Below are 144,179 nucleotides of genomic sequence, written 5' to 3'. Positions count from 1 at the left end.
TATTTTAATCCTTATTAATTTTATTAATTTTATTAGTAGTCTCCATATTTGATTATTTCTATTGTGTCATTTCATGCGCGTCTTGCTTGGTCTTTCATATAGCTTCCCTAAATCTTTTATTCCCTAATAGGGCTCTCCTTTGGCTTATCCTATAAGCATCATTTATACAAGTTGATTGGTTATATTACCTTTCTCATCATTTATGCGTCAGCCTCATATGTTCGATCGCCTAGAGTTTTGTGTAATCATGCCTTCCATTATGGTATATCGCGAGCTCTGGTACTTCGCATTTAATTATTATCTGTTGTGTTGTTTTTGCAATTTGGAGTCTATAGTTTATAAGTTCAACTCCAAAAGTTTCCTTGTGTTATTTATGGGCGTTATCTTCAAGGTCTTACATTTCATTGACATCGCTAAGTATGGAGTCCAATGTTACCCTTTTCCATGCCTTCAAAAATTGAATTATGGCCTTCTGTGGGGTAGTGAAACTAGAAAGGTGGAACTGGATTTTATATCCGATGGATGATATGTCTTGCTTTGCGATTAAAAAATCTCTAGGTGAGGGAGTATTTGACTACCAATATACAGCGAGAACAAATAGTAATATCATCGAGTCATTTATTGGCTGCCAGGTAAGAGCCAAAGTGCAAGCAAATGACATTATAAGGCTTTGTCGTGACCTATTTGTCCCTACTTGGAGGAAGGGATTAGAACAAGCGGTATATAGTATAGACAAAAAAATTTGGATTCCCTTTCCTAAAAAATACATGAATCTTCCTTTGGGCCACCAACATTTAGTCACCGCTCCTCATTGCCAATCTCTGGTCATTCAAGAGAACATAGCATTCTATCATGAATGGCCTATAATGGAGGCCAGCCTGCATTTTCTTCTTCATTGGTGGGGAATCATAGCTGAAGATAATGTGGCATGGCTCACCAATTATCTTGGCCTCTTCAACGCCTACATTCAACCAGGGGTGACATTCGATAACCTGGATGATCTGGATTTCTGCACCCCAAATGTAGAAAAGACAAGCAGAGGGAAATTTGACTTTGAATTCCCTTCCAATTATCAGGTGGAGTGGTACAGTGATATCATGGGTGTAATCATGGTCTACTGGAAGGAAGGCAAAGGTCCGGCTTGAAATTGATAGTCTCTTCAGGTCAGATTTAGTATCTTAGGGTTTCATGGTTTAGATATATATAGCAGTTTTGTTAGTACACTTAATGATCCTCTAGTTTAGACTCTCAACTTGATATATATGTATAATTTTTGTAAAGATCTGTTTTAAATCTCCAAGACTTATCCTTTTGATAATGTGAACAATTTGGAATATATTTATAATATATGGCAACTAACTATGATCTATTCAATTTATGGTTTCCATTGGATAAAGCTTTATTTTGAGGGTTTGTTACCCTAATGCGCATAATTAGGGTTGCTTGTTGTAGATAGTTCCTCTTGGAATGTGTCCAGGTTTGGCTCTTTAGTATTTTTGGTTTTGTTTTATCTCTTTATATGGGATGTTACTTTGACTTGATCTGTAGTATTCATTCTGATATGGTTGTTGCATATGATCAATGTATGTGATTTCCTTCAATATGTTGAAACCCTTAAACTTTATGAAATATAGAAATTAAATTTTATGAATATTATGTTTATTTATTGATAGGTTAATTTCAATCTCTTGGAGGGCAGTTTAGTTTTTGGCTGTCAAGTATTATCTCAACTTAATCAAATTCATTTATGGCTTTCCCTCTTTAGGAAACTTTTTGATTTTTTGATAATGACTCAGAAGGTATCATTAAGGTTTGGAAATGACTGGAATGAATCTTCTTAGTCAAATTAGTTATATCTTAAGCTTGAAGGTTGTTAATTATGATTTATCCTGCTAACCTGAGATCTTTGCTTATTTCCTATTCTATTCAATGTCTGCTCAGTTTTTTCATATTGGTTTCATTCGATTTAGATGCACAGTGCATGGTATTATGTTAGGCCGACTTAGCTTTCTAGTATCTATGGATTTTTTCCTGTCTCTACAAGATATTGATGTTTGGTGTGCCTTTCCAATCAAGAGCGTTTATGATCAGCATGGCTTTGCTAATTTTTATGATTCATGGGTTTGGTTTGGCTCCATGGTGTGGGCCTCTTATCTTGGTCTTGTCTGTGAGCCTTTCCTCTATGTTTATGTTATTGCAAAGTGTCAATTAATCTTTTGTTTATTAATTACTTCAACTACATATTGGTCTCAGTGGTATTATTAATTTAGTAACATAGATTACTTTTAGTTGACATCTTTCATTGATCCTCTAAGGTAATTTTAGATATGTATTACTCTATTCTAATAACATCTAGCTTTGTTAATATAAATTTGATATTATCTAGCTGTGCTAATAGAAACTTGATATTATCTAGATAGAAATACTTATCAGTTAGGAATTAGTAAGTAGGACTAATTCCTTTTAATGTTCCTATCATTTATTATATGAGTAGGGTGTATATAATATTAGTTTTGTTCTTATCCTTTTTTCTTAGAGTTCTCTTGGTTTTCCTTCATCTCTAAGCAACTTTCACGGCTCCGGTTAATTATTCACTTGAAAACTATTCAAGGATGGCATTGATCATTATGATCCCTCAGATGGATTATCTTCCTTTTGTTTCTATGTTATCTAAACTTTTTATATGATTAGCTAGTTGGTAGTCTCTTCTATATGACAGATTCTTCGCACAGAAGGTTGAATTATTGAATTTTGGCCTGATATCATATGGTAGTAGTTTCTAAAAATCAAATGAAGATGTAATAATTAGGGGTATGCCCCTTTATTGATTGTATTCAAGTGTATACAATGTAGGTCATCAATTTACTAGGGTATGCCCCTTTTAAAATTGTAATAATATAGGACATTTGTCCTGAGCAAGATTGGAGGTTTTCTTCTTCGTTCTTTCCTACCAGTGCCTGTTTGAACAAAGTAAGCTATTGTAATTTATCATTTTAATTAATTAAAATTATCATGGCCTTGGCCATTTACCAATCAATTTTTAAAAAAAAAACATCACTAATGAATTTTGCACCAATTGAATAAAGAGAGACATTATAAGAATTTGATTTCATTGGACTAATTCTTGATCATCAAGAAAAGTTGTATTTACCATACAAATCAGAGATGGAGGAAGTATTCATATGCAAGATTCAAATCATTATCATGAAGGTCGTCGATGTTAGGTCATAAGTCAAAGACAATGACCCACAATAATATCCACTACAAAGAAAATAACATAGAATGAAATTTTATACATTTGCGCATAGGTTATTGAAAATAAAAAGGATAATTTCCAAAATTTTATTATCATACGATGGAATCAATACATTCTAAAGCTTATATTGATCATCACTGAATCAATAATGAACAAAGGAAAGAGAAAGCATCAAACAATGAAGTTATATAATATATTTAATATTCATCAAACAAGAAGGATGCACAGAACAATATAAGGGATTTAATTTACAGAAAGAAAGCAATTAATTTATGTCGAGGAGGCAATCTGTAGCTATTAATCATGCTCGATGTAATAATAAAATACCACCCATCAATCAACACACAAAGACTTGGAACACCAACAATATATAACAAGTCGTTAAAGACAATCTTTTATCTCTTTCACCTTTACTAGTTCCATTGGAGGACTATTTGAGCTAGGCGCTAACTAATCTCTAGACAAAATACACCAAAGACAAAAAAAAGAAAAATCAAACATGATTTTTTTTCAAAATCATGAAAACACAGTGAAATTTTCTCAAAAAATTTGTTATTTTCAATCACAAAATATACAGATCATGAAGATCAAATGCTGAAAATTTCAAAAAATATCATTGTGTCTTCATTTTTTTGAAATTTAATCAATGGTGGGGTAAGTGCACCAAGTTGTGATGCCAAAAGGGGCGTATAAGTGGACACCTTTTTCTTGAAATTAGCAATTTCTGAACTTCAACAAGAATTTGAAGATAGTTACGCTCAAAATTTTAAGATATGACAAAAACAAAAGTCGTAGTCCTTTGAATCTAGTTTCTACACCTAATTTTTTTTCAAAATGGTTTAGTATTAGGTCCTCAAAAAAGGGGGCCATAGAAAGTGGTACTGCTTATTCCAAAAAAACATAACACAGTACAAATTGTGGCCCCCCTAAAATTTTAACTTTTTTTTAAAAATTCTTTAATTGCTCTGGTCAAAAGTTACTTAACACTATGTAGTTTATCCCATATTTTTCGAGTAATTTTATTATGTGTATTTTTTTTAATGAATTTTTTAACTAGACACATCCCAAAAACATGAAATATCTGTGTGCTCCCCCTAGAAATAATTGAAAACTAATCTAAAATCAAAACTTTTTTTTTTCAAAGTGTGTAGAATGGAGTCTAGTTTCTAAAAAACTAAGTTGTTGCAAAATTCGATGAACGAGCTAAAATCTATAGCCCAATTAGTACATGGTGGTTTTTGACAAAAAATGGACATACATTCAAAAGAAATTATAGATGAAAGGCTTGAAATAGTTCAAATTAAAAATAAATTATATGGTTATATAGCTAACACAAAGACCTACAATGTCATGTAACCTGATCTTATCGATACCCAACCACGAGGAATCTTGAAGGAGAGCACACAAGAAAAATTAATCATTTGTTGTATGTTTCTAGCAAAACACATCTCAAATCTGTTTATAAACTCCAAACCTTTGGGTTGGATCTCCAAGGCAAAACCAAGCCTTAAGCTTGGTTTTAATGCAAAGCTTTGAATAGCGCGTATGCCCTATAGCACACACGCACACACTATTTAAAGCTTTTGAATTTGGGTCTCAATAGTGCATACGTGTTATGGTGCACACATACTATTGAGACCTAAATAGTGCATAGAGAAGGAAGAAGAGATGCAAAGCAAGAGCAAGAGAGAGGGGGGATGGCTATGTGTGTGTGTGAGAGAGAGAGATAGAGAGCAAGTAGGGGATGGGAGAGAGAGGAAGTGAGAGAGAGTAGGGGTGGCAGAGAGAGTACGGGATGGGAGAGAGAGGAAGTGTGAGAGAGAGTAGGGGTGGAAAAGAGAGAGTATGGGATGGCGAAGAGAGATTGAGAGTAGGGGATAGGAGATAAAGAAAGTGTGAGAGAGTGAGTAGGGGTGGTAGAGAGAGAGATTGAGAGTAGGGGATGGCAGAGAGAGATTAGGTAGTGGGAGAGGGAGAGAGAGAGAGGAGGATGGGAGTGTGTGTGAGAGAGAGAGTAGGGCATGGGAGAGAGTGAGAGAGAGAGAGTAGGGGTGGCACAGAGAGAAAGTAGGGGATGAGAGAGGGGAGAGAGAGAGAGAGAGAGAGCAGGGGATGAGGGGGAGAGAGAGATAGTAGGTGGTGGAAGAGGGAGTGGGAGAGGGAGAGAGAGGGGGGATGGGAGTGTGTGTGAGAGATCTAGAGAGTAGGGGATGAGAGAGGAGAGAGAGGAGGGATGGGAGTGTGTGGTGTGTGTGAAAGAGAAAGAGTACCTGAGATGGGAGAGGGGAGAGAGAGAGAGTAGGGGATGGGAGAGAGAGAGTAGGTGGTGGGAGAGGGAGCGGGAGAGGGAGAGAGAGGAGGGAATGGGAATGTGTGTAAGAGAGAGAGTAGGGGATGGGAGAGAGAGGAAGTGTGAGAGAGAGTAGGGGTGGCAAAGAGAGAGTATAGGATGGGAGAGAGAGATTGAGAGTAGGGGATGGGGGAGAGAGAGAGAGAGAGTAGGCAGTGGGAGATAGAGTGGGAGAGGGAGAGTGAGAGAGAGGAGGATGGGAGTGCATGTGTGTGAAAGAGAGACAGTAGGGAATGGGAGAGGGGGGAGAGAGAGAGTAGGGGATGTGAGAGAGAGTAGGGGATGGGAGAGGAGAGATATAGGGGGATGGGAGTGTGTGTGTGTGTTTATGAGAGAGAGAGAGAGAGTAGGGGATGGGAGAGGGGAGAGAGAGAATAGGGGATGGGGGAGAGAGAGTAGGCATTGGGAGAGGGATAGAGAGAGGGGGGAATGAGAATGTGTGTAAGAGAGAGAGAGAGAGTAGGGGATGTGAGAGAGTGTGAGAGTGTGAGAGAGAGTAGGTGGTGGCAGAGAGAGCTCGTACGGGATGGGAGAGAGAGAGTGAGAGTAGGGGATGGGAGAGAGTGTGAGAGAGAGAAGGGGATGGGAGAGAGATAGTAGGCAGTGGGAGATGGAGTGGGAGAGGGAGAGAGATAGGGGGGATGGGAGTGTGTGTGATAGATCTGGAGAGTAGGGGATGGGAGAGAAGAGAGAGGGGGGATAAGAGTGTGTGTGTCTATGAAAGAGAGAGAGAGTAGGGGATGGTAGAGGGGAGAGAGAGAGTAGGGGATGGGGGATAGAGAGTAGGTGGTGGGAGAGGGAGAGAATGAGAGTAAATGATGAGAGTGAGTGTGAGAGAGAGTAGGGGATGAAAGAGAGTGTGAGAAAGAGTAGGGAGAGGGAGAGAGAAAGGGGGATGGGAGTGTGTGTGACAGATCTAGAGAGTAGGGGATGGGAGAGAAGAGAGAGAGGGGGGATGCAGAGTGTGCATGTGTTCGTGAAAGAGAGAGAGTAGGGGATGGGAGAGAGTGTGAGAGTGTGAGAGAGAGTAGGGGGTAGCAAAAAGAGAGAGTATGGGATGGGAGAGACAGAGTGAAAGGATGGGAGAGAGTGTGAGAGAGAGTAGGGGATGGGAGAGAGTTGGGGATGGGAGAGAGAGAGTAAGAGGAGAGAGAGATAGTAGGTAATGGGAGAGGGAGTGGAAGAGGGGGAGAGAGGGGTGATGGGAGTGTGTGTGACAGATCTAGAGAGTAGGGGATGGGAGAGGAGAGAGAGGGGGGGATGGGAGTGTGTATCTGTAAAAGAGAGAGTTTAGGGGATGGGGGAGGGGAGAGAGAGAGTAGCCAGAGAGAGAGAGAGAGAGAGTAGAGGATGGGAGAGAGAGACTAGGTGGTGGGAGAGGGAGTGGGAGAGGGAGAGAGAGGGGGGATGGGAGTGTGTGTAAGGGAAAGAGTAGGGGATGGGAGAGAGTGTGAGAGAGAGTAGGAGGTGGCAGAGAGAGAGAGAACGAGATGAGAGAGAGAGTGAGAGTAGGGGATGGGAGAGAATGTGAGAGAGAGTAGGGGGATAGGAGAGAGAGTGAGAGTAGGGGATGGGAGAGAGAGAGTAGAGAGGAAGAGAGAGAGTGAGAAAGAGATACTAGGTAGTGGGAGAGGGAGTGGGAGAGGGAGAGAGAGAGGGGGGATGAGAGTGTGTGTGAGAGATCTAGAGAGGAGAGAGGGTGAGAGAGAGTAGGCAGTGGGAGAGGGAGAGAGAGAGTAAGCCGTGGGAGAGGGAGAGCGAGAGAGAGAGAGTAGGGGATGGGAAAGGGGAGAGAGAGAGAGAGTCGGGGATGGGAGAGGGGGGAGAGAGAGAGAGTGGGGGATGGGAGAGAGAGGGGGGATGAGAGTGTGTGAGACAGAGAGAGTAGGGGATGGGAGAGGAGAGAGAGTAGGGGATGGGAGAGGATACAGAGTGAGAGAGTAGGAGATGAGAGAGAGAAAGTAGGTGATAGGAGAGGGAGTAGGAGAGGGAGAGTGAGAGAGAGTAGGCGATGGGAGAGGGAGTAGGAGAGGGAGAGTGAGAGAGAGGAGGGGATGGGAGAGGAGACAGAGTAGGGGACAAGGGATGGTGGGATAGGGAGAGATGTGTTTTGACATAGTGCGTATGCACTATAGCGTGTATGAGCGTACACACTATGTCAAATCACCCAAAAAAGGTCAAAAACCAAGTTTGGGTCCCATTTCATCCATTCTCTGCTTTTTTTCTATTGTGCATTCTGTTGTTTTGAAGAAAACATGGGTTTCAACATAGAAAACATTATTTGAAGACTTTTTGAAGCTAGCAAACACCAAATTCAATCATTGGATATGTGATTTGAAGACTTTTTTAATATTCTTTGTATAGAAAAGGTTAGTGAAATTCTTTTAAAATATTGTTTGTTGATATATAGATACAAATTTGATTATAATTTGATATGTTGTTTAATATATAGTGAATTCATTGAAATTTGTATGTTTTAATGAAATGTTATTTTGAAATGATTAGAAATTTGACAAGTTGTTTGATATATATTGTGTATTCATTCAAATAATTGTAATTTTTATATGTATTTGAATGATTTGTAATTTACACATTGTAAGTAATTTAGATGTTTGAATAATTTGACATGTAGAAATCATCATCATGCCAAGGAAGAAACCAAAAACTCAAACAAATGAAGAGAGAGAGAGAGAGAGAGAGAGAGAGAGAGAGAGAGAGAGAGAGAGAGAGAGAGAGAGAGAGAGAGAGAGAGAGAGATTTGGCAATTAAAAGAGATAAAATGAAACTACTACGTGAACAAAGAAAATTGCAAAGCAATAATGAAGAATTGACTTTCAAAGAGGATCAAGAACTACTGATACAAAGAAACAAAGAGGAAGAATTGAAAAGACAAAGAGAACGAATGAGACTATTATGCTCAAGAAGACAATTGAATTGTGAAGCCACACCATCTTCCAATGTTGGAGTCATATCATCCTCTCATGTTGAAGAGACACTAATTTGTAGATCCGAACGATGTACACACTCCATCATGTCATGTTGAAGACACAACATCAACACATCAAGTAGGTGATATTCCATCTTTTGCATCTTATTGCCAAGGCACATCATCTTCGGTTCAAGGTACGCAATACACTCAATGTTATGTTGATGTTCAAAATGTTGAGGGAATGGAAGAGATTATAACACCATCTAGAATTTGTTTTAGAAGACCAAAATATTTGATTGATATTGATACTAATATTTTGAAATCAATACCTAACAAGATTAGCAAGCGTACTTGTCAAAGAAAAGTTAATCGTATGTGGAGATTATTTTTTGAAGAATTAAATATTATAGGTCAATGTCAATTATTTGTTGAAATGATGAGGAATTTGAAATTTAGGCCTATCATGAAGATTCTTGGGCAAAGAATGATGGACGATTCAAATGAAAAAAGCATTGTAAAGAATCTAATGAGTGCTTATGACAAAGTGGGTTCTAAATCACGCACCAAAGATAGTAATATCACAAGACGAATACTTACATCGACAATAGTAAGTAGCCAAATGAAGAAAGCTTGACTCATGAGAAAAACAAGCAAAACATTAAAAATTGGTAGAGGTACTCTAAGGAGATCCATGCTAAGGCATGAGAGATTGAAAGATCCAACAAAAAATGAGTTATGGACATTTAGCGGTAGACTATCATGAAAGGATAAAGAAATTAGTGAACCTTTGAAATTATTGATCAAAGATTTTTGGAAAAATAACACGTGTTTCCCCTAATCAAAAAGATGTTGTAAGAAGGAGGATTGGTAGCCAAAATCGCGACCCACATGCGAAACATTTTTTGGATTCAACTCAAACACAATTTTTTGCAAAATGTATTGGTATGTATCCTCAAATTCGAATAAGTCAAACATTTTTTGAGATGGCTAAACCTTTTTATGTGAAAATAAATCACACATGCACAACTTATTGTTGTAGGATACATATTGAATTTTCTAACCATTTTGATATTTTTAGGCATATATGTGTGTTTTTGCATTATGAGTTTGTTTTGCAGGATTGTGACATGAATGAGCCACCAATATCTTCAAGGGAATTCATATCCAACATTTTATGTGAAATAGGGGATGACCAACAATTTTACAAGACATCATGCTTGGATGGTACATGCTTATTTTGTGGTTCTTTGCAACTTTTATCAACTTGTCAACATATGGATAGTACACATGCAATTGGAAATGAAATAGTAGATTACAACAAATTTAAGATAGTGACATATGCTCTAAAAGATGGGAAACCGGGTAAAAGATGTGATTTAGTCATTAAAAAGATTCCAGTCATGTCTATAGACATTCCATCATAAAATAGTGCCCTTGTTTGGCCAAAACTCTCTAACCTTCAGCCTATCCTCCAAATTCACTTAGTTTCTTAGTCTTCTTTATGGTGATCACCACACAAATTAATAAAACTTGTATTTCCAAGATTAGTAAGATACTATACATGTTAAGTTGATATTATGTATGTCAATAAGATGCAATTCTATGAGAATCAAAGTGCTACATTCATAGTGTGAAATCTACACAAAACTATCTTAAAATTAGATTTTCCAAAGACTGAACAGTACCAAAATGATTAACAGTAACTGTAGTAGGGTTTTTAGAACATGAAAGAATTCAAAGAGATGAAATATGAATCATCAAAACATTGTACAAGGCAATCCAATCAATAAGAACTTTGAATCATACCAAAAACCCTTTAACTTTGCAAGAAATCAGATTTTTTATTCAATTTGTTGTAGCAGTTGGTACCATGGATTCTCTGCCCATACAATGGATTTGTGGAACATTTAGTAAACTCTTATCAGCTACCCCAACCAATCCAAATTGGTTGGATGGTTTAATTTGGCTTAAAACAATAAAGAAACTAATTCCCTCCTAAATGTCCATGACCATTATAATTTGAAAATTCAAATGTATAACTTTGTAACTTTTGAATTTCTGAAATTGTTAAGTGATGAAACTTTACCAAATCATTTAAATGGACTTATTAACCTATTAAAAAGACTAGTTTATCCTATTTGAAAATTCTATCACTTAATTCTATCCTAGACTCCAATTTTAGTCTTAAGGCTTGTTAGGCCTTTTTGTATTTATTGCAAAGTTATTACATAGATTAACCTTATAGGTCATTATAGGCTCCAAAATACTCCAATTGATGTCATTGGATGTCTTCATGTTCACTGATGCCTTTTTGATCTCCAAAGGTTTATTGAACTCCTTATGTGCTCTAGGTGCCTTTTCACTAATCTCCCTCTTTGAATGCTCAGAGCCTATATAGGCTATTTACAACTGATTTAACCAACCCTTGGTCAGTTTTAGCCGTTGGAAGTTGTATTTTGAAAAGTTGTCAAGAAAATTACAATTTTTGCTATTTTGTAATTTTTGTGCTAAGACAAATTTTATTGCAAATATATTTGCAAATGGAATCTACAAACTCCTAGGGACCTTATTAATGTTCTAAACACCTAGACATGCCTAGAAAACATAGAAATAACCAAAAATCCACTTATTGGACCAATTGATGCCCAAGGCTTATAGTTGCACCACAGGGTCTTATGTCCATTGCAAAGTTGGATGGTCATAGGGAGATCATTAGATAGATCCCTAGACCTTATTACATCAAGAAAATAAAGAAGATTAGGTGCTCTGCACCAAAAAATTTCTAAAACCCTTGATTTCTAGCCCAAGAAATGAGGGTTTGGTGGAAGTGTGCATAGATATGCATGGATGCTTAAAAAAATTGAAAATAATTGTATTTAATACATTTACTAAAAATATTTTTGGTTTTGGAGTCATGGAAGTAAAGGGATACATAATTTCCTTCTTTGAGCAAGGGTTAATTAGGCTAATTGAAGGGTAGGATGTGAAGGAAGTCTTCACTAGTTTAAAGGTTAGAAACTGAGATTAATATGAATTTAATATCTCTAAAAAGGGTATTCAAAAGTGTGAAAACATTCATAGGTTGTTTGAGAATCTTGGGAATGAAATGTTGATTTCGGTGTTGGCAGGCTACTAGATAGGCCTAAAAGGCCATAGTTGAAGAATGGTGAAAGATGGGTTGATAGGAATGAATGGGGAGTTGGAACATGAAAAATGTATTATGTTAAGATGGTCTAAGGTGTTAGGATCAAGGGTTGAGGTCAGAATTGAGATTTGGTGTGTTGGAGGCACTAGGTACACTAGGTGGCCTAAGATGGAGTTGGTGAAATGAGAGATTGGAATAAGGAGGTGCGAAGGTGAACTTGATTGGTATGGTTGTGGAAGTGATTTACAAAGTCAGAGAACTCTATTTGACCTTCGAGTAGGACTAATTCCTTGAGTTGATTCCAAGTTTTTTGTTGAATCCTCAAGTTGAGTTAGCCTACTTAAGGTGATAATGGAGGGCTCTGCATCATAGGTCCCGGTGTACCTTGTAGTTTCGTGTGTCTACTTCGTGCCCCTACACCAAACAACAACAAGAAGCATGAATACCATTTAGAGCCTTCATATCATCACTAACTCAAATCCCAAATCATTTTCAACACTAATCAACAAGAACACTAAAATATTGAACTCAATCATAACAAAAGATAGATTATTATACTCTAACTCATGAAAAACACTAGCTAACAAAAGATAGATTATTATACTCGGACATTAGGCTCCTTCCTCATTTCTTCCATTTGTGATGATGTAAAAAGAGAAAATGCATAAAATGTTATCCTCTTGCATTTTTCTCCACATTTTTCCATAACATCAAGAAAATAAATTGAAGATTAGGATACCCGTTTTGCTCCTCTATAACATATCAAAAGATGAGGTATGGTTGTTTTGGACCAAGTCTTTGTTGTTACACTATGTGCCACTTTTTAGGCATAAAAATGAGCAATATAGGTGATTTTCAAGGCAAAAAAGATTTTTATGTTTCTTAGAAGGTTATAAAGGTCCTTAGGGTCATTAGGTTAAGTTTTAGGCGTCTAGGAGTTAAGATGTCAAAAATTGCAAAAAATTGCACAAGTTGTCAAAGCAAAATTGCAAAATGGTTGACAACTTTGCAGGAGTTTGGGAATTGGTGAAGGGCTGAGCATTTTGAAATAATTTATTTTACTATCGTCAAACCTTTTCCAAGTCGTAGAATTGGAATAAGTGAAAAATGTAAAAATTGCACTTTTTGTGCAAAGTTGCATTGTTGAAAGTTGTAAAAGTTGCTCAAATTTGCAACTTAGTGGAAAAAGGGTCACGGGATCAAACTATCTGTTCTATTAGCTTCGGGTGGATAGGTAAACCCTATCCCCAACCTTGTCCCATTCTGTTCAACGCTCGAACATTCTCGGGCATGCCAAATTGAAACATCCCTAAGGGTCACTAAATGTCATAGGGCTACGATCTTTGACGGGGCATATCTCGGAGCTCATGCGAGGTATGGATGTGATTCTAGTTCCTATAGGACTATATTGCAGAGACCTACAATAACCTCACTCTCTTTTTGGAGATCATACTCCATTTTGATTTTGTGATGCCATCTCGGGTGATGCTGAAACTTGTAGTGTTGACTAGTACAAAGTTGCCAACTACCTAATCTCTCTCACCTTTCATCGTGGGATCAAACTATTTGCTCTGTTAGCTTTGGGTGGTAGGGTAAACCCTATCTCCAACCTCATCCCATCCTGTTCAACACTTGAATGTTCTCGGGCACACCGAATTGGAACATCCTTGAGGGTCACTAAATGCCATAGGGTTGTAATCTTTGATGAGGCATATCTCAAAGTTCATGTGAGGTATGGATCCAATTCTAGTTCTTATAGGACTGTATTGCAAAGACCTAAAATAACCTCTCTTTATTTTTGGAGATCATACTCCATTTTGATTTTGCGACGCCATCTCGGGTGATGCTAAAACTTGTAGTGTTGGCCAGTACAAAGTTGCCAACTGCCAAATCTCTCTCACCTTTCGTCATGGGATCAAACTGTCTACTCTGTTAGCTCCAAGTGGGTGGATAAACCCTATCTCCAACCTTGTCCCATCCCGTTTAGTGCTCGAACATTCTCGGGCACGCCGAACCGAAACATCCCTAAGGGTCACTAAATGCCATAGGGCTGCAATCTTGACGAGGCATATCTCGGAGCTCGTGCAAGGTATGGATGTGATTCTAGTTCCTGTTGAGATAATGGGTGTTGTACACATTGCATAATATTGTTATTTTATTATTTTATTTTATTATGTAATGTTGTGCCTAGATGGACGTGCAACATGTAAAGATTCCCATGGAATATTCTTGATGAGTTGTATTGTAACATTGTGATAATATTTTATGTAATTATTTAATATTGGTGAAAAGAATTAAATGCCTAATATTAAATATGGGGTCAGTGGGTTAGGTAGCACATGGTTTATGTAATACCACTTAGTGTTTTTGTGGAACTTGCTACTATATAAGCAGCCACAAGGGTAGTTGTTGTGTAGAGAAGAGAGAGAGACAAGAAGAAGACAAAAGGCAAGAGTCGAGCGGGACAAGGCTTGACAGGTTAGCCAAGGGAGCATTTGTGAAGGTTGAAAGCATGGCATGGGATGTGTGGATTCATGCTTTTTCACATAGTTTGCTCGGTTGTAGCTATGGCCATGAAGACTTCCATGGTTGTAAGGCAATGGTATTTTTGCTGAATAATACATGATGATGGATGCTTTTGGAGGCTGGGTTTTTCCCTCAATGAGGGTTTCTCAGGGTATATCTTGTGTCACAATTTTGTGGGTATGTTGTCTATTCTCTTGCATGTGGATTTTAATTCCGTGTTTATTTTAGATCTATTATGGGTTATGTGGAATCGGTTATATTCTTTATTGCCAAGTTTCCTTACAAGTGGTATCAGAGCTATGGTTTTATTATTGTAACCCTAGATTGAATCCATGAGAATGCATGAGAAGATAAAAGAAAATGGCAAGATATATGAATGATTTATTGCAGATCTAAGGGTTTTTAGATTTGCTGTTATGATGAGATGTTAAAATATTTTGGGCATGTGAAATTGTTGGAGAAAAAGATTTTTTCGGATGTTTCATTTTAAATGAGGGTTTTGGGAGGTAGCTTGCAGAAATGACCTCCTGGGTAAAAATAAACCTCACCATTGGATCCGAGTCGACATTTTCATAAATTTTGATATATAATATGCCCTAGTTTGGCCATGTTCAGAGGAAATGAAAGAGTTTTTTGGTTTCAGCCCATGATGGCCGTCAAATTTAATCCCGTCGAAATTTTTGTCATTGAAAAAATAAAAAATGAAAAATCGTACTGAAAATGGTAAAAAGATTGTCTTAGTAAAATGGCCATAACTTTCTCTCAGAATATCGGATTTTAGAGTTCTTATAGGCGTTGGAAAGCTAATTCAGAGCACTACAAAATGGTGTAGGTTTGGTTCTATAATTTTGAAATTTTGTCAAGTTTTAAGAGCCCTAAAGTCAGATGTTGTTTATTTTGAGCACGGATTAGGGCATAACTTATGCATACGGAGTCGGATTTTGGACTTCGAGTAGTCAACGGAAAGCTCTTGGAGAGCTCTACACATTGGTTCAGATTTGGTGCAGGTTTGGCATGATTTATTTGTTGATATATTGATCTGAACAGTTTATAGGTATATTTTGACTATGGTAACATTGTGAGTTTATGATATTGGAGATTTAAGTTTTGATGTCATTGTATACTCAGTTCATATTTCAGATTGGTCTCATGATGATATGGTTATCAGTGTTTGATTTGGATATGCATGATGACTTGTTGGGCCTACAAGTTGTGCAGTGTTGTAAGCGGTCTATACTTACAAGTTGCATTTATAGCTTGGTTATGGGTTGTCTTTGCCCATTGATCTTTCATTATTGATGCATATTCAGATTGGTGGCTTGGATTTGGGTTGTCTATGCCCTAAGTCACATGATCTACTATTTTCTTCATGTAGAAGGGATGAGATGTTGTTACCAGGTACAATCATGGTGGAGGATTGTGGTTGACTATGCTGACAGGTTGGACATATTGAGAGCCAGATGCTTAGTTCATGGATGTGATCATGGTGCCATGGATTTTTGGCATGACATGATTGGATATACAGGTACATCCTTGATGTTCATTAGCTTGGATTTTTTGATTTGGTTATGGTGGTATATCTTCTTGGTTGAGGATCATGGTTATTTGGTTTCTTTTGAGGAGCTCATGATGTGCATTTTGATTTCTTTGATGGTTTGATGTCTTGGTTGATTCTCATGGTTAGAAGATGGTTTTTCATCATTATGTCATGGATAGCTTGGATACACGGTTTAGTTGGAGCTTGTGACAGTGATGGGGTTACAGTGTAGGATTAGTTCCTGATTTGGTTTGTATCTTCTTGGTTTGGAGAGGATGGATTTTATGATGCCATAGGTGACTTGGTACTATGGTTGAGTGGGAGTTTTTTGGCATTGATATATTTATTGAGTGTTTGCAGATGTTGGAGGTTTGTCTTAGATCCTGTTGCTACAGAAGCATCTTTGACATTTGCATGGTGCACTTATTATCTTCATGCTGTTTGAAGATGGTTAGATCTTGAGGACTCATGGAGTTCTTGGTTATCTTCATGGTATGTGGAGATGGTTCTTCCTGGTATGTGGAGATGGTTTTCTTCATGGTGTGTGGAGATGGTTGCATCTTGAGGACTTACAAGGTTCTTGGAAAAGGTGTGATTTATGCTTTTATTTGGCATGTTATCCTTGGTATGAGGATGGTTTCATTATTATGTCATGGTATACTCTTGATACGCGTTTAGAGTTGTGACATGTTATGGTGTGTTCATATGGAGCATGTTATCTCTTTAGTTGAGATGGTAAGATCATGTTGTCATGTTTATGTTCCTGAGGGCATGGTTGGAACTTTGACATTGATCTTGGTTTAGTTTCTTGGTATTGAGTACACTGATCATAAGCTGGATACTTCATGATTTTTCTATGTTGCATTTGGAGTTGGCATGGATTGATTGGTTACAGGTGCTCATGGATACTTAGGGACGATGGTGACGCTGATTTTCTCTTGGATTAGAGAAGTATTTGTTGGGACGATTGATGGTTTCAGTAGGAAGTTCAAGGGGTAGTCACCTAATATGGACTTGAGAGGAGATTGTTCTTAGATGAGTCATGGTTGGAGACTTGGGTATCTTGATGAACATTCTCATTCCCCACTCTTGGTCTACTCGGTGGTTTGCTACTTGAGAGGTATAGCCCATTATTTTCTCTCAATTGCATTATATTTATGCTTGTCTTTCATGGATATGGATCTTGAGCTATGGTACATGAGTTAGTTCTGGAGGGTTCATTTGAGAGATGGTTTAGCATTGGCTATCTCCATATGCATATGTTGTTATGCTGGTTGAATTTGGGAGATGGTTTTATATTGGGCATTTTCCTTGGATTAGGAATGGTTATTCCTTGGTTTAGGAATGGTTTTATTGAGTTTGATCTTCTTGTGAGAGGCTTACATCCATGAGTAGTTATATGGTATGGTTTGGGTGTTGTTGAGGCTTCTTGTTGGGGTTTTATGGAGGAGATCATACTTGCACAGTTTACATCTAGAGGTGTGTGTAGAAGGACATGATACAGGTTATGATTTGCATGGTTTCTCTGGTCTTGGTTATCTTCTTGGATGTTCAGTTTTGCCTACATTGGATTTGAGATTGGTTGGAGATTGTGATCACTGGTTTGTGCTCATGTATGTCATGTGAGAGATGACATGGTTATTCCTTTATCTCTTTCCTTTTTTGGTTGTGGAGAACTTGGAGACTATTGGAGACTTGTTATGAGAATTTTTTCTTGTAGGATATCAGTTTATGTATTGTGGATGTCCTTGATACTACATGGATTCACTTCTTTGAGATGTGTTGAGTGGATTGGTTATAGATTTGACATTATCTTTTTGCAGTGGGAGCTTCTTGGTATATATGTGGCAGGTATTGCTCTTGAGGCTTGTGATTGCAGGTTATAGATTGGATATGTCAGTGATATAAGATTCACTTGTTATACCTTTGAGGTATGGATAGTTGGATGGGTTTGGCACTTTGCTGTGGGTGCTATTTCAGCTATGGATATTTTGACAACTACGGATACATGTGATTACCTTTTGGATCAAGTTTTTTGTGCTTGGAATTTTAGTTGGTACAGGATTTTATGATCTTCTAATGCGACAGGTTGGGTGGCTTTCTCTTTGGATGGATTCTATGTATGTTCAGTGGGAGTGGCATAATAGGAGGTGAGATCATTCATGTTTCAGATGCTGAATACTTTGATTATGTTGTGGGTACCAGGATGGAGCACTTGGTGTTTTTTGATCCATGATGGTGGATGTGCTGGGAGGGATTATTCCTTTGTTCATTTATGTGGCTACGGATTGACCCTATGCAATGTATACAACAAGTGGGAGATTGTTGAGATAATGGGTGTTGTACACATTGCATAATATTATTATTTTATTTTATTATGTAATGTTGTGCCTAGATGGACGTGCAACATGTAAAGATTCCCATGGAATATTCTTGATGAGTTGTATTGTAACATTGTGATAATATTTCATGTAATTATTTAATATTGGTGAAAAGAATTAAATGCCCAATATTAAATGTGGGGTTAGTGGGTTAGGTAGCACATGGTTTTAGCACATGGTTTATGTAATACCACTTAGTGGTTTTGTGGGACTTGCTACTATATAAGCAGCCACAAGGGTAGTTGTTGTGTAGAGAAGAGAGAGAGACAAGAAGAAGACAAAAGGCAAGAGTCGAGCGGGACAAGGCTTGACAGGTTAGCCAAGGGAGCATTTGTGAAGGTTGAAAGCATGGCATGGGATGTGTGGATTCATGCTTGTTCACATAGTTTGCTCGGTTGTGGCTATGGCCATGAAGGCTTCCATGGTTGTAAGGCAATGGTATTTTTGTTGAATAATACATGATGATGGATGCTTTTGGAGGCTGGGTTTTTCCCTCAATGAGGGTTTCCCAGGGTATATCTTGTGTCACAATTTTGTGGGTATGTTGTCTATTCTCTTGCATGTGGATTTTAATTCCGTGTTTATTTTAGATCTATTATGGGTTATGTGGAAACGGTTATATTCTTTATTGCCAAGTTTCCTTACAGTTCCTATAGGATCATGTTGAGGAGACCTACAATAATCTCTCTCACTTTTTGGTGATCATACTCTATTTTGATTTTGCGATGCCATCTCGGGTGATGCTGAAACTTGTAGTGTTGGCCAGTACAAAGTTGCCAACTGCCAAATCTCTCTCACCTTTTGTCGTGGGATCAAATCGTCTACTCTGTTAGTTCTAGGTGGCCAAGTAAACCCTATCCCCAACCTTGTTCCATACCATTCAATGCTCAAACATTCTTGGGCGCACCAAACCGAAATGTCCCTAAGGGTCGCTAAATACCATAGGGCTGTGATCTTTCACGAGGCATATCTCGGAGCTCGTACGAGGTATGTATGCAATTATAGTTCCTATAGGACCGCGGAGACCTATAATAACCTCTCTCACTTTTTGGATATCATACTCCATTTTGATTTTGCGATGCCATCTCGGGTGATACTAAAACTCGTAGTGTTGGCTAGTACAAAGTTGCCAACTGCCAAATCTCTCTCACCTTTTCTCCTGGGATTGAACTGTCTATTCCGTTAGCTTTGAGTGGCTAGGTAAACACTAGCCCCAACCTCTTCCCATCCCGTTGAGTGCTCGAACATTCTCAAGCATGCTGAACCAAAACGTCCCTAACAAAGATAATGACACATTAAGGGGCTTACAAGAGTTCATAAGTTTCTATTTATCTCCCCCACATTGAAAATATCAAGGAGAAAACATGGCATGATGTGTAGAAGGATAAGATTATAAAGGGCTCATAACTTTTCCTCCTCATCATAACTCAAAATCTTAAGGGTTTATTAGAGGTAGGCTTAATATGGCACATATTCTAATGTGCCATAGGTTTATAAGATTGTGTCAAAACTATCAAAGGAATGATATAGATCACTATTTTGCATCATTATGAGGGTTTACAAAGGAATAATCAATGCATCACTATAGAGACAACGCTAATGATAATCAATGCATAAGGTAAGGCCATTACAAAGGAATGAGATCAAAGGAAAATGTTCAAGGCAACAATAGTGAGTGTGATGAACAACTTTTTAAACCTTTGTAGTAGTTAGATCTTTGCTTCATTAATGTTTCATTAAATCTTGAGAATCCTATTACGTACACCCTATTTTTCAAAGTGATAGGATCAACATAAGTGTAGCATTAAAAATATTCATCCAATTTTGGGGTGGAAGTTGGAGAATTTTGTGGGAGCATGTTTGTCCAATTCTCATAAATAATGTGATGTCATCTTTTCCACTCACATTATGGCTAAAGGTGGGTTGTAAGTAGCATAGGTGAAATGCCAAGATAGTCTAGATTCAAAGAACTAGGAACTAGTTGCATCATAATTGTCTCAACATGATGCCATAAAAGTATTCCTCTTCAAAGTTCTTCTCCTCCTTAATTGCAACAAGTCTGAGTCCACAAGTTGCTATGGGATGGATCATATCGTTGTTTCTAGGATAATACATTGATATGCCCAAACATAATGAATGAATGATAATAACTCTTTGCATTTAGATAGGGAATTAGAAGTTAAATTTCTCTGTCTTGCCTTTAAGTAGTTCAAAATTGATTTCATTTGTTTCTATTGATTTTGTAGCACATTTGAATTGTGGTTAACTTTTTCAAAGGTAATTCTTACCATTTGGCAACACATATAAATACTTTACAATTCTTTAAAAAATGATAAAAAATTATTGATGACTAGACCTACCATATAATTTATATATATTAGTTTGTTAACAACAAGGAATTATTTTCTTTAATGTTTCATCCTAAGAAGTTGTTTTAGAAATCACATATTGTTGAATTGATTGCTTTATTATTTGTTTCACTAGCAATAATGTACAAAAAGTTAGTATCAATACTAAATAGCATAAAACTAAAACAAATACTTGTGTGTAATTTTAATCATTTTATAATCATAAGAAAGTGTTACTTATATATATTTAGTTGGTCAAATTTATCTGGATTGGTTAATGGATTCATGTCGAGCTTCCAATTGTTGACCGATAGCCATTAAATGAGACCAAGCTAGTTAAAAGTTTGTTGGGGATAATTTTAGAGGACTTTATGACATTATTGACACTCCCATCCCCAACACATAAATAAGGAAAAATATGGAAAAGATGACATGATCTTGGGTTGAAGTAAAATCTGAAGAAGTGATGCACTTAATGAGCCACAAGAAACCTATGTGTACATTCCCCAACTTATAACGAATGGTTGGATATAAAGGCTCCATACGTTGGCCCAAAAATGGAAGCCAAGGATGTAACCGTGCATGTATTGGCACAGTCTCCCTACAAGGATCCCAAGTATCTATTGTTGTTATTAATTTGGACATCACTATATGATCTAGAATGTTATGAAGTACTGAAGCATGTAGTAACTTATTCTATGTCTCTAGAAAATGTAGCATAAGTTCAGGGTCCCTTGGCTCCTAGGAATTTGTAGTAGCTATTCTTAGTACTATAAGATTAACTTCAATGAAGAGTTGAGTGTAAGGAGTTGAAGAAGTAAGTTCTGCTTTTGTGTAAATGCCAAAATCACGAGGCTCGTTCCCTTGCATAAGCCTTTTCCACAATGAAATTACATCTAAACCATGCAAAGGATGTTGAAGTGGTTTCCAACCTTGAAACACTCTTATAAACAATGCCAGAGCTAAACATTATGCACAATAGAGAACATCTTATCTAGTGTATTAAAAGATTGAGTAATTCTACCTATAAAATTCTATCTTCCATAAGGTACAACATTGACCAATTGTGCATATAAGGAAATATATGCATTGGAATACATGTGAGTGCCCATTACAATTGGTATTCTATGATGGCAGATCTAACATATGGAATTAATGAAACCTTGAGAATCCTATTAGGCTCTACATCATAACTAAACCTTGGAATTAATGTAATGTATTGTTTTCAGTTTCAGATTTTTTATATGTTTGTAATAATAATTTATGATAAATGTTTAGATGCATAAAATATAAGGTAGGCTTTAAACATGAACAATAAGATCATAAATCAATATGACAATGGCATAAATTGCAAATGATAATTTTTTGGCTTTAACACTGATAAAGTTTATTGCCAATCAATATTATATAAAAAATTCAAACTAATTAGGTATTGAATTAAGCTGGATAAACAAATGACAGAGAAGGAAAACTTTAAACATGAACAAGATCATAAACCATATGACGATGACATACTGGAAATGATAAGCTTATGCTTAAACAACGATAAAGTTTATTGTTAATCAATATTCTATCAAAGTTTCAAACTGATTAGTTATTGAATTTAATATCATACATGAACATATCTAATTTAATGTCATAGACGAACATATCTAATTTAATGTCATACATGAATAAACATATAATATAAAATGATAACCAATAATGTCATGTACATTAACAAACACATAATATATTATGATAACCAATAATGTCATACATGAATAAACATATCATATATTAACCAATAATGTAATAAGTCTAATAATGTCATGCATCAAATAAATGTCATACATCAAATATAAAATGTCATATATACATCAAATGTATATCAAATATGTCCACTGACATAAAATCCAACATATATGTCCGCTGATGCCTATAAATGTACATGTCTATCAACTATATCTTCTCCTTCCCACGAGGGGAAGGAAACAAATCTCTAGAGGTCTTCAGTCATCGTGTGGAGGCAGATGGTGGTGATGATGGGGTCTTCCTCACACGCTTGCTCATCCTCTTGTTGAGGCTCTTCTCTAACTCAAGCTAATACAAACATAGTAGATATGAATCAATAATTATTATACATTGAAATCAAATATATGTACACGCAAAATTAATTATTTTCTTACCGCCATCAAATAGTTGTTCTACAAGTCCACCTCAAAGGCTTGTGGACGATCAGATGTAGAAAGACCCTACAACAATTCAATCAATATAATCACTTACAAAGAAAATTAGAAATTTTGATACTAACTATTATAAACAACAACTAAAACCAAGAAAATTCTTTCATACCTCAGTCAATGGCTATGAACTAGCCATAGCTGTAGCCACTCCACAATCGACGGACTGTTGGAGATGAGGAGGAGTCTCTGATGTCAAGAGTTGCATGTCATACAATACACATTACATGTAATGTGAAACATGAAACAAATGTAATTAAATGAATTAAATTAACATGAAACAAATGTACCTTTACGAAGCTCGTATCACGTCTAGGCTCTAAGTCCGTAGTGAATTTCGACGGTCCTATAGAGAACTGATGTACATGCATTTTTTTTTGCCAATCCTTAATATGATTACTTAATAAATATATGTATTCATTTAAATGATTAAATCGATACATACCTCTGGACTTGTCGATGAGACAAAAAATGGGGCCGAGGGATCGCTACTAGGGCTGCCAACACTCTGACCCTGAATTTTGAGCAATGCCAATACATGCTAATTAATTAGTCATTCACTATACATATGAAATGTTATCAAATTAGTTTATTATAATTATAATTTACCTATGTGTCAATGTCAAATGTCTCATTCAAGAACTGATCAGTCACTAGCCCATCATCCACACCATCTCTAGCATGACTACCAAATGTGCATAAGGATCTGCATGATGTGCACATGTGACTGTGACACACAGAAGGCTCCCCCTCAACTAATAGACTCATGCAATGAATGAGGGTTTGCATCAAAGCACTAATAGTCCCTAGAGCATTGGCCTCTACATGTTCCTTCACAACTGAAGGAATAGTCACATGCTCACCCTGTGGCTTGACCACAGGTACCCTAACTACATTAGGGTCACAACGTGCCCCTGACCTCTCAAATGATAACCCCCCACCTCTACCCTGAGAGTCAAATATATCAAAATAATTGGGAATCTCCCCAAGGACAAACTCCCAATACAATTCCCTTAAGAAATACAATAGGACCTCATGGTTATTGCAAGGAGGGGCATCAAAAACCATCCACCATTTATCCCAAAAATTATTTTTGATACCATCGTATATGCACCAATGGATGGGGAACTGTTTAGTACCCTCTCTAACAATATCTTGTTCACCAGGCTTTCTAAATAATGCACAAATCCTACCTTTTGGTATATCTTTTTTTTTAACATCTTAATATAATTATTTATTTGTATAATATCTTTTTTGTTCATCCCTCTTAACCTGCCAAACATCTAACTGACCACTAATAGAAGCTATGTGGGTCTTAATGGACTCGAGGGAGGATGCCAATTGAGCTCTCATTGGATTGGTTTGTCCATAAGCTTTCAACCTACCAATGAGTGCTTCTAATTTGGTTTTGCCTCTTTTTATTTCATTTAAAATGTTTTCTTGTGTGCTAGGAGGAGGTCTTGCAATTGGTTCAGGTTGGAAAATTTGTTGTTCTTGTTGTGGAGGGTTTTGGTTTTGATCTTCTTGAGGGTTTTGGTTTGGATCTTGTTGAGGGTTTTGGTTTTGACCTTCTTGGGGATTAGCTAGTTCATTATTGACATTTCCTGATAAGAAATCAATTGAAATCTAAATAAATAAACAAATTTAAAGAAAAAATGAAAAAAAACCTACAAAACAATATAAAAAACATATCAAACAATGCAAAAAGAAAGTTAGATAACATACGGCATGCTCGTGATCTCGAACTTCGATGGCGAGGAGGCATATTGGCAAGGTGGGTGGCGAAAATGTCGTATTCTCTCAATCCGCGTAGGTGCTGTGAGGAGGGCATACTGGAAAATAGGAAAGAAATGAATGGGCTGCTGGTATGCAACCCATTTATAATATTTTGGCTTTTTACAAAGCACATACGCACTATAGTGCATACGCGCTATGGCTCGGGTTACCCAAGCTATAGAGTGTACACGTTATTGAAAATTGAAAAAAAAATGTGTCACCTTTTTGGCACCACAACTTGGTGCACTTACCTGGTGTAATATGTAGGAAGGATAGCCACATCCTTTGAGCTAAACATTATTTTTCTTAACCATCGAGGAACAAATCATATATGAGGCTACGAAAACCTAAAAGAAAACAAGGCGACTTCATGCACGAGTTACAAACAACAAAAAGTTTTTGATACAAGCATACTAAACCTATCATGACTCATAACCATGAAATAAGGAGATATAAGAGAAATCACATTTTAAAAGGGAGACTACGAGACAAACATAGATAATAAATAGAAATGTTGCTAATGTACATCAAAGGGAAAAAGCCTAATCAATGCAGGTTGATTAGGGAAAGCAATGAGCGTGAGGAAAAGGACAAATAATATCTAACTAGCAGTTGTACGCTTTTATGCCCCCAATGGTAAGCCAATAGAAATGATTTTTAAAATTTAAAATTGTTTATTTTTAATTTATCTAAATTATAAATAAAATGATCACTATAAATTCTATTTTTCTTTATAAAAAATATAGAAGAAAAATCTATAAGAAAAAGGAACTCAATCCTTGTATAAAAATTGATTTGCTATGATTTAAATATTTTTTCATTAAAAGTCAAATGTTGACTTTGTTCAAATATCTTATTTTTAAGTAATTGTAAAAAACTACAACTTTGTTTTTAAAACTCAGATTTTTAAGCCTAATCACTTTTTATATCAATATAAAAATTATAAAAGGAACGCTTGAATACTATACCAAAATTAATTTGACACAATCTCAAATAACATTTCATTAAAAGCCAAATATTGACTTTGTTCAAATATTTTATTTTTATATAATTGCTAAACACTACAACTTTGTTTTCAAAACTTAATAACTTTTATATCAATATGAAAAATTATTACTTGTTTTAAAATCTTATGTTTAAGTCAAAAAATAAAAGTGAGAATTACACTATGTTAAAATGAGAAATTCTTGATTAGAAGGTGGAAAAATCACTCTAAAGCAAAAGCATCACTATTAAATCTAAGATGAAAAAAAGATCAAAACCTAATTAAACTCCTAAGTAGCATCTCCTATATGATTATTAGTTTTGTTCAAAAATTATATGTGATCAAAATCAATTAAAAATCATAATTTTTTAAAATAAAAATGTACTAAATTAAAAATAGAAAATAGAGTAGAAACTAAATGAAAACCATTAGCCAATGATATAAAAGACAAAATTAATTAGCCTATTAAAATTATTTTTTCCTTAAATATTTTGAAGGGTAGTGAAACTCTTAAACTCTATGGTAGAAATATGGAGTTCAACAACCTGTCTTATAAAATATCTCCTAACAATTGTTGAAAACGTGTGATATCAAATGTAACTAATCAACGCGGGATAGATGTTGTTACCTAAATAAATTATATTTCAAAATAGTAAATACAAAACCACTCCCCACATTTTTTTATAAGCCAAATGACATTGTTTAAACTCTCCCAGCCAGAAATAAGATTTTACCAAATAAACTTTCACAAAAATCAAAATGCAAGCAACCATTTTCTTTTGCACTTTTATCAAAATTATTGATGGGGCACATTAAAACAAAAATATGTAACATGTTTCATCATTTTATGATCTTTGTAAAGTTGTTCATCTTAGAATTGTCTTTCATCTTCCAAAATTCTTGGCTTGATATGAAACAAAAATAATTCCTTGCATGCAATGACATAGCTAGGGGCAATCTATCATATCAACAACATGATTGGCAACCTTTTTGAAACATGCATAAAAATTGAAAACCTTTTTGAAACATGACTAAATTTGTAGTTTTACTGGGTTGTTTCCTTTTTCAAACAAATGAAATTTTAATTGCCAATCTAATTTGTGAATGTTTTAGAAGTTTCTAAAAATTAGTTGGAAATAATATTTTATGGTTGAGGCTGACAATTTTCTAGTAAGAAATTATAAAATCCACATATAAGTGTGTTTGCCTAAAAAATAAAAAAAATGCAAAGGGTGGTGATAAGTAAAATAAAATATAGTAGCAGTTGTCTGTTTTTGTACATACAACAATAAGCCGATAGGAGTGATATCCATAATAGTGTTATGTCTTATAGTGAAAATAATAATAATGAAGTCTTCAGAGAAGACCCACAAATGTATTGCATGATCAAAAGCTTCCTTTCACAAAAGAAAAGTGTACCTCACAATATTGTAATATAATTGCATATTATTGAAATAATTATACAAATATTCATGCACCAATCCTAGTATAGTGATTAAGTACACATTTTATAAAAGTGGATGTTGTATTTACGATATTTATTTCACTTTTATAATGCAAGAATCTAAACTTTGAAAATTTGACATCAAATGAGATATACATTCAAAATAAATTTTGAAATATTATATTTATAGTGCGTATATAATTAACATTTAAAATTGCAACAAAAACTGATAATATTTTAATCATAGAACTAAATACATATATTTAATTCTACAATTGAACATTTCATTTTTAAACTATTGATATAAAAAATATTATTTTTAATCTACATTAATTTATATTTATTAAATTAGTTAAATTATAGATTTCTTGCTCTCCTTCACTTTAGTGACAAGTAATAAGGGTCCATTGCATGTGGACATGCAATTGATAAAATACAATCTTTACCCTATTAAAACATAGAAACATTCCATAGAGAATCAATTTTGTAAAACATTAGAATCTCTTTTTGCAACAAAATAGATGGAAACTTATTTTCATTCTTATTTTCTTTAAAGATTTCTTCGTTCTCATGAATTATTCACAATGTTTTGTTCTAGTAAAGAAGTCAGCCTCTACAGAAATATAATATTTCTTTACATGGACATCCTCCTTGAGATTTTTCTTCACATGTACATCTTTCTTGAGATTTTTTTCACTTTATTTTTTTGTACTTTTATTTGTTTGTACTAGTGCTCTCTATCAAATCATTTGTTAGTTTTTTCTTGAAAAGTAATCTAAACATTTTGAAGCCCAAAGTAGAAAAAAATTTACAATATTTTTCATCAATCTAAGATAAAATTATTCTAGACTACGCTAAAAGTAAATAATAAAGATTTGTCTAGAAAACATGCTCACAAATTTCACAATTTTATTCCAATTCAACTTAAATCAAACGTAAAAAGATTACATTGAAAATATTCAAGATTGATGAACTTTAAATGAAAGTTTGACATTCCTATTTTCTTGATATTGCAAGCATTTTCCGTGAGATTCCCAGCAAATTTTTCACAACAAAACAACAAATTTTAAATAATAGTACAATTTAGATTGGAAAGTTGCAAAGGTAAAATCACCATTCTATTTCAACCCCTAATCACCATTTGATTATGATTACCAGTACAACTTTATCCTTTACATATTTCATACACACTAACCTAATTTTCTTAAAATATTTTTAGATTGATTACAATGTTGAAAGCATTACTCTTACTACACTTGATTCCCTCTCCTTTTCTTCAACCACCAGTTCACTGCAAATCCTTCACTTGGCCCACATTTTTTATCAAGCTTTTGCACGTATAAATAATTTCATGGCAAAAATTTGATTGTGTAGAGAATATTTTAATGATGAAAATGAGAAGAGAAAGGAGACATACATATCAAGAAATGTTTGCACAGACAAATACAAACACAAATGAAAATGCAAAAACAAACAAAAGATTCACTATCTCAACAAATGTATTTCAAGGATAAAAGTGAAAAATAAGGGTTCTTCAAGTTGTTTGAGAAAAAATACCTTTAGTGAATTCTACTCATAGATTTTTATTTTATAGAAAAAGTCCTAAAGAGAATTAAAAATTGATCATCACAATTACAAACATGCAAATTCTAAGATTAAATTAGAATCTTATAAAGTGGTCGCCACAATTAGAAACTTGTCAATTTTAGAAAGAAAAAGAAAAATGAAAGGAAATTAAAATAACCAAAATAATTCAAAATAATCGAAAATATATTTTTACAGTAGGGGGCTGACAATTTCCCGATGAAAATTTGTAAAATTTGGGAGCAAAGCTCCCACATATAAGCCTATCGGCTTAAAAATATTGAAAGTTACCTATCATTGGAAAACAAGCCACATAGGGTTATTTGATCAACTATCATTAAAAATCTCAATTTGATGCCTTTTCATTACTAATTCTTACATTGGGAAGAAATAACAATGGAAACCCTCGTATGAAAAGTAGGGAAGGAGGGAAAAGAGCACTATTAAAAAGAAAAGAATTGAAAGAAATGTTATAAAGGATGAATGGACATTAAACCCACCCCATGTGGATTCAAAAGTGGAGGCACTAATAAGATAAATGGAAGATATAATTAGTATAGAATACAAGTGTTACAACCTTTCCATGAACTACGAGTGTAGGTAAGACAAAGTAATGATGAGGTAAGAATTATTTGTTTATTTTATTATGAATATGTTTTGAAGTAATCATGGATTAGGGAAATTGATTATTACATTTTAGTATTGAAAAGAAAATAATATGTTTAAACACACACATATATGGGAGATATATATTAGTATAGTTTTAAATTAGATATTTATTCAATTTATATTTGAATGATCTTATATTATTATGAGGAATTATTATTGAAAATAGAATGAAGTTTTCCAACATTATTATTGATTTATGGGAGGAGGAGTATGATGTTACTAAGAAGGGGTTTGTTTAAGTCCAAGCAATTGGATCTTTGTCCCAAGATAGGGTTGGGGTCAACAACCCATGATCCTTTGGGACATGGGCTTGGACTTGTAAACTTTAAGGAAATCCATTGCACATTTGACATCTAAGCAACTTGGATAACATATCTATACCTTTCGATCCCAAATTCAGATGATAATGCATCTACTCTACCCTTCACTAATTTGAAATAATAATATGACTAGATATATCAAAATTAATATTACTTCCTATATCACCAATAAGAGAAGGTAGTGATGTTAGCAAGGAGGGGCTTGTCTAATTCCAAGCAATTGGATCTTTGTCCCAAGATAGGGTAGGGGTCAACAACTTGTGATCCTTTGAGACACAGGCTTGGACTTGTAAAATTTAAGGGGATCCATTGCATGTTTGGCATCTGGGCAACTTGGATAACATCAACTCCTTCCATCTTTTGAGGTTTATATGAGTGTTAAAAAAATGAACAAATAAATTCTATTAGAGAATTGGCTTGGAGTAATTTATCACGACTCACATTTTCTTTGAAACTTATATATACACGTGTACTAATGATCACTTGTGGTTGCAAGATTCTACCAAAGATGTAATTTAGTAAATCATCTTCTTGACATTAATTAAGAATGGATGTGTTATGTGTCTACATTGTGTTTTCATGCATTCATGTGTTTTCTCTGTGTTTTCACGTGTCTACTTTGTGTTTTCACGTGTTGAGATGCATAATTCATAAATCCTTTAGGTCTTATTACATCTAAATATATATTTTCCATTTTCTATGTTGGATCTATGAGAAAGGTTATGTATGAATAACCTTTGCTTGAGGACAAGCAAATTCAAGAGGGGAGGATTGTGATTTCCCCACCCTAAGATAGGATTTAATAATAAATAGCTATTAGTTATAAAGTTTATAATATTAAAAGGTCAAATAATATATATACATTTAAAAAAAAAAAGAAAAAACAAAGGTCAAAGCCTAGATTAATTATTATTATTTGTTGGAATTAATTATTATTATATGTGAAGCAAAAGTAGATTTGAACCCAAGACCTCCCATATGAGAGGCTTGCAAGTTACTGTTGCATTGTAGAATTTTGCCTAATAATATATATACAAATTAATTATATAATAATATTAAGATTAAATATAAATCAGAATACATTTTATATATCATAATATTCTTGAATATTACTAGAAACATATAAATATTGAAATAATAATACTATATATAGAAATATATATCAACTTTTATTCTATTTTACTATACAATAATAAATAGTAATCGATATATAAAACAAATAAATATATTAATCATATAAATTATGAGTTATTATATGCTACTTAATATATAAAACATTTAAGCATATAAGTTGAATTATAGATAATAAATTAATATTTATAATATAATATTAATAAATAATAACCTAATATTAATAATATAATATACAAATTAAATAAAAAGACACATCTTTTCTTTTGATATTATAGGATATATGAAATTGATTTATAAAATTTTAAAATATAAATTTTGAAGTTAAATTGGATAATGTTTGGGCATTGCATACAATTATTAATGTTATTGATGAAATATTTGAATTAAGGTTTTGATTACATACATACACTATACACATGTAGTTTTGTAATGTATGTTGAATTTTTGAATTTTCGATAGCTAGTAGTTTTTGAGCATCTAAAATTCTTTTGAAAGTTGTCATTTAATATGTCTTGAATGAGAACATTACTAGAAAAATGAGTGAATTTATTTACTTGTGGTGTAATTATTTGTAACAATTGTAAAATTTTAAGCTTAAACATCATAAGCATTTATCTCTTTCTTACAAATAATAATGAAGAAAAAACAATAAGTTACCTATAATTAGTATGTCAAGCTTTCATTTCTATTAAACTAAAATGTTATTGTACAAAAATTGTATTTTTTAGCTTCTTTATCATCACTTAAATAAATGACAATTGGCAACTGATTACAAATATTTTCATTCGTTCAATCATTTGGAAAAGTGACTAACATTAATTTTCAAACTGATTCTTATTTCTTAGATTTTTTAAAACTTGATTGTAAAAACTCAATCAGTCAAATCATTTATAAAAACTCTCAATATCATAACTCTTTTTAGTTCCTGCCTTTGTTAGGAAACTAATGGAATCACCAAGTTCCATATTAATTCTATAATCTCAAAATTTCATTGATATACCAATGTTTGCAAAAAGTTTATTAATTTGCATATTTTTTTGAAATTGAAAAATACAATTTTTTTAAAACTTTATTGGTTCATGATGAAAGGTAATGAAAAAATTCAATTTTCTTCATAAAAGAAAACAACTATTTTTTCCAACACTTCCATTAATGCAAGCATTAATTGCAACCTTATCTTTTCTTGTGACTAAGTCGATAAACTTTTTTTTTAAATAATCATTTTTCTAACACCTCTATTAATGAATGCATTAATTTCAATTTTATCTTTTCCACATTTGGGATAAGTGGATAATTTAAAAAAAAAAAAGACAATTAGTTTTAATTAATGTTTATCTTTATAATTTGTAAAATGTTATTCAAATATAGACATTTTAACTCTTTTAAATTGTCAATTTTCAAAAATTATTTTTTATATAGTTTAATTTGATATTTATTTTATTTTTTATTTTTATTTGTATATAAGTTTAAACTAGAATTTAATTATTTTTATTTTTACATATCTAAACCAATGCTTTTAATACATTTTCTTTTATTATTTATTTATATATATAATTTTATTAGATTATACATTTATTTAACATATATAATTTTTACTATATTGATATTTTTAATTTATACTTTAAAATACATAATATTAATTTTGTATCAATTTTAATAAAGTTCAAATTATTTAGCTTGGTATATTATCAACTTTATTTATTATAAGTGTGTTTGGTTTTTTTAAAGCATAAATGTTATTTTTAAATTAATTTATGTTTATTTTTTTAATGCATTATATTTAACTTCAAGAATATTGTCCAGCTTGTGCAATTGGATGAATTTATCACTTAAACAAGATATATTAAATAATTTAATAATTGAAATTAATCAATTTAACTCTTTTAAAAAAAAATTATACAATTTTATCTATATCTCATGTATAATTAGTTGATAAATACCTTTGGTATGATAAATGTTCTTTAGGATGTCATCTAATTTTAATTTAGCATGATACTATAATGTTTATTTATATATTCTTTTACTATTTTTATTAATATACATATTGCAGTTATATAATTTAATAATATACTAATTATACTCGTAATTTAATTTAGTTTAACACTATAATGTTATATTTAATGTTAGACTAATTATGCGCCCCTTATTTTTTTTTTGAATCACTGCCACCATTGAGAACCTAATTGATTATGTTCATTACTCCATTTTTGATAAAAATAATTTGAATCAATTCCACCATCAAACATAAATCTAAAATAACAAACATAAATGAACAAATAAAAATGCTAAAATACAAACATAAATCTAAAATAACTAAAATGTTTATAAACCACAGCCAAATTTAAACACCAAAATATCACGTGTAAACTATTACACCTGAACATCCCTGAAAGCTCAAAAGTTTCAGTTTTACAAGAATCCGATAAGCCTTCTGGTTTATAGGAATGTCGAGAGCGTAAGACGGATCTCGTCCTATGGCGGCGGAAAGATGGCGAAGTACGGTCCGGTCGTGCTCGCTTCGATACCCTTTATCTCTGCGAAGGAATTTGTCAGCTTCTTCCAATGGAAAGAAGCCTCCTCCTCCTTTCGGAGAGGCGGAGGAAAAAGGGGGAGCAGAAGTGCCTTCGCCTTCCTCACTGTTTGATGAGGTGAGGGCCAGTCTGCGAAGACCCTCTCACACTCGTACTCCTCCCCCTTCCTCTTCCTCTCCATCACTGGATGAAATACGGAAGAACCTCTCCGAGTTTCGTTCCAAGTCTGTTACGCCCCCCGGGGGCACCAGTAAAGAAAGGTTATCCTTCGAATCGATCCGCGACAGCCTTCGGCAGCTCCGTACTAGCGGGCCCGAAAAACCCAAACCGAGTGAGTCGACGGGATCATTTTCTCTCAAGGCATTTGGAGAGAGTCTGAATTTACAGCCCTCCAGTTCCCCTCCTCCTTCGGCCAGGGATACGCCTTCCACTTCCAAAACTGACTTCATGAAGATGTACAGCTATGATGAATTAGGGGCTAGATTGAGGAAACTCCGTCCCCCTAGCAAGAAGGGCTTTTCTATTGCCGAGCTTAATAATCGGCTGCAAAAATTACGCGAGATTGAAGAAAAGGAATCCGAGTCCAACATAGGTGGAATTTCCTTCAGAGATTTGAGGGAGAGTCTCGCTCAGCTGCGCAAGTCTTCTGAGTTATCTAATAAAAAGTCTTCATGTAAGTCGCTACTCAACTTTGATTTCTTGACGCTTATTTAGTTTCCAGTTTAACCAAGCTCAGGCAAATGCAAATCTTATTTGTCTAATTCTATCTTCTGAATGCACACCCCCTTCTGGTGCTAAGGGGAGACTTGGTGCCAGTTCAGTCCCCAAAACAGCTATAAATCCGAAATGCCAGATGAAATGCATCAACTTCTAGAAGAAAGGATCCAGTACTTCTATACTCTAATATTGTACCATAAAATGCACTTTTGGTGATTCAAACGACTTCTTTTTTTCCTTATAGCACCTTACGTGACAAGTTCAGTACTTACGCCATATATCCGAAATTTCAAATCAATACATTAACTTATAAAGAACCCTGTAGTCGTTTAACTGCACTCTAACCTTGCACTTTTAAATACATGGTGGTGATTCTCATAGCACCTTACTTGACAAGTTCAGCACTTAAGAATTATATTTGAAATTCCAAGTGCAATACATCACAGCTTATAGAAAAAGGGACCCAGTAGGTGTGCACCCTAACATTGCACTCTTAAATGCACTCTGGGTATTCAAATCACTCTTAGTTTTCGTAGAGTACTTTCAGTGTTTAAGCTATATATCTGAAATGTCAAATAAATATATCAATTTTTTGAGGAAAGGACCTGGTGGTTGTACACCCTAATGTTACACTCTTCTATGGACTTTGGTGATTCAAATGACTTGTTTTTTATAGCCCATTATTTGTCAAGTTCAGTACTCAAGCCATGTATCCAACTGTCAAATAAAATACATCAACTTGTATAGGACAGAACACAATAGCTGTGCACCCTAACTCTGCACTCTTAAATGCACTAAGGGGTTTCAGATGACTCCTATTTTTCTTACAGTACCTTATTTGAAAAGTTCACTACATAAACCTAAGGTTTGAGGTCATTATGTTTTGGCCGAGGTGTCATAAGATACGAAGAAAATAAGTTAGTGGAATTGGTGTGCATTAACTTTTTTGTGCAACTATGTGGTACTGTATGATGCCCCCTTTTTAAAACTGTACTAGTCTGATCTACAAAACATAAATTTAACACAAATTAGAATTTCGGTTTTGAAACTTTACAATTAAATGATTGAGTACCTGTATATAATTCCTGCACACAACCACAGAATATATATACCAAATGCACACTCATATCATGGTTAGGGTTAGTCAAATTTTATTGTAATGTCCACAAATCGTGGAGATTACCATCTTTTACTATAAAGATAAAAGAATTAAAAATACGTTACATTTAAATTACTTCATATGGAATTTAACATATTTGATATTTCTGATTTTATGAATCTGCTCTTCCCTTCTGTGCTAATTATTACATTTGGAATTAAAAATATTTGATATTTCTGATATTATGCAAGGTTACTTGGCAATTAGGTATAGATCAGGTTCATTAATTATGGTCATATGTTGATAAGACCTCATGTTATATATATTCTATTTCTATCCCCTTGTGATTCATGTGATATGTTTGTGCAACTATATATTAGTGGTGATGTAAACAAAATAACAAATCTGTGCCACAGGTTGTGAAGTCTGATCTGCTTTATAGGTTCCTGGTCCTGTTCTTTGTTGAATTTGGTTCATTTTTATTTAATCCTTTCATCGGATATCTTGATAATGTGCAGCCTTTTATCTTGAAGAATGTTTGATATTGTTGATTATTATCAATGTCTTTGCATGGTGCGCCTGGCCCTATTTAATATTGTCTAAGAGCTGCTTTGATTGCTGTGGCAGCTTGAGGGAGACATATGGATTCATAAAGACATACCCCTTTAAATAGAATGTTGTCCTAATTAATCTGTCAAGCCAATGACAATTTTTATCAATTGTTATGCTATATTAGCAAATCATATTATTAGTGACTGATGATATTATCCCAGGTCTTATTGCCAAAATAAAGAAATCGATACAATTAGAGAAATCATATTATAATATTATACAATTTATATTTTAAGCAATGTTAGTTAGGCATGGATTGAAGGAATATGATAACAGTTTTAGATTAGGCTCATCGCATACTGGGCCTACTGGCATCACATGATTTTTTTGCTCTTCATGACATGACTTGTTTTAAAGACTTTATTTGACTTTTCAAGTAATAAGAGTCACACAAATAACTTGAAGTGAGTGGTAACAACTTTGAGGTCACTACGGTGAGAAGATAAATGGTTTTTCAATTCATTGTTGCAGCCACAACTATTGGAATGGATTTGACTATTAGGTTGTTTTGTCTGATTATCATTTGACAATTTTGTAATGGGCACCCCTGAATGTCCCAAAAACTAAACCAAATTGCTGAAAGGAATTATGTCAAACAGTTTGCATTCAACTACTTAAAACCCCTTATAACTCTGGAAATCAAACGTTTATTTGTTTGTTGTGTTTCGTGCATGGAATTGGTATCATACAACATAAACAAGAAAGAAACTACAACAATATGCAAAGTGGAAATGAACTGCTGCTAATAAAATGTTATTTTCAGAATTTATAAAACCAAATACATGGCAGATTTATCAACTCACTAATTACTTCAGCAATATTCTCATAATACTCCAGCCCATGCTTACGAACTTGCTGCTACAATACTTTGTCCTCCAATCAGTCCACTACCTTCATAATACCATTCCCTCCAAGCGGCATAAGCGTCGGACAAGTAGTGAAGAAGATATGAGCAAAATATCAAATCTGCCTGTAGCCGGAAATGCAACTAAACTGCCTGATAATGAAGCCAATAAGAAAGAATTCCAAAGGCCAAACCCCAAGGGAATGACGTCTATAATGTTACAAGAGAGGATAGACGTCCTCAAATGCCAAGAACAAAACTGCAACTCACACACCAATTTCTTCTCATATTCAACCTGTCTAATGAAGCCACAAATGCTTCCTTTTATTCTATTCCCACGGGTCCCCTCAACTCATATGGGCAATGTGGGATAAAAGATGTGTAATATAAAACATATATTAAAATACCCCTTATGTCTCCCTTGGGTACACATCACCATAAAATATATATTAAAGTAACACTTTAATATTTTACAATTAAATTAGACGTTACTTTAATAAAACTTCAGGCATTAAAATGTATTAGCAATCGGACTCCGAATAATGCGAGTGATAGCTCATCGGAAAGCTCTCACCGAGGAGTATCGAGTCCAATCACCAAAATTGACCTGCACTGTGTCCTGCCGACTTACTAAAAATAGTAAGTATGCCTGAAACTAAGTAAATCAACTTCGTTTTGGCCCAAACTGGAAATTACTAGGCCAAAACACTCCAAGATCCCATTAAACCCTTCGTTAGCCCTCGGGACCATGTAGAACAAGGCTAACGCGCACACACTTGGTCAACTGCTAAAATGGGGACATTACAGTCTGCCCCCCTTGAAATTGCTTGTCTTCAAGCAACCTCAGTCCAGCCTGCTGAATAACCTGCTCACTCTCCCATGTAGAATCTTCCTCCGGCAGGTCTTTCCATTTGACCAAATACTCCTTCACTATCCTGTTTCTAAGCTTCCTCTCTCTGGTATCCACAATAGCCTCAGGTACTAACACAAGCTTCCCCTCCTCATCCAAAGGGGGTAAATCTGCAGAAGGCACTACACTCTGACCAATGGCTTTCTTAAGCCTAGACACATGAAACACATTGTGCACTCGATTGCCCTCTGGAAGCTCAAGCTCATAGGCGACTTTGCCCACTTTGCGAATCACCCTGTAGGGACCATAAAATCTAGGTTTCAACTTTTCAGCTCCGCTCTTCTTGAGCGATGACTGTCTATATGGTTGTAGCCTCAAGTAAACCATATCCCCTACCTCGAAGCTACGCTCTATTCGGTGCTGATCAGCATACAATTTCTGTTGATTCTGGGCCTGTTGTATATTCTCTTTGAGCACTTTCAGGATGTCCTGACTATCCTGCAATAAGTTTTTGGCTTTGGGCACTCTACTGTCCCCCAAAACTAAATCCATGAAGCTAGGTGCTTCATAACCATAGAGTGCCATGAAAGGAGTCATCTTGATGGACATATGATAAGTGGTGTTATAACAATACTCTCCCATATGCAACCATCTGATCCAAGCCTTTTGTTGTGTAGTTACATAGTTCCTCAAATATCCTTCCGCCCATTAATTCACAATCTCTGTTTGCCCATCTGTTTGCGGATGATAACTAGTGCTAGGTGTAAGATCTGTACCACACAACCTAAACAACTCTTGCCAAAAAACACTCATAAACTTACTATCCCGGTCGCTGACAATGAATCTGGGCAGCCCATGTAACCTGAATATCTCTTTAAAGAAAAGATCTGCCACCTGTGCTGCTGTGTAAGTGGACGGAATAGCAAAGAAGTGAGCAAACTTCGTCAAGCGGTCCACCACCACATAGATGCAATCCCTTCCCTGCACTCGTGGTAAACCAGTGATGAAGTCCATCGAAATACTTTCCCATTTCCTATCAGGAATGGGCAAGGGCTGTAATAAACCTGCAGGAAATGTGTGTTCTCCCTTATTTTGTTGACAAACCATACACTCCCTGACATACCTCTGAACATCATCCTTGAGCCCTTTCCATGAAAACCGCTCTTGTATCTGCCTGTAGGTCTTGAAGACCCCCGGATGTCCTGCTGTGGGTGCATCATGAAATGCCTTCAATATCGCCTCTCTCAAATGTGATGACGGAATCAAATAAACCCTGTCCTGAACTCTGATCAATCCATCTATCACCTCATAGCGATCATCCTGTATGGTACCTGAAATCAATCCAGAAGCCCAAGCATCTCCGACATACTCTGCTATAATCCGATCTCTCCAATCTCCTGAAATCTCTGCCAGAGCACATAAGTGAGGTCTTCGAGATAAGGCATCAGCCACCACATTTTTCTTACCTTTGACAAACTCTATGTCAAAGTCATAAGCCTGCAATTTAGTCACCCATTTTTGTTGCCGGTCATTAAGATCACGCTGGCTCATGAAGTATTTAATACTGTTGTGATCAGTCTTGATCACAAAACGTCCACCTACCAAATATGATCGAAATTTGGCCAATGCATGCATTATGGCCAACATCTCCCGGTCATAGACAGAATAACTTTTCTCAACTCCTCGGAGCTTCCTACTCTCGAATGCAATGGGATGCTTCTCCTGCATCAATACTGCTCCAATCCCATCACCTGATGCATCACAATGAAGCTCAAAAGGCTTTGTGAAATCCGGTAGAGCTAGAACTGGACATGAAGACATTACCTGCTTGAAATGCTCAAAACACCTCTGTGCTGCCCCTGTCCACACGAAGGCTCCTTTCCTGGTAAGATCTGTCAAGGGTGTAGCAATCTGTGAGAATCCCTTAACAAACCTTCTATAAAAACCACATAAACCAAAGAATCCCTTAAGCTGTGTAAGGTTTGTGGGAGTAGGCCACTCTACAATAGCTCTAATCTTTTCGGGATCAACCCGAACGCCATCTGCACTAATGATATGCCCCAGGTAAAGGAGCTCAGTCATGCCAAACTCACATTTAGATTCCTTGGCATACAATGACTCTCTCTCCAGAATAGATAACACCTCCTCCAGATGATGTAAGTGCTCCTCCCAGGTCTTACTGAAGACCAAGATGTCATCAAAGAAGATCAAGACAAATCTCCTCAGCTGCTTCCTGAATACCTGGTTCATACAACTTTGAAATGTAGCAGGTGCATTGGTTAGACCAAATGGCATAACCATGAACTCAAAGTGGCCATAGTGACATCGGAAGGCTGTTTTCTCAATGTCCTTTGCTCTCATCCTGATCTGATGGTATCCGGATCGCAAATCAATTTTGGTGAAGAAGCATGCCCCATGCAACTCATCAATCAGCTCATCAATCCTAGGAATGGGATACCTGTTTTTAATTGTTTTCTTATTCAGTGCCCTGTAATCGATGCACATGCGCATTGTCCCATCCTTCTTCTTTACCAATACTACTGCTGAAGCAAAAGGGCTCTTACTGGGCCTGATATGCCCCATCTCCAACAAATCCTTAATTGCCTTCTCTATCTCATCCTTGTGTTTCTTAGGATGACGATAGGGAGTAATCATAACTGGTTTGGCTCCCTCCTCGAGCTCAATAACATGTTCCATCCCTCTGTCAGGAGGAACCCCATGAGGAATATCGCTAAATACTTTAGCGTGTCTATCAAGTATCTTCTGGACATCTAGTGGATGACTCTTTTCTTGTGGCTCTGGTGAAGTTGGCATAATGTGGCACTCTGCCGCCCACTCTATGTCATCATGACGAAAAAGTCTCTGCATTCTCCTCAAGGACACTATTCTGCAACCTCCATCTGAAAGCCCTCTAAGTACCACAGTTCTCCCCTCATGCTGGAATCTCATCTCCAATTTCGCTAGATTGAGTGTGAACTCAACTAGTGAAGCCATCCATGTCATGCCGAGGATGACATCATAATCTCCCATGTCCACAATATAGAACTCATCTTCCAACTCGTAGCCATCTCCAAACCTGATGCGAAGATTAGATATCTTCCGAGTGCATAATAACTTATCACCGTTAGCCACCATGACTCTAAACCCATCATGCTCCTCTGTCTGTAACCCTCTCCTGGCTACCAACTGTGCATCTATGAAGTTATGTGTAGCCCCAGTGTCAATAAGAGATATCACTTTCTGCCCCTGGATAGTACCCCTGACCTTAAATGTGATTGCCTTTTGGGCCCCTGTCAAGCGTGCCAACGATCTATCATCCTTAGGAATGTTGCTCTCCTCTATAGTGTTACCCTCATCTGAATCGGAGTGCTGATCCTCCCCTTCTGACTCTGACTCTTCTGCTGAAAAATACTCCATTTGATTTGCCTTAGCCTTGAGAGAACATTTATGAGATAAGTCCCAAGGCTCTCTACAATGGAAGCACAGCTTCTTCTTTCGAAGTTCATTCAAGGTTTCATTGTCTAGTCCTTTTGATCCTTCTTTGGGTTTGCTATACTCTTTCTGAAATGATTTTTTGTCTTTGTCCTTGCGGTAGGAAGAATCTGTTGAATGGTTTTTTCCTTTGTATACCGAAGGGGCTAAATCTCGTGCCTTTTTAGTTGCTTCAGCTAACGTGAGTGGATCATGTCCCTTCACCCAACCTCGTAATGGATCAGCAAGACCATCACAAAATAACACCACCAATCTCCTAGGAGAGATATCAGTAACAAGTACAGACAAGCGCTGAAACTCGGCAATGTAAGCATCCACAGAACCTGACTGTTTTAACTGTGCTAGCTCCTTGAAATGTAACTCGGGATCCTTAGTGTCAAATCTCCCAATCAATGTTTCGGTGAATTCCTCATAAGATGTAATCTGATTATGCCCCAAAGTCACCATGCCATGATGCCACCATTCATGTGCAACGCCATCCAAGTGCATAGCCGCATACTTAATAGCCTCCTCCTCAGGCATAGGATTAAGCTGCAAGTATGTATCTACCTTCTGCACCCAAGCTCGTGCAGTCATCTTCCCTGAAGCATCATAATAAGGTAAAGAAAGTTTTCCAACTTTCTTCCTCAGCTCAAAGTTTTGATTCCTCCCTCCTGCTTTAGGCATGTGTCTCATCCTCAAGTCCATATAATCTCTAAGAGAAATATCCGCCTGAAACTCTGGTCAACTAGCCTCCCAGTCCCTCCTGAACTGATCCTGTAACTCGGTAATCTGCGGTTCGTTTACTGGATGAACCGGATCTCTGGGTGGAAAAGTGGGTAGAAGAGGTCTCGAGCTCACAGTCCGTGCTGGGCGTGCAACGTGTCTAAAGTTATCAGCCTCATTCCCATTGTTGCCGTGTCCATTATTACCATTAATGTTATTCTCAGGACCATTGTTGTTGCCTTGGCCTTCATGGTTATTGTTTCCCCCGTTGTTATTGTTTCCCTCGTTGTTATTGTTTCTGTTGTTGGCATCACCTGGATTAATATTGACACCCATCTCTCTAGCCATGAGCTGCAACATCATGTCCATTCGCCTATTCTGCTCCTGCTGCATACGCTGCCCCTGCTCTAATGTATCCAGTAACTGTCGGAACAGTACCTCCCCTTGATCTGGACCAGCATTTCTGCCTCCGCCTAATCCTGTATTCCTGTCATCTCGATCACCCATATTATTGTCCTGATCACAGAATATCTCCTCTGTGTCTGTATGGTTGAATTCAATGTCCCCCTGCACGGATTTACTAGACTGTTTGCTTTGCAAGTCTGAAATCCTATTTTGTCTTGCTCTGGTATCGCGGAAATTATAAGACCCCTGTCGCATGCTCAAACATAAATGCTTAGCCTGTGTTTTTTTTTTTACTTACTTTTTCCCTCTATCCGGCTGTTCCAAATTCCCTATAAGACCTCCACAGGATGGCAGGACTTATAGCTCTGATACCACTGTAATGGGCACCCCTGAATGTCCCAAAAACTAAACCAAATTGCTGAAAGGAATTATGTCAAACAGTTTGCATTCAACTACTTAAAACCCCTTATAACTCTGGAAATCAAACGTTTATTTGTTTGTTGTGTTTCGTGCATGGAATTGGTATCATACAACATAAACAAGAAAGAAACTACAACAATATGCAAAGTGGAAATGAACTGCTGCTAATAAAATGTTATTTTCAGAATTTATAAAACCAAATACATGGCAGATTTATCAACTCACTAATTACTTCAGCAATATTCTCATAATACTCCAGCCCATGCTTACGAACTTGCTGCTACAATACTTTGTCCTCCAATCAGTCCACTACCTTCATAATACCATTCCCTCCAAGCGGCATAAGCGTCGGACAAGTAGTGAAGAAGATATGAGCAAAATATCAAATCTGCCTATAGCCGAAAATGCAACTAAACTGCCTGATAATGAAGCCAATAAGAAAGAATTCCAAAGGCCAAACCCCAAGGGAATGATGTCTAGAATGTTACAAGAGAGGATAGACGTCCTCAAATGCCAAGAACAAAACTGCAACTCACACACCAATTTCTTCATATATTCAACCTGTCTAATGAAGCCACAAATGCTTCCTTTTATTCTATTCCCACGGGTCCCCTCAACTCATATGGGCAATGTGGGATAAAAGATGTGTAATATAAAACATATATTAAAATACCCCTTATGTCTCCCTTGGGTACACATCACCATAAAATATATATTAAAGTAACACTTTAATATTTTACAATTAAATTAGACGTTACTTTAATAAAACTTCAGGCATTAAAATGTATTAGCAATCGGACTCCGAATAATGCGAGTGATAGCTCATCGGAAAGCTCTCACCGAGGAGTATCGAGTCCAATCACCAAAATTGACCTGCACTGTGTCCTGCCGACTTACTAAAAATAGTAAGTATGCCTGAAACTAAGTAAATCAACTTCGTTTTGGCCCAAACTGGAAATGACTAGGCCAAAACACTCCAAGATCCCATTAAACCCTTCGTTAGCCCTCGGGACCATGTAGAACAAGGCTAACGCGCACACACTTGGTCAACTGCTAAAATGGGGACATTACAAATTTGAAGTCAAAGTTACCCTATCCTACTACTGGCTGTGTTCTCCAAAATCTAGATGCATCTAGACCTCCATCTGCAAGCTCTAATCACGATCCTTCACCTGTATATTACATGTTAATCAAATCATAAACTTTGTTTCTAGTTGTTGGTTATTGTTTTTTCACATCATGTAGAAGAAACATAATTGCAAAACCTGAATCTCCTTTGTTTAGGTTTAATAAACATCATAATCTGGTCTCTACCATCTGCATACTTTTGTTGCTCTCAGAATGAATAAACAGTAGACCTTAATCCCTTTTATTCTCAGGTTAATGCTTTCTGCAAATTTCAGAGTATATTGTTGAAATTTGAAATTATAAATTCTAATCTTATTCCTTCATCATTGTAGTGCAGAGGCTAGCTTTGTTGGGTCAATTGGGTGGGAAGCCTACACCATCTTACATGACTGCACCTGCAAAGGATGAATTGGTTCAGCGGGTATTAGTTACTATCTCTATTTTACACTGCTTTCAACTGATATAAATGAACTATATGGTCATACAGTGTTTGGAAGTTACTGGTATTATAAATAACTTAAAAGTGCCTCTACAACATCTTAAATTTTTTTCAAGTGAAAGATGTAAAAGTTAGTTGATTATAAACTTTGTTGTAATCCACAACTGAAACACTCTACATATGACTCAGAATACACACAAGATGAAATTCCTGAACATTGTTGCTCACTACTTTCCTTATAACAAAACATGTTTGAAATGATATATCGTATGACACGGTCTAGCATGAGTCTTATGCAATGGAGAATAGCAACTAATCAATAGGCATTATGATTTATGCTGTACTTGCTTTACTTACATTGCTATACAATGGAAGGTGCATTGTATAGAAAACTTGCAGGAACTATCTCTATGAATTTGTACGTATTGTGTGAATACAGTTGGACTATGTATTGAATTTTTGGATTGAAAAATTTCTGCACTTATGTATATTTCTATCATCTCTATCTTGTTTTACAGCTAGGCTGCATAACACAACTGGATTATGAGAATATTGTGATAATTGGATGTATAAGTGGCTTTTTAAATTTTAAAATAGGAAGGAGATTTGCAATTGCATTATCCATTGCTGGAAGTAGCCAAAACAACGAAAATTATTCCCACAAATGAAAAAGTGAGATCAGAAAGAGCTACAGTAGTGAATACTTGCCCCCAAATGAAAAACTGAGACTTGGAAGGAGCTACCACATTGAATACTCTCCTAAATGAAAACTGAGAGTTGAAAGGAACTACCACAGTGAATAGTCACTCTCAAATGAAAAATTGAGACTCAATTAGCATCAAGTTCCCTAAAATATGTTGGAGAGATTCAATTAATAAGTAATAACTATACTGATATAAATATCTAAGCTAAATTATACTATACCAGAGACCTGGGTAAGAAGGACTATAGCTTAAGATATATAACTGCTATTACTGAGCCATATGAAGGCATATATGCCTTGATAAGAAACAACGCATTAGTGTTCTTCAAGGATCATTTGAATGGTCCTGTAGACATAATTTTCTTATTAGTTGGTATGTTGATGGTATAAAATAAGAACAAAAAGATTACAGACCAATCATCTAACATTTTAATGAAAATAGTATCTACTGATGGCCGTGACTGATCCAAAGAATCCATCAGCATCTTTGTAACATATGGCAAATCTTACGATTGTGCTTAATGGCAAGTCAAGTTATATAATATCTGCAGAATTTCATTCTACACTGGTCCTATCATTCTTCTAACCATTCAATGTCTCCAAGGATTCCTACCTTCAGAGCCCGAGAATTCAATAGCAGTACTTAGTGCCCCTTCTTATCCATTCCCCCCTCACCTATTTTAATTAGGATATTTGAAATATTTAACCATTGTTGTATTAACTATTGGTGAAATCTAAACAAGCTAGAATATAAAGAAACCCCTGTATTGATCAGGAATATATTCATCTATTAGGTTTGCAGAGTTTGAAAAGCTTTTCTTTGACTGTCATGATCCTTAAAAGGTTAAAATGTACGTACATCTAATACTTAAATAAAAAATCACTTTCTGGATATGGTCTGTGTTAGATTTAGATAGATTATAGGTCTCAAATTTTGACACTGAGTGTGGCATTAACCTTGTTTACTCTCATTTTTTTAGTGAGATATTTTAAACTATAACTGGTAACTATCATTTGCTTAGCTCAACCATTCATTGTAGCCTTGTGATAAAAAATGAGTGATTTCAAATGTTGCTTACATTAATTTCAGTAAGGTTGAATCACTAATTCTTCAAAATATCAGTTGAAATAAGCATTTGTAATATCAATTAGAAATACCACTGTGTGTCAATAGTTGAGTTTACAGCAATTTGTATTAATATTTCCATTAATATGATTTATCTTATATTAATAATTTAATACATTTAGTCATTTAGTAGCACTGCTAGTTTTCAGAATTAGAAACTACAATATTGTATTGCAAAAATAAAGAAGAGTTTCCAGAGAGGACTAATAGCTAAATGTCAATTTTTGAGTTTAGCTATGCTATCACATTCCCAAGGAATCATGGAACTTATGATAACGTGAATGATAAAAGTTAATGTCCTTAACATGAAAGCAAGAAAAACTGCTCAAAAAACATTTCCACAGATAAATGCAATACACACGCATGTTCATATATTACAGAATATTTGATATTATCTTCATCTTTTGTGCAAGTCATTTCATTACATTGCATGTTAAGTAACATATTTGCAGAGGATAATATAAAGAACAATCACAGTATTATTGAGATTGGAAAGAAATGGATAGCTCACGTGACAGTCCAAATACTTGTGCTCTAAAAAATGATGAATATTGGCAAGCTCCTTCCAAACTCTTAACTCATGGCCTCCATGAAGGCCTCCAGAGCAAAGGCTAGATCACAGAGCAAGCTAATGGGGCTTACAAAGTGGTTTATGCAACTGAGTACGATTTTTGTTTGCAAGAAAGATGTGATCACTGCAATGCCAACTAATGATCCAGAAATAAACCCTTTTGCAACAACACCTCAATCCAACTCTACTTTACCAACAAATGCAATTCACAAGAATCACAGTTTTGGACCTGTTTTGATCTCATTATGCTAATGGCTCTAAACCACAACAATGACAATGTTTAGTTTTGTTGGACTTAACATACATTGACATTTCCAGTTTTACAATCACATTCTGGGTCAGTAAAGTGATAAATTGCATTTATCACGACCCATTTCTGGTATAGCTTGGACAGGAAAGTTGTCAGCATCTAATTGAAAAGGGAATAGAGTTTGCAATAGGGAGTGGCAGTAATCTTTCAGACCATTGGGATATGAGACACAGTCTAGAAGAAATAGAAGGCTCTGTGGAAAGATGCTAGTGAAAAATGGCAAAAAGGAAGAAGCTGGATGCCAAAGGAGTTAATGAGTTTTACAGTGATTGTAAGCGCATGTTAGTAATAGTTTGTCCTGATAATGCTCTTAAATTATTGCTGGAAGGTGCAGTTAGTTTGATGCATAGTATTATAGACAAGCCCCCGAGCAGTAAGTTGATTAATGTTGAGGGATCCCCTCTAACTTGATGTCTTCCACGAGAGCTATTTATGTGATCATTCATCACAGGGTTTATAGGCACTTGTTATAGGGGCTATGAATTCAGTGTTGAAGAATAGGAAAACTGGCTTCATTTCTGTGAAGAAGCAAACAATGCATTAATAGGTGTACAGATTGTAAATATTGGGATGATGTCAGAAACTCCATTAAAGGTGATGCAGAAGCTAAACGCTCTTTTGCTACTTGCTTAGCTGGATCTTTTGACCTGTTATAAGTAAATGAAAATCTATGCAAGCCATATCACAATCAATTTTATCACTTCACACGATGGGTTTACAAAATATGATCTTGCTATATATAATTCTAAGCACAAACAGTTGAATGAAGAGAAGCCAAAGTTGGATATAATGACAATCACAACTGGAATTGTAATTTTAAAGGTAAGACGAAGGATTTGGCCCCTACATTTATTGACAGTTCAATTTTCTTGGAAGGAAGCTATAGAACCTTGCCATAATTTCAGCCTCAAGTCTGCAACAGTAATGCTTTCTAGCCTATACACACAGACAGTTTAACAGGTGTCTCAACAGTCACATGCCCATCAGATTTCAAGGAAGACTCAGCATTTTATTATTAAGTCAGTTCTACCAATGTTTGTAACCATTTTTTTTTTCAATGAGTTGAATATGTGTGCTTCTAGTAAGGTTTTTAAATATTATTATGAATATTTTTATAACTTTGAATAGGGGAAGTTATAGGGTAATGAAAAATTAAGCACTCTTCCTCCCTATATATTGTAAACTTGTTGTTGAAAGGGTTTCTCTCGCGAGGACTTTTGGTTTACCTACATAGAATAACATGTTTATTTTCTGATATAAGAGTCTGAAAACCTTAAATGCAAACATCTTATATTGGATAGCATTCCTTCTTTCAAAAACCTTTCTATTTCTTTGAGTAAAAACTAGATTCATGGCTTATCTAGAGTTTCTCTTCATTTATTTTTATGTCTTTCCTCTTCAGTTAAAAGCATACCCTCAAAAAACCAAAATCATCATATGAAGGAGCTGATCCTCGCAAATGATGATTAAATTTATTACTAATCCAATAGTGGTTTCCCCAACTATTCTGGGCATTAGTTGCTGCTGATTGGGTGAGATACACTTCTTTCGACAAAATATTGCACTGTTTGTTTTCCAACACACAATGATCAATGTTATATCAAAATCAATTCATCTTCAAAGTGCAGAATGCTTATATATGTGAAGCTAAACATAAGAGGCTTGAATCCACTTGATGGAAAAATGTCATCGGTTATCCTGTTGCTATCCAGTGTATACATTTCAAAAGGTCCCAAGAAATCGTACATTCTAATTTATATCAGTTAACAGAGATTCTTAAGAGTCTCAGGTTCAGATGTACAATGTCTACATTTTCCCATTCAATAATTTCAAAAAATTATCATGCACGGAGTGTACTAAATCAGTATACTGAACTGTCAACACAAATTTATTGATTAAAAGTCTCTAAATGTATTACATAGTTTCGTTGTCAAAGAAATTGATGGGAAAGATCCAATACAAATAATCTAGTCAAGTACTCAAATGCCAAAATAATATGAATCAATGTTTAGTTTTGAGAATTTTTACCCAGAAGCTCCTACCTCTTGGTCACAGTGTGTATACTGTTGTCCTCAAGAATTGTGATCTAGGTAGGAAGAAAGACCATCAAATGGGTGCTTTTCTGTTAACCACGGAGCAATAGGTTCCCTCATACATTATCTGATTTTGGAGGAAGATATTCCCTTCATGAGAGTCTTGGAAAAGGGAAAATATTATTTGATATTGGATGTAGGTTTTCCCTTCACATGAGTCCTGGTGAGGAATACTACAGGGGAGACATGAAGGGAAGATGATGATGCTAGTGTAAATGCAAACTCATAAATACAAGATTGCTTTAGCCAAAGAATTTTCGGATGCTTTAAAGTGTGTCCAAGGAAGCAACAAATGCAAAAATGCATATGTCCTACTTAGAGTTAGCAACAAGCACAGACTTGCCCTACATTATTTTGGATTCTAGAGGAGAATTACAAAATAATGAACACATTGTTTGAGCTTGTGGAGCAACTCTAGTGGAGTTGAACTAGATGACCCTGCCATCTTGTATTTGTTCAATTCATTCTTCATCTTCTATCTCTAAGTGATATTTTGGGTATCAAAACTTATGCATTAATGAGATAGTCCTAATCACATAGGATTTATCATGTGACAAATTGGTCAAATACTTTCATTGTAAGAATGGCTGGATTAATGCTCACAAAATTGCAAGTTGTACTTATGTTAAGAGCATAAGACAAGTGGGATCAATGCTTACATCATAGGGAAAATTGGAATACTTTTTCATAGCAGAGATTGGAGGAATAACTTTCCTTTTGTACAGTAGCACTATACCCAATATATAAAAGTTCTGAATTTGGAGAACAAGGAAATTTCAACTTGAACTACAAGCTTATGGACAATATAAGCTTTGGTTCCATAACCGAGTCCTTGAGTTTTGCAATTTTACATTGTTCAAGCTGGTGGAGTAAAATTGCAAAACTCTAGTGGATTTGAATTAGATGGCTCTGCCATCTTGTATTTGTTCAATTCATTCTTCATCTTCTATCTCGAAGTGATATTTTGGGTATCTGAAACACAAAGAGATTGGATTAATCATGTCTTTTTAGTAATCTGCATATTTATCAATGTTTTATTTTGTAGTCAAACCTTCACCACAAACAGCAATTCCACCACATGATGCATATTTTCCATGAAATTTAGATTTTGATCCTTGAGCATTTTTGTATGAAGACGTGAAGATTTGGTTCTTTGTGGTAATTACATAATATAAGGATTTGAACAATTATGTTGCAATTATTTCACAAAGTTTATAAAAGATGAAACTATAACTTAGAAGTGCCTGGACATAGCCTAGCAAATTGGTGATTTACAGGTCATGTCAAATACTGTCCATCTGACTTTATTGATCAGTAAGTTGAAGAATAACAGGGCTTCCAGAAGTGTGCACAAGCACAATATCACAATTCGCCTTCGAGGAAGTAGTTCAGAAAAACATAACGTTTTTCTTGAGTTGTAAGAAAGGACGAATGCCTTCAATGATAATATTCAAATTTCAGGACACCAACCATTCTATGATAGAAACAAGGTTCAGCAATCGTTATAGAATGAAGAGGAACAACATGGCATTAGCTAACAATTTGGTATTGGTGCTGGGAGAAATAAAACATTTGGCAGAAATATGAGGAGGCTTTGGGACAGAATGTAAAATCTGGCATAGGATAGTTTTCCATATCATGAGGCTCTTGGTTGAAGTGTGAAGCTCAAACATATGGATAGAGAATATATGATATGTTGGCTGAAGGTGAGATTACAGAGAGTGTACTCTTGGCATTCCACTAGATTGAAAATGATAAATAGTGCTCTGGGTACATGGAAACAGTAAGATTCAGAAAGGGTGGCGCAACACAAGGCTTCCTGTCATTTTAGTTAAAGATGCACACTTGTTTGATTGATGGTGATAAATGCAAGTTTTGTATAACAAATTAAGTACAAAAGTATTTTAATCAGGAGTAAAGGCAAAAAAATAGTATTTAATAACATAGTGCACAGTATAATTTAATGACAGAAATCATCTGATTTATAAACATGTAATGTAATGTTATGTTGTAAATTGCAAGTTGATTGATTACGAATGTACAAAAATGATGAAAACTTAGAGACAATGTGTGCTAGAGAAAGGTAATTCTAGTACTATATGAAGGTTAATTGGTAACTCTAGAAAGTTTTATCTTTTCATTGCATGCAGTCATCAAATTGACTTATGTTGCGATTTGTATGAATAATTTTGTCATTTAGCTTGTTTTGTTCTCTAATGATTAATGTTTTTGCACTTATGGGAAAAATTCAAAAAATTGTAACACTCAGTCTGAATTTAGATAGTCTGAATTTAGAGAAGATGCCAAAGTAAAGTGAAAAATTCAAAAAATTGTAACACTTAGTCTGAATTTAGAGAAGATGCCAAAGTAAAGCTAACAATTCAACGTTTTATTCATGTCCCAATTCCTCTAAGTGATGTGTTGTTCATGATTTTTAATCTTGGTACTTTGGCATTCATATACAGTGGTTCAACGCTGATGGACTCTGTTAAATCTCTTATATTTGGTCCTTTAGTTCTTTTCTTTAAGATGCATTCTTCCGTGACATGATTGTTACAAAAAGCAGTTCAGATTTTTCGAGAATTCTTTTCGTTAAGAAAAGGACTGGAGAGATCTGAAAACAAAGGTTCAACATTCTCCTTCCGTCTTTGAAACACAAAGATATTGGATTAATCATGTCTTACTAGTAATCTGCATATTTATCAATGTTTTATTTTCAGAGTTACCTGTAAGAAGAAAACACACTGCGTTTATTAATATTAATTCATGCAGAAAAGGGAAATTTGATTGCAAAATTGATCAACAATCAAAACAAACACATTTGAAGGATCAAAATTACAATCTTTGTTAGACTTGGCGATTCCCAGGAAATTTCACAATCAACAAAGTCTAATATAAAGGCTGATGTTTTCCTATGGGACTGTCAGAATATTGTTCATGCTGAAAAGTATTTGCATGACAAGGAATTGTTGGAATTGACTCTCAGGCTTTGTAATGAGTTAGAAATTATTTTTAGTTAACCATGAAGTATGTGTCAAAGTCAAGAAAATAGAATGCAGCTTATGTTGTATCTTCTTTTGCAGTATTTCCATCCTGATAATATGTCTGCAGAGGAGAAGCTCAAAATAGAGTTGAAAAAGGTCAAAGAAGATTTTAAAATTCATGAATCAGACTGTGGATCATCACGTGTTCAAGGTAGATAACACACTAACATTTTAATTTCATGAAGCTTGTTCTTTTTACCAATTATTACTGTATATCTACTTTGTATGATGACAATAATTCTTGGTCAGTACATCCTTTTCTCTGCATATAATTTACCAGGTACTACATCTATATACTGTGAACTATTGAGAGATGATGGCTGGATACATTTATCATTTTATTGCACTTTTATTTTTATTCATCCAAATAGTTTTACAATATGATTGATGAAATTATTTAATAACGAAAGGATTTGCCATTCAACCCTGGAGTTCTACTTTGCTGGTTGTAGTTTCTTGCAAAGCAGTAATGCCTATTCAGATTTACCTCTCCTATAAACCTTGTTGTTAAATAGATTCAAATAAGGTATAGATAAAAGTGCAAATCAATGGTTGGAGGAGCTTCTAACTTAAATACTCGTTATGTCACTAATGTTCATTTGGTGTCGTATAAGGTGTAAACAATGCAAACTCTGAACTTTTCGGATTGTGCTTTGGTTTTGCCAATCAATCACTGGTTTATGTGATATCAATTTTCAAATATACAAGTCTGACCCTTTTTTTGTTTTCTTATATATAACTAAAAACATATGTCTCTTAACATTTTTTTATGGATTGCTCATTTTAGCGTTGTGAACATGCTAATTAGAATATATTTCCTTCTAAGCTTTTTTGTGTTTATTTGCCATGGTTAGGAAACAATAGTTCATAACACAAGCACAAGTGTTAACACGAGATGTCAAGAACCCATTTACAAGTCATGTTGCTTAGCCCTTCAAATTTGTTTATGTACATTAGCTGGATCAAAGGCTGTAATGCACAACTAAACTTGAAGGTCCCGGACATTTTCTTAAATCTTTATATTTTAACATTCTTGTGTTGATAATTCATTTTAGCCTATTGAGTATGCTCATTGGAATGCGTGGTTATATTTCATTTTGGCCTTTTGGTTCTTATGCACTGCTGGTTAGGAATCAAGGTTTCATTATACATATACACAAATGCTAACACAAGAACCTATTTTACGAGTCAGGTTACTCACCTCTTCAAATTTGCTTTTGTACGGTAGATTAATTGAATCAGTGTTTATAAGGCATTGCTATTATACTCTCAGGTCTGTTTTAACATTTTTGTTTTGTTCAATTCACAGTTGCTCAACTTACAACAAAAATCAAATACCTGGCTCGTGTATTGCATAAGAAGGTAACCTATTTTTCCTTTGGATGACTTATGCATTTCCAAAGTTGAAAATAAATACATTTTTTGACCATAGCATTCTCATTTGCTGGTTTCCAATGTGCCTTTTCTAAATTTTGTTGTTGCTGTGTCTAAATGTGAGCATCATCAATCCAATGGCAGTTATTCAACTCCATTTTACAGATTAATAGATCTGTTGTTTGTAACTTATCATTACAGGAGACAAAGATTAATTTATTTTGGCTAATAAGAATAGAAAGAGTGTGTTTTATATATAGATAGCCCAATTGTTTCTTTTGTTTAAATTGTTTATGAGGGGAAGATTTTGGAAATGGAAAGAATGTTAATTTCTTAGGTTTAGTGTAACTGCAGGTTGCTCTTTCAAAATAGCTATGCTTTCTTTTGTATTGTTTCAAATCCTTCATCTTAATTTCAGATCTATGCAATTCGCTTTATTTTAATTTTTTCTATTTAATATTTATGCATGGAGTGACTGTTCTCTCTTGTTAATTAAACTATGTGCTCTATGGGGGTTTACCACCATGTGAAAAGCCATCTTACATATGATAAGCACCATACATCAATTTAACTAAAACAAGTTAGTCTGATGCAAAATCAGTCAAAATACGTAAAGCTAAGAAAGGTGACTGCAACGCATACTGACTCAAAACCAGTTACAAATAAAAACTCAAACAAGAACACCAAGTGCTTAGAAAGATCCCAGTTCCAACTCTAGTACCACCTTTGCTATCATCCACAAATCTAACATCTGGCTCAAGAAAATATAATGTAACTGCCCAAAAACACCCTTCTTAGATGCCAACAGCATGCTAAAATGACTTGAGACAAGTAGGTTACCATTCTGAGAGACATCACTAAGATTGTCTACTTATAATGCTCAGTCAAGAGCATTATCTACTCAGTCAAATGTTTAAGGCTCATCCCAGCTGAGGCCAGGGGGAAAGCATATGGAGACCCTAGAATGTCAAAGCCACACACATGAAGCAATCTGCCACCCAATATCAGTGAATGGAAATGTTTGTTGGAGCCATTATCAAGAGAATCTATTCCAGTTTAGAAGCAAAGTCTGCAACAACGGTCTCCAGTATGCATTTTATCAGTGCTTTTGAAATTGTCTTTACTTGGTGTCTCTTGGATGAATGCTAGTTTGGAGAAATCATGGATGTTGAATGTGCACTTTAAGCACCTGATGAGAAACAACATTGTGAAATGGAGATCATCACCTCTCCTTCCTATTGCATACTGCTAAGCCATGCTGAAATACAATCACACAATGGCTGAGGCATTAATAGATCTGTTGTTTGTAACTTATCATTACAGGAGACAATTATTTATTTATTTTTGCTACTAAGAATAGAAAGAGTGTGTTTTATATATAGATAGCCGAATTTTTTCTTTTGTTTAAAATTGTTTATGAGGGGAAGATTTTGGAAATGGAAAGAATGTTAGTTTCTTAGGTTCAGTGTAAATGCAGGTTGCTCTTTCAAAATAGCTATGCTTTCTTCTGTATTGTTTCAGTGGTCTTATCATTGTGCCTTCATCTTAATTTCAGATCTATGCAATTTACTTTATTTTAATTTTTTCTACTTAATATTTATGCATGGAGTTACTGTTCTCTCTTGTTAATTAAATTATGTGCTCTATGGGGGTTTACCACCATGTGAAAAGCCATCTTACAGATGATAAGCACCATACATCAATTTAACTAAAACAAGTTAGTCTGATGCAAAATCAGTCAAAATATGTAAAGCTAAGAAAGGTGACTGCAACGCATACTAACTCGAAACCAATTACAAATAAAAACTCAAACAAGAACACCAAGTGCTTAGAAAGATCCCAGTTCCAACTCTAGTACCACCTTTGCTATCATCCACAAATCTAACTCCTGGCTCAAGAAAATAGAATGTAACTGCCCAAAAACAGCCTTCATAGATGCCAACAGCATGCTAAAATGACTTGAGACGAGTAGGTTGCCATTCTGAGAGACAACACTAAGATTGTCTACTTATAATGCTCAGTCAAGAGCATTATCTACTCAGTCAAATGTTTAAGGCTCATCCCAGCTGAGGCCGGGGGGAAGCATATGGAGACCCTAGAATGTCAAAGCCACACACATGAAACAGTCTGCCACCCAAGATCAGTGAATGGAAATGTTTGTTGGAGCCATTATCAAGAGAATCTATTCCAGTTTAGAAGCAAAGTCTGCAACAACGGTCTCTTCAGTATGCATTTTATCAGTGCTTTTGAAATCGTCTTTACTCGGTGTCTCTTTGATGAATGCTAATTTGGAGAAATCATGGATGTTGAATGTGCACTTTAAGCACCTGATGAGAAACAACATCGTGAAATGGAGATCATCACCTCTCCTTCCTATTGCATACTGCTAAGCCATGCTGAAATGCAATCACATAGTGGCCGAGGCAACAAACGCAAGAGCCAACAGTGGGAAAGTAATTGAGACGTGAGATATAAAATCTCCTTGTACAAGCCTAAACAAGTTTGTGTGAATGCATCCTTGAAATTGTCATCAACGCACATCAGGGAATGGGATGTTTGGCAGCTGCAGCTGCAGTAAATCAAATCCACTTGACTCTAGAGTCTAAACCAACTGTCTAGCAAGTGGAAAGTAGGAGTTGGCGGTGATGGGGAATGATCTGCATTCTGTGTTAATATTTCATCAAAGCTAAGTTTGGTGGAGAGAGAGACTGCCCTATGTTACTCCAAGCATAGTTTGCAGTCTTGGACTCAGAGTAGTTTGCAAGCCCAAAATTCTCAACTCGGAGTAAGCTTGACGAAATCTTGGCAACCTAGAAAGAATTCAATATTAAAATCTTTTAAAGAAACATATTTTATTTGTAAAATTCAATTACTAAATGTATTAAATAAAAAAATGACATTTTGAAAGAGAAAATGCATGGTTTTACAGAAAAAACAGCATGTGTAAACACATTTTAACTAGCATTTTACCTACATCAACATTTTTATCCATGGTTTTTTGTATCTATAAAATTATGAGAGTTAAACTTGCATGTACTCGCCTAGTAAAAAGCCAGAGTTCTTGGCAACTCGACAAGTTCTCAGAGAGTTAGTAAACTATGACCCCAAGTTTCTAGGATGTTTTTTTTGCCTTTTTTGGGGATGGAGGGGAAGACAGAGGGAATGGATATACAAGAAATTGGGAAAATTGAAAATATATAGGAAAATGTCAAATATATTCATATGATAGCATTGATAAGTCTAAAATTATTCATCACATACATAATACATAGCAATTGTGTTGAAGTGAGAGTTGAATATGTAAATTCATATGAATGATGTAACTTAATAGGATTGTTAATTCAAATTAATTTGAATTTCATACTTTCATAAATATAATTCATTGAATTAGGATTCACTGTCATTATGCATGTAATTGAATATCCAAATGCCCAAAGACGGTAAGTTATAACAAAATGAAAAGTATCATATATCATATATGTCAAAGTCTCTGAATAGTCAAAAGTAAAAAAAAGAAAGTATGCTACTGCCCCTAATCTCCATCAAAATCACTGTCAATGCCATTGTTAGAGATTAAAAAATATAGCTTGAGGATGATGAAATCAAAATGAATTGATAACAGGGAATCCTTTCAGTAAATCTCTTACAAGCATTAGTGTTTCTACACCTCCATATGAAACCTGGATTGAATAAGTATTTGTATGATTCATTGAGTGATACTCGAAAGCACCACTTAGAGACTAACACAAGGGAAAGCAGGCACTGTCGATGGTCCATGACAGATTGAAGACATCATCTCTCAACATCTAATGAAAGATGGGAAAAACATAGGAGTTCTTGGTTCAATTTTCCAATGGTACCCAAATTCACCAATACATTTATTCCACAGAAAGCTGACAAGCTTTATGCAAATAGAAAAGTCATTTCTTCTTCTTCTGATTATAGGGAGGTTCAAAAAACACATTGCAAATTGTGAGGGTGAGGGATATTACAATAATAGATAGTTTCTATTATCTCTATTTAGTATCTAATGGTTATCTATTGTAATCTTGTGTAAATATTAGAATGTTTCTAATATTTAGTTTTATGTTTTTAGAATAGAATGTTTCTATTCTTTACGACTGTTTCCTACGGAAACATTGTTCAGTCTCTTGTATAAATTGACCTCTCGGTCTCTGTTAATAACAAACAAATATTGTCCAATTACTTTGTAATATGGTATCAGAGCCAATACTCTAAATTTTTTAAAAAATAATTATAATTTCTTGGTTGAAATTATCTGCCTTTTATTTTCGAAATTATTTACATGCATATTTGTTTCCAACTCTCTCTATAATCTGACTAGGGTTTCCGTTATGAGAGATCTGAATCTGCCGACTTTTGGTTCGGTTTTGCAACCTATTTTTGTTTAGATCTGTATGTTTTTTTTGCACATTTCCGCTAGTTTTTTGTGGTTTTTTTGCAGCAGGGCTGTTTTTGTTCAAAACCCTAATTTTTCGTACTAGATCAAAAAAATTCTAGAAATTCTTGGTGGGTTTTTTGAGATCTCAATTGGGTTGTCTATTTTTCTGGGTGCCTCAATTTTTGAGCCAGCCAGCTGATCCAAAAATCGACAACATATTTTTTCTAGGTTTTTCGAGCTCTCTTTCGGGTCACCCTTTAAATTTTATGGGTCTACTTTTTGAGGGTTGTATGTACTTGCATGTTGTTTTTATGTGTTGCTTTACCATGCAAAGGCTCGTGTTTTGTCTCCCTTAAAAATTCTTTTTGAGGGTTGTATGTACTTGCATGTTGTTTTTATGTGTTGCTTTACCATGCAAAGGCTCGTGTTTTGTCTCCCTTAAAAATTCTTGTGGGTTTTCATAAATTTTTCTCCTCAAAAAGCTGATGGGCTTCTTTAAATTTTCCCTGAAAAATTTCTGATTTTGTAATTTGCAAAGTTGTGTGGGATTCCTTTGTGGGTTTGTAATATTTTCCTCAAAAATCATCTGTTGGGTTTTACCGTTTTTCCTAAAAAGTGAAGCTTTGTATTTAGGTTTTGATTGGTTTTGTCACCTCAAAAATTATGTTGGGTTTTGATTGGATTTTTCACCTCAAAAATCATGTTGGGTTTTGATTGATTTTCACCTCAAAAATCATGTTGGGTTTTGATTGATTTTCACCTCAAAAATCTTGCTGGGTTTTGATTGATTTTTCACCCCAAAAATAGTGTTCGGTTATTTCATTTTTCTCCTAAAAATCATGCCTTTTTGCAGTTTGTTTTGGAGCATTATGCTCATCTGCAAAGATTTGGAGCATTATCCAAAGTACCATCACCAATCTTCTCAGCAAACATCCTCTGCTCCAGCTTTAGAAGGCTTTGGGAAGAAAAAATTCTATGCAACTATTGCCACAAATTTGGGCACATGAAGGTTGAATGTCAGAAGCGCTTAGCTGCCCTATCTAAGCAATCTAGTTTGCAACCCACAATGAACAATGCAGAGAACCTTGAGTAAACAGAACTTGCTTTTAATGCTTTTCGACAACTTCGTGCTCTCGATAGATTAACCATTAAGGGAGGGTATTACAATAATAGATAGTTTCTATTATCTCTGTTTAGTATCTAATGGTTATCTATTATAATCTTGTGTAAATATTAGAATGTTTCTAATATTTAGTTTTATGTTTCTAGAATATAATGTTTCTATTCTTTATGATTGTTTCCTATGGAAACATTGTTCAGTTTCTTGTATAAATAGACCTCTTGATCTCTGTTAATAACAAGCAAACATTTTTCAATTACTTTGGAATAAGGGATGAACGGTCATCTCTCCCCTAGTTTCCTCTGCCATACCCTCAAACTGGAAGCATTTCTGCATTTTTTTGGTGTTTTTGGAAACTGCAAGGAAATATCCCTTGGTATCCCCCATCTACAAACCAATTTATGTTTCCGAAGTGAGAAAATATTACAGGAAATGCATTTTTTGATTTTCTAGGGAATTTCAAAACTTCCAAATCTATGTTACTCAGTGAATTGTACAATAGCTAAAATTGGGCCATCCTAGGATGGAAACATTTTGGTACATGGGGATGCTTATACCCGAAAACAACAGAAAACTTTCAAATTGGAAAAAAAATCATTTGTTATAGTCAAAGTATGAGCAACTTAAGGGAGTGAAGGAAAGATAGGTGAACAAAGGATAAAGGAAGGCTTGGTCTTCATTATTTGAGGTAAATTCATATTGATTTGTTTGTTCTTACTAATTCTTTTGCATGTTTTTTTGTTTTTATCAAAAGTTCAAACACTTAACAAGGGTTTTTGTTTGTTTGTTTGTTTTCTATCTTTAATATGCAATTACGATATTACGAAGTAATTGGAAAATATTTGCTTGCTATTAATACTGATCAAGAGATCAATTTATACAAGAGAATGAATGATGTTTCCGTAAGAAACAATCGTAAAGAACAGAAATATTCTATTCTAGAAACGTAAAACTAAATATTAGAAACATTCTAATATTTACAAAAGATTACAATAGATAACCATTAGATGCTAATCAGAGATAATAAAAATATCTATTATCGTAATACCTTCCCTTAATGGTTAATTTATCCAGAGCATGAAGCTATCAAAAAGCGTAAAAGACAAATTCTGTCTGCTCAAGGGGCTCCACACTGTTCGTTGTGGGATGCAAACTAGATTGCTTAGATAGGGCAGCTAAGTGCTTCCAACATTCAATCTTCATGTGACCAAACTTGTGGAAATAGTTGCATTGAATGTTTTTCTTCCGGGAGCCTTCTGAATTTGGAGCAGAGGATGTTTGCTGAGAAGACTACTGATGGTACTTTTGCAAATTGGCATAATGCTCCAAAACAAACTGCAAAAAACCATATTTTTGAGGTGAAAAATCACTCAAAACGCAACATGATTTTTGAGGTGAAAAAACAATCAAAACCCAACATTATTTTTGAGGTGAAAAAACAGTCAAAACCCAACATGATTTTTGAGGTGAAAAAACAATCAAAACCCAACATTACAAAGCTTCATTTTTTTTTAGGAAAAATGGTAAAACCCAACAGATAATTTTTGAGGAAAAAATTACAAACCCACAAAGGAATCCCACACAACTTTGCGAAATTACAGATTCAGAAATGTTTAAGGGAAAATTTATAGAAACCCATAAAAAAAAATTTTAAGTCTAAAAAAAAATGAAAACCAATAAGAAATTTTTGAGGAAAAATATTATGAAAACTCATCAGAATTTTCAAGGGAGGCAAAACACGAGACTTTGCATGGTAAAGCAGCACATGCAAACAACATGCAAGTACATGCAAGTACATGCAACAAACATGCAAGTACATGCAAAGTAGAGACCCTAAAAATTTGAAGGTGACCCAAAAGAGAGCTCAAAAAATCTAGAAAGAATGTTGTCGATTTTTGGATCGGTTGGCTAAAAAATTGAGGCACCTCGAAAAAACAGTTGACAACTCAATTGAGATCCCAAAAAACCCACAAGAATCTATAATTTGTTTTTGATCCAATACATAAAATTAGGGTTTTGAACAAAAACAGCCCTGCTGCAAAAAACCCACAAAAATGTTACAAACGTAAATGGCAGAATACTTGACATATTAATCAGAGATCAAATGATCTATATATACAAAGAGGAGTGTCGAATAGAATAGAAACATTCTATTCTAGACTACACCTAAATATTAAAAACATTCTAATATTTACAGAGATACAATAAGATACAATAGAGAGCATTACAAAGAAACATAAATATTATTCTAATACCCCCCCTTAATGCTCAATCTATTTACTACGCCAATAGATCCCCTGAATTTAACAAACTTGTTAGGACCAAGGGGTTTTGTGAAAATATTTGCTGGTTGCTCTGAGGTAGGGACATAGAGTAATTGAATAGATCCATCTTCTACTAACTGTTGGATGTAACGGCAATGAAGCTCTATATGCTTGGTTCGTTCATGAAACATTGGGTTCTTGGCAAGTTTGAGTACTCCTTGATTGTCTGAAAACAAAGAAGTCGGACCTGCTTGAGGAATATGCATATCTGCAAGCATTTGACAGAGCCAAATTGTTTCACAAGTTGCCTTGACAGTTCCTCTATATTCTGCTTCTGTAGAGGAAAGTGCCCATGCGTGTTGCTTCTTATTGGTCCAGGTAATTGCTAGAGATCCGATATTGAACACATAGCCAAAAGTAGATTTCTTGTCATCAATTGAGCCGACCCAATCGGAATCGGTGAATCCATTGAGCTGAGAAGTAGCACTCCTTGTGTAAAGAAGACCATAATCTGAGGTACCATGTACATAGCGCAACACACGTTTCGTTGCAATCTAATGATTAGTCTTGGGGTTCGTCATGAACCGTGAGATGTAGTTGACTGCAAAACTAAGATCATGTCTAGTAGTAGTAAGGTAGATGAGACTACCTACTAGTTGCCTGAAGAGTGTTTCATCTACAGGAGGAGAATCAGATTGTGCAGACAATTTCAGACTAGTCTCCATAGGAGTGGAGGCAGGTTTGCAATCCTGCATTTGAAACCTGTCAAGCAAATTTCTAGCATACTTGGACTGAGATAAAAAAATACTGTTGTTTGTCGGCCAAACCTCAATACCTAAACAATAATGAAGCAATTCGAGATCTATCATATCAAAAGTTTTGCACAAATCCTGTTTGATTTCTAAAATCAAATGTTTTGAACTCCTAGTAATGATCAAATCATCCACATAGACAAGAAGGATTAATATACACATTACTGTCTGACAGGCTACGCTGAAATCCCTGAGCAACCAAGTACTGATCAATCTTTATGTACCAAGCCTGAGGGGCCTGTTTAAGACTATAGAGGGCCTTCTGGGGTCTACATACTTTTGGTTCTGAATTGACAAGCTTGAAACATGGGGGCTGCGTCATGTAGACGTCTTCTTGTAATTCACCATTGAGAAAAGCACTCTTTATATCCATTTGATGAACTTTCCAACCATACTGAGCTACAATGGCAAGAAGAAGGCAAATAGTGCTCATCTTGGCTATTGGGGCAAAGGTCTCCTCATAGTCAATGCCTTCGTGTTGAGTGAATCCTTGAGCAACAAGTTTGGCTTTGTATTTGTCCAAGGTACCATTTGCATGGTACTTGACCTTATAGACTCATTTACAGCTAATGAGTTTCTTCCCAGGAGGGAGATTTGAAAGAACCCACCAAGAATTTGTAATCAGAAAAAATTTCCGAGCCCAAAAATTAGGGTTTTGAAAAAAAAAGGCCTTGGCTGAAAAAAGCTTGAAAAAAATTCAGATTTCTTGATAATAATGGTGGATTTGTTAAACAAAACACTGTTGGCGTCCACCAATGAGGTCGTTTTTGGATTGTGAAGTAAAAACTGACACTTTGTGCAAGAAAGACACCATAAACTGCACTCAGAAAAGACTATGCCCAGATTTTCAAAAAAATTTGAAAGAAAACAGACCCAAAGAATTTCAAAAATTTTAGTCACGAAATTATAAGAGTTTTTGAAAAATTCCTTATAATGGCTTTGATACCATGTTACAAATGTAAATGGCATAATACTTGACATATTAATAAAAAATTGAGGCACCTCGAAAAAATAGTTGACAACCCAATTGAGATCCCAAAAAACCCACAAGAATCTATGATTTGTTTTTGATCCAATACAAAAAATTAGGGTTCTGAACAAAAACGACCCTGTTGCAAAAAACCCACAAAAAATGGCGGAAATGTGCAGAAAAAATAGACGGATATGGACAAAATTGGGTTGTAAAACCGAACCAAAAGTCGGTGGATTTAGATATCTCAAATCGGAAACCCTAGTCGGATTATAGAGAGTTGGAAGCAAATATGCATGTAAATATTAAAAATAAAAGGCAGATAATTTCTACCAAGAAATTATAATTATTTTTGAAAATATTTAGTGTATTGGCTCTGATACCATATTAACGAAGTAATTGGAAAATATTTGCTTGTTATTAACAATGATCAAGAGATCAATTTATACAAGGGACTGAACGATGTTTCCTTAAGAAACAATCGTAAAGAATAGAAACATTCTCTTCTAGAAACGAAAAACTAAATATTCGAAACATATTAATATTTACAGAAGATTACAATAGATAACCATTAGATACTAAGCAGAGATAATAGAAACTATCTGTTATCGTAATATACAAGACATTGCTAATGGTTGTATTGCCACATTTTTCTATGCATGCCATGTCATTGCATGTGGCATGCTCTTCATAATTTAAACAAATGCTCAAAAATGCACTATGTATGTTCCCCTGAAGATCGTAAGCTGCATGCATCCCTCCTTGATAAGGAGTATTCTAAGTTTAGATAAATGATGGAGGAGATGAGATAGGTTTGGATAAGGGATGGTTGCTCTAACTATATGGATGAGTGGACTAATATTAGATATCAACCACTCATCAATGTTATTATCACATGTTTAGTAGGCTCTTATTTTCTTCAAGCTATTAATTGTTGGGGAAGAGAAAAGATTGAAATTTGCAATTGTAGGCTTTGAAGGATGCTATAGAAGAGGTTGGACAAATAGTGACTGATTCAACCCATGTATGTGTTGTTGAGGGTTTTGTACGTCATCAACATAGAATAGAATGCACCAAGTGCATCCTACTCTCTCTCGAACAAAAAGAATTTTAGGTGCTATTGGATATGATCAGATGATATAACCCCAAGGTTCTTGATGTCAAGGCTTGAGAATGCTTGGATAACTCGCTGGGTAAACGTAATATTGTTGGTTCCACAAGGGACTTGCACAAAAGTTCATGAAATACATACACAAGTCTCTCTCTCTCACACACACACACTCACACTCTACTGGACTAGTTCAAAACTAATAACAAAGAGATTAGGGTCTAGGAAGCTAAGTCGGGTTTTAGATCCTTAGGACAATGACAATGATGGATGATGCTTCGAATAGACAGATCCCCACAAAATGGATTCTTGCAGTCATCTAGAGAAATGAAAGATTTCCAAATTGTAAACATACATTTAAGTGCTGAACAATGGTGCAACTTAAACATTCATTTACAATTGAGCTAATGCTGCAACTAGCTTTAGACTAACCATACACTGCACATTACATTAACAAGATACAAATTGTATGAACTGGAAATTCATCAAACATCTTCACATTCAACTGTCAACATCACTGAACTGAATTAACATTGAAGAATAGAAAGCATGCATACATTGGAAGAATATAAGGGAGATACCTTAACTTCAATGTTCCACTTGCATCAACCCTAAATGCTATTTACAACAATTTCTGTTCCTTAGCTCCTATTGTTACAACTACTCCCGCTAAAAGCCTCTAACTACTTGACTTTGCAAAGGGAAAAAAAAAGTCGTGTCTTTTATAGAGAGGTCTTACAAGATCAATGGTCGAGATTTAACTCAACAAGGGACCAGATTTGTCTTCTAGGAATATTTGGATATGAAAATATAATATCTTTCACTCACTTCCACTAGAAGATAAAATAGTTTTAGCTACTCCGAATATAGAACAGAAATTACCCGCTTCGCAGGGAGAATATGGCAAAATAGTGGGTAGAGGAAACACAATTTGACTTTTGCACATTACATTGGCTTTGAGTTTCAGGAATTTCCTATTCCTTTGAAATATCCTAAGTAGCAGTTCTTCAGAGAAATATAAAATTTTCATGGAAATGTAACAGATTGATTCAAACACAAATTATATAAAAATTCAAATCTTATGCAAATATCTTTGAGTTGTACTTTATTCAAATTGAACTTACTTACATTAAACTACTAGAAATGTTTTAATAGAAAACACCATCTAATCCTAATCATCGAATTTGGAGTTTAACAAAAAGAATAGTAGATCACTGTTTTCCTAAAACCTGAATTGTTGAGCTTCAAGAATCGTCTGTAGTTACCAGGCAACTGCATGTATATTTATCTTTGCAAGCTGCGATTCCTGTATTAATTCTGCGATTACAATACCGGAGGTTTTCGTAAGGTTTTATATCAGATGAGCCTTGTCTTCTTGCAGATTGCTCCCACAAACCCTTGACTACATTCAGAACAACTATATTCCATGCTGTGCTGATAAAATAATCATCAATCAATATTTTGAACTTTGGTTGTGTCCAGAACAGCTGCTGCTACAGGGGTTTTGTCCCATATCAGGAATACAAATTGTAGAGAGAAGATACCAACAAATCATAAGTTTGGCATAAATTCTTTTCTCCCATCGAACTACTTATAAATTATCCTCTTTTTCAAAAAGCTGTGATCCCCTCGCAAAATTTTAGACAGCTTGACTTAGCATTAACAGTACCATTAATTATTCCTAAATATCCTTTCATGAAAATATCGCCTAGTAAAATCATTTGGAACCTAAAGTGGTCCCATCAATGATTTAAAAATAGGAACTTAAGTCATAATTAATAATTAGATATTTGGTAACCGAATTAGCTTTTGCCTTTTTGGGGTAATGTTTTAAATTTTAAATTAGTTACTCATAAATTCGTTGTACCCAAATTGGGGACATTACATCCTTTCACAATGAAATACATTTTGAATATTTTTCATAGGAATATTCCCTTCTTTGATTGACATTCTTTTGATGTATTCTTCATATTTTCAAAATTCTGAAAATATCTCTTGAGCTTACGCCATGGTTCTATTCCTGTTGTCATACTTTCATTTCAGCGATCTTTAAGCTTTCATCAAGCCTTGAGTAGCTTCAGTAGACAAGCTGCCTTGATTCCTTTCAAGACATCTTCTGCAATCATATGTAAGCACCTGCATGGCAACATCTTACAGCCATCATTGTTCATAGCATTACTGTCATGATCAAGAGTATCCAAAATTCTACTCCATCATAGTCATCATTATTGTAACACTAGATTCTTGTAATCAAGCATGGAACATGGGCCTCGGGATTACTTGTAGATTCATCTTTGTTCGTTCAACTTTGACTTGATATTTGCAACTAGTAATGGATCAGATTGTAAGTCTTTGAATGGAACATGGATTGAGAGTGAGATTTGGAATTGAAGTCTGGTATCGTAGACTTCAATTAGGATTCTGGAAGTAGGTAGTTTGAATGAGAAATGGATCCTTCAAATGGAATTCTGACTTCTGATGTTGAAACTCAGAATTGGGGATTTCAAGTCTGTTTTTAGACCATATGGAATCTGTGGAATTCTGACTTTTTACTTTCTGAACTGTGTTAATGTTATAGTTCAGTCGGATGAAATTCTATTGGAATATATATATATATATGCAAATGCTACTGTTGTGAAATTGATATAAAATATTCATATCTATATTGGAAATTCATTATTTAATCAATACTTATATTGACTGATCTACCAAATTATATCATTGACAAGTTGTATTAATAATAATATATCTTAGTATCTAAAGCATGGGTTGACCAACTTGTGTGTTTAGTCGACCAAAACTGACAGGGCATTGTTTATGTTTAAAGGTATTGTGGAGACATGATCTTGACAGGATGTGACTCCATGCTGGAGTCATTCCCGTCTTGGTTGTGGCCCCATGACACTCTGTTTAAAAGGGTTGGTATCGGCAGTTTTAAATACAATGATTTCATATCTTTCACCAGTGATCCACGTGATTTAAACTGCTACCTTCATTCATAATACAGTCTGCCGCTCGTTGATGCAAGTTTTGTATCACTTACATAACATATTAGTAATTGGATATTTGATACGGAGTATCAAACATACAATTCCTCTCTTGAAAAGTTATCGCTCACGAGATGTGAGAACAACTCCAATGTTCCTTACACTTGTGGATACTCACTCAGTTTTATCGATGTGATTCGTTGGTAATCACATAGGCAGCCTTAAGTTTTTCATTCAAGGATGACTTGGACTTCGGTGGAATGATGGAGATGATGATGGGTTTGTGAAATATGTGAGTGGCAGATAATGTTGATTGTGGTGATGATGGAGGATGTGTCTGCCAATGATGATGTTGGTGGGAAAGCGGTGGTGGTGGAAGGTGAATGGATGTGTTTTGATACTTGACTTACTTTTCTAACTTCCTTCTCTAAACTTCAACTACTCCACTACTCACTATTCTACACCTGCTCCTACGAATGGAAGGTTAGGAAATGGACGGGGATTGAACCTAATGAAAGCTGACCAGCGGCCTCACTTCCACAGGTGCAATGATTTAAAGGAACAATAAACTAGTTCACCACACAAGGCTTCCCAACTAGCCACTACGATGCTAGTGGTCTAGTATTGACCCCTATCAAACATTTACCAAAGCTACCATATAACTATTCATCTACTTTAATCTCACTTAAACAACTTTAAATAAAATTTGCTTCAACCACTTGAAAAGAAATCTAACTATGTGGAAGTAGAAAACATGCAATAATACCCAATGTTCTTAATGAACATGCAAATTGCAACAATAAAAAAGAGAGCAATTTTGGTATTATCTTCGCAACAATTTCTCCAACACTTTACAAATGAGAGCAAATGGCCTTATATAGGAGCCAAAAATACAACGGACGGTGGAGATCAAAACAAGATCGACGATCCAGATTGGATCCTCAAAACCCTAATTAGGGTTGCCACCCCATCGGCCAATGAGAAGATGCCACCTCATCAATGAACCAATGAAAAAAATGCAAAAAGGTGGCAACCGATGAGAAGGCACCAAAATGGTGCCCAATAAAAAATAGACACTTGTCCTATTCTAGGAGACAGGGAAATTGCCACTTGGGCTTACATCAAATGATCTTCTAATATAAATTTTCCCTTTTCTTTCATTTTCTTAGCTAAAGCAATGAACTTAGCTAGCCTTTCGTTAACTTTTTCCATAAGAGGACAAGGTGTGTGTTTCGCCTTGAGTTCCACTGACTTCGCCACGTTGCTTGCTGCTTGTAGCATCTTTTCATGATCCTTCATATTCTTTTGCAAATCCAATAAAAGCACTAAGAGAGGAAAGGATGCCCAAATGCTTTTTTTTGATGGCAACCTTTTCTAGCTCATCCGATCTCGATCCAAGTCTTATTTCATTGATATCCTCTTCTCTGATGTCTTCAAAATCAAGGGCTGCTCCATTGTCGCTCATCATGGTTGTAATGGAAGTGTCGATGCCTGGACTGTGATGTGCAACTGCCTTTTGTATATCCTTTAATTGTGCCGCCATTGGTATCGGTTATTCGACTCATTTTCGAGAAGGGGGGTGTTTTGGGCATCATATCCTCTTTGTTTTTCTTAGTGTTTGTCCCCTTAGGATTCTTACTTGCACTAACATCCTCTATGCTCGTCGCCCTATTATGGGATGCTAGAGTTGACCAGAAGGCAAGTAGAACCAAGGGAAGCAATCCTTAGACTAGAACGAAAGAGAAAAATCCGCTTAAGGACCCCTTTCAACTCTAAATGATTTGAAATTACTTTTACCAATAGCCAAGGGGCATTGTCCTTCCTTTAGCCTATCCTTCATCCGTATCATGTCCACTGCATCGATATTGGTGTCGGTTATTCACTTCATTTTTGAGAAGAAGGGTGTTTTGGGCATCATATCCTTTGTCTTTCTTAGTGTTTGTCCGCTTGGGATTCTTACTTGCACTAACATGCTCCATACTCGTTGCACTATTACAGGATGGTAGAGTGGTGGACCAGAAGGTAAGTAGAACCAAGGGAAGCAATCCTTAGACTAGAACAAAAGAAGGATGTCAGCTTAAGGACCCCTTTCAACTCTAAATGATGAAAATTCACCTTAACCAATAATCGTACAATGACTTTTCGGAATTAGGACTAGACCTCAAAAACTTCAAATCCACTTGCAAATCAGAAATTTATCATGTAATTCACCTCCAAATAAAATTATCCAACTTAGGGTAAAAATCGCAACTCTTCTTAAAAATCAGAATTTTATCTTCCACAAAATTCAGCTCCCACAAAATACGGCCCCCACATAATTCAGCTTCCACAAATTTTGTCAAGCAAGAAGAGTGCAGATTTGCTCTTGCAAAATCCCCAACATCTTGAGAATGAGAAGTGAGAAGTGAGGAGGAAATGGGAGAGAGGCATCCTCTTATACCCAACTTTCTTACTCTCTCCAAGCTAGCCGACTTGGGTCCTAGGAGAACGAAAAACAAATAATTAATGCAAAATTATGGCCCACAATTAAATACTTAGCTAAAATTAATTTTGCCATGATGAAAATTAACTTTTTAAATTGCCATATGGACCAAAATTGCAAAAAGAAAATAAATAATGCCTTAGAGGTGTTAAATATTTCCATTTAATGAAGATTTAGTAATTAATACGTCATTAAAATTAGATTTTGGCTAGCCATTTTTCAATATTAAATTACTAATTTCATTAAAGGCTAAAAAATTTTCAAGGCAATTTAATTCATTTAAAGCCAAATTTTGCAATTTTAATTCAAATCGATTTTGCTAAGCAATTAGCATTTTAACACAAAATTATTTCTCTAGAGCCTAAAAATCGATTTTGCAATTTGACTTCACCTTCACAAAAATTAATTTTCTTCACCAAAAAAAATAATTAAGATTTTCCAAAAGACCAAATTTAACAAAATTTTCATTTTTTGAAAATTATCCAAATTTATACAATTATATCCAAATTTTCAAAAGAAAATGTCTAAGTACAAAATTCACAACTTTATCCTGCCAAGAGTTGTTCTTTAAAATTTGTTCGGCCTAAGGATGAAATTTGTGGCTCTGGAAAATCAAGTCGAAATTGGGTGAAAATAAATCTAACCCTCTCCCCACTGGCCTTGAAGGTGTCCAAGGCGTGAAATCTTCAAATTTGAAACCTCTAGACCGAAAAATTGCTAAGGCAATCAAGAAAAGGGGGTCCCCAAATTTTTGGGGCGATGGTGTGAAAACCTCACAACATCTAGCATCAACCCAAAGAAATGTTCCTGAACATTTCAAGAAATAAGTAACTTAGAACAAAAGTCTCAGGATGGCCTATCCGAAAATCTACTTAAGGGTGAGCACTCAACAAGGGAAAGAACTCTCAAGTTGAACCTAAGCTTTCTAACCATAAGTTACTCGTGTGTGCAAATGATTTATTCCCCGCTTGACAAGAACTCGATAATCTCTTAGATCCATTAAACTTAGCTATCATAATATCCTTACTTCAAAAGCAACCTGGATAGAGCCTCGCTGCCAGTCAGGCGTCTATAGCCCCGACGGAGTTATCGCTGTGGCACCACAATCATGGTTCTACCTTTAGTGATTATCTTTATAGCACCGGTAGAGATGATTGCACACCCTTGAACCAAATTTTATCTTTATTTTCACTTCGATACTGCCTTTTCTCTTTTCTCATGATATTTTCTCTTTTCTTCCTTTCTTTTCAATCGTTTGTTTGGTTTGCAAGCAATGAAGGTTGCGGAGGGTTTGGAAGACCACAGCGGCGTTGAAGCAGGTGTGATTTTTACTAAATCCAATTTCACTTCGAAACATCAAGAACTCAAAGCAATTAAGTGTGAGTAGAATGTTGTAACCATGTCAAAGATAACTTAGGAACCTCTATCGAGTTAAACCCAAATTTAGTACCAGTCCTACCATAGACCAACGACTAAACACATTCTTTAATCTCTGAACCTCGTCAAATATACTCAAGAAATGAACAAGACGGACTCTATTTTGTTACCAAAAATGTAAAATCCACACACCTTGCCCATGAGTGATAACATGGACCCCCCTTTGCACCTGCAAAGAATCGAAACCAAAACTGCTCCAACTAAGGGAAGAGTAAAAGATCTCTAATCAAATGACTTGATGCAAATTTTACTCGAGCTCCCTCACAACACCTAAACTAAACAACTGAAAGAAAACTACTCTAAAGAACTGAAAAGAAAACTACTCTAAAGAACTGAAAAGAAAACTACTCTAAACAACTAAAAGGGAAACTTTAATCTACCCAATTGAAAGGAAACTTAAACTACTATCCCGAACCAAATGGTCCAAGACAAACCTACCTGACTATGTACAAGGCTCTAAAGGGACAACACTAACCGATCTAATATATACACTGGATCTAACATGGTTTCTCAAGATGTTCAAAAGTAACAAGGTTTGGGTGATAGTTCTCAATCTCGCAAACCCATCCTTGTACTCTGAAAAAAATTTGGTCACCTCAAACTCAAACTTTAGAAAATTATCATGCAAGACCAACAATTGAGGCAACTCATAGGGTCCATGATTAATCCAAATACAAGTTGTTTCTGTAGAATTTCCATAATCAAAATAAAAACTTTCAAACCTTTCATCTTTAAGAGCAGGGAAAGAAACAACCTAGCACAACTCAAATTCAAATGGAACCTGGAAATTCTCCACGGTCTTAGGAGGTCGAAGTTGGTGGTGAACCATCCCAATAGCATCAACACCAAACTCATTGGTAATCCAGGCAGGATCAATCTTGGAATCAAGCTCATGAAATATCACCTTTGGGGGCTTGTCCTTGTGAATAGTGAACCATGAATCCTTGTGAATCTCCTCAAGTGTATCCTCAAAAATCAAGGATTTTTTGATATTCTCCCCATCAAACACCTCTCCAAGTTGCTCGAACACAATATCCAACTGTAGCATCAACCCAAATTGTTCTTTATTTTCCTTTTCCATGGGAGCAACTTGATCACCACTTAACAATCCTTGCATATCCTCGTCAATAGAAGCTCCATCATCTAGCATGTAATTTCCCTTTGAACTCTCTTCAGGAACATCTTGCCATTCTTTATATAGACTCTCACCAAACATAGTACCTTCAAGACTGATAGGAGAACCATCATACATCTTTGTGAGTGGCCCATCAACTTCCATTTCAAGAGGCAAAATTTCTGGAGGTCGAAGTTGATGGTGAATCGTGCCACTTGCAACAACTTGATCACCTTGAAAGGCTTTGGGCAATGACTCCTTTTGTATTTCTTCTATAGGATTTTCAAGCATCCCCCCAAAGAATGTAGTGGAGATAGCGCCTTGCATTGGTTTATCAATATTTTCCTCATATTTGAACTGTCTTGTGATATCTTGTGATTCCTTGTTGAACTTTCCCACTTGATTATCTTCCTCTTTAAGGATATTTGAAACTTCTTGCAATCCATCCTCAAGAGTCACCCCTTGAATTATGTATGAAGGCTCACCAAAGATTTCCTTTTCATCCACCTTTTGATGTTCCATTTGTAGTTCTTCGTGTGTCTTTACCTGTTGATTTTTTGCTTCATCAACTTGTTGAATCTCAACCTTCTGTCTGCCATGTTGATCTTCTCGTTTTAGAGCCATTGGGATTCTCTTTTCTACTTGTTCTAAGGCCACTATACACAAGGAGCAAGGTAACTCCGAGTGGAATGCGTTGTGAACTCTGCACCAATTGGGTAATAGTAAGTCTCTTACTGGTGTTCGGTTACCCAACTCCATCCCTTGTTGCACAATTCTAGTCACGAAATTCTTGAAGTTTTCAAACATGTCTTCACCCTCATCGGACGAAGCATCTGGATTTGACTCAGTCAGGATCTCGGTGGAATCCTTTCCTTTGCTTACCGTCTCCTCTCTCTCTTGGATAAATTCAATTGTTCCCTCGATTTTCTTATCAACCTCTCCACCTCTTGATATAATGTGTGAAGGTTCATCCACTCGGTTATCTTGAATATCAGAATCAACCATATCCTCTTGATAAATCTTATCTTCTTCATTCTTTGGTGTCCAACTTGAAAGCTGAAAGAAATTCTTACCACCGCCTACTGATATTTCCTCATACCAACCCAATTGAAACTTGACCAAGTCAATGGTGTCTTGGCAAGATGGGCAAATAGAGTCTAAATATATGAGACTATGTGTGAGGCACCAATAACATTTTCCACATGTTTTTTGGTTCCCTATTGATATCTTCTTTGAAAACAAGAAAATCTTCCTTCGAATTGACAAAGACCACATGCTCATGTATTTGTGAAAAAGAAAATTTTCCTCTTAATGCCATGTCCACTCTTAAGAGAAACACCAAACAATCCATCTCCCCATGATCCGTAGTACCATGTATCCTACATTTCCTTGGTGTTGCAAGTTGAGACAAATTCAATGGAGATAACCTTTTGTTCAAATCAAACCAAATGGGATGAACGTCCACTCTCCTATCCATTGAGAAACCTTTCTTCTTTTTTGAAAATTTTGAAAATTTTGATTTTTTTGAATTTTTTGATTTTAAAAGAGATCTCTCATCTCAAATCTAGCTTTGAAAGCTCATTCTTCGTCAATCTCTGCATTTCCAAGTTGATCCAAAAATGAAAATCATTCAGCCCTCCTAGCGCTAGATAATGTTGATGCGAGTTTTGTATCACTTACATAACATATTAGTAATTGGATATTTGATACGGAGTATCAAACATACAATTCCTCTCTTGAAAAGTTATCGCACACGAGATGTGAGAACAACTCCAATGTTCCTTGCACTTGTGGATGCTCACTCAGTTTTATTGATGTGATTCGTTGGTAATCACATAAGCAGCCTTATGTTTTTCATTCAAGGATGACTTGGACTTTGGTGGAATGATGGAGATGATGATGGGTTTGTGAAATATGTGAGTGGCAGATAATGTTGATGGTGGTGATGATGGAAGATGTGTTTGCCAATGATGATGTTGGTGGGAAAGCGATGGTGGTGGAAGGTGAATGGATGTGTTCTGATACTTGACTTACTTTTCTAACTTCCTTCTCTAAACTTCAACTACTGCACTACTCACTATTCTACTCCTGGTCCTACGAATGGAAGGTTAGCAAATGGACGGGGATCGAACTTAATGAAAGCTGACCAACAACCTCACTTCCATAGGTGCAATTATTCAAAGGAACAATAAACTAGTTCACCACACAAGGCTTCCCAACTAGCCGCTAGGATGCTAGTGGTCTAGTATTGACCCCTATCAAACATTTACCAAAGCTACCATACAACTATTCATCTACTTTAACCTCACTTAAACAACTTCAAATAAAATTTGCTTCAACAACTTGAAAAGAAATCTAACTATGTGGAAGTAGAAAACATGCAATAATACCCAATGTTCTTAATCAACATGCAAATCGCAATAATGAAAAAGAGAGCAATTTTGGTATTATCTTCGCAACAATTTCTCCAACACTTTACAAATGAGAGCAAATGGCCTTATATAGGGGCCAAAAATACAACGAAGGATGGAGATCAAAACAAGATCAAAGATCTAGATTGGATCCTCAAAACCCTAATTAGGGTTGCCACTCCATCGGCCAATGAGAAGACGCCACCTCATCAATGGACCAATGAAAAAAGTGAAAAAAATGCAAAAAGGTGGCAACCGATGAGAAGGCACCAAAATGGTGCCCAATAAAAATTAGACACTTGTCCTATTTTAGGAGAAAGGGAAATTGCCACTTGGGCTTACATCAAATGATCTTCTAATATAAATCTTCTCTTTTTTTTCATTTTCTTAGCTAAGGCAATGAACTTAGATAGCCTTTTGTTAACTTCTTCCATAAGAGGACAAGGTGTGTGCTTCGCCTTGAGTTCCACTGACTTCACCACGTTGCTTGCTGCTTGTAGCATCTTTTCATGATCCTTCTCATATTCTTTCGCAAATCCAATAAAAGCACTGAGAGAGGAAAGGATGCCCAAATGCTTTTTTCTGATGGCAACCTTCTAGCTCATCCAATCTCGATCCAATTCTTATTTCATTGATATCCTCTTCTCTGATGTCTTCAAAATCAAGGGCTGCTCCGTTGTCACTCATCATGGTCGTAATGGAAGTGTTGATGCCTGGGCTATGATGTGCAATTGCCTTTTGTATATCCTTTTATTGTACCGCCATTGGTATCGGTTATTCGCCTCATTTTCGAGAAGAAGGGTGTTTAGGGCATCATATCCTCTTTGTCTTTCTTAGTGTTTGCCCCCTTAGGATTCTTACTTGCACTAACATCCTCCATGCTCGTCGCCCTATTACGGGATGGTAGAGTGGTGGACCAAAAGGCAAGTAGAACCAAGGGAAGCAATCCTTAAGACTAGAACGAAAGAGAAAAATCCGCTTAAGGACCCCTTTCAACTCTAAATGATTTGAAATTACCTTTACCAATAGTCAAGGGGGATTGTCCTTTTAGTCTGTCCTTCATCCATATCATGTCCACTGCATCGATATTGGTGTCGGTTATTCGCTTCATTTTTGAGAAGAAGGGTGTTTTGGGCATCATCTCCTCTTTGTCTTTCTTAGTGTTTGTCTGCTTGTGATTCTTACTTGCACTAACATCCTCCATACTCGTTGCCCTATTACGAGATGGTAGAGTGGTGGACCAGAAGGCAAGTAGAACCAAGGGAAGCAATCTTTAGACTAGAACGAAAGAAGGATGTCAGCTTAATGACCCCTTTCAATTCTAAATGATGAAAATTCACCTTAACCAATAATCGTACAGCGACTTTTCGGAATTAGGACTAGACCTCAAGAACTTCAAATCCACTTGCAAATCAGAAATTTATCATGTAATTCACCTCCAAATAAAATTACCCAATTTAGGGCAAAAATCGCAACTCTTCTTGAAAATCAGAATTTTATCTTTCACAAAATTCGGCTCCCACAAAATTCGGTTCTCTCAAATTTCGGCCCCCACATAATTCAACTTCCACAAATTTTGCCAAGCAAGAAGAGTGTAGATCTGCTCTTGCAAAATCCCCAACACCTTGAGAAGGAGAAGTGAGAAGTGAGGAGGAAATGGGAGAGAGGCATCCTCTTATACCTAACTTTCTTACTCTCTCCAAGCTAGCCGACTTGGACCTTGGGAGAAAGAAAAACAAATAATTAATGCAAAATTATGACCCATAATTAAATACTTAGCTAAAATTAATTTTGCCATGATGAAAATTAATTTTTTAAATTGCCATAGAGGTGTTAAATATTTCCATTTAATAATAAAGATTTAGTAATTAATACATCATTAAAATTAGATTTTGGCTAGCCATTTTTCAATAGTAAATTACTAATTTCATTAAAGGCTAAAAAGTTTTCAAGGCAATTTAATCCATTTAAAGCCAAATATTGCAATTTTAATTCAAATCGATTTTGCTAAGCAATTGTAGCATTTTAACACAAATAAAATTATTTCTCTAGAGCTTAAAAATCGATTTTGCAATTTGACTTCACCATCACAAAAATTAATTTTCTTCACCAAAAAAAATAATTAAGATTTTCCAAAAGACCAAATTTAACAAAATTTTCATTTTTTGGAAATTATCCAAATTTATACAATTACATCCAAATTTTCAAAAGGAAATGTCTAAGTACAAAATTCACAACTTTATCCTGCCAAGAGTTCTTCTTTAAAATTTGTTCGGCCTAAGGATGAAATTGGTGGCTCTGGAAAATCAAGTTGAAACCGGGTGAAAATAAATCTAACCCTCTCTCCACTGGCCCTGAAGGTGTCCAAGGTGTGAAATCTTCAAATTTGAAACCTCTAGACCGAAGAATTGCTAAGGCAATTGAAAAAAGGGGGTCCCCAAATTTTTGGGGCGATAGTGTGAAAACCTCACAACGCACAACACCGCTCTGCAACTAAATTGACAGAGAATATTTATTGAACACAAAATTTTATTTAAAAGTTCAAGTACTACATATATATAAGATAGAATCCTTGAACACAAAATTCAGTGAACTGAACTGGTGTTAAAATTTCAAATCTGATCAAGTTTTAATACTCTGAATCAGGAAGTCAAAGTCTGATTTTGCAATTTGGGACCTGTATTTCATACCTTGAATTGGTACTTTGAACAAGGAATTTGAGTCTCTGATTTGAAATTCCTGATTCAGGAACTCAAAGATTCTGATTTTGGGACCCTTGGAATTAGGCTTTTATATTCTTGGAAATGGATTGGAAATTGATTTTGGAAAATGGAATCTGAATTTGGCAATGGATTCTTGCACCTGAATTTTTGAAATCGGGGCTTTTGATTTCAGTATCCTGTTGTAGGAGCTGGGATTTTCACCATGCTTGGAGAGAGATTGAAATTCATATTTGAAATCTCGGATCAGGATTTCTGATGTTGAGGATTTGGAATAGAATTTAGATTTTTAGATTCTTAGAATTCCGGATCTCTGATTTTGGAACTGAAAATCTGATTTTGGGAATCTTGGAATTGGGAATGTTGTTTGGGAATTGAAGGAGAGATGGTGGGTATGAATGGTGCTTGTGGATTAAAATCGTTCGTTCTTTTTTAGAGCAAGATTCCCACCACATCCCTTTATGCATTTTGTTGTTTGACTTTGCATTCTTTCTTGTTTTAATTTGTTTTGAGGCGGGTATGAGAAGGAAACTTGGTTTGGTGGCCACAAGGGATGTTCATAAAATGCCTTCCATGTAAGGAGACATACAATGCTTGGAGTCCTTGTTTTTTCTTAGGTGCATATGATGTTGGTTTGTGAAATGGCACATGGAGGGAATGTTTTAGAAATTTCTCATTGGGTTTCTCTCCCAGCCAAGAGGATGCATGAGCCCATTCCTTTTGGTCTCTGCATTTTCTTTTATCATTGCCTTCAACAGTTACAATGGAGGTGGGAGAAGTGGCAAGTGTGTTGATGTGAGTTTGTGACCACTTTGACATGCAAAATAAAATAGTAAGTATGCTATCCTCTCTTGAACAAGGAAGCCTCAAATAATAAACAATAGGAAACTTGTGTGATCAAGTATGGCAACCCCCAGGGTTTACAATCCAAACTATTGATTTTGTGCTGGATATAACTTAGTTGTATTTGATGTGATATTGCTGGTAATCACGAGGGCACTTATGTAGATGTTTATGGATTCAATCTGCTCTTCTCTCTAAAAGTGGTTGGAACTTGAATTTTTTTACTAGCTTGAGCTTCAAAGAAAGATAAAAGAGATAACGGTTTAGAGAGTCTAAGCAACATCCTAAGGACAACGATAATAATGAATAGTACTTAGACAAATTCCTTATGGAATTACTTTTTACTTACTAGAGATAACTCACAATGTCATAGAAAGAGTGCAATCTTTCAAGGCGGTGAAAACTTTCGCATTTTGTAAACAATCCTTCCAAATATCCACATGTCCACTTGTGAATGAAGGTTTTGTGAACTTGGATATGTCGATTTGGAACAACTTGATCGGTTGGTATGTCTTGTAATCTTCCTTTCTTCATTTATGTTTCAACTCCTTTTTCTTCATTATCACATAGAAGTTCCAACATCTCTTGATACTCAACATTTCTCAACCTTTGATTGTTTGTGAGGGTTCATATTCCAAATTGTTTCATCTTCATGAATGTCCTCTTCATTGTTCTTGAAACTTCTTCATTGTCCTTGGAATTCTTGTGTTGGAACTCCTTGTAGTCTTTAAAGTTTAAAACCTTCCCTGTGTTGATTCTTGTGGTCCCTCATGACAATCTTGGGAAATCCAAGGTTGATGTGACTTTCTTCATTTGTAGAGTTAATTCAATTCCTTGTACATCTTGTCCTTTGAATTCCTTAAGTGCGAGTCTTGGCTTGACTTCTTCATGACGTCTAAGTATCTTCCATGTTCCCTTCATTCCATCATTGGTTGTTGTATCAATCCTTGCAAACCAAAGAGAGAACACTTTGGTCAAGTGTAATGTCCCTTTTTCTAGGCCAGTAATTTTTGTTGTGACATTAGCCTGTTTGCCTTGGTCTTGTGGGCTAATTGAGATTTCATGGGCGTCAAATTGAGTTTTGGCCTAGGCAATTCTAGTTTCCGGCCAATCAAGGTGTTTCAGTGGGGTTTTTAGATACTATTTATAGTAGGTCAGCAGACTCAATATTCTTGGCATTTTAGTGTTGGACCAGGAGCATCTCATTGAGGCCTTCCCAACAAGCTATCACTCATGATTATTTGAGCCCATCTTATGGGTAATTTTAATGCTTGAAGATTTAAATGGTTTATTAATCAAGTGACTTTAAAACACAAGTTCATATTATTAAATGCCACTTTATTATTATACGAGCACTTTATTTTCTTAAATGGGGAAAAGGATATTTTAAAAAGAAATAAAGAAATAGAGAAAGGAATGTAAAGTGTCACCAGGTTGGGCTTAAAGGAAGGAGGAGAGCTCATTTGCAATGTACTTGGTTTATGGTTTTGAATTTAATTTTTCTCTTGGAGAGTTCTGGAAAGCTTCAGCTTTTGGCAGGTGAGAGGATGGAAATCCTTCAGCTTGGAGGCAGTGGACAGAAACCCATTGTCGGTTGGAGGCCTTGCACATGTGTTTTACATAGTGCTTTAAGTTCATATTTCTGATATCCAATCTTGCTGTTATTTCTATAACTACGATTCGATTCTGTGATTGTTTTGCTGAAATGCAATATTGTTTCTAAAACTTTATTCTGTTGGAGATTTGAACACAACATTATTTTGGAGTTTATATTTCTGCTGGTTATTTGTATTCTTTCTGGTATTTTAGTGGTTAAATTTGAAATCTATTGCATGAACTTGTCTGTTTAATATTTCTGAAATATATTAATAAATTTGGGACAATTACCCAGTTGGGGATATTACATCAAGTTTTATGGCTGAAAGTTGAGCACAAGCAAAAATAAAATAAGCTTTCCGTCTTAAATTGATGAGGACATGTAATTTCATACTTCACTAAAATAAATTTCACCTTCCTAGCAACAATCAGACTTAGGAAATTCTGCTTTTACTTCTGCTTTTCGCCTTCTTTGAGCCTAATTGCAATTTGAACTTTGGATATGCAGTTTGCTTCTTAAAGTTGATATTTATCTTGTTTAGTTCTTAAATCAGCCTGGAAAACTGAATTCTAAAATTGCTAGATTGTGTAGTTTGTTCTCCCTTGATCACTTGGGAATTTGGGCTTCCAGATCTGGAAAATTCATCAACTTGCAGATGGAGGGTTTGCCAATCCCTTGAATTAGATTTTAATTTGTTTGAAGTATGATCTGATCCCTGACTTCTGCTGATGATTTGCCCAGGTTGGAATTTACTGTTGTCTAGTGGCAAATTCACCCTTCTTTAAGTCCGATTTAATTTGGATTGCACCTTTAGCTTGGAAATCGCTTTATCATCTGTTTAACTTGAAGTATTAATATGATTTCCATTAAGAGCTCCTTGGCTATATTTATGGTAGTTGTGGTAAATCCTGTTCTTTAGTTGGAAGAACTTAGTACACAATCGTAATGCATATCATCAAATGCATAGGCAGTACAGTGAGCTGTCAACATCTGTGCTACATGCACTAAATGCCTATGTAATAACGGGCTAGCATGGTGTCCTCTGCACCTTATTGACAAGTGCTTGCACAATGCATCTTTATCACAGAGGGCTTGATTGAAATGTTTCTGCAATATAGGGCTTTCTGGCTAAGTCACAGGATTCACTGAATCTCATCCACGAAGTTCAAATTTCAGCGAAATTTTTACCCTTTCCGAATTTCATCCAAATTTTATGATATTAAATAATTTAATATAATATTGTTAAATAGAATAATATTATTTTAAAATAATATTGAGTTATTTAGTTATATTATGTAGCATATCAAACTATTTTGACAATTTTGTGGATATATTACTTATATTTAAAAATTAATAAATTTGTATAAGTTAAATTTATTGTCGATTTTTTTTCCAAATTTTATGATTGACGAACTTGAATTTGAACCTTGTGACTTGCTTTCTGGTGCATTTGTAGATCAGACTTACATTTTTGTGCTGGAGGAATCAATATCTGGGTCATATTGCCATAAACTAAATCTTTATTGAATATAAGAGTAAGAGGATGAAATTTGTTGAGCAGACGAATTTCAAACATTGTGCATCAGGGATGTTGAATTTTACATTTTACTTTTATTGAATAAAAAAATGTATTTAGATTATAGATATACTGATTTTTCAACTGTGTTACACTTTTGCGTTAATAACTTATTTGCCAAATCTGTATTGATAACCTTATTCTTGTACCTATAGAGTGTTTTGAATGTTAGCTTGAACATTTAGCTGAGAATACAATGGTTGCTGTTTATTGGAAGGACTCTAGCCATTGTATTGTGGGTGTTTGACAGTACTTGATGGTATGAACATATTTGTTCCAGAGGACCATTTGGAGGAGGCAGCTTCATTCTATTTTTATTGCTCGCAAATACTTTATAGCGTGCAGTTGTTCTTTGAATTTTTTTATTTCCATTGTTTTTTTGACCGAGAATTTTCATATACTAAAATGTATGTCTTCCTTTTGTATTTTGGTTAAACTAGGATAAGCATTCTCGGAAGGGACTTAATGAAATGATTCAAAGACGAAAGAAACTGCTCAAGTATCTTCGGCGGACTGATTGGGATTCCTACTGCTTTGTTATTTCTAAACTTGGTTTGAGAGACAATCCAGACTACAAAACATGAGACTGTTTTTACATATGCTTTAAGAGAATAATGCAGTGGGCAGGGGCAACTAGAAGATAAATTCATTCAATTTTGTTTATACTGGAAAGTACCCAGTTACTGCATTTTACAAGTGCTGGAGAATAGAAGAATTTCAAATCAAATGAGATTTTTCAATTCCATAGAGTTTTTTCTTTATTGAAATATGCAAATCAAACTACTCTTTTAATGGTCTCTTTTTATCTTTCTATTCGCTTGGGCCGACTAACCAGCACAATCGTGTTCTGTTAAGTAGACACCTTCCCTGTTTAAACATTTGTTTCAACTAGCATTTTATATAGCATTTTTTCCTTAGAGGAAAATTAGGATATTCATGACAATTCATGTTAGTTGGATGTTTTATTAGTGTTTTTAAAAAGTAGTATTAATCTCTATCTTTCTTCTTGTATATTTACGTTTTCTGCCACTGTTTTACACTTAACGTGAAAGATTCCACAAAATATTGTGATTATTCTACATTGATATTCAGACAAAGAACCAAGCGCACAGGGATATCATTATTGATCATTTAGTGCCTATAGCTAAATATATGGGGACGCGGCTATTGTCCCGATAGAATGCACCGCCGTACCTTAAAAACATAACATACATCCATTTTACCATGCATTTTGTTATGGAGCATGACATTTTAAGCAATATTAAAACTTCTACTTACTTCTACTTGATGTAATGTAGTTTTAACGGAAACGATTACAAATTAACGGAATAAAATAGTTTCTTTGTCAGTAGTGTGATTTACATTAAGAGTAGACTAACTGCTCAAATGCATTTGTTTTTATGCACTGGTTTTAATATTATTTTAAAATCTAGAGTTTATTTAATTTTTACATGTAGAGTTATTTTTAATTTTTAATTTTGTTAGAATATATATATAATTTTTAAATGTCACGTATGTAATTATAATTATAATTTAATATATTGTGTTATAGACATAATAGAAGATAAACTAATATTAAAATATTAATTTTTTTATATTGTTCTTACTATAATTTTAAATTAAAGAATAATGTGGAAAAAACAATTCTAAATAATTTAGTCTACTTTCAATCAGTTTTTGGGAGTTTGTTGATACTATGTATATAAATGGAGAAATATAGTTTGGATTGTTTATATTTGTATTAAGTAATTAGTAAGCTTGTTTAGATACATTATCAAGAAGGGTTTCTGGGTTTCTAAGATAAGACCCTATGAGAACAACTTTAGAGAAAAGATAAATGTATACTTATTAGTTTGGGTATTAGTTAGCTTTTTCCTTTTTGAAAACAATGTTTAAAAATTGTACATATAAGTTTAATATCAATTTGGAAGCTCTTTATTGTGTGAAAAGTTTGGATTTGATATAAGTATATCTCAATTCAAAATATATTTGCAGAATGAATTTGAGCACAATTCTTATATTTTATTAATTTGAGCATAATCCCTATATTTTATTAATTTGAGCATATTTAGTTTAAATATGATATGCTAGTATATTTATAGGCTATGAACACGGTTTTTCATAATCCAGAAATTTATAATGCATGAAAGTACAAAATAGGAATCTATTTCTCAATTACACGATATAAAAAATTCCTAAAATAAAAGAATTAGGCTAGTTGATATGATTAAATCTGATTTGATTAAATTATTCAAAAGTTTGTTTTGAAATTGGTTTTAATAGAAATCTATTCTATGTTACATTTACTATAATCACACGATTGTTACAAATAATCTAGCTTTAAAAGTGTAAGATTGAGCTTGTTTCATGTTAAGATGTAATTTATAACTAAATTCCTAAATAATAGCTGTGGGTTATCAAATCTTAATTTATTAGTTGAGTTAAAGGATCTCAATGATAATTCCAAGGTGTTGTAGAAGGTCTATAGGAGTAGATCAAGAATTTGTAATGTTTTTGGATATAGGTGTATTTAAGAGTCACAATCTCAAATCTTGTCAGTATGGTATATGTATTTCTCATAGAATTGTATAACATTGGTTTAAAAATCATACTCATAATCTTTAAGTGAAAGAAGTACAGTGTTTAATTATTTGAATTTTGAAATTTTTGTGATGAGTTTTATGTGCCCTTATTGCTAAGTAGATTCAATTGGCCATAATGTGAAAAATAGCAATTTATGAATTTCATTAGACTAAGTATTTGAATTATAAATCTTTTTATATTTAAACATAGGTTTTGATATTACAAATTAATTTATAGGCTAATAAATAGTTTGCCTTATAAGAGTTTAATTCACCATGTCCCTACTCATAGTTGAATCTTGACTATATTTAGGAAATCTTGAAATACTTTTTGAAATAATATATAGTTTATATCAAGATTGAAATCTTCTTTAGTAACTATCTCATAAATGTGTAGTCTCCAATTTTATTATGTTGTTTTGTTCCCTTTTTTGGCATATTTTCAAATGATTTTCCATTTTTTCCAAATGGTTCCTTTTCTTTTATTTATTATTCTTATGGCAATTATTTGTATGTAGACCTTTGTCAATTTTCTTGTGTATATTCTTCTGATAACTTCTGCTTTGCAATGGGCATGATTCTTATGGTAGAGTTTTAGCCTTTATTTATTTCTTCTTATTCTTTGTTTTGTTTTATTGAAAAGGGAATTAGTCTCTAGTGACATAGTATGTTTGAGAAATTTCATTTCCAAACATAACTATTGTAGACACCCAAATTTGATTACATCACCTAGTAATCTTATTTAGTCATTTTCTAGGACATTTTTGATTAAATATTAAATATTTAATTAATTTATCGTAATCCCCTAGTTAATTAAATTAATTAATCAACTATAGTCCAATTGATAAAATCAAATGACAACCCAAAGTCAAATTATCAATTAAATCCCTATTCCTCTATTAAATTAAAGAAATACATAAATCTATTTAATTGAATCCCACATCCCCATTGATTTGAGAGATCATTTAATAAATCAATCCCAAACCCCTAACCTTTCTTAAACTTTATCATTATTCAAATCCAACTCATTCACCCATACTAACCTCACTTAGCCAGCTAATTAACTTATCTCATTAATGCCAAGCCATTTGCCCCCTAATCCCCTCCTAAGCCAAGCCAAGCCTAATCCCTTTCCTAAACATGTGCACAACTTTAAGAAAGGGTTAAGACTTTCTAACCCAAGCCAAAGTCAAAGTCTTATCTCATCCTCTTACATTCCTATCCAAGGACTTTAAGGCTCTTGCATGCCTTAAAGGCTCTTTAATGCCTCTTACATCCCTCTTCCACACTCCTCTCTCATAACTCCCTTTGACCCTTCATTTTGACCCTCTTCCCCTATCCAATCCTCTTGTGACATTTGTCACAAGGCAATGGATTTGAAGAAGCACAATCCATGTGCTTCCCCTTCCTTGCATTGTAGCCATTCCTCATCAAACCTCCATCTTTGCAACCTAACCCTCCATCTCACTACCCACCTGGCTTATAAATTGGACCCTTCCCCTCTCACAAATCATCCACTTTTTAGGCAAACTTATAATGCTCCATTAACCACCAAGTTATTAATTGCATCTTTACCATGTCAAAATCCATTTACACCTCCATTGTTGAATCCTTCATCCATCTTCATGCTTGATCACAAATCCATCGTTTAAAGCTTGAGCACACTTGAGCATACATCCACCATTGCTTGGACACATCAAAGTCTCAAGGTCACACTTGGCGAGCTTGCCATACTTGGTTTGCATTCCTCTACAGTGTTTCCTTTGTCCTCTCATACGCATTGCTGTTTTATTTAGTTTTGTGAATATTAGATTAATTTTGATATTCTTTACATAGTAATTTCATAGCATACATTTTGGCACACTTGGCGGGACCCCACATTCGGGTCACTTTCAATCATTTTGCACTTACTTTTGCTAACTAACCAAATTGACGTATTGTGCTTATTGTTGTTATGTGTTAGGTTTATAACTTTGCTTGCAGGTGTTTTTATCCCAATACAGGTAATGCACTCCCAACCATATTATCCATTTCCTACTAGCTAAACCTTAAAAAAAATCATTTTTGCGAACCTGCGACAACGAGTTTGCAGGAAGAACTTCAAAGGAATGTGAACCCACAAAAGGGGGATGGAGTCTATCACAACACTTACCTACCACGTGGCCATAAAGTTCCCTTTCTCCATTCTCGCCCTCCAAACTCTACCCGGGAACGCTTGTTACTACTAGTGGGTTCGCTTGCAGTACCTGCGGGATCGCTTTACCAAAACATTCAGTCCTAGGAATCCTGTTTAAATTTTTGCCTTCAAACCTACGATTAAACCTATCAACGAGAACACCTACCAAATCAACATGATCGATCTGTTGTGGGTTCGCTTTGTGAGTATTTCTTCTACGACCCACAATTTTCTTTGCTTTCACCAGTTTTTGTACCACGATCCCACTCAATTTGATTGAATAATCACATTGTAGGATCGTAGGTTGACTCCTTGTAGAAGGAACAACATGTGAATATTGTTTTCTATTTGGTCCCTTAATTGTCTGCTTGCACATTTACTTTATTTTTTTGCATCATCAAATTCAATCTTGAATGTCCTAAAGACAAATTAACCCACTTTCAGATAGAATGAATGACTAAGTAGCGAATAGATCTTGAATGCCAAGTGTTAAAAAGAATGAATGCGATAAACCTTTCATTTGATGTTAAAAGAACATTGTGGATTAAACACTTCAAAATGTAGTGCTTAAAACAAATTCACACAATTTTGAATGCCTTAAAGAAAAAATGCTCTTATTCTCATCCTCTTCCAAAGCTTTCACATGGACAATTTATTATGTTGACGCGATTTAATATGTTGACCATTGCTGTCAAGTTGGAATAAACCTTTCATGCTAAACACGAGTGTTTTCAAGTAGTCAATAAGAAGGACAATTAAAAGCTTCAATAATAGAATGAATCAAGTACTTTGCATGTATTGAGATTTTTCTTTTTAGCACATATTTGACTTCTCTTATTTTTGCAAACTAGAATCATTTAAATACATGACATGTGCCGAAGGTTGTTAGCAAGATCATCCACAACAACCTAGGAGTGCTTCTAGTGAGCATGTCCCCTTTGGATAGAAGCTCAAACTGGTAAAATTCTCTAGCTGGTATATAAATGAGAAAAATGGTAAACAATCTTCTCCATCAGGAAAGTTCGGGTGGTGTGTTTCTTGGGGTAGCCTGAAGTGGAAAAAATTTCCCACGATTTCAACATGTTCGGAATAGATTCTTAAGTGGATCACATACGTGGCAATTGATTGACTGACTCCACAGATCTAATTATGAACCAACTTAGTAGCTACCCTTTTATCCTTGGTATGTTATTTGCAGTGCAGTGGAAATAACATCCCTCTAGATTACTCACCATCGTGCTCCCCTAGTAGAGACATAAGGCTACTTGGGTTTCATCTCCAAGGGTCGTTGTCCCCGCAAAAGGGGGACTTCTATTTTCCATGTCTTGAAGATTCTTTAATGTGTATCATTTGTCGATCGACTCTTGTATCAACTCACCTCTTTGATTAGAAGGACATATTGCACTAGAATTAGGAGACATCAAATTGTGGGCCGTGGAATAACACATTGAAGACAAATTGACCTTAGGGATAAAAAGTGTGATTGAATTGTCTTATTTGTGCAAAAAACCTTGTGAAAAACATTTGTAAAACATACACATTTGTGGTTATTATCAAATTCTTTTGCTAAAGAGATCACATGTTTGTCTCTCTCAAAGTTGCTTTGTCCTTTGAGAGATTGTTTGCTCACAATACACCAAATCCGTTATTGAAAGAGTCTTATCCTTGTTATTTAAAAATGGTTGTTAGCAAGTCTATTCGCAACAACCCTGAGTCTACTTGGTTTTATTTCACCTCTTTTTAACAAAAGCCATTAAACTATCCTTTGATGAAAACTATTTCTTTGTCGACTTGGACCTATTTATTATTAAGAAGGTTCATATTGTCCAAATTTAAAGAAAAAGGTATACTTAATGTAGTCACTACCTTGACCCACAATTGAGACAAACCTAGTGAGAATACCTTGTGTCAGACCAAACAAAAACCAAGTTCAAAATGGTTAAGCTTCCACAAACAAAAATTTATAGAGAGATAGAAGCAAAAATAAAAAAACACACCTAATCCAAGACTTGCCAAAATAGATCAAATTGAGAAAGAAGGTGTTGAAGTTGCTATAAAAACTGAGTGGGACCATAAAGTTTAGAGCTTAACCTTAAGACACGGAGTCAACCAAAGCCTCATTGACTACACTAGCTACACCCACTTTGTTTAGGGTCTTCTTCTTCCACACAGACTTTACACTTCACATATCATAGATATAGGTCTTCATATAAGTTCTCATCCTACTTAGGTATTTTATGGTTTCATCATCTCTAGGTCATGTGCTTTAGAAATCCAACCGCATCCAAATCAACATCATAGACCAAAACATCCTCCATCATCTCCATCATACTTAAGCATTTGGTATCACTTTATTGAGAATTGTCTATCCTACATCCTACATCCATCACATTATCTCGATTATCCCTCAAACTAAGCATTGTTTAGGGTAAACTATCTTTGTCACGTGTCCCTCATCACCTTGAGAAAAAGGTTGGGCTCCACACTTGATCATCATTTTTCTTCCAAAAGGTCACAAGTCTACCTTAGAGTTGACATCGCCATCATATCTCAAGCTTACACATAGGGAAAAACATCTCCTCTTTTACTTTTACATCACATCACTCATCCTTAGGTTTCCTAGGTATCATATCATTTGGAGTAGGATCCTTCCCACACATATATCATATATCTTTGTGCATCATAGAAAACCAAACCATCATAGTTGTTATATCCTTAGAGAATTTTGTAAAACCATCCACTCATATATAATTACACTTATTATCCTATCATCTTGCATTTCATCCTTAGGAACATCATCATTTTATGGCACCTACCACACATCCACTAAGAACAAAATTAGGAAGAAGAAAGATATGGCTCAGAATCTTAGCAGTAGTTCAACTAGTGCACAACCATACCCAACAATATCTGCAATCACACATGATCCACCACCACAACATCTAGAAGGGTCCCTCACTAGACATAGACGCCTTTATGAATCAGCTAGGACACACAACCATTGTTAATGCCATCATATATAGAAATAGAGAAACCATCATGGAAAACTTTTTGAGAGACATGGTGCCTTTGGATTTGGGAGGCTGCCACCTTTAGACATATCTGATCCCACTCATCCTTTATTTGGCAGACTACCACCACCCATGTGTCCATCTGATCCTAATGATCCTCTTTTCACACCATAATGAAGACACCAAACAATGCAACCAAAACCTACAGATCCAAATATACCATCAACCCAACTCGGTGCTCCCATCCCACAAAGTAATCAACCCACCATGACACAATCATTAGTTCACACAACATCCTAACATACCACTACTACACCATCCATGTCTATAAATACCACCACCATTACTACTCCAATTTTACAGTCTACTTCTATCCGACATAGTAGTGCTGCATCCTCCTTCCCTCATTTTTCCACTTCCACTTCATATGCATCTACTAGCACTATCTACCCCCCTCAACAACATAGCTGATCAATACTTCATTACACCATGAGGATGCTCTCCTTAGGGTCTAGCAATCCACCTTTTACCCCACCCACTATCAGTAACAATCCATTTTCCGCTAGTCAAAGCACCACCACCTCATTTCCACTAGGTCCTTGGAATTTTACAATCACAAGGACCACCTACAAACCTTTTCACTAGCAATCCATTTATGCCTAATTTTGAACCACCACCACCATGTTCCGCCAAGCCCACACCTACCATCACAAATTATTTTTCCATGCCACCTCTAGGAAGCAACCAAACCATACCACACCAATTAATGTCAACAATAGGCACATTTCCTTACACTAACTTTTTGACTCCACAAAACTCCTAGTTGCCACCTCAACTAAGCACACAATCCCAAACTGCAGTACCACTATATCCACCTTGCCCAGCCTTCCAAAAAATCCCACTATAGTTGTCGCATGTCCAAACCTCCATATAGAATCTATGGACTAGACAATAGTCTTACATCTACCCTCCATTGCAACAACCACCCTATCAAAACTATATCCAACAAGCAAAACAATATGCCCAATCACCATTCCTACAACCCATAACTCTCATCCCAACAAATGCACAATCTGGCTTTCATCCACCACAATATACAAACCAAAGCTACCTACATTCACCTGTGACATTTGATACATATGCTCTGCTAGGGGCACCAGGAGTGGGGGCACCAACAATAACACTTGTCAACCCTAAGTGGGAAGAAATGAAAATTTCCCTAAAAGCACTCAGGGATGGAACTGAATCCAAGACCTTCAAGTTTGAAAATGACTATCCATATAGGAGATCCAATCACACATGTCAAAGAATTTTATATGCACTTCCAAGAAGTGGCTTACAATGACATATTCCTAATGCGACTTTTCCCTAAAATTATAGAAGGCCTTGCTCTTGAATAGTTTTGTTGCATACCCTAGGACACAATTAGTACCCTTGTAGATCTTTCAAAAGCCTTTGTGGCCCAATATGCTCACTTGGTTGAAATTGATTTATCTATCATAGATCTAGTCCACACTAAACAAAAAGGAGGGGAAAGCCTTGCTGATTATTTACAGCAATGGAAAACTCTCAACTTGGATCTCATGTACCATACCCGAAAACCACCTTGTCAAGATGTTCATTAACCACACACATCCTAGTCTTGCACACCACATGGTTATGAATGATTTGCAAACATACAAAGACATCAAGGAAAAGGGGGATGGGCCTTGAGCAATGACTCATTAAAGATGGTGTCATCAAAATTTATGAAGAAAACACCCAAGAACAAGGATAATATAATGACAAAACATGATATTGGAATAAAAAAATATAGTGACCAATGGTGCCATCGATACTGGACAAGTTCATGTGGCGGGAGCAATGCCCAACACACCAAATACTCCTTATCAACAACTATCGCAACAACAACAGTCGACCTATCAAAAAAGTGCATATCGACAATCATACCAACAACCTCTATCACAACACACTCAACCCAATACAAAAGTACCAAATCCTCAAAATCAAATCAATGCCATTACTGTCGTAGTTAGACTAATGGCATGAGTCCAAAGGTAGTTTCGAGTATACACCTCTTTAGGGGAACCACTTGATGTCATTTTTGAAATGTTGGCCAAAGAAAATCTTGTCTGACATCCATAGACAACCATTAGATCACCATGTTAAAGGGCATCCCAATCTTAAGTGTATGTAGCTACAGACTATGTATAAGGCCTCATCGATCAAAAGGAAATCATAGTGGGGGCACAAGCCTCTCTGAAAGTAGAATTATTGATCTACCAAAATACATTTCCCCCACATAACAAAAACATCAGCAAGGCCCTTGTAAACAATAACAATAGCAACAACACCAAAAATCCAAACAATGTTTAGATGAAACAAGGTGATAACTGCAATAAATCATAGAACTATACATCGACATACTTAGAATATGTTAATTTGATTGGTTGCATATCTCAGATAGAGACTTCTATAAATGTGATAAATATCAAAGGCCCAGACAATCAATGTGCGATCACCACAAGGACTCAACTCAACATAGCCAGGCCATCCACACCTATCCCATCAGGACCCCAATATAACATATTGGAACACCTTGGGAACATGCTAGCCCAAATCTCTATTCTAGATCTCCTGTGCACTAGTCTACTCTACAAAGAAATCCTTGAGAGTACTCTTCATGAGTTTCGTGTTCCTACTGATATCAATGCCATAAATTTTGAAACTTGGTAGGCCATCTCTTTGCCTCATGCACATTATCCTTCCAAACTTTTGACATCCCAACTATTGAACTATATCATATCCTTCCACTCCACATAGCCATCATGGTTTCTGACTTTTCCATCAAAAGGGTCATGATAAATAATGGATCAACCTTAAATCTATGTACTTTAAAGTTCATCAAACAAGTAGGCTACTAAGACATATAACATAAATGAAGTCATCACTATCAAGGCCTATGACAACTTAAAGGAACTATCTTGCTACCTATCAGAGTTGGCCCCGCTACTGAAGTGATAGTTTTTCATGTAGTTGATCTTAACCTACCCTTCAATATCTTCCTCATTTGACCATGAATTCATGCTATGAGGGCCATCCTCTCCACTTATCATTAGTGTGTCAAATTTATGCAAAACAACACTAAGATAACCATCCATGTTGATCGTGAACCCTTTGCTTATTGCAATGCAATAGATGTCTCATACGATAACCATTGTCTTAGAATCAAGATTGACAACACCATGGCCAGCTCGTCCGATACTTGCCATGATCCAGACACCATTTTAGCTTCCAATATTTCCATGGTTAAGATTAACTACCAGGATTATGAAGAATACAATCTTTTAGATGACTATGCTTTTAGTGCTCTACCTCTTGACCCACATACTTAGGGGTGCCCAACCTATCAAGGTCCAAAGCTATACACAACTTCCTAGCTCGTAAAAAATGGGTCCACCACATTTTTTGCCAATGGAATCCTCAATGGAGAGGAAACAACTCCTAATATTAGTACTTGGTTATACAAAGACCCACCTCCAAAAGGTAAAGAGCTCCTTGACTATTTTAGACAAAAATACCCACATTCACATCGCCTTGCTACATAACAGTGGGATTATCAAGGAGGTGGCATTGACCATGAAGTGTTAGGAATTAGATAACTTATAGAAGCATACAAAGAGGATAAGAAGAAAGGTATAGGCTATGGACTCCCCATGGCTGGGGGAACTACTAAAGACGATCATGCCTTTTTAAACATCCAAAAAAACCTTGTAAAAGTCAAAGAAATCCCTGAGGAAGTTGAAAAGAAATCCTACGATGATATTTTCCTTGAAGAACTTATCTTAGGAGCCTCTGTGCTATGTGAATTATCCATTAACCTCATTGAACTAATGCTCACTCAACTTGAACTCATCGATTGAGACCAACCAAGTGTTATTCACATTAACTAGTTCTCTACGAAGCACACACTCCTAAGATTCATGGGAGTTGAGACATTACACAAAAAGCCACCACCACTATCAGATTATGTCTACAAGTTGGACCCTAAAGGCTACTTTGGAAAGGATGAAATCTCTAGTCACAAAAATGATCAATAGGAACAAAAGAAAAATTAAAAAAGAAAAGCAAAGGTATCCCCTAGTGAAAACTCTTCTAGAGTACCATCAAATCATTTAAAAAATAAAATAAAAATAAAGGATGTAGCCAATGGTGAAAACCTCTCTGAGGCTCCTAAGGATAGAGATTTCATCCTTCCTTACAAGATCATAGGCCGACAATATCATCAATTCTGACAAAAGATACAAGACCTATCAACATTAGTCTAACAAAGACACCAAGAATCACATGCATTACAACCTCTTTACCACCATAATAAGTGAACCTTCTCATTGAAGTACTTCAAAAAAACATTGATTGATTTTCATGGTCTTATCAAGGCATGCCCAGACTAGATCCTAAGTTAGTGGTACATCATTTGGCTGTAGACCCAAAGGTCAAACCAATCAAATAGAAACTTTGAAAGATTCATCCCAAAGTCACTCTACTAGTCAAAGCAGAGTTAGAAAAGATACTTGATGTGGAGATCATTAAGCCAATTGATTATTCAGATTGGATCTCTAACATGGTACCTATCACCAAACCCTCTAGTGATATTAGAATCTGCACTAATTTTTAGGATCTCAATAAAGCTTATCCAAAAGATGACTTCCCTTAACCAAATATTGACATGATTGTCGACCACACAATAGGCCATGAGCTCTTATCTCTCATGGATGGTTTCTCTGGGTATAATCTGATTCAGATAGTAGAAGACGACCAATATAAGACAACATTTAACACCCCTTGGGGAACCTTTTGTTATAGCATGATGCCATTTGGGCTAAAGAATGCAGGGACAACTTATCAGCAAGCTATGATAGTCATCTTCCATGATCTCATCCATAAGACCCTAGAAGATTACGTAGATGATATCTTGGTTAAAACTATTAATGCCTTGGATCACCTCTCTCATTTTGAAGAAGTGTTTGATTGATTGGACAAGTATCATCGCATTCTCAGTCTCAAGAAATGTGTCTTCAACATCACATCTAGCAAGCTTCTAGGTTTAATTATATCAAGGCACAATATTCAGATTGGCCCCTAGAAGGTCAAAGCCATCATGGAGATGACTCCTCTCAAGACATTGTGATAACTTCACTCTCTCCAAGGGAAGTTACAATTAGTTAGAAGATTTACCTCACAACTTGCAGATAAATGTTAGCCATTCAAACATTTGCTAAAAAAGATCCGAATTTCAGATGGGATCATATTTTCTAGTGCATCTTTGAATAGATCAAGAAATACTTGGCTAACCCACCTATCCTAGTTTTGCTAGTTGCTAAAAGACCATTGAATTACACATAATAACTACCCCAACAACATTAGGTTCACTTCTACCACAACTTGATGACAAAGGAAAACAAAGGGCTTGTTTAGTTGTGGTTTTTACCACTCAGAAGCTCTGCCATTACATGCTGAGTCATACTGTGTAGCTCATATTCAAGATTGATCCTTTCGAATACATGTTATCATGCATAATAATCACAAGCCATCTAGCCAAATGGGTCATACTTCTTAGTGAACTTGACATCCAATATGTTGATAGAAAGACAATCAAAGGACAAGCTATATCAAATCATTTGGTTGATGCGCCCTTAGTTGCTGATCACCCTCCCATTATGGAGTTTCTAGATGAACATCTCTATATGATAGAAGAACAACCAACATGGAAGCTATACTTTGATGGATCTTATACATCCCATGGTTCTAGAGCAGACATATTGTTGGTCACTCCTCAAGGTGACTACATCCCTAAGTGTTTCAAAATTTAGTTCTAGTGCACCAACAACATATCAGAATATGAAGCTCTTATTGAAAGACTCAAGATAGCAGTTGAATGAAACATCACAAATGTATAGGTATTTGGAGACTTACAACTGATTATCAAGCAAATCCTTGATGAGTACCAGAAAAAGGATGATACAATTCAACCCTACAAAGAATTGGTTGATCAATTAAAACAACATTTCATTCATATCCAATTCACATAGGTGCCAAGGTTGCAAAGCAAGGCTACATATGCCATGGCTGCTGTCGGTTCAGTCTTGGAGATCCCTTAGGAAGCTACACAATATGAACTCTTAGTTGAGCAACTACACGAGCCCACATACGAGAATGATGAATCAACATGAGTATGCATCTTAGTTGGTCCCCAATCCCTGTGGTACCAAAAAATTCATGCTTATCTAAAAAATGGTATCATATCTCCTCATCTCACTCAAAACTAATGCCAAAACCTCATTCACAAAGCATCCCATTACACTATTGTAGCTAACACCCTGTATCGTTGAGGTTATCATGATTTTCTTTCTTAGTATTTAGATCAAAATAAGGCCGCAATGGATCTGAAAGAGGTACATGCTGGACTTTGTGGTGCTCACATGAGTGATATAGTCCTAGCTAGACAAATACTCAGAGCTGGATACTATTGGCCTACTATAGAAAATGATACTTGTGAGTTTGTCAAAAGGTGTCTACCTTGTTAGCAACATGCAAATTACATATGAGCTCCAACTCAAGATCTTCAACCCATTGCACCGCCATGGCTATTTGCATGTTGGGGATTCAACCTTGAAGGTATTATTGTACCTCTATCTAAAGAAGACCATAAATGGATAATCACAACAATAGATTATTTTACCAAGCGGGTAGAAGCAGTCCCACTTATTACTGCCATAGGAGTTAAAGTCTCAAAATTCATCCTCTATCATATTATATGCTGCTTCGGTATCCTTGCTACCATTTTTTAGACCATGGAGGTAATTTTGAAAACCTCAATATAGAAAAGTCACTACAACATTTAGGGTCAAATTATGATGGCAATTTGTGACAATGGTGGAATTTGTGGTGATTTTCATGTTCTTTTTTGCAATTGTCCCCGATGCCATTGTAATACTAATGTTAGCATTGTAATTGTAATACCTGCATGCATATAAACAAAAAGAAAGAAAGCATGACATAAATCATTCCCCATTTATTTTGATTGTGGAGAGCTGTGCATCAAATAAGGCGGAGAGCTCCGAACGAGGGTGGAGATGTTTTTGATGTAGAGATCTTTGAATGTTGTCATGCCTTTCTGATCAGTGTATTTTGTTGCTGTGATCTCTATATTTCATTTCTATGCCCTTGCTCTATAATTTCATTGCCATGCCCTTGTGATCTCTGCATTTCATTGTTGTGCCCTTGCTCTGCGATTTCATTAGTATGCCCTTGCTCTGTGATTTTTTTGCCATGCCAAACCCTTCATGTGATCTCCGTGCCCTTGCTTTGTGATTTCTTTTCCATGCCGTAGCTCTATGATTTTATTCAAGGATTATGTAAATGTTCATTTCTTTTTCTTCTAAATAGGTATCCCTTTATATTTCCTTCTAAACATGTATATTTAAAGATGTTTTTTTAGGTGCTTATTACATCTTAGCACAAATTTTTTTTTGATCTAACTGCATACTGTACACTCAAAAGTGTCCCACTCTAAACCATTCTATCCAAATGATTCCATGAGTTGGAATGCTTGGATGCTGGCTTAGAGCTCCCTATCCATGGAGTGCAAGAGAGTATATTTCAAGAATAAGAAAGCTCTCAGATGAGCCTTAGAGATACTCTTCTTGCTAGTAAACCATGCAATGGGAGGTTCCAAAGACAAGATGCAAGAATGCAAATGTCTCAAGGAGTTCCTCAAGGATGCAATGCAAATGAAAATTAAGCTAGAATGAGATGCAAAGTGGAGCTATGCTAAAACATGTATGAGAGTGTTACAATACCATTATTAAGCTATGTGAGATTAAGCTACATGTAAAAATGAAAGCTAAGCTAAGCTAGAATGCCATGATGCCATGGATGAGAGAATGTAGACAAGAAATAGAAGTTCTCCACAAAGCTCCAAAGAAACCTATTAGAAAACCTGTAGCATAACAATATTCAAAAGATGGATCGATTGAGGGGGAAAGCTCTCTCCCTTTTAAAGTTGTAGGGACGGTAGAGATCAAGATGAAGATGGTGGATGATCAACGGTAGAATTTGAAAAGAGGAGTGATCCATGTGCACACACAAGTCAACCAATAGAATATAAGTTGACTTGTCACATAAGACAAAAGTCTCACAAGCCTTTTCTTTTAATTGTAAAATAGAAAAAGGACTTTATGTGTGCACTTTAAATGGGTTAGAAGAATGGGGTGTTTTATTTAATTAAAAGGGGACATGTTCTTTTAATCAAATAATGAACTTAGGATAGCATAGTCAAACTATAGGTTATAATCAAATAAATTGATTATTAGCAATTTGGTCTAGATAAATGATTAAATTAATTTAGCCAAAATGCTGAGAAGGGGGCTAATAGTCTAGATGACCATTTTTAGGTGATTACACATACATAGTTGATTATTTTGCAAGGAATAGTTGAGAGATCAGTTGGATAGTGAGTTCAATGGTCTTGCCCTAGAATTTTTTTGGATAGTGGGTCCTTCTATCTTCTACAACTCCTAATAGGGTTGGGACAACTCCTAACTGGGTTGGAATCTCCTAATAGGGATTCAAATTTTGGAAGCATGAATGGTGATGATACTTCTATGGAGGAGTGTTTTAGAAACATGATTAGACCCTTATCATGATGATATGTTACATTGATGACTATGTTTTTCATTGATGTCCACATAGAAATTTTCTGTGGTATCTAACAAAAGAACGTCGAAAAGATCAAGTTGGTACAGATAGATCATTGAGTAATTTCACTAGCAAGGTAAAGGGAGATACTACGAAGTGTCCAATATATGCAACTAACCTTGAAATCATAAGACATTAAGTTTGGAAGAAGTTATGAAAGTTTTGGTGATGACTATTCTGAGATAGAGTTTATAAAAGCATGTTTTAGTAAACTTGTTACATCTCCTAGCAAAATTATTATTCTGAGAAACAAGTTAAAAATGCATAGAAGACATGTTGGTGATGACATGGCTAAGCTCACTCGTCATAATATTACATGTACAAAAATCTATTCAAGTTATAAGGTGATTGATTATTGTTATCACTTAGTGTAACGTGTTATTAATTTGGTCCTATAATAATTAATTGAGAATGTGTAATAGCTAACTCAGGAAATTGTTTTATGGATTAAGTAGGAATGAAATTTTCCTTTGATTGGATATGATGGGATGAATAATTGCATGAAGCATGGATATCAGAATGTGAAAATAAGAAGAGCTGAGTGAAGTTGGAGAGAAATTCATTGCCATTGTTTTATTTGGTGATCTGAAGTTTTTTATTTGGATCCAAGGTTTGTTGACATAGTCTACAAGGTCTGCCAGTTATTGATCTAGTTGTTAGGATAGAGGAAAGAGGATAAAGGATAGTATGAACAATTATTCTAAAAGGAATAGTTGAGAGATCAGTTGGATAGTGAGCTCAGTGGTCTTGCCTCAAAAGCTATTTGGACAATGGGTCCTTCTATCTTTTACAACTCCTAATAGGATTGGCTCAACTCCTAATAGGGTTAGAATCTCCTAACAGGGAGTCAAAGTCTCCTAATAGGGACTCTTAAGTACTGAATGTGTTTACTAACTCCTAATAGGATCCATCCTCTAACACAGAATATATATATATATATATATATATATATATATATATATATATATATCTTTGTGGGCATCATTCTCACCAAGTTTTTCCTCTGATCAAGGGTTTCCCTAGTTAAAAAATTTGGTGTAATTGTGTATGTGCATCTTGTTATGTTTGTTTTTTACTTTGGTTGAATGGTTAAGATTAATTAAAGTTGATAAATGTTTTAATTGGATAACTGATTCACCCTCACACTCTCAATTATCTTGGTGGCCTTTTGTTTCTAACAATTGGTATCAGAGTATCAGGTACTGAAGATAAAGTTTAAAAATATTGGGAGATTCATGGCAAACATATTTAGAAAGGATAGTCTAAAGTTTGATGGAACAAATTATAGCAATTGGAAAGAAAAGATGAAGACACATCTACTGTGTATGGGTCTAGGATATTGGATCTTGACAAAATTAGAAAAGATAATTATTGCAAAAAGTTTATTGGAGACTTGTACTAAGGATGAGAGAGAACTTTTCATGTGCAACATGAGAGCAAGAGAAGCATTATTGTCTACACTTCTTGAAATTGAGTACAATTAGGTAAAAACACTTGATACTTCACATGAGATTTAGAAATCTTTGGAAAATAGTTTTCAAGGTGATGAACATTCTAAGAAATTAAGGTTACAAAGTTGGATTTGTGCATTTCAAGATGCTAAAATGATGGAAGATGAATCTATAAGAACATATTTAGGAAAAATATCAGAAAGTATTGCAAGTATCAGATCTCAAGGAGGACCCAAGGAAGATGATGAGGTGATTTGGAAGATATTGAAGAGTTTAACAACACCATTTGAGTGATACAATTTTTGATCCCTTGTACCTGAGATTTCACCAAGGAAACATTACTTGGGAGACTTGAAGTAGTTGAAAATGAGCTTAGAGAGTTTGGAGAATTGACTAGTACAAAGACAACTTTTAGTGCCCTAAACATTTGACTTAATCTATCAAGGAACACAAGTGCAAGAGGAGATTTTTCTAGCAGTAGAAGATCTGATGAGGATAGAAAAGTAGAAGAGGAGTAGCCCTTCTAGTAAGAAGAGAAAAATATGTGTCTATTCACATCATACGACTGGTAATATAAACAAGTTTGTTGACTTCAAAAGTTATGATGGAGACATGTCAGAGTTGGAAACAATGCAATTTTCCATGTGAAAGGTATTGGATCTATAACTCTTGATGGTAGGACTAACATTGAGGATGTATATTTTATTGATGGTTTGAAACAAAATCTTTTGAGTGTTGGAAAACTAGTGGATAAATGTTATCAATTACATTTTACAGAGAAGACATGCATGATCATAGACAACGATGGAAAGGTAATTGGAACAAGAACTAGATCTAGAGGTAATGTATTTTAGTTGAATTCCATTGAAATGACATGTTTGGTTGCAAAGGTAGATGACAATTGGTTATGACATAAGAGATTTTGTCATATAAACTTTGACAAAATTGTGAAAACTAGTCATATGTTTCCAATTAGAGATTTCCCTAAGATTGTAAAGCCTACTAACACAATTTGTAAGGAGTCTATATTGGCAAAGCATAACATAGCTTCTTTTCACAACAAGAAGTTTACTACTACAACAAAGTTGGAGATTGTACACATAGATCTTAGTGGTCCTACAAAGACTAAATGATTCTATGGTGAAAGGTATTTCATGATTATTGTTAATGACTTTTCTAGAATGATGTGGGTTGCATTTCTTAAAGAAAAATCTGAGGGATTTGACAAGTTCAAGATATTCAAGAATAGAGTTGAGAATGAATCAAGTATAAAGATTAATTTTTTAAGATCATATAGAGGAGAAGAGTTTACTTCAAATGAGTTTAACATATTTTGTGAAGCTAATGGAATCAAAAGATAGGTATCAGCTCCAAGAACCCCTAAACAAAATGGCATTGCAAAGAGAAGAAACAAGTCAGTAACATAAGTAGCAAGATCTATGTTAGCTGAGAATGATGTATCCAAGATTTTTTGCAGAGAAGCTATGAATAAAATAGTCTCCACTATGAATAGAGTGCAAGTTAGGAAAGACATAAAAAAGACCCCTTATGAACTATGGTTTGGTCACTCACCTACAGTTAAGTATTTTAAAATTTTTCGTAGTAAATGTTATATCAAAAGAGATGATGATGTTGGTAAATTTGATGCTAGAAGTGATGAAGGTATATTTCTTGGTTATTCATTGAAAATTAGAGCTTATAGATGTTATAATAAGAGAACTAAGACTATTGTTGAGAGTGCAAATGTAAGAGTTGATGAGAAATTCAGGATACAAAAAAGGATAGTTGGCTATAATTCTAATGATGATAATGTTGTTACTAAATCAAGGAATGATAAAGTATTCTTTGAGACTAACAATGATTTGCAAAATGAAGGAGAAATAAGGCAAAAACAAAGTTTAAAAACCTAGAATAGAGCTAAGAGTTGAGATAACAACTCCTACTTCTGGTAAGAATATGACAAAGAATAATCCAAACAAAGTAGATCATCGATAGTAGAGATACGGTTGTAATGAAAAGAAGCAAAATCAATGAAGATCTATGTCTGATATCTGAAGTAAAACCAAAGAATAAAAATGATGCATGTAAAGATGACTATTGGAAGCAAGCTATGAAAGAAGAATTGGACTAGATAGTGAAGAATGGGACATGGAAATTGGCCCCTAAACTAACAGACAAGAATGTGATAGTAACAAAATGGGTATTTAGGAGCAAGATAAATGAACAAGGTGAAGTTGTAAGAAACAAAGAAAGGCTAGTATGTAAAGGTTACTCATAACAAGAAGTAATAGATAATGATGAAACCTATGCTCCTATGGCAATAATTGAAGCAGTAAGGTTATTCTGAGCCTATGCAACACATAAGAAGTTCAAGGTATTTTAGATGGATGTCAAGTCAACATTTTTGATTGGAGAACTTTAAGAAGAGGTGTATATATATAGAACAACTTGAAGGTTTTCCTTTAACATTTGACAAGGACATGGTATGCAGATTGAAGAAAGCATTGTATGGCTTAAAGTAAGCACCCAAAACCTGGTATGCAAGGTTAGACAAATATTTGACAAAACTTGGATTTAGCAAAGGTATGATAGATAGTAATCTACACTAGAAAGAAATAGATAACGAATTGATGATTTTGGTAATATTTTTTGATGATATCATATTTGGAGATGATAATGATGAAAGTGAAAAATTTGCAAAAGAAATGAAGAAAGAATTTAAAATTAGTATGATAGGAGAGATGAAATACTTCCTAGGATTACAAATTGTGTAGGATAAAGAAGGATTCTTTATTTCTCAAACTAAGTATTTGAAAGATCTATTGAAAAGGTTTGGTTTGGGAACATGTAAACCAGTTGGAACACCTATGGTAATTAGACACAAGTTATCTACAATGGATGAGACACCTACTATTGAGAAAACAAAGTACAAATCTATGATTGGAGGATTGCAATATTTGACTCACACAAGGCCAGTTATAGAAAATTCAGTTGAAATTGTTGCTAGATTTCAAGCTTATCCCATAGAAGCATATTATGCAACAAATAAAAGGATATTTAGGTATCTGAATGGAACTCTAGAGTTTAGATTGTGATATGACAGATATAATGATTTCACTATATATGCTTATATCGATGGTGATTGGGCAGGCAATATGGATGATAGAAAGAGAACTAGTCATGGAGCCTTATTTCTTGGAGGAAGACTAGTTTCTTGGTTAAGAAGAAACATGATGGTATCTCACAGGGTATAGTAGAGGAAAAATATGTTGCAGTAGTAAACAATAGTAATTAAGTTCTTTGGATGAAGAAGATGTTGAAGGATATAAGGATATAATTCAATGAACCTATTGTCATACATTATGATAACACAAGTACAATGAATATGTTAAAGAATCCTGTATTGCAATCCAGGACTAAGCACATTCCTATCAAGTATCACATGTTGAGAGAGAAAGTCATAGAAAGGGAAATCAGATTGGAGTACGTAAGAACCAAAGAGAAAATTGCAGATATTTTCACCAAGCCTTTTCCCAAAGAGACTTTTGAGTATTTGCAAGGTATACTAGGGGTTATGCCCCTACCTACATTAGAGTAGATGATGCAAGAGTGCATCAGTCCAGTGCTACAAAGTACTATTATTTTTTTGGATTGAATGCTGATGCTTCTTGTATGGGGGAGTATCTATGATGGATAGAGTCAGCTAGGACTCTTGATAGATGTTGTTTTGCACAATGTCTTTGGAAACTTGAGCAACTTAGTTACAATTGTTGCAAAGATAGATGGTTGCTGAAACCTTTAACATTGATGTCAATGGGGGAGAGATTACAACATGAAAAATAGTCTAATATAGAGTACATTGAAGGGAGAGATTACAATATGATATAGAGCACATTGAGGTATATCAATGGGGGAGAATGATTGATGAAGATGATTTGAAAAGAAAGAATAACAATCTATTGTTGGTATTCTTGGAACTAGATGTTTTTCATCTATGTTGCCATCAATTGCAAAGGGGGAGATTTTTGGAAGCATGAATGTTGATAATACTTCTATTTGGGGGGGGGGGGTATTGTAGAAATATTATTAGATCATTATCTTGATGATATGTTACATTCATGACTATGTTTGTCATTGATGTCAACATAGCAGTTTTCTGTGGTATCTGACAAAAAAACAATAGAAAGATCAAGTTGGTACGAATAGATCATTGAATACTTTCAATAGAAAGCATACTACTAAGTGTCTATATATGGAGCTAACCTCAGAAGCATAAGAAATTAAGTCTGGAATAAGTTACGTAAGTTTTGGTGATGATTGTTCTCAGATGGAGTTTACAAAAGCATGTTTAGGTAAACTTGTTATATCTCCTAGCATAATTATTATTTTGAAAAGAAAGGTTAAATATGTGTAGAATAAATTTTTGTGATGATGTGGCTGAGCTCACTCATCATAATATTACGTGTACAAAAAGTTATTCAAGTTATAAGGTGACTCATTATTGTAATTGCTAAGTGTAATGTGTTCTTAATGTGGTCCTATAATAATTAATTAAGAAGGTGTAATAGCTAACTTAAGAAATTGTTTTATGGATTCAGTATAAAAGAATGACATTTTCCTTTGATTGGATATGATGGGATAAATGATTGCAAGAAGCATGAAGATCAAAATGCAAAGATAAGAAGAGCTGAGCAAAGTTGGAGAGAACTTCAGTGGTGAAGTTTTATTTGGTGATCCAAAGTTTGTTATTTGGATTTAAGGTTCATGATCTAGTCTACAAGGTTTGATAGTGATTGGTCTAGTTGACAGGACAAAGGAAAGAGGATAAATCATAGTACGAACAATTATTGTACAAGGAATAGTTAAGAGATCTGTTGGATAGTGATTTTAGTGGTCTTTCCTAGAAGTTATTTGGATAGTAGGTCCTTCTGTCTTCTACATTTCCTAACAGAGTTGACACATCTCCTAACAGGGTTGGAATCTCCTAATAGGTATTCAAAGTATCCTAACAAGGACTCTTATGTATTGAATGTGTTTATAGACTCTTAATAGGGTCAATCCTCTAACAAGGAATATATATATATATATATATATATATATATATATATATATATATATATATATATATATATATATATATGTATATATATATATGTATATATGTATATATATATATATATGTATACATATATACATATATATATATATACATATATACATATATATATATACATATATACATATATACATATATACATATATATATACATATATACATATATACATATATACATATATACATATATACATATATACATATATATATATATATATACATATATACATACATATATATATACATATATACATACATATATATATACATATATACATATATATATATATATATATATACATATATACATATATATATATATATATATATATATATATACATATATATACATACATACATACATACATACATATATACATATACATATACATATACATATACATATACATATACATATACATATACATACATATATCTTCATGGCCATCATTCCTACTGAGGTTTTCCCTCTGATTGAGGGTTTCCCCAGTTAACAAATCTGTTGTAATTGTGTATATGCATCTTTTTCTGATTTTTGTTTACTTGGGTTGAATGGTTAAGATTCATTAAGGTTGATAAATGTTTTCATTGGATAATTGATTCACCCCCCCAATTATCTTAGTGGACTATTGTTACTAACATCAAAGTCTCCTAACATGGACTCTTATGTATTGAATATGTTTATACACTCATGGGATCCATCCTCTAACAATGAATATATATCTTTGTGGGCATCATTCCCACCAAGGTTTTCCCTTTAGTCAAGGGTTTCCCTAGTTAACAAATCTAGTGTAATTGTATATGTGCATCTTGTTATGGTTGCTATTTACTTTGATTGAATGATTAAGATTAACTAAGGTTGATAAATGTTTTAATTGGATAATTGATTCACTCCCCCTCTCAGTTATCTTGGTGAACTATTATTTCTAATAGGGGAAAATAATTAAGAAATAATTAACAATTTATGATGAAGTTCAACTAGTCTATTTGTATCAATCTGAGAGTGTAAGCTTGCAAAAGGTGTCCAAGAAATATGCCATCAAGGGATGTTGGCTACAAGATGAGGGATTATGAATGCAATTATAACACATGAAAATGAATCTATGAAAAACCAAATAAATCCCAGCGATAGGAATTGTCACTTCCTGGTGATAGGAACATCAAAGACAAAAATAAACATTAATCCATAAAATAAGAAAAAAAATAATTTATAAAATAAATAACAATAACATAAATCATCATAAAAATAATAAAATTAACTCTAAATAAACTAATCTAAACATTACTAAACATATGCAAATATGAACATCTATATTAACAACATCAAATTCCTAAATAATATATAAAATAAACATACCAAACTTAATTACATAAATCACCAACATTTTGATTAATGGGCCCTTCCTCCTTAGTTTCCTTGTAATGAAGAAAAGATTTGGTTTTACAACTACGTGATCATGCAGATATAAATTTTATACTTCAAAATGAAGGTTCAACCGTATAATAGTTTATTCTATAGAAAAGATATATCAAAAGTCTGATTTACATTGCTTATATACATACAATGAATAAAAAATTATATAAAAATATGGTATTTGTTTAGACCTCTGGCCAATAAACTATAATACCCATGTAGACCTTTATTTGCTGGCTGCAGAATATAGAAAATGTTGTTACAACAGGAAAAATGACAGTTCATATGTTCTGGAGATTTTTTGTATAGTGTTGAAGGTATCCATGAGAAGAAGAGAGGAAATGAAGGTTTTGGTCTTTTCTTTGCACGACATCCTCTGTATCTCCAGCATGGGTTTGTAGTGGTTGTAACATAAGAAAAAGATAGGACAAATTTGATTGCCGAGTCTCCTATCCATATGATATTTTGAAATTTTTCCCAACTATGAGATTTTGTTTCAATTCCTTACACTAATGATGTACAACATTTCCATGTACAAAAAGCTACCTAAATAATAGAAAATCACATAGTTTTTCTTCCACATTAATCACATATGATCCTTTGGTACATGTTCATAGATAGCAAGTCCACGTAAAAATATGTAATTATGTGGAGATGACAGGAGGATCCATTTCACACATTGACATATTGTGATGATAAAGATTAGTAAAAAGAAACCAATAATGAATTTTCCATATTTTAATCCTGAAACAATATTAAATACTACTTATTTATATTAAACCATATGCAATGTAAAAATGGTAATAATGAGATGAAATGGATTAGCGAAGAGGGTATGAAACTAAATGAAATGGATTAAAATATGGTATTTAATAGATCACCACTTGGACTGAATCAATTATGGAACTCAATCCCCTCATATGTTGTTTTGATCACTTTGATCCCTAATCATGCTCTCTTGGCTTGCCTAGGGCATCTCCAAGATCAAACTTGTTTTCTAGGGCCCAAGATCTTGTATTTTTATAGTTCAAGGATTATTCTCATAGGTTCTAAGAGACTATACCATTTCCATGGTGGAAAGGTGATTTAAGACTCCATTTTCCCAAACTGCTTGGTTTAGGATAACAACTAAGCAAAAACCAAAATATTTACCAAAAGAGAATGAAATGGATCCCATAAAATATCTACTCACATAAAGAACTATTAAATCAAATCTAACAATTCATGCACAAGGTACAATACGAAATTCAATCCATCAAATTCTCTCAAGTAGCCAAAAATCATATTGTGACAAAATTAACCTTGAAACATACTTTCTCATTCAAAAAAATTCCTTCACAATGCCATCCAATCCTTGTTAAAGTTTTAAGGAGCCTTATATGGACTCATTCTCCATATTCCATCTACTTTAAGGTGTTTATGCAACTTCTTACTCAAAATTGCAATTTTTGCAAAGTTGTCAGGCATCTTGACAACTTTTTGTCCATGTGGACCAGGCTTGGTCAAAGCCCCCTAAAACTTTGAAAAATGTATGACTATGTCATCTAGGACATGAAACTACTATTCCATCTCTTCCTTGTTCAATCTAGCCCTCCAAATGCACAAATGTCCCTATTAGCAAGAATGACAACACTTGCACTTTACTTAGCAACTTGGACAAATAAGTGATCTTCCATGGTCCTAAGAACCCAACTTGACCTCCTAATGGTTAAATAATACTCCAAGACTCATGATCCCCTTATTATCCTAGTGGCTTGGCTAAGGCCACTACACACCAAAACTCAACTGGGAAATCTAGGTTAACAATTAGCCTTACCTAGGTGCTCTTTCACCATAGTAGCAATATGAGATCTTTGCTACATGAAAAATAGATAATAGGTAGTTTTCTTTTGCATTTACCTTTTCCTCTTCCAAATCATTTTTCAATAAGGGCTTCAAGTTCATCAATCTCATCATTAGAACTATCGTTGTCAGTCTTCACATATTTTCCTTTCTTTTTGATAAGCACCAATTGTGACTTAAATGCAGATTCAATAGTAGTAGGTGTGTAGTTATCAAAGTTAGACATTTCAAAAGTAGTAATTCTACCAATTACACCTTCCAAGGTCAAAGTGTTATCTAGTGTGCATCTCAGTTTTAGATTGCAAACACTCTAATGGCATAAATAGGGAGTAGAGTCATCAATACCTTGCTTATCATAGTTTCATCAAATTTACCTCTTAGGTTTCTAATTTGGCTCTCAAGTCATTGTCATCACCTCCATATATGGTCTTCAATTTGTCCCACATTTTATTTCTACTATCACAATCCTTTGGGTCATTAAACTCAATCTAGCTTAGGGTTGAGGCAATATCCAACATTGATTGATTCTCTTCTTTCTTCTACTTTAGTTGATTAGTTGTCAGAGGACTAGTGGCCACCTGTACATACTCATTGCCTACAAAGTTGATAGAAAAATCACTAATACTAGATATGTGCAACGTCATCAAGGTTTGCATTGCAGGAAAGTTCTCCTTATTCATCTTGGGTACATCTCTCTTGTGAGTCATGATCTTTAGCTTTAAGCACCTCCAAACTTCTCTGTATAAGTATTGTGCTCTAATACCAATTATTAAAAATATTTAGAATAATTGAGAGGGGGGTGAATTAGTTACTCAAGGTCCTTAAGTACAATTTGAAATTTTAAATAATAAAACAGTTACTATTCTGCTTATCCTATTGTTTCTTGGTCTATACTATAACTCAGTCTCTACTGTAAACAAAATTTACAATTCTAAATATAACATGCTTTGTTGAATATAAAATGTAAGAGATATAAAGCATTCAACATAGATTTGAGATTAGAAATTTTACATGGAAACCCAATTTGGGAAAAACCAACAACAACATGTAACCAATTTTTCACTCTTTTGAAGTGAGATCTATTAGGATCCAACCTTATTTTAAGTTACAATATACACTATTAAACATGACCTAGTTAGAGGATTTAATCACCCTATTAGGAGTGGCCTTATCAGAGGAATTTGAATATTCCATTTAGAAAGTCACCTTTTGAAATGATTTACACAGACTATTAAATCTTTTAAATAAATATTAGGTCAACCTCTATTAAAAGAATTTCAATACAAACTATTTACAATGACTAGAAATAAAAAAGTAGGTTTTGATCTTTGTGATTACAACTCACTTTGGAACTTTAGATCTTTGTTCGATTCAGGTGTTAATTGACTAATAAGCTCTCCACTATCACCTAAGGATGCTTTTTTTTATCTATAAGGTAAGTTAGGGGTCATTCCCCTATCTAAAGCTCACTAAATGAAGTTTAGTGATGCATCAACCAGAGCATGTTGAAAATTAGTAAAATTGATGTAATAATGAAAGGGAAGATTGCATATGAATTAGTACTTGAGGTACATTGGATATTAAATCATTCATAATCTTTGGCATTGGATGTCAAAGAGGGAGATTTTTGATGTCATAATGAAAGTAAAAGAGGAAGAATAATTGAAGAACTTGGTTTGATATCAAAGAGGGAGAATTTTCTATTAGATGAAGATGTTGAAGACAAAAGAGTTTTTCTAGAAGAGGGAGAAGACTAAAGATAGAGGGAGTTCATATTGATAGAAGAAGTTCTCATGGATGAGAATCAGAATGAAACTAAGGATATTTTACTTACTTTACTTTTCTCTATAAATTTCATTGTATTATGACATATTGTGTTGCCATCAATGTCAAAGAGGGAGATTGTTGAAAAAAATTGATCAATTGTATATTGTTTTTGATTTTACACAAAATGTCATACATTGACCAATTAGTGTATGTTGAGCTCACTCAAGTGATGAAGACAATTTCCTATGTTTGCCAAGCATTCCTGTATATGCCAAGTTCAGAAGTTAGTGTCTACCAAGTTCACTCGGGAGACAAAGAAAGGTTGGAAGATAACGAGTGTTAATCGAGCTCACTTAGTTACCAAAGAGAATTCATAGAAGGAAGTGTCTATCAAGTTCACTTGAGAGAGAAAACAAGTTGACATGAAAACCAGTGTTAACTAAGCTCATGTGGTTATTGAAGAAAAATTTATTTTGGTTAGTGTTTACCAAGTAGGATCAGCTAACAAAGGTTTTTCTTGTTTTGGCATATTTAGTTCAATTGATTTGTTTGTTGGTTCTAGCTGACTAAGGAGATGAATATTAAGTATTCTAAGTTGTATTCAAGCCAACTTGACAATGTGTAAAATATAAGTAAAAGGTCAAGTTGAAGATTGAATGTGTGGAAGATAATAGAATATTTGAAGATTCCAAGAGGAAGTGAATTAGAAGGATAAAACAAATATCCTTGTTGAGCTAAAAAGATACATTCGATTAGAAAGGATCAAGTATACAAGACCAAATTAAGATTTGTAATAAAAAATTTAGTTGCATCAGAAATCATGTCATCTAATTATTGCTCTCTAACCATTGTAGCAATGATCTAAATCTCTTAACAGAGTTGGCTTAACAACTATTTGTAAATCCTCTAAGAAGGTGGCATTTCTAGATTGAAGTTTCCTAAGACCTCTAACAAGGCCACTCCTAATAAGGTGATTAAATTCTCTAATAGGGTCACACCTAATAGTGTGTTTTGTAACCTTTAATAAGGTTGGATCCTAATAGGGCTCACTTCAGAAGAGTGAAAATAGTAACTAGTTGCAATTGGTGGTTTTTCCCAAATTGGGTTTCCATGTTAAAACTTGGTTTCACTTGTGTTCATGCTATTTATTTTATGTGTATGCAACTAATTTAAAGATTAATCAAAATTAATGACATTAAGACCAGTATATTCAATTATTGCCAAGTTACATTTGATTCTTAGTGCTTTCCTAGTTGCAATATTTGCTAGTGTTAACTGAGTGCCTTTGTGTTTGCCGAGTAACAACAAAATATAGTTTAATCCAAGTTTAATGTTTTAAATTTGTATTGACATCTAAGGGATCTAGGATTTATTTTTGTGGTAATTGGTTCACCCCTCCCCTCTTAGTTACTCCTCTTATGTTTTCAAAAATTCTATCGTTCTAATAGATATCATATTTGGTGGGAATGATTTGTTGTCTAAACCAATTTCTAATCAAATGAGCAAGGAGTTTGAAATGTGTCTATTTGGTGAGATTAATTTTTTCATTGGATTACAAGTTCATCAAATAAAATATAGTATATATGTGACTAAGTCTAAATATGTTAAAGAAATACTAAATATATTTGGTATGGATGAGTCAAGACTATTCGGTACACCTATGGTGACTAGATGCAAACTTTCTAAGGAGGATAGTATTGCTGAAGTGAATGAAACACAATAGAAATCAATGATTGGAAAGTTATAGTATGTTGTGCATAATAGACCTAATATTTCACATACACTTGGTATTGTTGCAAGGTTTTTCTCTAATCCATAGAAAACCCACATGACTATTGTTAAAAAGATATTCAAATATTTAAAAGGAACATAAGAATTTGGATTGTGATATGAACAAGGTCGTGATTTTGAACTCAAATTCTATGCTAATGCTAATTAAGATGGAAATTTTGATGATAGGAAAAGTACAAATGGTGACACTTTATTTTTAGGAGAAATAACTATCACGTGGTTGAGAAAGAAATAGAGCTGCATATCACAATCTACTATTGAAGATGAGTATGATGTTACTATAATTAATTTTTAAAATATTGTTTGGATCAAGAAAATTTTAATTTGTATGCAAGACAAGGTTACTAAGCTTGTCACTATCTATTTTGATAATAGTAGTGCAATAAACATATCCAATAATCTTGTGATATATTAAAAAACCAAGCACATATATATCAAGTATCACTACTTGAGAGAGAAAGTATAAGAGAACCAAGTGAGGTTGGAATATGTGAAATCTAAGGAAAAAAATGTAGACATATTCAATAAGTCATTGCCTAAGGATACTTTTGAGTATCTAAGAGGTAAGTTAGGGGTCCTTCCTCTATCCAATATTAACTAATCAAGGACACATGTTGCATCGATTCATGGATGATCATATATATATATATATATATATATATATATATATATATATATAGAGAGAGAGAGAGAGAGAGAGAGAGAGAGAGAGAGAGAGAGAGAGAGAGAGAGTTTGTGTAAGATTTCACTCTTTAGGAACTATTTTCTAAAGTTGTGAAAAATGATTGTAATGAAACTGATGTAAACAATATATGCAAGGTACAAGGTATTTGTAATGTCTACCCCTACTTGACTTTTTTGATTCATTTTGACTAAATTCTTTTAAGCCTATTCTATGATTATATTTTATGATTAGTGGTGTTGGGTTACCAGAATTGATTAATTGTATTTCATATTCAATTAATATATGTGTTGAGTTACTTTAGTACTAGTTATTCTAGTTATTTTATGATTGTTTCAATGATGGTATATATGTTGATGTAATGACTTTCAATTATTGAATGATGTTAGTTAGATGAATGATTCTTATGTGTTTTATATGGATACTTACCCCATGCTCACATGTGTACAGTGTGCATGTATGTTTTCTTTATGTTTGATGTTTCTGATGTGGTTGAGGAAGGGAGTCATAGTCACCTGCTAGTTAGGATTAAACCACTTCTTTCCATTGCCTATTTAGTTTAGAATATATGTGTTTGTACATGCGTGGACTTTATATAAATTATAGGTACCAGGTATCAACTTCTTTGAATTGCCAAGATGAGCATACCCTATCATAATATTTCAATGGTATCAGTGGGGAGATAATTCTTGAGTCCAAATCCTAAACCCTAAACCAATTGTCCTAGAAAGTAGGACACATATCTAAGTTATTTTACCTACCTAAATTTTTCAAGTGACATGAATTCATGATTTTTACCTGTGAGTTTGATTATGTTCTTAGTCTTCAGTTGAATTGTTGTATTCAGTCTTGTGGGTCTGTGACTATTTCTCATCATAATTAAATCAAATTAAAAGATAATTTAATGATTTAAATTAATGGAAATTTTATAAAGAAATTTGATATCTAATTATATTTAATTAATTAAGAAATTAATTAAATAAAATAATTAAATTTAAAGATTGTATTGAAGTTCTATTTTTGGCATATTTATATTAATTTAATTTAATAATAATTTATTTAAGAGTTTTATTTTAATAATAAACTCATATATATATATATATATATATATATATTTGATCAATAAACAGCCAAGGCTTTGATAAATTTTATTAAATTAAAATGAAATTATAATAGTTGTCCTTTGTTCAAACGGGCACTGGTAGGAAAGAACGGGGAAGAAAACTTCCAGTCTAGCCCAGGACAATAGTCCTACATTATTACATTTTAAAAGGGGCACACCCTAGTGAAATCTTTACAAATATTATATTACAAAGCTTATGGCGACATTCCCCTTAATATTACATTGATATCAAATTAAAGATCTTTGTTAAGCCTGCTCAATTCCACCTTTGAGCTATCCAAGCCTCTCATTCTGAATACATACTTCATCTACTAAACTTATCAATCAAAAACGTTAGATATCACAAAGTAATAGGGAAATAACCAATCATTAGCATATGGATCATCACCCCAAAATATCCTAAGTTAATAATTTAAACATAAAAAGAACAAACATCTAATGTTACATAGCTAATAATCCCAAAATAACATTTATTATATTGCTACCACAAAAAGGAGGTTCTAGACGAAATCCTCTAGAACCCTCAATGTAAATTGAATAAAGAGGACATCGTACCACCTTTAAATCGAAGGGAAAAAGTCATAAATCTTAAAATCCACAACACATAGATAAAAATCATTGCTATAAACTATAAAGCATATTCAGTCTATCATATTTAAATCATCCTTCAAATATCATACTTGAAAAACCTACAAAAAAAGGAGCCGAGTTGATCTACTTTACCAAATAAACAGAGATGTTAACTCAGAATGACGGTCTAATCTATTGACAAACTAGCTTTAAATAATTATAGACTAATAAGAACTGGATACAAATTCCATCCATTATATTCAACAACTGGAAAGATTAAAGCCTACTAAGCTATAAATTATAAAGAAAATGAACCAATCATTCACATCTCATACTCAACCTATTGAATGTGCACTGGAGAGAGCCCATAAAACTCATCTTAATTTAACTAGTATTATATTATCTATAAACTACATAATTATTTTATAGAGAGTTGATCCTATACAAAACCAAGAGTTATACAGAATATTAACCAAAATTTCTAAGCCCTATCCAGCCTATCTATTTACAAAAAGATACAACCAGGATAGCTATTATAACATCCAATACTAATACTGATATCTTCCATAAACACTATATTTTGACACATTTAAGCCTAAAATAATACTATAGGGCTATACCTATAAAATATACATAGAAAAAAATGCCCCCTCAAACCATTTATGCTTCATTAAACTATTATGACTAAGACAACAAAAATAGCCAACCTCATTGTAGCCTCCATTACTTTTTCCAATATATCATTATCACTTCTGCCAAATTGTTGGATTTTCTACCTTAAAAAATGGAGGAAACTCGAACGAGGTCTTCTCCTACTGGTCTTCTCAATGTTTGGAGTATAGAAGTTTACTTTGTCAAGGTCTTCAAATGAAACCCCTAGATGGATATATGCCTTGTGAATTTTAAGGTAATTTACTAGCTACCCGTGCCCTAACACTGGACTTATCTTCCTCCACCTCATTAGAAAATGGAAACAAGGTTCTATTTTAGGCCATGCAAATTTGAAAGCTACCCTATCTTTGATAACTAAAGTAGGATGCCTCAGAATATTGGTAATGATTAGACTCCCCAGAGAGTGCTTCATATACATTTCAAGGGGTAGAAGACACAAATTTTCATCAATACCCATTATCGCCTCCTCTATGCCTTTACACCAACTGGATTGAAATAAGTTCAGACATAGACAAATCATTGCCCACTTTCTAAATCCAATCCTTGCCATGCAGCCTATAAAAGTTCCAATAACATCATTATTTTTTCTTCAGGTATGGTCATATTTAAACACTCCTTCTCCTATTGCCCGGCTAACAACAATTCTAGTCATTCCATCCACCGTTCTGAGTATTTTATTCCAGTGTTTTGGCTTCACATTCCCATAAAGGCCATTGTTCTTTCTTCAGAAGTATGAAATATACATATGTTGGTATCCATGATCTTGCTAAAAACCCTACCCTCTGCAAACAATTCAAAGAAATAGAACCCCAAATCCTAAAACGAAGACTCTTGAATATACTCGAAACTAAATTTAGGAAATCACCACCTAATGATGAAAACGGGCTGTCATGTACTTAAGCAATACACCATTCTATCTAATGAGTGCATTGTCTTAGTTCACAGGCTACTACGACAACTTGTGAAAGAAACTTAAAACATGAAATACCATTATACTATGCTTAAACCTATTCTTAAAATGAACCTATGACCCTTTATAGAAAGGCAACCTTAAATCTAATAAAAGAAAGCATTACTAGAGAGATATTAAGGATCAATTAAGAATTCTCTTTTAGTAATGTAAATGTGGATATGAAAGAATACCCTAACTAAAAGGGGCCTTTGATCTAGACATGATTAACTACTTACTATCGGCCCCTATATTAGCTAATGAATCTGTATTTACATTACCTTCTCTGTATATATGGAAAACTCTAATCTCTTTGAATTTGTCAAGCAAGAGGATGAATTCTTGTAGTCTTGAGTTAAGAATCCAATTAGGAGTGGATCTCTTCCATATAGGGTTCAATATGATTTGAGAATCACCCTCAATAATCAACTTAGCAACCTCTAGCTAAAGGATAATATTCAAACCTTCTTCCAAAGCTGAGAATTTTGCTAAGTTATTTGAGGTCAAGTTTAGGGGTTTAGCTATTTTAGCTATCCAATTTCTTGAATCGTTATTGATAATGCATCCTATACCAGCCTTCCCTAGATTGCCTTTGGCAGCACCATCGAAATTGAGCTTGGTCCAACCCTTCGACGGGGGTGACCACTTACAATTTTTCCTAGCCTCCTTATCTACCGTAGAGTATACCAAAAGGGGGTTAATCAATTTGGGCCATCACTTCTTAATAGCACCATCCCAAATGGAAAAGGAGTCTTCTAACATTCTAAATTTCCTAAGATAGGAATTCATATTCTTGACTATACTAGCTTCTATCTTAAGAGACAATTCTTTTACCATCATTTCTTCATTGCAAAAGATCTGCCTATTTCTTTCTTTCCAATTTCCCACATGAGGATGGACAGACTAATGTTCCAAAGCTTACTATATACGCCTTTACAAATATTAGTTGGCCAACCCTTGAGAAAGTCATTAAAATTTTTGGGGAGCACCACAGACCAACCTAAATTGTGAAAGAGTCATTCCCACCAATTTTGAGAAAAGGAACAATTGTATATCAAATGATCAATGTCTTCACAATTTATTTTATAGAGATAACATCTAGACAGGCCTACCAGGCCAATTCTCTTGAGTCTATCTGTCATCAAAATCCTATTCTGAAAAGCAAGCCAAAAGAAAAACCTTGCATTAGGTAAGCAAGCCGGATCCCAACATAACTGAGTAGGCGTCTCCACTTCTTCTCATCTTTTGGAATTAATAAGGGTCTTATACCCATTCTTGACATTATAATTGCCGTCATTAGAAGCTGTCCAAATTAAACTATCCTTCCTATCAACTTGTTTGATTACCCTATTGGAGATTATCTCTTTATATGCTCAAACCTCCTCGAGATTCAGATCTAATCCTTCCACTGATTTCCAATTCCCATTAGAGTTGTTGTCTGTGATGGACCTAGATATGTAATCCTTAACTCTTCTACCCCAGAGATTAATTAAATTTCATTTAAGACTAACTAAATCCAAACACCTATCTATTAGAGGGTGTCCATCCCATGAGTCTTCCTAGAAAAGAGCTTCTTCACCATTTTTGACATCCTAGGTCAAAAATTTGCTAATTAAATGTCGACACTTGCACATGAAATTGTAGCTTTCTGAACCCTTTGGAAGAGACTTCATTCTGAAGATAGAACTGGGATCCTCTAGATTAGGATACTTACTGAACAAAATCTTAGCCCATTTTTGATCTTTAATAGAATAAAGACACCACACCAATTTATCTCCTAGAGCTTCATTTTTCCATAAAAGGTTTTTGATACCTGAACCTCCAAGCTCTTTTAGTTTACATACTTTATCCCACTTAATGAGTGCTAGTTTTTTGGAGTCTTCACCAACTTTCCATAAAAAATCTCTCAATTTTGCTTTGAACTTATGGAACAAATGTTTTGGTAGAGGAAGGCAAGAGAGGGGATAGCTCAGAATAGCTGATAGGACCGATCTTATCTTAACACTCTTACCTACTTTTGTAAGCCATTTGTCTTTCCAATTGTCAATCCTTGCTTCCATTTTTCCCAAGGTATTGAGCCATACCTTTCCAAATTTTGAACTTTTTCCCAGTTCAATGTCGAGATATTTACATGGAAAGATGCCTTTTTTGTAACCCATTATTTGAAAAATTTGATTTTCCATTTTTGCCTTTGTATTAAGGAAAATTTTTTTCGATTTTGCTTCATTCACTTTTTGTCCTGACACTTTCATGTAACTATCTATGATCAATTTGTAATTAGCTACCTCCTTTAGTGAACATTCTCCTAGAAGGATTGTGTCATCTGCATATTGTTGATGGGTGATATTAGGAATGTTCCTAGTTTCCATAACCTCTTTGATATCTTTATTTATTTGAGCTTTTTTAATAGCTCTTCCGAAAGCCTCAATAGTAATAATAAAGATGAATGGGGATAAAGGATCCCCTTGTCTTATTCCCCTTGAAACTTTGAAATAACCTTCAGGTGACCCATTTACGAGGACCGAGATCCTTGTGGTAGAAATACACTTAAAGATGAGATTGATCCATTGATGGGAGAAACCAAAGGCTTCTAAAGTCTTGCAAAGAAATTGCCAATCGACCATATCATAAGCTTTTTGTATGTCCAACTTCATAAACATACAAGCTTCTTTATTCTTAATAGTTGAATGCATAACTTCTTGTATAATTATAATGCCATCCAAAATGGATCTACCTGGTATGAAGCCTGTTTTCTCTTCTGATATAATTTTAGGCAGGACATGCTTAAGTCTATTTGCTAAGATTTTAGAATAGATTTTATAGATAGTAGTGCATAGCACAATTGGCCTAAAATCACTAGGATTTTTAGGCTCTAATTTTTTAGGTATTAGGGTGATAAATGAGCGATTAATTTCTGACAAAAGGGATCCACCCTTCCTCAAGGCTTCTATTGCCTCCCATGATTTTTTTCAAGAGTTTCCCAACATTTTTGGTAAAAGAAAACCTGAAAACCATCTGGTCCTGATGACTTTTTTGGATTCAAGCTAAAAACCACACTTCTAACTTCTTCAAGCGTTATAGGTTGGTTTAAAGCTTTGTTGTCCTCTGGGGTTATCAGTTTGGGAATTACTTTGAGCATTTTATCTTGCTCTATTTTATTTGAACCCTCTGTATTATTTAAGAGTTGCTAAAAATTATTTACAAGAGTTTCAACTATTTTAGGAGGGTTATCAATTAAATGACCTCCCTTATCTCTAATCCTAGTTATTGTACTCTTTGTTCTATTATATATAGTTGAGTTATGAAAATACTTAGTGTTTCGATCTCCTTCTTCCATCCACCTTTCTCTAGATTTTTGTTTCTAGAAGACTTCTTCCTTAGTTAGAATGTCTTCTTGTTTTGCTAATAGTTCCTTTTCTAATTCATAACTCTTGTTACTCATTCCATGTTTAATTACTTCTCTATTTAATTCTTTTAATTTCTCTTCAATTTCTAGTTTTTCTTTAAAAATGTTCTTAAAATGATCTATGTTCCATTTGAGTATGTTTTCTTTAAGCATCTTCATTTTGGACACATTAAAAAACATTTTTGAACCCTCAAAGTCACCTTGAGACCACCATACTTTGATATTTTCTAGAAAACTAGCATCTAGAAACCACATTTTTTCACATTTAAATGCACTCTTGATGGGTTTTTGAGATTTAATCAATTCCAGTCTAACAGGAAAATGATCAGAACTTGCAAAAGGCAATATCTCAGTCTGGATGTTTAAGTTGTTGATATTGAGATCTCCTTTAATAAAAAACCTATCTAGTTTCTCTGCAATGTACGCAAAATCCTTCCTCCTATTGTTCCATGTGAAAATTCCATTACAACAAGGGATATCAGTTAGATTATTATCTAAGCACCATTCTTGAAAGTCCTTCATGGGTTGAGAGATTCGTGCAGTTCCTCCCATTTTTTCATTTAGGTTTAAAATAGTATTAAAATCTCCTCCTATGATTATTGAATTTTTTTGAAAATTTCCCATATAGGAACTAATCTCTGTCCAAACTATTTTTTTCTCTGCTATATTAACTGGACCATAATTATTAAATAAAATAAACATAATATTAAATTTAACACTACTTACCATTCCACAAATCCAGCTATTATAAGACATTAAGATTTCTAAAGAGATTTTCTTGTGATTCCATATAAACCCTAAACCCCTTGATGCTCCTATAGATTCATGCAAGCTACTGCTCTAGAAGCCTAATTTTTTACCTAAATTAATACCTTCTATTTTATTTAGTTTAGTTTCTTGTAATAGGATAATGTTAGATTCAATTTTTTTTAGGTTTTGTTTTAAATTCTTTTTTTGTTAGGGGCATTTAATCCCCTAATGTTCCATGTTGTGATCTTCAAGGCTCCATGGGAAGGCTCTTCCCCTTCCCTTTATTAAATAGCTAATTGATTTTCTGTTGTTCCTGGGCTTTACCATTTGCTTCTCTAAGCTCTTTGAGCAATTTCTTGCCTCTTTTTGCTATTGTCTTCCCACAATTAGGGAATTTATTCCCTTCCAGGTACTTTGAGATACCCAGTTGTTTCATATTTTCTTGTGCACATTTGACTATTGCCTTTTCTGTACTTTCTTTCTTTTCTATGATTGCCTCCGAATCAAGTTCTTGTAACCATTTTTCAGATAGATCTTTTTGACATACTGTATCTATATCTTCAATTTCTTCAAATATGTTTTCCATTTCTGCCTAATTAACCCTTTTATCCTCCTAATCAAATACCTGCAAATCCATTTTAAGATATGTAAATGAATAATTTTCTCCTCCTAGCTGAAGGACCTACTTCAAGAGTTCCTCTTTTTGTGTCATATTGTCCTGATCTTCATTATCGAAATAAAAAACTCTACTTAGCTCTTCTAACAATTATTCTATATAATCATACTCCTCCATATTTAGCTGATATGTTTCCATTTCTTTCCTCTTATCCTCTTTCTGATTCAGAAACTTCTAAAAATATTTAATAGGAATGTCTTCGGAAGATTCTTCTGATACAACTTTAAAATCGTCTAAATGATCCTTCTTTGGAGATGGGGTTTGCCAGAATTTGGTCAACCTTTTGATAGGTACCATACCAGAAGAGCCCTTTACTTGATAAGGTTCAATCCCTTGGCTTACCGAAGCATTTTCTCTTAATCCTCTACCTTGCTCTGCTATAACTGCAAATACTAGTTCTTGTTCCTTATCCTCTAAACTCCTTGGAGAAACTACTAGCTCCTTATAATCCATTTTTTAACTTTCTATCTGGATTTCTTCTCTACTAATAATGCCTTTGGTTGCCCTTATCTTCTTCAACTTCCTTTCTTTTTTCTTTAGCTTCCTTTCATCCTCTATAATGCTTTATAGTCTTTGTCTATTTGATTCTTCTAGATACTCTTTTCCAAAATTTAAGAAATCCTATTGATCTACTTGATCCAAGGAGAGATCCTTGGATTCATATCCTTCTTCCAAGTTACCTGTATCCTTCTTTGGAGACCCTTCTTTGTTTGTAGCTGGAGTAGAACCCCTGCCCTGTAAATCTTCCTTATTGTGAATTCTTGCCTTTTAGATCTATTTTCCATGCTTATCCTCTCTATCAGTTACCCTTAGATTTGCATAGTCATTTATAATATTAGATAACTCAGGTTTTCCTAACTTCTGCTTGTCCTGTTCCTAGCTCTATTGTCTTACTCTAGCCTCGGCCAAATAGTCTTCTAAGTTCGTAGTTCTTGGAAGGAATCTGAATGAAGACCTTCTATCATCATCCAATCTAATGATTTCCAAAATTCTACCCTCATAGTTTTGAAAATTTAGATTATATATAGATTTTTTTGTGATTAACTTTACTTGTTTGGGGTTTGAAATATTAATCTTCTATTTAATAAGAAGTTTTAAATTGTTACAACTTTCAAAAGTAGCATCCAATCCAATTAGTTCTCCTATTGCTCTATTGATTCTTCTAATTATTTCTATGACATTTAGTTTTGGTGGAAAATACTTAAGCTCAAACCATGTAGGAGAAATTAGGTCTAAGTTATCCTCTCTATAGTTAGGTATCCAATCAAAGAAACTCATCACATGTCCCTTGAACAATCAATCAGAAATCTTCAAAAATTCTCCTTTAATTTCTTCATTTTTGCAAACAAAAAAAAAAATCTATCTGAGTATAGAGAGATACTCACCTGGCAGCCACAAAGGTCCTCCAACCATTCAATCAAAAGTTGAAGATCTAATTTGGGGCCATTCCACTAGGCGAAGAGACCGAAATCTTGGCAATCTCGCCAACACTCCTCACTCTCTTGATTACTGATAATCAAAACATTTTCTTCACAATCTTCAAAGTGGAGTTGAGGATTCTTAGGGGGATTTTGTATTTCTTGGTTTGTAGAATGCTCTCTATGGTGTGGCAAGATATAAATAGGAGATGATTGTGATTTGGTTGAAGCTAGCTGATGTGGAGGGGTTACAACAGATGTGTGAAAATTGAAACCCTTTTTCCTTAGATAAAAGGGATTCAAGTTTAACTTTGCATATTTGGTAGCATTGAAAATGAAAATTTTCCTATCTAAGCTTTCTAGGGTATGGATACTTGAATCTAGCTTAATTTGACAATCTACTAGTTGGCTAGGAGGAAGCTTCTTAGGGTTTTGATTTGCAGACCTGTTGGAAGCCCCATTTTTAAAACCTGCTGGAGGGGCGAAGGAATTTTTCGATTCATCCGTGAGATGTCATCCATTTATTGTTTCTATTCTTTGTTTTTATCTTAAAGGGCTTCTCGCATTATACCAAGGAAGATGATTCGTTCTAACAAGCCCTAATTTTTTGCCTTTCAAAAACCTTTTGGTTAATCGCCTGCCTACATAATTTGAATTCGCAAATTTTGCATGTTTTGAATTTTTCACTCTGCCTGCCATTTTTTTTCTTTCCTTCTTCTCAAAAAGATTATTTATTTTATTTTTTAACTCTAAATAATATAATTAGTTGAATTAATAAATATATTTTTAAAGCATCTCATGATTTAATAAGAGTGAGAAAACATAACTTAATAAATTTTATTTTAATTAAACTGCATAAAGCTTGCATGGAATTAAAATATAATAAATTAATGAAGGAGAGAAAGAAAATTAATTTAATAAAGATATTTTAAATTGTCAAAAAGTGTGCATGAAAAGGTAAAAGATAATTAAATATTAAAAGATATTGATTAGTGAGTTCCCTCATGTGATTTCCACAATCAAAGTCCTAATTTTAGGGGAAAACTCTTTATCAAAGATCTAGAGTTCATTTCATGATTAACTCAGATTTGGAGAAGCAATTTTGGGAGAAGGAAGGTTTCAGAAGAAAGGGTTTTCTCGTGTTCTTTGTGCGATTGTGTGTTTGTGTGTTTGCATGTTAGCATTAGATTCAAGTAGAATCTTCTGTTTGATTTACACAATAAGTTTTCCATCTTTCGTTATTTGAATTCTTGTATTCTTCATGTCTAGATAAATTTGATTTCAAAGTTATGCATTAAATTGAAACCCTTGGATAAATTTTATTTTTTCTTCATTTGAGTTTAGAATCTGAAACCCTTGTTTGATAAAATTGATTTCTGTTATTGAAATTGTATGTGATTTAAAATTGAAACCCTCATGTTGAAATTACTATTTTTTGTTTTAAAAGCATCTGTGATGAAGGGAGGGATTGAAATCCTTGTTGTAAATTTGAAGTTTCCATTTTTGTAAGTTTTTATTTTTGGAAAGTTTTCATTTTTAGTAAGTTTATATTTTAAGCAAGATATATTTTTGGAAAGTTTATATTTTTAGTAGGTTTTCATTTTTGGAAAGTTTTATTTGTAGCAGGTTTCTATTTTTAGTAGGCTTCCATTTTTGGAAGTTTCTATTTTTAGCAAGTTTCCATTTTTGGAACTTTTCTATTTTAGCGAGTTTTTATTTTTGGAAAGTTTTTGTTTTTAGTAGGTTTCAATTTTTGGAAAGTTTCTATTTAGCAGATTCCATTTTTGTAAAGTTTTTCCAAAGTTTTAATAAATTTAAAATTATTATGGTAATAATTAATAATTATTATTCTTAATGATTTTAATAAGTATTGTTAAAACTTAAAATTTAATTATTTAAAAATTTGATTTATTACTTTGTTATTTAAATATAATTCTAAAGTAAATTAAAAATCAAAGAAATGAATTGGAAGAATTAATGTTTTCTTTTATAAACGAGGATGTGTTTATATGGTTCAGATATATGAAAATAATTTGTAATACTAGGGAATTTATTTATTTATTTATGAATAGTCATTTTCTATTAATAAAAATATTCTAAGAATACAATTCAGAAAAAAGGGCCAGGGGATACAAGATCACCCCATGAATAAGTTCACACAGCCGCAGCCAGAATAAGAACACAAGGCTGTAGCCAGAATAAAAAACTATTCATTAAAAAAAACATATATAAGGCAAACTCAAGCAGCCAAAGTAGTGCCAACCAAGGATGGTGATTCATCTCTATCATGGAAGCCCCAATCATCTTCGGGATTGGGGGGTAGGCTAGGAACAGTCCAACCATCATCAGTAGTAGCAACAAGAGGATCAGTGGTAGCCTTTGCATCTTTGATCTCTGGCCATGGAGGAGAAATTGCTAGATCTAGGCGAGGCCATTTCCTAGAAAGCTCCCGACGAGCACTACGAGGAGGAGTTGGGGACCAACCAGAGCCACCATGGGGTAGGGAAGCCAAGCGACACCTCCATCCACCATCACCACCCCTGGGAGAGCAATGGCAGGAAGCTTGGGAGTGCAGGGTGTGCGAGTGGCAACCTGAGGAATGACACTGCAGACGATAGCCATGAGGTGTCAAGGTTTCTACTGAGGCATTAGGAGGAACTTTGGCAATAGTGCAAGGGGGCATTGCCCCAGTGGTTCAGTAGCTCCTACAGGTGAGCTACCTCAAGGGCAACTTTGTTAGCTTGCACCTAAATCTACATAATTACATTATTACAAATGCATGCCTTAGTGTACATGGAAATATTGATATCCAAAAAATTGTGTATGGAAAGAATAACATTCCTATCTTTCTATAGAGTAAACAAAATTTCCATCCTGAAAGTATGCCAAATCTGGGTGAATTTTTGAGGGATTCTAGGGGAATCACCTAGCAGAATCATGTGCCAAGAAAAGAGTTCAAGCCAGAATGGCTTGAAAAAATTATGAATCCAGTACCAATAATTTTGGGCGTGCCTAAAAAACTAGAAGATATGAAAGAAAGTCTTTGGTTGTCCACAAAAAGGGCATCTAGGATTTGGAACCCCAATATGCTTGAGCCGAGGCCCTAAAGGAAGACCTTGGAAGGCAAGGCACCAAGCAAAATGGGCAATCTTGGGTTCTATTATAGCACTCCGAGTGGTATTAAAGTGTTTTCTCCATTGAGAAAGAGAAGATTGCAAATGCCATCTCTGGTTGAGCATGTCCACCATCGAAAGATGGGGCAAAAGCCATCTATAACCCAAACTTGGTTTATAATTGGAAAATGGAGTGGTATGATACCACTTCCAATCATGCCACCAAGGTTAAATAGATTGGATACCCACTTTATGAATTAAGTGGACTGGAATTGAAGAGAGCAATAAGTTACAAGTCTATCAATCTAAATGGATAAGGTGGTACTAGACTTGCATATCTTTCTAGGACCTGAAACTCATGGAAACCCTCAAGAAGAGGTCCTTGGGAGTTTTGATGCCCCATTTGAAAAAATGTAGAGCACTAGCACCTTGAGTCTTGGCAAGGGGAGTACCCTGAATGGAAAATAGGGGAGACCACAAAATGTTTTGTTGATTCAAGGAGAGGCCATTGCAAAACTCATCACTAGCCCATCGAAGCCAAGGCTTAATAGCTTCCCAGGATTTCCATATGCTCTTGATGAAAAAAAAGACCTATATGGTCACTAGCTCACACATGATGAGAAATCCCTTTCCAATAAGGCCTATTGACAAGAAAGCCAAAAGATATGCAATGTTGAACCAAAATCTTCTAGGCTTCATCTCCAGTGATAACATGAATAATCCATTTAGCACAAAGTGTAAGGCCTTGTCTCTATGTGAAAAGTAGGCCAAGACCACTAGATTATTTTGGGAGATAACAAAAATCCCAGGTAACTTTGTGAAAGCCATGATGATCAAAACTAGAAGCCCAGAGAAAATCCTTAAGAAATCTTTCCAATTTCTAATAAGAAGCTTTGGAGGGAGCCCAAAAAGAAGAATAATAAACATGAGTAGCCGCAAGAACCTTTGAGTAAATTTGGAATTTGCTAGCAAGGGAGAGTGATTTCATAATCCAATAATCAAGCTTCTTGGTAATCTTGGCAAGCACAACATTCCAAAGTTCAAAAGGAAAAGTTTAGAAAGCAAAAGGAATGCCAAGAAAGTGGAAAATCTCCCCATGCATAACCCATTTCCATTCAAACTAGCTAAGCCAAGATGGAGCTAGCAAGAATGATTGGCGGAAGTAGAGCATTTTATGCCATTGAATGGTAGATCTAGAGGCTTGACAAAAGGTGTCCAGGCAACTTAAGGCATTGTTTATGTTTTCTTCATCCTCTAAAAGAGTGAGAAAGGAATCATCCACAAACTGATCATTGACTAACTAGGAAGATGATTCGGGCAAGGAAATGCCACAAACCAGTCTAGAAGACACATGTTAGAAAGGTTAATCTTTCCTTGGATATATATTTTAATTGGGATATTCCAAGGGTCCCTACATGTAGTTTGTCCACTTGTACACATGTGGAGGACATGTCATTGTTTGTCCTTTATTCCACATGTAAGGACAACTCTTGTTTATTTCTTTATTTAGTTTATCCTCCTTAAGAGGATTGTGACACTTCGCACACACCTATTATGAATGTGGCATTCATAGAAAGAGGAGTTACAAATGCAACTCCTCTCTCATCTCTATATAAGAGATGCTCCTCCTTATTTCTTCACAACTACAACACCACTCTAAGCACTTGATGTTATTGTATTGAGCTACTTTTGCTCCAACACTCTCTCTCTCTCTCTTCTCTAGGCATTTGCCTTCATTCATAATACTCACAAGGGGTTTTCTTTGCTTTCCCCTTATAAATCCTTGTCTCCATTGTTGAACCATCTTGGTGTATGCTCTTGGAGTTTCTTATCTTATGGTAACATTGTTTCATTCACACTTAACTTACTTGGATTGTTTCTCGTTCCTTGCTCAACATTATCATTTCTTACATGGTATCAGAGCTTGGTTATCTAATCCTTGTTTTAAGTTTTGTGGTGAAGGTTTCCATTCATTGGAGCACACCTTATTTGGAGACGTTATTGAGAGAAGAAGTTTGTGTTGTGATTTTAGCTCTTTTTAACTAATCTTGTGCATGCAAGTTTCATATTTTTTTTACTAACCCTCTTTGGAAGGCTTGCCGCCAAAGGGTTTTCTTGTAAAGCTTCATCTTTTTTATCTAACCCTCTTTGGAAGGCTTGCTGCCAAAGGGTTCTCTCATTAATCTTTAATTTCTTTTTGTTTTGGATGGCAAGCCGCCAAAACAAAAAGTATTACATTATTAAAGTTTTATATAATTCTCTATTATCTCTTACTTCCTTTAAATTTTTTTTTTTTCCTACATATTGGGTTTATGTTATATGCTTTCAAAATTTTGGTATATTGCATTATTATAATTATTTCTTATTATTTATTATTTTGGTGCATCCATTATTTCTTATAACTTGTAAATTGCATTATTATTGCATTTTGTAAAAAAAAAAAAAACAACAACTTGCTTTGTGTTGGGCGGCCGCGCCACCCGCGCGCCACCCCCGCACCTCCGCGCGCAACCGCCGCCGAGGTGCCACTTCTGTGCCACTTCAGCCAGAGCTACGCGCAACCGACTGCAGCCACTTCTGCGTAGAGCCCCGCGTGCAACCACTGCCTGCAGTGACTCTACCCCGCGCTGCCACCCCTGTTTGCAAAACGCCGCCGCTGCCACCACTGTTTGCAAAATGCCGTCGCTGCCGCCGCTGTTTGCAAAACCCCGCGTCATCGTCGCTGCCGCCGTCGTTTGCAGAGCCACCGCGCCACCGCACGAAGCCCAATCATAGTCGCGTCCGTGGCTAAACTCCAACGCTCCGCCGATAGAAACTGCCGCTCCTAAAACCTGCAACTCACCCTATTCTCGGTCGCACCATTTAAACCCTTTTCCACCACTTCTCGGAGTGGCCCGCATCCCGGCCACGCAGCAACCGCCGCCCGCGCAAGCAGAGCCCACATCCTCATCCAATTTTTTAAATTCTCCAAAAATCCCGCCTTTTTTCCACCGCCCACCCTTTAAAATAATCAAAACAACTTGTTTTATTTAATAAAACTTAAACTTTTATAACCTTTTTATCACATTTTTTTTTTACTTCTTTATTCTTAAAAAAAAAAAAAAACCAATAAAAATATTAATTCTAAAAATAAAATAAACTTAATTTAAAAATAAAAAAATAAAAAAAAACATAAAATAATTTTTTTACATTAATCAAATTAAAATTTTTCATTTAACAATTTTCGCATTCATCTAATTCTCACATTAAGGTTTTTTTTCAAAAAAAGAAGATTTTTTTTTTCCTCTTAATCATGTCAACATTAATTCCAGAAATCAAACTTAATTATTCTAATTATCATTCTTGGAAAAATCATATCTCATTTATTTTTCGTTTTAAACATCTCTTCGAAATAGCCACTGACCCTTCTCTTGAGCCCGGTTCAGCAGCTACTCAAGACGAGAAAGATACTTGGAAAGCTAAAAATGAAGAAGCTTTAGGGTTAATTGGTATTTCCATTATTCCAAATTTATATGTCTTAATTGCTCACTATTCTAAAGCTCATGATGCATGGTCCATCTTGAAAACCAAGTATGACAGTGGCGATGAATACCGCAAAATACAATTGCAAGATCAACTCGAAGATCTCAGGTATGCAAATTTTAAAAGTATGGATGAATTCCTCTTAAAATTTGATTCTCTTAAAAGCCAAATTATGGCTTTAGGTGTTCAATTAGAGGACATTCGTTTAATTCATCTTATTCTTAAAAAATGTCTTCCTAGACAGTTTCAACAATTTATAACTAATATTCATGCACAACTTGCTATTCCTACTTTAACTTCTCAGTTAACTTATGTTATTTTTCAAACTTTATTAAGACAGGAAGAAGCTAAGCTAATTCAATTTGGTACCCTCAAATCAACTGAACATGCATTTGTGTCTAGAAATTCAACTAATAATTTTCGTTCCAATAATAATAATTACAAACAATCTAATTCTAATTCAAATAACACCAACAATAAATTTCATCCCAAATATAATAATAATACCAATCATCCTAATAATACTCATAATACTCATAATCAAAGGAACCATTTCAATTCCAAACCTCATTGTTCTTATTGTGGCAAAGATGGTCACCTTGTCAATAACTATTTTAAAAAGCAAAATGATAAAAAACCTATAAATCATAGTAACAATCATCAAACCTCAAACCATAAAAAAGGTAATTTGACTAGTTCTAATCCTCGTCATGCTTTTACTTGTAGCTTTAATCTTTGTAAACCTTTAGAATGGATTGTTGATAGTGGTGCATCACAACATGTCACTTCTCATAAAGAAATCTTTGATTCTTTACAACCCGATATTGCTAACATTCCTATTCAGTTAGCTAATAATCAGACTTGTAAAGTTGAAGGACTAGGTGATGTTACTATTCCTAATGGTAAATTGCATGATGTTTTATATGTACCTGACTTGAAAACTAATCTGCTTTCTGTTTCACAGCTATGTCAGAACTATAAAGTTGAATTCTACAAAGATACATGTTATATTATAGATCCTCAAACTCTCAAAGTGATTGCTCATGCTAAAATGGATAATGAAAATTTGTTTAAATTCCATGAATTTGCTAGTTCATGATATTCTTTACATACTTCTATTGATTTCAATATATGGCATGAAAGACTTGGTCATTTAAATTCCGATTATATTACTTTCATGCAAAAGCATAATATGGTTGATGGCTTGCCTCACATTATTCCTTCCAAGATTGCCTGTACAGGTTGTATGAGTGGTAAGATGCACAGGGAGCCCTTTCTAAGTGGAAAATCATGGCGAGCAACTCATAAGTTGCATCTTGAACATAGTGATCTTTTGGGCCCCATGGAGAATACCTCCATCCAAGGTTCTCGGTATGCACTTACCTTTGTTGATGATTTTTCTAGACGAACTTGGATCTATTTTTTGCATAGCAAGGATCAAGTTCTTGATATATTTATTGAATTTTAGTTATATGTTGAAAGGCAATTTGGGTATAAACTTAAAATTCTTAGAACTGATAATGGGAAGGAATATGTGAATAATGCTTTTCATTCTTATTTAAAACCATGTGGAATTAAGCACGAGCTTACTATTCCTTATACACCACAACAAAATGGTGTAGCAGAAAGAAAGCATCAGACCATTGTTGAAATGGCTAGAAGCATGTTGCATGCTAAGAATTTGCATTATAAATTTTGGGCTGAAGCCATGTTTTGTGCAACTTATATTCTTAATTGGACTCCTACCAAAGCTCTAAAGGCTATCACTCCAGAAGAGGCTTGGTCTGGTAGGAAACCGGATTTACATCATTTACGGATATTTGGTTCTATTGCTTATGTCCATACGCCTAAATAGAAAAGGCATAAATTAGATGCTAAGTCATCTCCTTATATGTTTGTTGGCTATGATGAAAACACTAAAGGTTATCGTGTTTATGATTCCACTACTAACAAAGTTCAAATTGCTAGAGATGTTTGTATTGCAAAAAATGGAGTTCATGATTGCTCTACTACACAGGATGAAGAATTGAGTGGCACTAAAATTGTGCTAGTGGAGGACCAACCTCCTTCTCTTAACCCTACTCTTTCTCTTAATCAAGTACCACTGATTCTTTCTGCTCCTACATCTCATGATACTCAAATAGATACTAATGATACTTTTATTACTAATGATTCTTCCTCTAGTGATAATTCCATTACAACTAAACGTAAACCTAAATGGGCTCAAAACCTCATCAATGAAGCTGATGATTATATTTCTAAATCTGGTGGAATTAAACATAGAAGGATTAATTATTGTAATTATGCTTTGATAACTAGTATTATGAATTCTAACGATCCTAAGTCTTTTGATCAAGCTAACTCTCAAACTCATTGGCAGAAAGCAATGCAAGAGGAATATGACTCTTTACTTGTTAATCAAACTTGGGACTTAGCTAAATTACCTCCTGGCAAAAATCTAGTTTCATGTAAATGGTTATACAAAACAAAATTGAATACTAATAATGAAATTAGTAAATTTAAAGCTAGACTAGTTGCTAGAGGTTTTCCCCAAATTGAAGGCTTAGACTATAATGAAACTTTTGCTCCTGTTGCTAAAATGCCTACTATCAAATTAGTTCTTGCTTTAGCATCTAAACTGAATTGGCCCATTCATCAAATGGATGTTAAAAGTGCCTTCTTAAATGGTGAGTTACATGAAGAAATCTATATGGCTCAACCTCCTGGATTTGTTAAGAAAGGTAGTGAAAATCTAGTTTGCAAATTGAACAAATCTATTTATGGTCTTAAATAATCACCTAGAGAATGGTATTCTAAAATTAATTCTTTCTTCATTTCTCAAGGTTTTACTAGAAGTAAAAATGATCCTAATTTGTATATTAAACATACTAACGATGATATTATCATTGTTATTGTTTATGTAGATGATTTAATTCTCACTTCTAGTTCAGACATTTTGATTTCTGATATTAAATTCCAACTTAAACAAAAATTTCAAATGACAGATTTAGGTATCTTACATTATTTCTTAGGTATGCAAATTTTTCAAACTCCTATAGGTATCTCCTTTTCTCAAAGCAAGTATGCTTATGATCTTTTAGAAAAATTTAAGATGAATGACTCTAACCATGTTTCAATTCCATGTGAATTAGGAACTAAATTAATGAATGATAAGAATACTCCTTTTGTTGATGAAACTTTGTATAGACAGTTAGTAGGAAGTTTAAATTATTTAACTCTTACTAGACCTGATATTGCTTATAGTGTTGGTTTAGTTTCTCACTTTATGTCTAAACCTCAACAAACTCATTTTAAAGTTGCTAAACGCATCTTAAGGTATATTAAAGGAACTATTAATATAGGCTTATTTTATGATCCAAAATCTGAATTTATTTTACATGGCTATACTGATTCCGATCTAGGTGGAGATCCCAATGATGGGAAATCCACTTGTGTTTATTTTTTCTTTGTTGGTTCAGGTCCAATTTCTTGGAAAAGCAAAAAAGAACACTCTATTTCCCTATGCTCAACTGAAGCTGAATACAAAGGTTGTACCAATGCAGCTAAGGAAGCTTTGTGGATTCACAGACTTCTTGATGATTTGGGTCTACCTCAACAATCACCTACACCTATACATTGTGACAATCAAAGTGCTATTGCCTTGGCAAAGAATCCAGTATATCATGCCTGCACCAAACATATTTCACTTCAACATCACTTCATTCGAGAACAAGTTGAAGACAATCAAATTATTCTTCTTTATTATAAAGGAAAATATCAAGTGGTTGATATTTTAACCAAACCACTTTCTAAAGAGAGATTTCAGTTCCATTGTAAAAATTTGGGTTTACAACCCGTTGAAGTAAACTCCCCAAGTAAAGATTAAGGGGGGGTGTTAGAAAGGTTAATCTTTCCTTGGATATATATTTTAATTGGGATATTCCAAGGGTCCCTACATGTAGTTTGTCCACTTGTACACATGTGGAGGACATGTCATTGTTTGTCCTTTATTCCACATGTAAGGACAACTCTTGTTTATTTCTTTATTTAGTTTATCCTCCTTAAGAGGATTGTGACACTTTGCACACACCTATTATGAATGTGGCATTCATAGAAATAGGAGTTACAAATGCAACTCCTCTCTCATCTCTATATAAGAGATGCTCCTCTTTATTTCTTCACAACTACAACACCACTCTAAGCACTTGATGTTATTGTATTGAGCTACTTTTGCTCCAACACTCTCTCTCTCTCTTCTCTAGGCATTTTCCTTCATTCATAATACTCACAAGGGGTTTTCTTTGCTTTCCCCTTATAAATCCTTGTCTCCATTGTTGAACCATCTTGGTGTATGCTCTTGGAGTTGCTTATCTTATGGTAACATTGTTTCACACTTAACTTACTTGGATTGTTTCTTGTTCCTTGCTCAACATTATCATTTCTTACAACACAAAATGAGCTAGCAAATAGCCAAAACCTTTAGTAGCAAGGACATAAAGCACTAGAGCCAAAGGGAAACCTTTCCTAATTGAATGAAAAAGGCCAAAAACATTTGATTGCAAATTATTGATGGTAATGCAAGCATTAGCATCGCCAAAGAGAATTTCCATGAACTGTAAAAAAATAGGACCAAAACCTAGAGCCTGGAGCATAGCCAAAATAAAGGGCCATTCAATGTGATCATAGGCTTTAGCAAAATCAATCTTTAGAAACATAGTCTTCTATTTGGACTTGTGAGCCCACTCCATGCCTTCCGAGACAAAAATAATGTTGTCAAGAATATATTTTGACTTAATAAAGCGAGTTTTCTCAGGGTACATAATTAAAGGCAACATGCGCCAGATTTTGAGAGAAAGTGCCTTGGCAATAATCTTATAAGACACATTTAGAGGGGTAATGGGCCTCTAATTGAAGATGTCCTCTAGATTGTCAGCTTTAGGTATGAATTTGATATTTCCTTTATTGATAATGGCTCCTAAGCTTTTAGAATGATAGGCTTCAAGATAAAATTTGTGTAGATCAGGACCTATATGCTCCCAAACGTGTTTGTAAAATTCACAAGGAAACCCATCACATCCAGGGGATTTGTCATTAGCCATGGAGTAGACTACTTCTTTAAGGTCTTAGAGGGAAAGAAGTTGCTCATAGAAAACACATTGCTCAACTACTAGGCAGTTTGGAGTAACAAAGATACACTTTTTGAGAGCTTCCTCCTAAGCAACCAAATTTCCCTGTGAAGCAAAAATATTCTCATAGTGATGAAAAATGCTTACAGGATGTTAGGGAGACTGGAAAGAATAGCAGTTGCTTTTTTGATCTTTTTAATCCCAACATTGGTATGATGAGCTTGAAGAGCCTAAAAGAACTCCTTCAAATCTTTATCAACAACCTCCAACCAGTGGAGATGGGCTTTGATTTGGGCTCCTTGAGTGGCATTTTTATCAACAACTTTTTTGTCATGGAAAAGTTTGGCTAGCTAAATTTTAAATTGACATCAAATGGATTAAGGATGAGAGCCTCAGAGGCTATTTTGAGTGTAGAAGTGTTGGCTTCATATGACCACTTTATGAAAATTGCCAACTGGCACCCATTGATGTGTAGAAAATGAGCATTTTTAGAAATGGCATCATTTCACCATTGAAGCCATCCCTTCTAAGAATGTGGATGTGGCTCCAAATTTTAGACATGTAGGATATGTGTGATGGTGGAAGCATGCATTAGCACAAACATGTTGAGGAAGAACAAAGACTTGGCAACTTTTGGGACAACTATTTTCCATGAAATGACAAAATAAATGGGATAGTGGCTAGATAACATCACATTTGGTAGGGGAATGACATGTAAATTTTGATCCTCAAAAAAGGAAAAAAAAAATTGTGTAGTAATCATGGCACGATCGAGACACTTTAAAATACAGTCAGAGCCAGCTATAAAGTTGGACCAAGTGTGCCAAAGCTTACTATGCTAGTGACGGTTGTTATTGGGATAAAAGAGGCCCAATTTATTGTGCATGTAGTACCAGGCTTCCCTTTCCCTAGCTATTTAGTGAAAGGCCAAAAGGTCATCTTTGTCAGAGGCCACTTCAACCATATTGAAGTCACCACACATGACCCAAGTAGCTAGAGGCAAGTTGTTAGCCAGCCAACCCCACAACTGGGATCTTTCCATAGCATCATTGGAAGCATAAATATTAATTACTCCAAAAGAATGATTGTTAATGGAAAGCAAAATCCAAATAATTCTATGTGTTGGGTTAGAATTGTGCAAAATAATAATAGAATGAAGATGATGTGACAAAAGAGTAACTACACACCTCAGCTAGCTTCGTGCTAAGAGGAAAACATAAATCCATCCTACCAAATGATGCAACATGCAGAAGAGAGCATGAAACTAGAAATCTTAACTTCTTATAGAAAGAAAAAATCTAAGTTAACAAGTCTATGAAAGGTATCCTAGACATAGTACTTTTTGGAGAGGTCTGTAAGACCTCAAACATTCCATGATAAAAAATTCATGAAAATTCTTCCATATCATCCTCATCCTCAAGAGAGGAGTAGCTATTCTACAAGAAGGTAGAAATTTGGTTGAAGTCAGAAGGAAAATCCTCTATACTTACAACCTACTATTTCACCTCTGGTATCTCCACATGTCTAGGAAAATTGCAAGAATGTCATGTCACTTGTAGCACTATGAAAGAAGTAGCAAGACGGGTACAAACTACAGCTGAGGCAGAAGCCTTGGCGGCCACCTTAATCCCCTACAAACTAGCAAGGTTTGAAACTTGCAAAACCCTTGAAATAAGTGCTTTGGAAACTATTTGCATCCCTACACTGGTTGGAATGATGCTCCTATGGGGATAAGAGAAACCATGGTGACCACCACATAGGACTATTTAAGGGGCAAGGGATTTAAGGTAGCCTTGCCCTTGCACCCAACAATAACCTAGTCTTCTACTTTTCCTTCTTTTTTCCCTTTGGCTAGTTTGGTATGCACTTCTTTAGGCATGGGCTTAACCCTAGGCATGGCCAAAGGGTAATCCTTGATCTTGTGTTTTGCAGGCTGGCACCTATAACAAGTGTTGGGGAGGTTCAAATAGAGCACCTTTTGAGAGAATGTTTTAGCCCCAATCTGGATTTCCACAGAATCCTTAAGATCCTTGGAAAGATCAACCTCAATGTAAACATGTCTCTATGGGCAAGCATTAAAAAAAATTTAGGCTCCTTTGTGACAAATTTTCCAAGGGTTTTGGTAATGAACTCAATGAAAGGCCAGCATGGCAAGGGTAAACCTAGGAACTCGACCCACACAGGAACCCTAAGCTTTTTATCATCAGAGACTATGAAGTCTTGTGACCATTTTTGAAAAACAAGCAGAGACAAATGCACAGACCAAGGTCCATTATTAAAAACTGCATTTGCTTGCGATGGGTTAGCAAAGTGAAATAAAAAAACCTTTGGTAAGGTTTTGCATAGCATCAAGGAAGACTCCATGAGGAGTCTAGCTCTTGTTAACCCATTCTTGAAGCATAGCTTCAGGAGGAGTCCTACCCACAAAATATCCTATCAAGGTATGTTGTTCTAACCAATCACATGCAACATCAAATTCTTGTAAAGGAAGGATAATATCAGGATTACCTCATGAAAAACCTTTGAGAAAAACTTGCGAGGGTATTTGTTTTGTGGTGGCACAATGGCAATCCAAAACAACTACATGAACACTAGTAACAACTAGTTCACCGCTGTTCGGGACCACTATATCCTAGCCTAAAAGCTCCCACAGTAAATGTGGTGTGACAAGTGGAGACTATAGAAGGAAAGCTCAGATAGAGAACCATACACAAGAAAACTACAATATTGCATGAAGCAAGAAACCCTAGCAGAGAAAAAAAACCCCAAAAGACTCCTCTAGATATAAATTTTATTATTTGAAAACCTTAGTAATTATAATACTTTGAGAAAATGAAAACTAAAACTCTAATTAAGATCAAAAACATTATCAACTATAATATTTGGAAATGAAAACTTGGAAACCTATAAGTGAGAATTAAATATGTGTGTTTTCCATAACCTAATGTATTATGATAAGTTACTATTGTATGTTTTGTATGAGACGTGTGATTTTACTGATATTGGGTTTCAGGGTTGACTTAGCTTCGACTAGTCAGGATGTTTACCAAAGGCTTGGGTTTTTTTTTTTTTGTGATGTCATGATGATATTTTGATTATGATCTTTTATACCTAACCATGGTGATGTGTCATGTGTGCTCTATGCTAAGTTGATAAGATGGTTTCTATTGCTTTCCAATTTCTCTTGTGTAGAATTGAAGTGAATGGTGTGACTTTTCTGGTATAACTTTTTAAGTCTTTGATCAGTTGTATTTGAATTGCTTTCCAATCACTTGTACAGGATTGAGGTGATTGTATGATTTGTTCTTGGTGGTGTCATGTTATGACGTGGATTGGCTTATGTGTACTTATTTTTTGATCAGTCATGTTAGCATGATTGTAATGGTGAAATTTGTAATGTTGATAAGTGATAATTCAATGCTTTCCAGTTGCTTATTTAAGAATTGCTATGTAGTTTATGGTCATTTGAGGTCTTTTTATTTTAGTGAGCTTAGAGTAGGTTATCTGTATGTTGAGTTGGGAAGTGGCTTGCATTAGAGGTTGAGGGCCTAAAGAGGCTGATGGGTAACCCATTGTAGGTTATTTAATAAGTGATAACATTTCATTATATGGGTTTAAAATTAATAAACAAGATATTGGTACCATAGAAAGCCACTAGGGGGTGAAATATTAAAAGACTAGTTGAGTAACCTTAGAGTTGACTCATTAGTATGAAAGGATACTAGTGCCACATAGAGTCACTAGGGGGCTAGAGGATTAAAAGACTAGATGGGTAACCTTAGAGTTGGCTCATATGATGACACTTGCCCACATGCATAATAGATTCCCTACATGTCATTTTTGCCTCTGGGTTTTAGATGTCTTTTTTGTCTTGGTACCTTTGAGTTAGATTGCTTTTAGGTTTTCCTTGATTTAGATGTTGGATTTGATTGTTGAGTTTGTTATCCTATTTGAGACTTGAGACTATCTCCTTAGCACAGTGAGAGTGGACCTTTTTGGGTTCCATAAGGTTGGGTGGTAGTTCTTTTTCTTATACCATTGAGATTTGACCATTGGATGTCGGTGTTGGATGTCCTTGTGTAGATGTTCCTTTTCCTGATCTTTCTTTTCTATGATGGATGGTTATACCTTTTGTATTGTATTTGATTTCGTGAATCTTATGAGATGTTCTTGTAATATATTTTTATGATGTATATTATTTCAGCCCTTCATACCTCGTGACCTATACAATGGATGATGGTGTATTATGATTATTGCCAAGTGGCATTTGAGATGATTGTATATTATTTAAATGGATTCATACTTGTATATTATTATTTAATATGGATGTGTTATATATTGGTTTTAGTATTAATTAAACTTAAATGTTATTCAATGTCATGAGACCCTAAGAGATGTAATTTGTTTTATGGTATGTGCTTATGTGTATGTTATTGCTTCCACTATATTTATATCTTTTTTGTTAATTTATTATCTTTAACTTTCAACAAAATGTTTGGTAAAATTAGTGAAAATTTAGGTTAATTTCTTTTGGGTTCCTTGGCAGAGCATTACAGTATTACTACAAAGTTTTAGAAGTTTCACATTAGAAATTTTATTTACTTTTAGAATTGTTGTTAAAGGAGGAGATGAACTACTTAGGAGGAGAGAGTTTGATATGGAGTACATAATTAAAAAAGTGAGAAGATGTAAAGAAGAGCTTGAATATAGAAGTACACCCGAAAGGGGGAGATGTTGTCAAGACGAAGATTCTGAAGTTACAAATTGAGTGAACCTAATGTTGAATCTATTATAGAGAACTTGAATTAAGTCAAAGAGATGAATGAGTTGTATTGTTGATAATGCATACACTTGATTATCTTTTGTTGTTATGTAAAATCATATGTTTATGTATTGTCATCAATGCCAAAGGGGGATATTGTTAGCCCCAACTGATAATGTTTTCAATGTATATGAAAGAGTCATATCAATTGTTATATTTTTATTGATATCAAGCCTTAACTCACAAGACATTATTCTAATTAGTGGAGTGCTATATCATTTGATTGACGAAGAGGATTTGGAGAAAGTATGATGAGTTAGAGTGATGATAAGTAAGGTATTCAATGTGGACTTGAACGAGTTAGATCATAACATTGTAATGTTGGTTTAATTGTTTTATAATCATGTAATGTTCATGGGAAAGTATTGAAGATAATGTGTTCAAGTTATGCTAACTAAACTGCACGGTGAAGGAATGAATACAATATTAATTGGGCTACTATAGTTGTCATTGAGTGTCTGACATAGAAGTATTAAAGTTTAGTGTTAACTGAGTCATTTCAATGTTAATTGAGTGACGTATTTGCTGAATAAAGTTGTAATTTTCACCAAGATTGAATAGGAATAACAAGTTAAGAAAATATTTAATTTTAGGTTGGTATTTTAATGAAAATCAAGAATGTTCCAAAAGTTTAAAAGATAAGGATGATTTAGTTACAATATCACTGGATGGAGTAATTCAAAGTAGATCTAATGGTGGAGATTTAATAATTTGAAATGGAGTACAAAGTTAAAGAAGGAAGTCTATTTTTTGAGTGACTAAATGAAATGAATCTGAGATCTACAATTGTGGTTAAGTGAAAAATATGGAATATTCTAGAAAGGAAGAAGTTGTCTATTTAAGGGGACAAACAAGATTATTTTTAGTTGGTGATTTTTCTGATTATGTATTGATCATTGGAGAATTTATGTTGGTTTAGATTAAAGAAAATAGAAGGTGAATTGAGCAGAAAAAAATTGAAAATATCAAGTAGACAAAGTGCTAAGTGAAAGAGAAAGAGTGTGAATTAGCCAGTAAGAGATCGAAGTGAAGAGACAAAGTGAAGCATAGATTTGAACAAGAAAGGTAGTACTAAAACCTAACAAATCAATTAATTGTTACTTTCTTACCATTATAGAAGATAAAAAATGTTAACCAAGTGGACCTAACAAGTCTTTGAAATCCTAAATGGTAGCATCCAATAGTGATGTTTTGTAATCCCTTTATAGTAGGCCACTCTTTAGAAATGTCAAAGAGTGATAAGGTCTAGATGATCTTTGGTGAAAACCCTCTAACAAGGTCACACTAAAAATGTGTATGTAACCTTTAGCAAGGTTGAATCTTAACATAACTCACTTTAGAAGAGAAAAATTATTTGGGTTATTAGTTCCTAGGTGGGTTTTCCTTTTATAGGGTTTCTATGTTAAATATCTATTTCAAATGTGTGAATGCTATATTATGTTGTAAATTTATTTTCATGATAATTGTTTAATGTTGCAACTTAGTATATGCTAAGAAATTTCTTGAATACTCAGTATAGTATGCAAGAGTGAGATAACAGTTTGTTAAAAATAGTTTATAAGATTGATTTGATATGTTGGATATGGTTACTGAGTTATAAGATCTAGGAGTTTATGAAGTTTGAATTGGTATTAAAGTGTTTTAAGGCCTGTAGGATAACTAGATATAATTGGTTCACCCCCTCCCTCAATTGTCTAGCAATGCCATGTACCTTGTCATAATTAGGGAAGGATTTCAGATCTATTGGTAAATACTTCTCACCCTACCATGTTAAAAAGAGAATCTACCATAGAGTTAATTTCACTATAGGCATGAGAAATATAAAATTTCTTTATAGAATTTATAATATCCTTATCTTTCTTTATAATATTTTTGATAGACCATGAGGGGGTCGAAAGGCCCTTAAGACATCTAGAATTATTCATTGAGTCCCCTTCCACCCACATCTCAAAGTTACCCATGTTATTATCAAGAATGATGCCATAAAGAGTTGCCATAGCTTATACATAATACTTAGTCTAAGGTCCCAATGAGAGTGACACCACAATAGTACACTGGATTGAATACATTCTTATCACTCCTACACATGCAGGCAATCCAAGATTCCCTTATTCACCTCAAATGATAATGTTGTTATTGTATGTAAAAGAATCATATAAATATTTATGTTGTCTTTGATATTAAGCCTTAGTTGATTAGAGAATATGCTAATTTAGTAGAGTATCAGATCATTTGATTGATGAAGAGGATTTGAAGAAAGTATTATGATGAAAGAGATGATAAGTATGGTATTCAATGGGTACTTGAATGAGTTGGACTATGACAATATAACGTTGGTTTGATTGTTTTACAATCATCTAATGATGTGATTAAGTGATGAAGATCATGTATATATAAGATAATTTTCAAGGTGAAAGAAGAAATACAATATTAACTAAGCTACTATAGTTGACATTGAGTACCTGGAAAAGAAGAGTTAAAATTTAGTGTTAATCAAGTAATTTCAGTGTTAACTAAGTGATGCATTTCCCAAGTAAATTTGTAATGTTCACTGAGAAAAGAATAAAAGAAAATATTAATATGAGATAAACTATTGATGAAAATTAAGAATTTTCAAGAATTTTAGAGGATAAAGTCAAAATTAGTTATGAGATCTATGATTGGAGAAATGTAATGAAAATATGATGAAGGAGATTTAATAGAATGAAGATGAGCACAAATTTCAAGGTATAACTATTTTTGAATGACTAAATACAATGAATTTGAGATCTGTGATTGTGATTAAGTGGACAAATCTAAAAGGATCTGGAGGGCAAAAGTTATCTATTTAAGGGGATGAACGAGACTATTTATGGTTGCTAATTTGTTGATGATTATGAAAACTAAAATAAAGTAGAAGGTGAAAGGATAATTGAGTGAGATGCATTGTGAAGTTCAAGTAAGAAAAATTTCTAAGTGATTGAGTGAGTGTGTGGATTAGCCAAGAAAGAGGAAAGAAAAAATTTGAACAAGCAAGGTAGTGTTAAACTTAACAGATCACTTGATTATTTCTTTCTTACCATTGTAGAAGATAAAATCTCTTAACCAAGTGAACCTAGAAAGTCTTTGAAATCCTATCAGTTAGCATCAATTAGTTATGTTTTTAAGTCCTTTAGAGTGGTTCATTTAGGAAGTGAGAGCTATGCCCGGTAATGTCCTTACTCTTGGTGGTTTGGCTAGTAGCAAAATGATACAGATTAGAGATGAGATCCAATAACCTAATAGCTTTCCAATAGTACACATGAAAGAAAAAAATAGAACTATAACAAGAGACCATAGAATTCATAGATTTATTGATGATAAAATATGCCATCAACTAGCAACCAACATGCCTGGTTGTAAGCCCTTCCTAGTTGCATCCATAATAATGAATTGACAATATTAGAGCTTGAAGCTCATAATATATTTGACCTTCTATATATATTCTATCCTACTATCCTACATCAAATCCCAATTCTTGCATAGCTAGCTAGACCACAAGTCAACCAATTAAGTATTTAATTATAATATAGGTCCTGCCTTAGAGGTATAAACCATAACTCAAGCAATGGAAATCAAATTTTCATGTGCTCTTAAAGATAGTTCCAAAAATGAGAAAGGAGTTGGTTCCCAACTATGAAAGATGCTACATCAACATAGGTAACCATTCCAAAATAAATAACATGATACACTAGAAAAAATTGCAAGAAATAGAGACCAAAGGAAATGAAATAAAAATAAAAAATATTATGTTCTCTTAGGATATGGATCAGAAATAGGTCCTCAACATGATGTCAATATTGCACAAATGGAAACCACAAGCAAGAATGACTACCTTTCAAACAACAACCTAATACAAAAAACAACCAATGTTTTTTGTTAATGGAAGATTTCTTATTGACCCAAGATGCTCTTACATTAGACACTTGGGGTAAGTAAGAAATGATGTCCACATCAGGAAACTCTAGTGTTCTAACCTAAATAATAAAGATCCAACTCATTTTGTGTTATCCATGAATTGTCTGCAATTAATTTATCCTTCCATTGAACTTAATCTCCATGTAGTCTTTTCCTCTGGTAGTCTTACTTACTTTTCTATCAAAAACCTTCTCAATATTGTTTGTCTTCCTCTTGGGATAATCTAGGTTATCTTTTAATTCTTCATATGATTCAACATAATGAAATATGTCTGCAATACTAAATATTAGTGAATATCCATTTCTTATTGTACTTCAACTTCAAAAACATTTCCACTATCAAACTTCCTTAGGATCATAAAATTCTTCATCTTCAGCTTACTATAAATACCAATGGAAAAAATTCTTCTTCAAATGAACCATAACCTCATCTCCAACCTCAAAAGATTATGTCTCATTTCTTTTTCTTCTCTCTATTTATACTAAATATTACTTTTCTCTAGATTCTTCTTTACTTCCTCATGCAAAGTCTTTATGAATTCCACAAATTCCTCTACTTCAACACTTCTCTTCATTTCCATATCCAATTCCCTTAACTCAATAGTCCCTTAAAGTTTTAATCCACTAACAATCTCAAAAGGTGTTTTCTTAGTACTTCTTTTCACATAATTATTATATGTACACTCTACTTGTGCTAAAATCAAATCCCAAATAGAAATCTTATCTACAGCTAATCATCTCTACAAGTTACCCAAACTCCTATTCACAACTTTTGTTTGTCCATCTGTTTGCAGGTGAAATGTAGAAATATTAATATCCAATTTCTTCCAAAGTGTCCTCTAGAAATAACTAGTAAATTTAGTATTTCTATATAAAAAAATTTCTTAGGAAATCAATGTAATCTCATGACCTCTTTAAAAATAATTGAGCCACGTGTACTGCATTATATGTCTTCTTACAAGGTTTGAAATGAGATATTTTTTAAAATACATAACACACTACCAGAATAGAATCATTACCTCTTAGATTTTTATGAAAACCAAAAACAAATTCCATACTAATATCTTCCCAAGTCTTATTTTGTATAGGCAATGGTGAATACAATTCCAAATTCTGACTAGTTCCTAGTTCCTTTGGGTATTTGACAACATCTGCAACTTCTAACCAATTTATGCACATTCCTATAAATATGAGGCCAATAATTTTGTCAATCCCAAAGTTCCAACAAGTCCTCCACTATATTTCTCTTTCATGATGTTGTCTCTCATAGATCCTCTAGGTGTGCACAACTAAATTCCTTTGAACACCATATATTCTTGAAGGAAATATTCAATCCACTTATCTTTCTCCTTTATCAATTGATTCCTATCAAGGTTATGCAAAATAAGAATTAGTTTGATACAAATGTTTCAAATCATCAAAAAAAAGTACCTCAACTCTTATTTTTGTTAGCAATTTTTATCTTCTACTCAAAGCACCAACAACTTTGTTTGACTATCTGCTCTTATGTTTCAATGAAAAGGAAAAGTTTGAAAATATTCTTCCCACTTCATGCATCTCTGATTCAATTTATTCTGACTTTCCAAATGATTCAAAGCTTTATGGTCATTTTACAACACAAAATATTTTGGCATTAAATAATGCCTCCATTACTTCAAAGACTAAACAATAGCAGATAACTCTTGATCATAAACAAAATATTGTTTCTTAGTAGCATTCAACTTCCTACTAAAGAAAGCTACTCGTCTTCCTTCTTGACTAAAAAAATCCTCCAATGAAACTTCCAATAGCATCACAATCAACTTGAAAAACCTTATTAAAATTAGGTAAAGAAAGCACATGCAACTCTTCAATATTTTTCTTCAATGTTTCAATACTCTTATGTGCTCCATGCTTCCACTTGAAATCCTTTTTGTCTCCTCTCATAGTTTTTGTCGTGGCATTACATAGAACTAAATTTTTTGATGAAATTTTTATAGAAACTTTCCAATCCATGAAATGGTCTAACTTCTCCACATTCTTAGGTGTAGGACAATCAAGAATGGCTTTTATCTTTTGAGGATTTGTCTTTAAACTTTTAGATAAAATCACAAAACTAAGATACACACTTTCCTCCTTAAAGAATGAACATCTCTTCAAGTTAATCAATAACCTTTTTTCCTTCAGCCTATGTAATACTTGTCTAATATTCTCAATATGTTCTTCCTTAGTCTTACTGAATATCAAGGTGTCATCAAAATACACAATCACAAACTTAACCAAGAAATTCTTCAAAACCTCATTTACCATCCTTGTGAAAGTACTAGGTGCAATAGTTAAACCAAAGGTACAATTGACCACTCATGCAAACCTTCATTAGTATTAAAAATAGTTTTCCTTTCATCTCCTTCTCTAATTATGATATGATGATAGCCACTTTTGAAATCAATCTTGGTAAAATACTTTTCTCCACTTAGATAGTGCATTATGTCATCCATCCTAGGCAAAGGGAACATATAATTCACTATTATCTTATTTATAGCTCTAGAATCAATGCATATACTCCACTATCCATTATTATTAGGTGTTAATACAATAGGTACAACATAGGAGC

The 144,179-nt window shown here is 34.6% G+C and overlaps 1 protein-coding gene across 1 annotated transcript; it reads left to right on the top strand.

Moving 5' to 3' along the window:
- Positions 1-33,011: 33,011 nt before the first annotated feature.
- Positions 33,012-81,709, top strand: LOC149552478 (uncharacterized). The gene is made up of 5 exons (XM_089788060.1): positions 33,012-33,810; positions 43,742-43,830; positions 51,735-51,846; positions 53,005-53,057; positions 81,353-81,709. The coding sequence occupies exons 1-5, from the start codon at positions 33,081-33,083 to the stop codon at positions 81,494-81,496; spliced, it is 1,128 nt and encodes a 375-aa protein (XP_089644186.1). The 5' UTR covers positions 33,012-33,080; the 3' UTR covers positions 81,497-81,709.
- The last annotated feature ends 62,470 nt before the right edge of the window (positions 81,710-144,179 follow it).

Source organism: Cupressus sempervirens, chromosome 6 (genome assembly GCF_028749045.1).
Source record: "Cupressus sempervirens isolate cs-2001-9-10 chromosome 6, ASM2874904v1, whole genome shotgun sequence".
Classification (NCBI taxonomy): Eukaryota; Viridiplantae; Streptophyta; class Pinopsida; order Cupressales; family Cupressaceae; genus Cupressus; species Cupressus sempervirens.
The sequence above is the reverse complement of the archived record's forward strand: the minus strand, read 5'-3'. Positions and strand labels throughout refer to the sequence as shown.

Coding starts and splice junctions, on each gene's coding strand:
- LOC149552478 (XM_089788060.1), top strand. CDS start 33,081: ATGGCGGCGGAAAGATGGCGAAGTACGGTCCGGTCGTGCTCGCTTCGA. Junction 51,847..53,004: donor TGGATCATCACGTGTTCAAG/GTAGATAACACA, acceptor TTCAATTCACAG/TTGCTCAACTTACAACAAAA. Junction 53,058..81,352: donor CTCGTGTATTGCATAAGAAG/GTAACCTATTTT, acceptor TGGTTAAACTAG/GATAAGCATTCTCGGAAGGG.